Source organism: Psittacula echo (assembly GCF_963264785.1).
Source record: "Psittacula echo genome assembly, chromosome: 5".
Taxonomy (NCBI): Eukaryota; Metazoa; Chordata; class Aves; order Psittaciformes; family Psittacidae; genus Psittacula; species Psittacula echo.
Window position 1 is genome coordinate 10,747,793 of NC_137739.1, and position 121,896 is coordinate 10,869,688.

The 121,896-nt window shown below is 42.8% G+C and overlaps 2 protein-coding genes across 5 annotated transcripts; one reads left to right on the forward strand and one right to left on the reverse strand.

The window, feature by feature from the left end:
* Positions 1-6,425: 6,425 nt before the first annotated feature.
* LOC308221179 (uncharacterized protein) lies at positions 6,426-10,786 on the reverse strand (the record flags this gene model as incomplete). The annotated part of the gene is made up of 2 exons (XM_080618141.1): positions 6,426-7,373; positions 9,136-10,786. The coding sequence occupies one exon, from the start codon at positions 10,784-10,786 to the stop codon at positions 10,058-10,060; it is 729 nt and encodes a 242-aa protein (XP_080474267.1). The 3' UTR covers positions 6,426-7,373; positions 9,136-10,057.
* ADCY9 (adenylate cyclase 9) lies at positions 10,384-103,729 on the forward strand. 4 transcript variants are annotated; one of them, XM_080617736.1, is made up of 11 exons: positions 10,384-11,252; positions 11,364-12,483; positions 57,322-57,494; positions 62,747-62,851; positions 67,229-67,446; positions 72,215-72,317; positions 74,729-74,937; positions 82,701-82,860; positions 85,979-86,127; positions 88,124-88,165; positions 94,619-103,729. In XM_080617736.1, exons 1-11 carry the CDS (start codon positions 10,785-10,787, stop codon positions 95,805-95,807), a joined length of 3,936 nt encoding a protein of 1,311 aa, XP_080473862.1. In that variant the 5' UTR covers positions 10,384-10,784; the 3' UTR covers positions 95,808-103,729. The 4 variants fall into 4 exon arrangements, with proteins under 4 accessions (XP_080473862.1, XP_080473859.1, XP_080473860.1 ...); XM_080617733.1 differs by having other exon boundaries at positions 10,384-12,483; XM_080617734.1 differs by having other exon boundaries at positions 10,384-12,483; positions 67,331-67,446.
* Positions 103,730-121,896: the final 18,167 nt, after the last annotated feature.

Here is a 121,896-nt window from a genome sequence, read left to right on the forward strand (position 1 = left end):
GGTGGGCTCCAGGAAGAAACCACCTGAAGCTCTGTTCTGTGAAAGACAGAGACATCCACCTACTAAATCGTTGCTACTGTGTGCTGTCTTGCTGGGAAAAAATCATGGCAGAGAGTCCATGTTGCTGAAATTTCCATGGGTAGTGAAGCACGCTGCTGGTTTAGGGGAAGATGTGCTGTGGGATAGTCTGCAGCCTTGCTGAGGCTAGGAAGATGATAATCTCTCAGAGAGCCGTGCCTGAATTTCTGGCTTGTAAGAAGAGGTTTGAGGCTTTAGCAAAGTGATGCACTTGGTGCCTCCTGGTCCACACAGCCTGCTGTAAAGGTGAGACAGGACAGGATGAAAAATGGGGTTAAAAATCAGCACATCTCAATTCAAGACAAACTGCCTTTAAAGGAATATGGCATATGCCTTGACTTTGAACCAAGTGCAACAAGAAAAGGAGGTGAGTGATCCAGATTAAGGGCAGTTCCTTCGTTAAGAGCTGAAATGGCCAGATAAAAAATAACACATGGCAATCATTATTTGGGTTATAATAAAATGGGATTTAATAAATACGTATTACAACCATGAAAAGGGAATAGAATATTTTTCCAGCTCTTTCAGATAATCAAAGCTGAGAAAGGAACTGAAATGAGAATGGTAAAAGAGGAGAAATAGGCAGACAGGAGAATCCCCCTGTGCACAATGAATCTGCTTCTCAGACCCCACTTTCTCATTTTATAGCTGAAGCTTTTTCTCTCTGTAACCCACACCTCTGCTTCCCGAAACCACTGCAGGGATTTGCAGGAGCGTGTAACATCCTCCAATGATCCTCACAGTGGACCCGGTCTGGTTGTGAAAGACAGAGCCCTTGAGAGAGGCATGAGTACATCAGTCAGCCACTGGCACTGCACACTTACTTGCTACACACCAATGCAATGGCACATCCCTGCTGCCACACTGCATGTCCTGTCACTGCAGGGAGAGGTTGTGTTTGCTACCTTACAGAAACATCAGCTGAAGATGGTGGAATAGGGTTTTTCTAATATATTTTTAATAGATTTTTAAATATATATTTTCAGCCATGCTTCAGCTTTGTAGCTTATTCCTGAGCAGGTTCTCCAGGCACCCAGGAGTTTAGTATTAATAACCAAGATATTTTGACTAAACACATAAGACACACAATCTGCTTGTTGGTTTGTTTGTTTGGACTGAAGTAATACTGAGAACCAATTCCAGCTCTTTGTTTTGTTTTCTAAGTGTTCTAGGAAATAATTTCCCGAATTAACATACAATATGTGGGACAGGTATGTGGTGACAAGAGGGGGTCACATATAGGAGCACAGCAGCCAATTCCATCTGCAACAAATTCCCTTTTCAAGATATCCTTTGGTAAATAATGCATCTCTCTGAATCTACTGAAACATAACCTCTGAGCAGGTCTCACAGGTATAAATCATGCAGAGCCTCCGAAAGCTGCAGCCTGGAGGAAAACTTTGCTGGGAATGGCTGAAAAGCCTGTGATGGGTTATGGTTTTTCCTGACTGTGTCATTAGGAGTTTAGCTTGGGCCATGAAGCATGGGGGTCATTTGATTTTTGCTTATCAAGTGCTACTGTGGTACTCCCATCACCCCATTCAAGGAGATTCCCGGTTTATAGAAGGATTAGGGCACCATTCCTAAATCCTGATTCCATCTAGCCAATAATTGCTGGATCATATCATTCTCCCTCCGCAGTCTTCCATATCATTCTATATGCCACTGTGTTTTGCCCTTCCCCAGGCCCATGTTTTAACAAACATTTGATGCGTTTTCACTACCCCTTTGCTGCAGAAGGGTATGCTTTCTCTCACCCCTATCAAAATGTATTTCATGTATTTGTCTAGTCCACAAACAGCAGAATCCAGACCTGAGCTACTTCACTTTTTATTCCCATACCATACCACAGTTGTCAGGGCAGTAACACAGGTAAAGATGGCTAGGAGACGCAATAACCATCTCTGCCAAAGTGAGTGCATTCGTGTTCTCAGCACCATTTTCTTCCCATCTTGTTCCCTGGAAACAGAACTGGGCACGTGGCAGAAACATGCGTTCAGTCTCCATTTTAAACATGAGTGTTTGGAAGGCTCCTTTTGCACTCATGGTCCATCGATAGCACCACAAAAGTCCTGAATACTCTGGAAGCATAAAGCACTCCATGGATATTGTTTGAGAGTGTTAAAAATGCTAAAATGAATGTAATCTTTTTGTGATTTTTAAGTACTTGATTCTGAAGCCCCAACAATAATCTTTTACTGCAGCCTTTCCTTTGTGAAGTGTAAATAAAATCTTTCAGTCATAAAGTGAGATGTCCAGCAGCAACTGGTTTAGAATGACATCAGTTTTTAATGCATACAAATGCTAAATGTATCACCTAGCAGTAGGATCAGTGCACTGCATTGGGCCTCCCCAATTTCAGTCACCACACCAGTGTAACAGGGGCTCTGGTTTGGGTAGTGGGGGTCATCTATATTCCTAGACAGCATCAGTGTTGCAGTCATGCAGGTGAAATCTCAGGTCTAGCTGGGAAGGATGCTCTCTTCTGCCCTTTCTGGGGAGAAAAAAGAGAAGATCACCAAAAATCTGGTATTACTGAGTTGGGTTATTTTTTAAAATGATTCTGGCTCCCACAGCACAGAATAACAGATTTGTAGCTAAAATACACTGTGACAGCCTGAGCCAGGGAAGGAGAAAGTGAATCTATTCAGGGATGCAGTTGGGAACACTCAGCTTGAACAGCTCTCACCAGACCCACTCCCGGCTCAGAAGCACTGGTGTCATCTTTCTGTCACACATCAACTGAGACAGGGGATCAAGTCACAACAATGCCACAGTAATTCTTTTATCCCCAGAAACCTAATTTTAAAGAGGGCTTGGTGCACGCACAGCAAATGTTTCACTATGCTTTACATTGTGTAATTCCTTGTGGCACTTACAATCCCCCAGCTAGGGTTTTCTAAGGATTTGCAGCAGGTCTTCCTTCCAAACCTGTGGCGTGTGCACGAGACGACTGCATAAGCCTGTAATTGTGCCAGTAAATTCTCATCCCCGCCTCTTTTCACTTGAATAATCCAAAACATTAGATATAAAATGTGCTGGAATTTGCAATTGTACTGTTGTAAAAATCAGAAAATGGTAAATTCACATTGCAACCCTCACACCCATTGCAGAAATGTCGGTTTTTCCAAATCTCTATCGTTTCCTCCATAGTACCACAGGAAAATCCCATGCCAAGTGTCACCCTAGAAGGAGACTTGCCTGCATGGTTATATGAATTGTTTAGTTCTGAATAGTTAGCCAGGTTTAGAACAATTTAATTATAAGGGTCCTTTTGCTTCTCCCCTTCCTATCAGGACCTTCCTGCAGATACTGCAATATGAGGTCAGGTTGCCTAAATAAGGGAGCTGTGAGAACAGAATAGAAAGGTTTTGTTTTCTGTTTATCCATAGCATTGGCTTAATACACTGTATTTTTCAAGATTACATCAGCCATGATGTTGTGCAGGTAAAGAAGCACGTACCAGACCTTCATGGTGAGATGGGAGCAGGTTCACTGTGGCACAAGACAGCACGTGGGCATCCAGCCCTTCTTTCGGAGGAGACAGAGGAGAAGTTTCCAGAGAAAGTAAAATACATCTGGTGTTTTCCTTCCCCTCAGCCTAGTAACGGTGTCATCTCTCATCTGCTCAGGGTTCAAAAGAGATTACTGGTTTTTGTTTGCCCATCAGAACAACCCACTCTTTATGGAAGGCAGAGCTATTTCAGAGGACTTCTAACAGAAAGTGCCAGCGGCAGTCCTTTGCTTGGAGCAGGAAGAGTGTGAGACCTGCAGCACGTGTGGAGTGAAAACCAGGAGCATTCCTGGCAAGGTGGCACACAACAAGTATCTGCTTGACATGTCCCTGAGACTTTAGTTTTAACAGGTGTCGTTCTGTGGGATGCTAAAAATTACTGGTGCTACATCTGCAAGATAAAAAGCTGAGCAACTCGAGCAGGGGAGAAGGGGTGAACTAACACTGTGATTATTTTTCTACTTCTTGGCCTGACTTGGAGCCACAGAAACTCCTGCCTAATTTATATCACATCGGGACTATTTTTGCATGCCTTTTCACTGCCTTCCACTTACTCATGGAAGTCCTGCTGATGACTTGACGGTGTCACTTCCCACTACTTGACTGCAACTGGTGGTCATTTGCATTGTTTTTTGCTATGTCATGCTGTGCTATGGAGCAGAGTTACGGCATGGCAGCAAGAGTTACTTGACTCTACTTTGGGAATCCTGGATGAGCACCACCGTAGGTGATCTCCAGTCAGTGTTTTGTAGCTTTTACCTATCTTCTTGCCATCACTTCTTGAAGGCTTAAGACTTCACTTTTGCCTGGGTGTAGTCTGTCACTCATCTCCCTATTTTCAGTGTCCTGAGAAGCTGCAAATAGGTGCACTGGGAGCTTGTGCTGAGCTGGATGATATAAACAACCGCCACTTGTACAGTGCTCCTGCTGTTCATTCCTTGGTGCTTCCACACCCAGACATTCATAGCAATATTAATGCTCATATTTCAAGTCAGAAAATGTCTTCCTGCCTTCCCTTCTTTTCTTTTTAAAGAAGAGTGTCATACAAGTTCCTCCACCGGGTGTTCATAGTCACCAGAGCAGGTTAGATGCGGCTGTATCTGCAGACAACAGTGGTGCTTCCTCTCTTTGGAAAGGGCGCTAGTTTCTATTTCAGGCTTTGCTGACTCGAGGGTGAGGTACCCAAGCTGATTCAGCAGCTTGGCAAGCCCAGGAGAACTTCTGGTTATGAATGGAATGAGCAATAAATTTCAAGTTTGTCTTCATCTTACCAAAACGTATATCTGAGTGAAGCCACCTCCTGGTGACAGACATTTCACCAAGTAAGTGGTAGACTCTGCATTGCTTTTGGTATAAAAGGCCACTCAAATGAGACAGCCATAAAGACTGACAGTAAAATCCTGATCCCATGGGAGCCAGGGATTCCTGCTCAGGTTTTATCTTCCCTCTTGAGGTCCAAGTCATATGAAAAGATCTGCTGCTGCTTACTTGCTTATTTTGTCTGCTCATCTGGGATATAAAATGGTGTCAGTAATATGAATAATCTAAACTGCAATTTCAGAAGGATGAAAACACAGAACACAAAACAAACCTGGCTGCCCTGAGGAAGTGAGGAGAATGCACCACTTACTCAGCTCCTGTGGTTTCAAAGAGACGTCAAAGATAATCCTTGTGCTCTTCTTTCATGGAAAGGCAAATAAGTGTCATGACACTCCTCCAATTTTAAAAGCCATGAAGGAGTATCAATCCTCCAAAGTATTTTCTAATGTTTATCTGTTAGTCTGTGAACAGAAGTCAGAATTTGTTGGTTTTACATCAATAACATGAATTCGTTCACCTAGAAGTTACTAAGATTCAAACTAAAGCTTGTAATGAATGCCACACATGTCAGCAAGGATGCAGAACTTTGTCAGAAAGGGAGATCCTGCTATTTATTAAGGTAAGAAAGTAGGAAATGGGCCATCTGGGCTGTCTCCCTTGAGCCTTTCTGACTGTGGACGGACTAAATAGGTTTCAATGTATTTTTCTCCAATATTTATGCTGTTTCCAGAGCCAGATAGCATCAACGTCCATGACGTCTGTAAGTTTTCCTTTGAAAGCATACAATAAAAGCCACAGACTTCTAAAGAGCATCCCTACTCCCAGCTACACCAGCATTATCACAGGCTGTTGTTCCAGCCAACAGTTTCCATGCCATGTTCTTCCACCTCGTGAAGGTGGATTGTGAAGTCTAAAAAAGTGGGTTGCCACATTTCGGAACCCCCATAAATAGTTTTGCACAGCTCCATCAGGCAAGCCATGCAGTACAATATTATGAATGTCAAACATAAGCTAATCATTACAGCTGACAAAAGCTCCACCTCTGAGCAGGGAAGTAAATTCAACTCTACGAATATGTACACTTAGTGGCACAAAAAGATACGTGCAAGTAAGATATGCATTTGCCCAGCTATTGCACTGTAAAATATTTCCTGTAACTCAGTCTCTGAGAAAGTAAAGCAGTCACAGAGTATTTTGGATGGGCAGTCAGAGTTCTCTTCAGGAAAATAGCACAACCCAGGCCTATCAGATAGTAAAATGAACCTGGGACTCAAAACTGATACAGCATGGTAGTTCCTGCTCCACCAAGATTTGCAAAAGGAGGTTGCTATGAATGTGACCAAGAGGAAGCATCTTCCTTAGAGGATGCTACAAACATTGCCCACTCAGATGCTGCCATAGAGGGACACACTGACTGTGTTTACATGCTGTGGGGTTAAACTCCTCGTGATGAAAACAAATCAGAAGGCAGGCCAGGAAATAATGGACACAACTTCAGACCACTTGTTGCCCTCTAAGATAAATTTTATTCATACTTGAAATAAATACAAGCATCACAGGCATTTCTTGATTGCTGCTTACATGTATTTAACTTGCTTCTTGAATTCAGTGGAGAAAAATCTTTGTGATAAAAGCAAAGTGAAAGAAAAATGTCCAGAATATAACACTCAATTAAAACTTCTGTCTTTCTGGAGGCAGCACTAGGTCCTTCCCAGCCTGTGCGGAGCTAACAGGAGTGTTCTCTCTCCTGCATACACACTGTATGTTTCCACAGAACTTGGTAATGACAGAAAATGGCTGGGCTGGTTAGTGTAGAGGGACTCTTTCACCCAAAAGCTCAAGAGGAGGAGCAGGATGGGAGTCTTCAAGTAACAAACCTAGTGGGAGCAAGGATTCTGAATAGCATCGACATCACAATCTGAAGTTTACTAAAGGAGGGTGTTAACAAGTCAGATGTCTCCTTCAGACCCATTTCACTATCCTTCGAACCAGTAAATGAAAGCTGGAAAAGAGAAGACCACTTCATCAGTGGAGATCAAAAGCAGTCTCTGACTAGTAGCCAGACAAAATTTGGGATCATGTGGGTCACTCAGTTTAAACTTGTGATGTAGTCAATATCTTTGATGGGATTCTGTTTATTTTAAGAACACACAAAGTCTGCTTTATTGAGCATAGGGGGAACAAGGCACACTTCTCTTGCTTCCCAGCCTGAGCTTTGTTTCTGCTTGTCTTGTCTCCCGCACACGTGTACCTCCATGCCCAAAGTGTTGCTCTCATCTGTGTGCATACAGGGAAAATAAACGAGCAGGCTCTCTCCTCAGACTGCGTGAGCAGACTCATTGTCAGTGCAGCATGCAGGCAGCTGAACCACCTCCTCCCTGCGCTTACTTACTGTTGTACACACACCAGCCACTGCCCAACAGCTGTATTCTGAAGGAAGGTATGATCCACAATCTTGCATCTGCGTTTTAGATGAAAATTGAATTAAAGTCTACCCAAGCAAGGTTCAGTAATAAACACCAGTTTGAAGGACCTCAACTTTTACTACACTCTGGGCAAATGATGTTTGACTTATATACCGCCCAGGCACCTTAAATAACCCAGAACCAAAAGAACCAAAGGAAATCATGACTTTGTTGATATCAGAGGGAAAACGCACATCTTCAATTAGAAGTAAGTGTACCCTGGTGTTCTTTTCAATGACATCCTGATTTACTGAGAAATCCCCTGTTCCCCTCTCACCCCAACCCCCCCCATTTTAGCTCTTTGCAGTTTCTATCTTATTTGGGGGGGTGTTAAGGTAATGCAGCTGACCAGGGCTGGCAGCTGAGTAAGGATATAGTAAGAAATAACAACAACCTGAATAATAACTCAATACTATCATAAAACAATGCTAAAAAATTAATGCTGGAATTTCAGTACCTGTTACATCTCAAAGTTCAAATCACCCGATCTCTACCACAGCATAAATCTTACAGGTTTACATATCAAAGTTTTTTGTTAAAAAAGGTAGTTTTACCTTAAATTCTTTGCCATAGAGGCAACCCCCCCTTTTTTCCTTTTCCTCCCCAATTTCTACAATATCTTTGAAGCTTTGGAAGCTGTCACATTTATTTAATTCTCCAGATTAAATAAATTCATCAGAAAGTAAAAATGTAACTTAAAGAACATTTAAATAAATCAATAAAAGATTGCAAAGAAGTCTCAGTAAATTTATCAATTAATAGCCAAGCCCAGGAGGCCATCCTTGCTTTCTGCTCTGTCAGCTAAGCGATTTCTTTCTTCCTAACAGTGTTTATGTAAGAGCAGCATGGTAAGCAGCACTCCCTATAAAATATTGATTAGCCAAGCCATTAGTTGGAATTCAAGAGACAGCTGTGTCATAGCGAACCCAAACCAATTATTGCTATTGATTTTTTCAAATTTGCATGGATTTTTTTTGTAGAATCATGGAATGTTTTGGGTTGGAATGGACCTTAAAGATCATTTAGTTCCAATCCCCCTGCCATGGTCAAGGGACACCTTCCACTAGACCAGGTAGCTCCAAGCCCTGTCTAACCTGGCCTCGAACACTGCCAGGGATGTGGCAGTCACAAATTCTCTGGGCCACCTGTGCCAGTGCCTCACCACCCTCACAGGGAAGAACTTTGTCCTAATATCTAATCTAAATCTCCCTTCTGTCAGTTTAGAGCCATTTCTCTTTGTCCTGCCACTACAGATCCTTGTCAAAAGCCCCTCTCCAGATTTCTTGTTGGCCCCTTTAGGTGCTGGAAGCTGCTCTAAGGTTTCCCCAAAGCCTTCTCTTCTCCAGGCTGAACAATCCCAGCTCTCTCAGCCTGTCTCCAGAGCAGAGCTGCTGCAGCCCTCTGAGCACCTTTGTGGCCTCCTCCAGACTTGCTCCAGCAGGTCCATGTCATCCGTATGTTTGGGGCCACCAGAGTATGTCAAGAAACACAAAGTTCTCCAAATCATAATAATAAAGCCACGTTTTACAGCATGGTTACTGCACAATAAGGAGTATCTTTACAAAGGAAATGGAGAAAAATGCAGATTTCAGTTCCAGTATCTGTGTGACCACGTATTTTCTGTTACTGTCTGAGAAGAGTGCATTTTACTAAAAAGTGTTGGCTTCTGAGGGTAAGGGGCTCACTGCTGGGTAAGAAGCACTGCTGAAGGAAGGGTGGCTGGAGTGCTTTGCAAGCAGCCAGCTGTGCAAGGCTCACCTGGAAAACAGCAAATGGGATTGAAGGAAGCAGGAGCTGCAGCAGGAAGAAACCAGACAAGCACCAGAGCAGGGACTGGGAGGGGGCAAGATGAGGAGAAGATGGTGGGACCGAGGATTTGGGTGTTAACATCACCTGTGAGCAGGGGTAAGGGATGGAGAGCCGGGAAGAGGGTGGGAAGAAGCTGAAGTAAGCGCAGGGAGAAACCCTGTGAAGGAGGGAGAGATACGGGCCATCTGGTAGGAAGAGATAATGAAATTGAGGGAGCGGTGCAGGCGAGATAGCGTCAGTTATAAACAAGCTAAGAAAGAGAAGAGGAGAAAAATAACCCAGCAAGTTTCCAGCAGGCTACGGGGATGCGGAAAGGTTGAATTGTTTGCTAAAGTGCATGTTGTTTGCGCATGGCAAATGTCAGCCTTGCCAACGGCGGCGGCTCCCCAGCCCCCCCTGAACAAACACGGCCCTAAGGCGGTTGGGGACCCGACGGGGGAGACCCGTCCTGAGGGTACAGAGGGCGGCCCCGGGGGGGACGGACGGACCCTGCCGGACCCGCCCGGCACCAGCCTTCTGTTCCGCCGCACCGTCCCGTCGCTGTCAGTCCTTCCCCGCCTGCGGCGAGGGAGCGTCGCTGCCTCACGGAGAAATAACTCACACACACACACACACCCGCTGCGGGAATACGGGTGCGCCCGGGAGGCTGCGGGACCGGCCCCCGCCCGCGCCCCTCAGGCCGGGAAGAGGGCGGGCGGGAGGGAAGGGAGAGAAAGAGAGAGCGGGGGGGTTGTGTGTGCGCGCGCTCCCGCCGCGGCGCCGCGCCCCATTGGCCGGCGGGGGCGCGCGCCTGTAGCCCCCTCCCGAAATCCCCCCCTTGAGGAAGATGGTGGCGGCTCGCGTTTGAGCGCGTCCCCGTTCTTCCCCTCCCTCAGCGGCGCGCAGCGGGCGGACCGGCCCCCGGCAGGGCACGGAGCTCCCCGCGGCGGCGCGGCACCACCCGCCGGGAGGGGTGACAGGGCAGCCCCGCGGCAGGCCAGGAGGAGGCGGCGGAATCCCGCGCCGGGGGCTGAGGGGCGCAGCAGGGGCTCTCGCTCTCTCGCCCGGGCGCTGCCCTCGGCGGCAGGAAGGCGTGGGGCAACCGCGGGCCCCAGGCCCCGTTGGCTGGGAGGGCCGCGGGGGGGCAGTCGTCGGTGCCGTCCCGGCTGGGCGGGCGCGGGAGGGTAGGCGGCGCGGCGGGAGCCAGCCCCTTGGCGGCTGTCGTGAGGGGAGCGCTGCCCGGCGGGCGCGGGAGGAAGCCGCGGCCAGCTGCAGCCGACATGGAGGAGCGGTCCCCTCCCGGCCGGGGCCCGGCGTCCTCCCCGCGGGACTGAGCTCCTCGCAGGGGCTGCGGGAGCGGGGCCAGCGGCGGGCGGCAGCCCCGGCCCGGCTGGCGGAGGCGTGCGAGGCGGGGGGAATATGTGGGGCTGCCCGCGCCCCAGCGCGCTGTGTGCCGAGCCCGGCGAGCGGCGGAACGCCGCGGCGCTGCCCGGCCGCCCCTCCGCGCAGGCGGCGGTGGTGGCGGGAGGAGACTAGAGGCGGCTCTCCGAGGAGCCCGGTGGCTTCCCCAGCCCGAGAGACCCAACTCCTGAGCGGGCTCTTCGGGAGGAATTGACAACATGGCTTCCCCACCGCACCAGCAGCTGCTGCATCACCACAGCACCGAGGTGAGCTGCGACTCCAGCGGGGACAGCAACAGCGTGACGGTGAAAATCAACCCCAAGCAGCATCAGGGCTGCTCCTCTTCCAAGCACTGCAAGTACAGCATCTCCTCCAGCTGCAGCTCCGGGGAGTCGGGGGGCACCCGCCGCGCCGGCGGAGGTGGCGGCAGTGGACCCGGCCTCCGCCGGCAAAAGAAGCTGCCTCAGCTCTTCGAGAGGGCCTCTTCCAAGTGGTGGAACCCCAAGTTCGACTCCAACAATTTGGAGGAGGCTTGCATGGAGAGATGCTTCCCGCAGACCCAGCGGAGGTTTCGCTATGCCCTTTTCTACATCGGTGTGGCCTGCCTTCTCTGGGGCATTTACTTTGGCGTACACATGAGAGAGAAACAGATTGTTTTCATGGTGCCGGCTCTGTGCTTCCTTTTGGTATGTGTAGGCTTTTTTGCATTCACGTTCACCAAGACTTATGCCCGCCATTATGTATGGACTTCGCTGATACTCACCCTCCTGGTTTTTGCTTTGACTCTGGCTCCGCAGTTCCAGGCTCTGAAACCTATCTCAGGAAGTGGTGACATGTCCAATCAGACTCCCCCGGCAGATCCCACAGACACTTGTCTTTCTCAAGTAGGCAGTTTTTCTATGTGTATTGAAGTGCTCTTGTTGCTTTATACAGTGATGCACTTACCCTTGTATTTAAGCTTGTTTCTGGGACTGTCATACTCAGTCCTCTTCGAGACCTTTGGTTATCACTTCCGTGATGAGAATTGTTTTGCACCTCCCAGGGCTGGTGCCGTTTACTGGGAGCTGTTGAGTAAAGCCTTCCTGCACATCTGCATCCATGCCATCGGTATCCATTTATTTATCATGTCTGAAGTCAGATCGAGAAGCACATTCCTGAAAGTGGGGCAGTCCATCATGCATGGAAAAGACTTAGAAGTGGAAAAAGCCCTGAAAGAGAGGATGATTCATTCTGTTATGCCAAGAATAATAGCCGATGACTTAATGAAGCAGGGGGATGATGAAAGTGAAAACTCCATCAAACGTCATTCCACCTCAAGCCCCAAAAACAGGAAGAAGAAGCCTTCCATACAGAAAACCCCTATCGTATTCCGTCCTTTTAAGATGCAGCAGATAGAGCAAGTGAGCATTTTGTTTGCAGATATTGTTGGCTTCACGAAAATGAGTGCCAATAAATCTGCCCACGCTCTGGTGGGGCTCCTGAACGACCTCTTTGGACGTTTTGACCGTCTGTGTGAGGACACTAAATGTGAGAAGATAAGCACTTTGGGAGACTGTTACTACTGTGTAGCTGGCTGCCCGGAGCCCCGAGCAGATCACGCTTACTGCTGCATCGAGATGGGCTTAGGAATGATTAAAGCCATTGAGCAGTTTTGCCAAGAGAAAAAAGAAATGGTGAACATGCGTGTCGGTGTTCATACCGGGACAGTCCTGTGTGGCATTTTGGGAATGAGGAGATTCAAGTTCGATGTGTGGTCCAATGATGTCAATTTGGCCAATCTGATGGAGCAGCTCGGGGTGGCTGGAAAAGTCCATATTTCGGAAGCTACTGCGAAATACTTGGATGATCGTTATGAAATGGAGGATGGAAAGGTGGTCGAGCGAGTTGGTCAGAGCGTGGTAGCTGACCAGTTAAAAGGTACCTGCTTTTATTTTATGCTCAGTCTTTTTATTTCATTTTATGAGAGATTATATTTTCCCTAGCGCATGATCTGTGCTTGCTGACTTGCAAATTGAACACGTTTCACGTTTAACTCCATGTGCTAGTGATCACAAACAGCATGGGAGTTCTGGAATAAAAGATGCCACAGAGATAAGAGTGAAAGATCTTCTGGGGTACTCAAAATCCACTTAGACTTTAAAGCTCCTTAGCGCTCCTCTTGAGAGTATCGCCTCATAGGGAGGAGAAGGTTAATGTGTTTGCTGTCTGCAAGAGGTTTTTGTTTCACTGTTGTGTGTCATCCTTTAATTCAGTAAGTAAACTTGTTAATTGGCTTCATGTGCCATACATAGAGCATATGTGTTTTGCAAAATTATGTATATCTGTGAAAAGTTCTTTTTGGCATTGGGAGAGTTGGGACTGTGAAGGCATTTGGGAAACATGACAGCTGGATTCACAGAAAGAAATGAGCGCTGTAGATTTGGCAGTTTGATACAGCAAGTTGTTACAGTTCGAAGCTGGGCTGGAAAAAGTTACTCAGGTGGCTCAGTGAGTTGGCAGAGGCTCTCATTGCAGCTCGAAGGATTTAGGGATGAAACTACAAATTTGCCTGTTGGAAGAGAAAATGAGGGATCCTTTGGTTCCCCTCATGGCTTGTGTAAGGGTCTGATTTTCATTTTTCGGTGGAGTATTCATTCTGAAATGAAACCCTGGACTGCTTTCTAGCAGCTCTGAGAAGCGCGTGCAGGAGGATTGTTCATGCTGAGGGTTTAATTGTCTCTTTAGTAAAAGCCGTGGCTCTTCAGTGCTGTGCCTTTGTCTGGCGGAGCTATGGCTCTCTGCAGTGCTTGTAGCCCAAGGTGGGGAGCAGCCAAATCAAAATGGGAGTGAAATATGTCACAAACCCTTTTATAAATGTACCCCCTTTTTATAAAGTAATCCTGCTAAACAGAGTGGAAGAAACTGAAGGAGTCACAGGACAGCACTGTGGTGGGGGGAAGGAGATGTTTGTTGCAACCAATACAAAACGAAGCCAGGATGGTTGTAGAAAGGTCAGTGAGTAAGGACGGAGGGGGGAGTATTGCAAAACAGTGTGGAAGCGGCAGTGCCAGGCCGCTCGCCTGTGGCAGGTGCTTATTCTGATGTGACACAAATACTTATTTTTGGTGAGCTGGCTGTCTGCATGCACATGGCAGTGGGGCTGAAATGAGAGGCTCGTGGGGAGGAAAAATATCGACAGTGACATTGGTGGCTGGAAGCCATAGGACTGAAGCAGATGTGTGTCCCTGGGCTTTGGCTTTCTGTTGAGCTTCTAAAAATACCAATTCAGTTAATTTTCTTGAAAATTGTCACTGATGTATTACGGTGTGCTTTTAAGAAAAAAGGATCAGACATAATCTCTCCTTTACCCTAAGCTGAATCTTGCTGTTCTGGTGAAAATAATGTAATAGGTTGTAGAGAAACAACCCTGGGATATTTCCCTCTTCCACCTACCTTTACAGTCAGCTGCAGCATGAAGGCTGTGTTGTAGCAACACATGAATTTAAGTATTTTTGCTAAATTTATAACTGCACTTGATATCATTAATCACAAAACAACATGAACTTCTTTGTGGAGACTGATGGTACTGCTCTTAAATATTTTATTTGTTTATATTTTCTAGGAGATCACAGGAGCACTGTGTAGAGCAATCCTATCCCATGCCAAGAGTGGGGTTTTTTCCATGGTCTTTCTGAGACTTTTGTTCTGTCCTTGTTCGTACTTATTGTGGGAGAGCATAGTTTGCCATCTCTGATCAGTACAGGGGTTTGGGTTTTGCATCTTTGAATGCCTTTCACAGGTCCGGCTTTAGCCAGGGCACTACAGGCAACAAACTGAAATGCTGTCTAAATAAGATGAAGTATGTTGGGCTGACCTTTTAATGCTCTCTTTTTTACCCTGAAACCTAGCTATGAAAGCAACTGGAGCATGTGGTAAGAATTAGTTTAATGAGAAACATGGGTTGGGCTGGGTTTTTTTCACCCTTTCCTTTCTGTCTTTTGTTGTGGAGCTGTAATTAGCTTCCATTTCTTATCAATGTCTTATATAGTTACAGAAATCAGCATCTGTGTGGGCTTGTAAACCAAGTGGAGCTCTGCTGTGACTGCCTCTTATCTGTGGCACTCGTAGTCCCTTTCCCTCCCACGGCCGGACCCTCAGGGGCACGTGGTGGGTGCTGCAGGGTTGCCCATTTTTTCCTGTTTCCTCAGTGCTTTGTTCCGCATTCAGATTCCTTGGCTGATAGATAAACAGCATCAGGGAAGGAAAGAAAAAGAAGGCACTGGTAAAAGCAATCTAACAGCATTGCCAGAGGCTGGAGTCTAGAACCTGCTGCAGGGGAGGGTTTTGTTAAGAAGCAGCTCTGAGATTTAATAGAGTAAACTGAGATTTGGCCTCTTAATTAATTAATTGTCCTCTGACAAGCACCTGCTCAGGTTTGTGAAGGGAGGTGCTGTTAGGAAGCTTTACTTCCCTGTTTTCCCTGAGAATTCATTGATAGTAGTGATAGAGAAGAGGAAGTTTGTTGTGGTTTTTTAATTATGTCATACATCATACTCTTTTCAAGTATGAAAGCGCTGCGGAGATAACAGACACCAGCTTTGTTTCCCTACTGGTACTTCACTTCTCAGCTTCCTTTCAACCTTTGGTATCTTAATGATATCCTATTTTTTATGTTGTATGTCTAGTATATTATCTCTTAATTGTCTGAGCTGCCATGATAGCTGTAGCTGTCTTCTGAGGCTAAGGCACCATAATCAAGTTATGATCCTCTTTATAGAGGAGAATAGGAGGTGCTGAGGACTCAGTACCCATATTATGCACATTTCAGGGTTTTTGCCTAAGACTATTTCTGGACTGGGTCTTTGAACAATAGTACCCCCATTATTGGAGTGCATCAGGCATCATCCTGGAGTGAGTCTTTTGGCTCAGCTCACTCAGAAGGAATCCAGGCACAGCTCTACAGTGTGCACCAAAGCAGGGTGCATTGGAATGAATTGGGCAAATGGCTTCAGAACCGTGCTCCCCGTTCTATCTGACATACTAATGTAGAGGTCCCCTGAGTTGTCCTAGTGCTGCTTTCCTTGTTTTTTGGAATAGATGAGGCAAAACTAAGTTTCCCTCTCACTGTGCTGTTTTGTGGTTCACTGAAATCTTAGGATTTCTTCCTTTTCTTCCTACTTTCCTTCCTTGGGTCCTTATTGCATTAAGTGAGGCCCTGGTATGTCACCTTCTGTTTCTGACTTTTGAATTAAGTAGGTGGAGTCTAAAACAAACTGACTAAGAGAGCAAACCTGTGATGACCCTAAAGTGGTTTTGCCTGTTTTAAGATTGCTTAGGCCATCTCTTCTTACAGCCCTTGATCCCCTTGGATGTGAGGGAGTGCAGGAGAGCAAAGTTTTTTGATATCTCCAGACAACCCGAGACATCAGTTCAGTTTAATCTTCCATAATAATTTTGAAACAGAATTCTTTTTCTGTTTTCTTGTTGAGCTTCCTAGCAAGTAAATTTATTAAAGGCTATGAGATGCTGAGAGTCACAGAATACATGATATATAATACGTTGACATATCCCTTCTGAGCTCTGGAGTCAGAGATCTCAGGATATAAAAAGTTCTGCTTATGGAAATACTTTTGTTTTGCTGTGTTCTTCTTGGTTGTTTGCATTTCTCTGTTTTGTTACTTAGGAGGTCATGATATTGCTATTTGCCAGCCAGCAACACTTCCAGAAATACCAGGGTCACCAGCATCTTTTTTTTTTTGTGTGCTCAAAGTACGTAAGCCTGTTGGGGCAAGAAGGCTTTATCTGTGTTTATAGAGTATAGCACAGTGGAACCATGATTTCATTTGGGGCGTTTGTATGTACACTGGTGCTCAAGTAAGAGTCGTTGTTAAAATTCCTGTTAAAATAATTCCCGAACTTTCTGCAGCAAGACGCCTCTTTGTTTGGTTTGCCTCAAAGAATTGCTTTATCACTGAATTTCTGTTCGAGGCTCTTGAAGATGCAGACATGCTTTTCTCTCTGGTTTTGTTGTTTGTTTCATCATGGAGGAAAGGTTCATGGCTCTTGTGCCCTCTATCACGTGACTAATCAAAGTGGTCAATGGCTTCAGAGGCAAGGCCAGCTTTCATAGCTCGTACTGCATGGAAGTCCACCAGCTCATCTGAGGCAACCGGTGGCTGTTCCTGCTAAAGCCTATCAAAGATCTGCAGGGTGCTGTGTTGTCTTTCACTATGCTCCATGTTGTGTTAAATATCTGCTTTGCTTTTATTAAACTTCTTTTTTTTCAATTGAGCAAATCAAAGTCACCATTTTGCTCAATACTGAAACCTCTTAATGTAAGTTAGGACTATTATTTCTCCATAAGTAGCCTAACTCTGTATATGGTGGCAGCATGTAACCCATAGGGTGGTCTTCCTTAGACAGACCGTGAGATACAGCTCTGCTAGGTGGCTTGATACTCTGCTGCTGCTTCAGGTTTGGGTTACAGGGAATATGGTGTGGTGTTCCTGAAAGACAGAAGTCACAGGCAAGGTTATGAAGAGATAAGTCATTGGTATTTTTCTTTCCTTCCTCCTCTTTGCAGCCTGTCAGGAGCAGACCACAATTACATCGTGGTAGCAGTGAGGTCTTCCCTGCCTGCCACATCTTTCTGTCTTTTACTAGACCTGTGCGCAGAGGGCCTGTAGCTGTTGTGTGCTTCTGGAAGTTCACAGGTAGATGAAAGATAAGGTGAAAGCTATCCTTAGCTTTTTGAGCCCAGCCTGCTGGGTGTAGTGTAAATGTAGAAGGCTTGTGCTTGTGCCAGCAGGACGGCTCTGCAGAGAGCTGTGTACAGATTCAGCTTTGCTCTGTGGCTTGGTTGAGATCAGCTTTAGTCTGTAACTAGTGCAGGTTTTTTGGGCGAGTGCAGGAGGTTAGGGTGCTTGTCTTGTGTCTTGCCTGCTGTTGTGAGGTTTTCCTGTTCAACCTCTGGTTTCATCATGTTCAATGAATATAAATCTTTAGATACATGCTTTTTATGTTTATTGAACTCATTTGTGACAGACATTGTGGTTCTGGATTTCATGTGTTCTGATACTAATCTGAGGGTCAGGCATCAGTTGATAGAACCAAGTAAGCATGCGTGTGTATTTCCACTTTCCCACAAAACAAAACTCTGAGTACCGATTGAAACAGAAGATGTTAGTGACTAGTCAGTTTATCTATTTTACATAATTTGACCTCTTAACACTGTTGCTGAGGTGTAGTGGTTCATGATCTTATTTTGAAGTTTGAGACTGAAAATAAAATACCATCCACACGTTGACTTCACTCCTGTATTCAAAAAATGAAAAATACTCAATGACAGATAAAGAATTATAATTAGAGGTAATTTGCACGAAGACGTATTGCCAGGAAGAAGTAAATTCAACATTGATTTAACATCTTGACGTGATCTGTAACTTCACTGTGTAGTAGCAAAAAGAAAAGGAGGTAAATAGCGAGTGTAGTTGCTCAACCTGGTTCTTGTCGTCACATGGTGAAAATGTTTCATAGCTATAAACAAAAGAAAGAACTTTGTAGGGAAACCTAGCGATTATTGAGCTTTCCAGATATTTTACATGATGCGATGACATAATTTTTCCTGAAACTAAACCTATGTACGTGTGCGTTAGTGCTGATCAGCTTTACTGCCAGGTAGGTTCTGTGACCTCTGCAGGAAGTCCAGAGATTCTCCAAATTTAGAGGAAGATTTGTTGTGTTGCTCTTGGTTTTATTTGTGCAAGACGAAGTAGAAAAATATCTCAATTAAAAAGTATTCACACCTAAGCTCTTTTTATTATTTAAGGAAATCTTTGATGTTGGCTTTTGAGGCTTTGAATTTCCATCACATACTTCAGGGCTAATTTGACAGCACACAGTGAAAAATAATTTAGAAGCATAGTTAGTATCTGTGCAAGATTCTCCACTTTGTACAGGATGGAGACTGACAATGTTCTTTGTTCAGCAGTGTGAGCTCCAGTTTCAATTTATTGCGTGCCCTGACACTAATTAACAAATAAATCAAGGCAGCACTGACAGTCTGGTTGTAAAGTGTTGCAGCTCTGTTTAAGCCCTGTGTAAGCACTGTAAAGTGAAGTCACAATTTCTGTAGACCTCAAGACATTTACATCCTACACGAGTTGAAGTGAGCATGGCAGGAGTGGAGCTTTATTCTGGAACATAGGACAGATAAGTATGGAAATCTGAGGTCCTGTGATGCTGGAGGGACACCATGTCTTTTGCTGCATTCTGTGATCATCATCTGCAGAGTCCCTCATTTATGTTTCTCTCTTTGGCTATCCAAAATAGAGGTGCTGCAATATAAACAGGTACACTACAACCAACAAATCTGAGTGCTCTTCTTCCTTCTTCATGATTACATCAGTAAATCTTCAGAGATAAGTGAGAGACTATTTAAATGCAAAAGAACTTATTAAAATGAAAGCCTTGACATGGTGGCTTTTTGGGGAAAAAGATTGATTGAAAAGACAAAACAAAGGCAAAGACACATAATTTACATCCATCTTCTGTCAGGACGAGGATGCATGATTTGAATGGGTTGTTTAACACTCTTTTTGCAGTTATTTCACAATATGTACTTTTCCTTCTGGCAGGCAGAGGATAAATGAATTTACATACACCACTTTTAAACAAAGTACAATTTTATTTGATTTCAAGTTGCTGTAGACCGTCCTGGAATATTACTAAAATTAGTAAATACAATTATTTTCTATTGTCTTCAGTTTGTGTGCAAGCAATCTCTCTGTTGATCCTGAATCAGAAGCTCTCTCCATCCATCCTGGCGCTGTAAGGGGAGACTGCCATTCCTCTCTCCGTTACAGCTGACACTTGAAAATTCTCTGCTATTTTTAGATGATTTTCAATCTCATTTCTGTCCTTTGAAAAGAAAGAGGGGGGAAAAAGAATCCTAGCCTTTAAATTTTTAACTTCCAGTGGGAGTTGCTATTGCAAAGAAGCCGGCTAGTCAATGTGGTCTCATTAACACATTTTAGCAGGTTCTGTTATATAAGTTTGCATTATTGTGATGGCTGTTCCATAGGTTTGTAGGAGATTGTTGGAGCTCCATTTGAAGCAAAGCCACGCAGGTCATGAAAGCCTAGTGGTTTGCTCCCAAGTAATAATTTGTGAAAATACGAAGTGGCAGTTGGAAAAGAAGGATAGAGTGGGGATTGTGCCACAGTGTTACAGCTTCTTCTTTTCCCGAATGTCCTGTTTGGGCGCTGGTACTGTCAGATGTGGCTGGTTTGTCTTACCTTGCTAGGCATACATCAGCAGTGGACTATACCAGAAATCTGCACTGCCCTTCGAAGCTGAAGTCTTCTCATCAAATGAATATTCTCTCATTATTTTTCTCCAGATGTTCTAACCAAGAGCAATGGATATATGATCTATACTAGATGTATGGCTTTAGGGGTAGATATTTTTCATGGTTCTGAAGTTACTTTGTGAAGGAACAAAACGTTTTAGATACATTTCTGCAACTAGCATCCCTTGGACTCAAAATACCCCTTATGATTGCCTGAAAACTTTTTAGGCTTGTATTTGCTACAGTAACTTTATGTGGGAGTTCTTGGCAAAACGCATAAATAAGGATTATAATGCAAGTGTTTCCTTCACTGATAACACTGTTCCTTGTGAGAGGAGCTTCTAAAGCTCTTGTTTTCAAGGTAAATTTAGAAATCATGCTGTTGTTTATAAATTTATAAATCACGTTATGTTGTCATAAACCAGCATTACTTACAATCTCCAAAAGTGGCATGGGGCAGAGGAACTGGTGGAGTAAAGTCCCTAGTTGCTACTGGGATCTTTCCTTCTGCCTGCTGCTTACCATGTGTCTTTTGCTGTCTGTATCGCATCTTGATTATCTACTAGTGAAATTTGCTTCCTTTTGCGGTTTTTTTTTTTTCCTTCAGCTGTCAGCTGAAGTTCACTCAAATCCACTTGTGTGGATGTCATCATGAGCTGGAAGTCCGGGGGTTCCTGTTGGCCACGTGATTCCTTAAACCAGGGGCCCTGCCATTGCAAGGGGAGGAGAGGAGCCATGTGGAAAGAGATGAAAAGCATCCAAATCCAGCTGTCTAGAAGTGTATAAGGAGTTAGTTTCCTTCCAATCTTGTTAATTCATAGGTCTTAGTAGAAAGTTTCCTATTTACTCTTTAAAACAGAGGGAGGAGGAGAAAGTGGAAAGCAGAGCTAATTGATAAGCAATACCGATGGTATTAACAACTATTTGATAGTGATGGTTTGGTTGACTGTGCTTAACTGCACAATAAAGAAAAAAATGAAAAAAACCCCAATCCTCCAAGTCTATAATTGAAATCAAATTCATGTTTCATGTTATGAAATATCATTTCAGCCTACAGGAAAGGTAGGAATACTTCTGCTTCTGATATTAAATGCTTAGTTCTTTACATTCATTAGATAAACAAGGATGTTTGGGTCAGAAATGGAATATTTTTATTTCTTAAATGTGCAGTTTTGATGTTTGATGTTGATGCATCCGCTTAACACATGGAATAGAAGTTAATTTTTTTTATTCTTTTCAGGGTATGTTCTTTTCAAAAGACCTCCCTGGGAAGCTTTTGCATAGCTGTGCCCAGTAGTTCTTGGAATCAAATTTCTTGCATTCTTTAACTCATTTTTAATGGACATGTGAAGTCTGTCCTGTAAGGTACTAAGAGTCTTCAACCTCTGACCGACTTGGACGAGTGCTACAGCAGATAAATCTGTTGGAAATGCTCAGGGCCTGACAGGACCGGTGTTAAAGACAGGATGTAGTGAGGAAATGTTCCTGTAAGGGCGTTATTTGCAAAGAGCCCAGGTACAACATTAGCTCCAAATTTCCTTTGTTTAGACAGCGTGATGCTTGGTAAGAGCTGCTGATGTTTCCAGGAGGTCAGCATTTGGACGGCGCTAAGAGGAGAAATGTCTGCAGGCTTCCAAACGAGCGATGGAGACTGCAGTTGCACATGCCCACAGTGAAACTACACCAGCAGACAATCAGACTTTGATCCAAGGCTTTTTAACCTCTCTCATCTATTTCTAGTTTTTAAAACTTGGTTGTTATTTGATAACAATATGTGGGAAATGAAAAGGATCTTACTTGTTTTGCTCTGACTCCCTGTTTGGGACTGACCTTGCTACTAAGATGTGGGTTATGTAAGAGATTCATAAGTACATGTAAGTTACTAATGAGACAACATAAATAATATTTAATGTTTTACTTGCTGCTTGGCAATGTGACATCAACTAGAAGCAGAGAGTGTTCTTAAAAATACCACGTGAGGATGAGAAAATTCATTATAAGTTGTTTCATAATCCCAATAAACCATTTAAGAGAAACACACACCCCATGCCTTACCTGAGGTTTTGGAATCCATAATGATCAGTACCCAAATTTTTCTGCTGAGGATGTTAAAATAACATATACGTCTTTGGTTATGAAACATTCCTGCTTCTGGAATTTGCTGTGGGTACTGAGCTAAACAAAAGGAGTGCTAGGTGTCACTGAAGTCACGTTTTCTTGCCGTGTCAGGTGTTTTAGTTTGGTATTACACAATAGTTTTCCACACATAAGTCCAAAAAGTCTTAATTACATAAAGCTTTTGCGTTATTTGCTTTTTTTACATACATATATATGTGTATATAGAGCATTTCAGTAAATATGTCCTTAGGATGTTTCTTATGTGAAAATACTCCAAAGTGTGTTTGTAGTCTGTTATTTCTTAATAATTGGATGTTTTAATTTAATCAGTTTGGAAACTGTGCATAATTCTTTTAGCGCGAATGACTAGATATTAATCAAATGGGTGGCATTCTTTAATAGAAGTTTTGCTGAGCTATTTATATTTAACAGGGAGCATTGTAAAAACTCCCTGTTGATAATAGAAGGTGGGAGCCGCACCTAGGAGAGGTTTTCAGGGTGCGCTTGTCTTTAGCTGTGATTGCTTCAGTGTGGCAAGATTTCCCCAGCGCCACTTGCAGGAGACCAGCTCTGGAAAAGAAAGGTCATTGCTGCTGTAGTAGAGGTGTGTTGGAATATGATCTATGTGCTCATGGGAACTGAGCCTGAGACCTCTTGCTTTATCTGGTGCAGGGGATGAGAAAAAAGGAATTCTAGAATCACAGAATACAAGGTTGGGAGGGATCTCAAGGGTCATCTGGTCCAACCGTTCTAGGCATGACCTAGACTGGATGTCCCAGCACCTTGTCCAGCTGAATCTTAATAAAGTGTTCAGCACAGCAGAGTGCACCACTTCCCTGGGGAGATTATTCCAGTGGCTGATTGTTCTCATTTGGAAAAATTTTCCTCTCGTGTCCAGTCAGACTCTCCCGAGGATATTCTTGTGCCCATCACCTCTCATCTTTTCCATGTGACTCCTTGTAAAAAGGAGCTTCTGTCTTCTCTGTAGCCACCCTTCAAATACTGAAATGCGGTGATCAGGTCTCCTCTGAAAAGGAGATAAAGGGTGCAATTTTTTTTAACATGCAAAGGCGACCGAGGGGAAGGTGCTCTGAGCCCTGATGCAGCACTCGGACACTGATGTCCTTTGCTGTTTACCCTTGCTTGGAGAGACAGTTTGGTGATGACTGTTTGCTGTTCAGGAGCTGGTAATGATTCTGTGTCCATAATGGGGTATGAAAGCAAATCAGACCATACGGAAGAGATTTTTACTCAGGCACAGTGTTTTCTAAGTGTTCTAAAAAAATGCGTGCATGATGTGGCTATATTTAAAATATGGTACATCTGTTAAGCATTTAATTCTTTCCAAGATTTCAGGAGGTGATACAGTTGGAAATTGTCTTAAAATTCAGATAAAGATTTTTTTCCAAGTTAGGATATTTGCCTGCTAGGCTTCTGCACTTACCAGCGCTTCTTGGAAGTGGTGTATTTGATAAACATTTAAATAAACTGCATTACATATCTATTTTGGGACTTAGATTATGATTTGACTTGTATAAGCCTAATATGAGCTATGGACAAGTGTGCAGCTGATACAGTCATAAATTTGTGTGAGTTGTTCTGCTGCTGTAATGGAGCTGGATTGTGCTGACAGGGCGTTATTTGTCTAACCCGTTTGGAGAAAAAGGTTTGTTAATTCCTGCATTACTTAGTAAGTACAGGAGTTGGACCATGCCCCAGCAATGCTTGGTGCAGCTTTTTAAACACTAAATCCCCCTAATTCAAATAGCACTTTGTTAAAGTTCACAGTTATGATTGTTTTATTTCAAAGAAGAACAAGTTGGCTTTAATAGCAGAATTATCAATTTATGGAAATAATGTGATTTTGTGTCTGTGTGTGTTAAATGTGACCTTTGGGACATCATGGTGACACAACAGTTTGTGTGGGAAAGACATAATACTCAGTTCAGGAGCTGCTTTTAATGTATGTTGGGTATGTCTGTAGTTTATCTAAACAAGACAAGTTTAAACGTAGCAGATGACTTTCACAAATACAAGTAAAGCAAAATGGTGCACTGAAAGACCTTGCTGCTGTATTTCGGTGATTCAGTGTAAAACGAACATAAAGTATGAGAATTGCAGCTGTAAATGTAGACTTTGGGATCAGAAGGATGGCCTAGAGTGTTTATAAGGGGTTTTCTTGCCCTTTCAATGCATATGTAAAATTACAACTCCACTGCAATGACTATTAGAAGATAAGGAAAATTAGCCATTGAAGTGTAGCTGATGTTAGATGGTCATTGAAGGGGTTCATCCTTTGGTCTTTATTGAATGAGGCACTTCTCAGACAAGAAGTGGTATTGAGTTAATTAAGAAGCTTTCTGCTACCTGGGCTACTTAGTTGATGTGGAGCAAGCGGGGTGCACTCTCGCAGTGCAGGCAGAAAGCAGTGAGCCAGTACTGCCATAACTCCTTCCAGATGTGCTGTCCTGCTCTGCGTGGCAGAGGGGAGGTGTATGATGGAAGCAGGGAAAGAAGGGATGGCAGCTTCAGTTCAGTGGTGGGCTGTAATCTAGCAAAACCAGCAAGGATCCTGTCTCTGTGCTTGAGTTGGTAATGGCTCTGTCTGAACCTTGTCAGACAAAAAATAGTTTTCATTTTTTGAGCATAGTTAGCTTTCTTTTTTGCTTGATGTGACTTTACCATGTCTTGTAAATTGAAGAAAACCCTCTTTCTTTCAAGAAAGCCTAAAATAAATGCCTTGATTTATATATGCTTGGATATTTTTGTACTAATGTATAGTGGAACCATAACAAATGGAGGGTGAAATTTTACTCTCTAATGTTTACTCTTTCCTGTCCCTTGTCAGAGGATCAAAATCGACCACACAGGCACAGTACACAAGCTGGAAAGATCACTGGGTATTTGAATAACCAGTGTGGATTAAATGTATGGTACTTGTACCTGGATACTGTACAGTAAGAGTGAGCAAAGTGCTTGGTTCAAAAAGTCGAGTCTAGAATCTCAGCTTTAATTTCTTAATGAAGAAACTCACCTGTAGCTGTGTAGGCCATTCCTGAAAATCCATTATCTAGGCATTTGACTGAATATATTATTTTTCTGATGTGCCCGTTCAGACATCTGCTAGAGAAGGCAAGTCATCCTTAACCAAACTCCAGCTACAGCTGTGTCAGGTGTCCTGGTGTTTGTGTTTTGTGGTGTTCCTGCTTGCTGTAATCAAGCTTCTGGAATAGTTTACTTCAGTTTCCTGTTCTGTGAAGTTTAACTATTGCTAGTGTAAGGTTTTTTTTTGGTTTTTTTTTTTTTTTTACGTGAAGCTTACCAGACACATCCTGAAAATGTGACGATGAAGCACTGAGTTCTTGTCGCTGAAATTTCTACTGGATGTTCGACTGTGTGATTCTTGAACCCAGGTTTTAACTCCCAGCAGTCATACACATGTTCACTTCTAAAATGTTGTGGTAGAATGGGCTATGCAAAATGCTGGTATATGCTGAGGTAGGGCAATGATTGAACTCATTTACTGACGAGAAGCTGTGCTAATGATTTGTTGACAGTGATTCCAAAAAATGCTGTATTTAAGGGCTGTCCAGAAACCCAGAGTTAAATGGAGACTAAATAGTGAGTAGTTAAAATTAGTATTATTGTTCCATGGGACACAGGATGTATTGCTTAATAATTCTTGGACACCGTTTGCCTGCAGATACTCTTTTTGTGCTGAGGTGGGAATATTTTTTCACATCCCATCGCAGTCCCACGTTTTCTACATATAGCATTTTTCTCCCCATGTTGAAGTAATAGAATAGAGGGGAGAATTGTACTTCCCCTTTTCAGTATGGCTGTATGAATAATTAGTAAAATAATTTGTGGTCTTAAAAAGATAAATCTGTGTTGAGACATGAGAATGAGGAGAGGGGGACTGTGGACTTTGTTGTTTCGAAATCAGGATGAAGAATTGCAGGTTCAGCCCAGCAGCATTTGAAATCTCTTCTTTGGTACAGGCAGGTGCAGTATCTGTAAGAAGGACTGTTCACTTCACCTTTTCATTAAGTCCTCATCCTGCAGCCCCATGTCTGTTTTGCTTCTCTGTGTAGGACTCATTAGTGATGTTCTCTAGTTGCTTGTCTGCATCTTTTGGTTTGGTTCCAGTTCCTGTGCTGCTGGTTGGAGCTGTGTATTGCACCTTGAGACCTGGAGAGGGGAACTTGTCAGAACTATATTTTTCAGTAGGTTTTCTTTAATACAAAACAGATGATGAATTATCTTTTACTGCAATGTTATGGTAGCTCTAGAAGAGAGCAGAGTTTTAAGTGACAGTTATTTGGGAGGAAGTGATTCTTTAATGAGCTAAAGTTTTCTGATGCTGCCTAGCATCTGGGGCAATTTGTGCTGTTTCCTGAAACAGAACTTAGCTTTTTGGGTGTTGGAGATGGAAAGAGCAACAGTATATCCAAGGTGTTTTTTGTTGGTCTCCCCAAAGTAAATTCCAAGACCTTTAAACCATGGAGGAACCTCTACTTTTCCCATGTGTAGAAGAGATTGATTCAGTAAATGTATTCAAACAATATTTGTCTGTTTTGAATGCAGAGACTACTTAGCATGATTGTTTATGGGAATACTACTTCTGTTGCGAATGTGTCTCCATGTATGGAGAAATTGGAGGTTTTGAACTATCAGTATACATTGTATAAAAGAAAAGACTTACTTTTAGTTGCAGTCTTACCAGCCAGGACAGCAGAGAAACCAACTGTATATGATACACGACAACCGGAAAGTTAAACACTAATGTGAATTTTACAGCAGTAGGTTGGTGAGTTCCTTCATGTTCACCTTTAAAATATCTTATTATGAGATTTGGAGCTTTGATTACTGAATTTTAAAATATGTTGCATTTTTTTTACTTTAAAATAATAAATACACTTAACTAAGAAGTTAATTCGGGAAAAAATATGCTTTAAAAGAACTTGAAGTGAAAGGAAGATTAATGGCTGATTTTTGGTCGATGATTAGTTCCCATGGTGGACTGAGCATGGAGATTACGGTGCTTCCCTGTTTCATGAGTTCAGGTGCTGGGGTCTGTCTGTGGACGTTAGTTTTTCTTTTTGGATGCTTTTTCACATTCTCAACTGCAGATTTTAGAGGCTTCATCGTAGTTGAATTATGTCAGTGAAGCACAGTCTACTACCCCTGATAACTTCTGCGCTTCTAAAGAAAGGTCACGCTTGCTGGTAGATCATTCTCCCTCCCCCCCAAAAAACCTGACAGCTGTTTTAAGAAGTTATTTTCAGGCTGGAACGTGAAACTTGGAAGAGAACCAGACTCCTTTATAAACAAACTTAGCAGTACATGTGTCCCCCGCTTAAGAATTACCCTGTACTTTTATTTACAGTTTAATGTAGTTGATCATATGTTAATACTGTAGTTTGTTCCTCCTTTTTATTTAATGTTCTTTAATGTTTGTTTACCAATTATTCAAAGGCATAAAAAACTGGAGGTAGTGGTGGACTTTGTGGTGGGAGTTGGAATCGTGTTTCCAATGCAATTTGCTGATGTGAAGTGTATTGTGAAATATGAAAGGTAGGATTTACAGATACTGGTATTATTATGGTTTCTAGCCATAAAACTGAAAAGGAAACCTTATTTTTGAGCAATATCTCACATATTTTTGTGCAAGTTTCCAAGGTCTGATAGCTCCATGGTAGCTTTGCTCAAAATATTGTGGCTAATTTAGATAAATATTCAATGTTTATTTTCTTTCTTCTCTTGCAAATGTAGATAACCCCGTAGGCACTATAACAGCAAAATATTTTAATGGAATGGAAGCTGTTAAGGGAAAATAGTTATTCCTACATTTTCTTTTGTATTCTTAATTACCCATTAGATTGTATCTTCTGAGAAGTAAATTAAAGAGGAATTTTGTGATGGTATTTGGAAAAGCTGGGAGGCAGTAGAGAAGTGGAAATCAAAGGGCTGTTGGAGGATAGGGTGAGGGAAGAGATTGCAAGAAGTTGAAATCTGTGGAAAACTAACCTCAATTTCTTGTTCGGTGTTTCTTGTTTAGTCCTTAAAATCTCATAAATTTTGTTTCGGTAATGGAAAAAACAATAAAGATGCAAACCAAATGGAGAGAGGCCGTAAGAGAGCAACCTAGGTAGTCATATGTCTAGAAGAGAGCAAAGGGATGGCAGTTGGCTTAGTCTGGAATAAAAAGCTGGATGGGAGAGATAGCCACAGTCTTCTGACATGGTGAAGGCTGCCCGTGGAAAGGAAGGAAGACAGGGCAAGAAGCCCTGTACTAGGCTTGTTAGGAAACAGCAACAGCTTAAGCAGAAGTTAAGGAACTATCTGTAGGGGCTGCTTTGGCTGTCTGGCCTTGAGGCAGGTGAGTGTCTAGACTGGTCAGCAGTCCCTTCAGCCTCATCATTTATTACTTCTGTGAAGATAACTTATCACCTTCTACAAAGTATCAGGAAGCTGTGAACAGTGATGTATTGCTGCTGTAACAGCTTAGCTGTGCTGCTGTAAATAAAGATGCAGTATTCCAGCAAGTTGGCATTAAAAGAATTTTAATCCTCTTTTTGAATTATTTGGCATAGGACAGTTGCTGATTTACTGGGGAGTACATTGTTGGTTTAGGGTTATTTCTGTGTTGTGAACTGTCTGACTTGTCCAGGACACAGAATAAAGGAGAATTACTCTGCTTGAAGTGGATACAGATGATCTTGGTCTCATCAGAAGCTACACGGAGTAATAATGTTCTGCTACCCCAGCTGTCTCGGCAGCCCAGCCCCATAGTGTGCTCCCACGGGTGCGCATAGATGTGGGTTTGCCCACACGGGTTTCAAGATGTTGACCCAGATGTGTGTTGATATCGTGGTACCCATTTCTGGAATGATAATGTGGTGTTGGACAGATAACAACATTTGTGGAATGATAATGTGGTGTTGAATAGAGTGCTTGCCATACCTCCTAATGAGAGCTGCGGAAGGTGCTTCATAGGGTTGGTGTTCCTTTTTTTAACACTTAATCGGTCTCTGCTTCTCATTACCGAAGTTTTTCCTATTGGGTATAAATACAACATGCAATGATAGTAATTTTTATCTTTATACACACATGTGTAGTAGATGTATAAATAAATTCATTGATTCTATTAGTTCAGTACTGAAAAAATACATTGCAAAACAATGTTTTAGGGGGTTGTTTTGCTTTTAATGTGCAAATCTTTGGATGCTGCAGCCATATAAAATGCCAAGGTGAAAACTGTGTCTCTTTACATTCTAGCTGTTGGTAAAGTGGTGCCTCCACTACAGAGGCAGCTAATGTCCCTGCAGGTAGATGTGCCAGGTCCGTGTTGCCTGTGCGTGAGCAAATCTGGCTGTTATGTCTTCTGTACTTATCTTTGTTTGCCTTGGCCAGCCAGATCGAATTCCACTTCAGTTAGCCAGGCCTCGCTTTGCAGCATCAGTGATCCATGGTCTGAAGGTGTTTGTGTTGTGGGTACACTTGTATGATAAGTTTTTGTGATTACAAATGTATTTGTTGGAATTTGTTCTGCTCTGGTCTGTGAGCCTTGCTGTAACATTTCCAGGTCTGTTTAACTGGAAACTTCACTCAGGCTGCCTGAACTTGCAAAAACCAAACCAGATGTAACTATCTGGAAAGGTTGTTGTGTGAGCTGTTCTTTCTGTGTATTTTCCAAATTTATATTGCAAAAAGTAAGATGAAAATGAAAAAATGGGGTGATTTGGGAGAAAATAAGAGCCAGGAATAATAAAAGATCCATTTTTCTCTTTGGCTTTGTGTAAACAGGAGCACACATGTATCATGAAACATTCTCAAATATTGTCTTTTCTTATTTTTTTCTTATCTACTAGTACAATTGTATAGGCCTGCTTATTGATAAGCAGGTAAGCCTCAAACTACTTGTAGCAAAGATTAAGAAAATAAACTTTATTTTTTGATTGAGACGAAGTTGGCAAGTGATGGGAACAGTATGTGTGTGTGAGAGAACATTCTTCAAGGCCAGTGAGCCCAGTGGTTTTATTGGTAATATTTCAGACGTAGTGCCTCCCTCAGCTATGAGGGCAGACATCATTAATTTTGTGTCATGTTAGCAGTTCTCTCCTTGCAGTTATCTACTTGGAGACTAAATAAAAATACCTTAGAAAAAACATGTGACTAAGATCAAAATATCCTTAGGGGAAGATTGCTTCAAGGACTGTTTTTAGGTACCTAAAACTTGAGACCGTCTCCCTCTCCCTCCCCCTCCCCCAGTTTGGGTTGTATGGTGCTTTGGTTGGGGTTTTTTGGTGGTTGTTTTTTGTTTGGTGTTATTTTAATCAATTTGCTTTATTTTCATAATCACAAAAAATGTTGCCTTAATGTACTATATATTTCGTGGTCTCGGGAAGTTTTAGGGGATTGTTGTTTATGTTAATCAATGTATACCAGGGCTCTCACCTAAGGATTTCATCGCATCTATCTTGTTAATTTTTTTCTCTTTAATTTTCTTGTTATAATTCACAGGACTGTGTTTAGCACAGAAAGGCTGCCAGTGACGTCTGTATCCAGTCTCCTTCATAATTTGAGTTTGAAACTTGAGTCATTTATTAGGTTTTGTTCAAGTCTGATGTAGCAGTGCCAGATCTAATTATTTATATTTACCATTGTAACCTCAGTACAATTTAAGCATTTTCTGCAACATTGAACTTTAATAAGTCCTGAACTTGTTTAGGCTATACCTGGAATTTTATTTGCAATCTGAAATTGGAGTGGGAGCTGGTTCCTAATTCATTTTGATCTATCCATCTACAGGTTGTGCAAACCAAGTTTTAAACTCAGATTGGGGAAATAAGTGAGGTATAAATCTATTTTGCTTGTCTCACTGGGGATGCTTTACTAGGAATTGTGTTGAGCAATCTGAAGCCTTTACTTGGTAAGATACAGCATGTTCCCAAGGAAAACCAGGAAGAACTGGTGGCCTGTTTCTCTAGTGTAGGTTCTCTTGTGCAGGGTTGATGCAATTGGGATAGACCTGAGTTTTGGTCCAGTAATCTAAATCTGGCCTTTTGATGGAAAGGAGACAGGCTTTTTGATTGCTCCACCCAGCTGCCAAACACAGATTTTTCAGGGTTGCTGGAGCTGGATGTTTTCTGCTGGAGGACAAGATCATGCTTACCAGGCTGCAGCACAGCAGCTGCAGTGGCCACGGGGTGTTTCTTTGCAGGATTTTCCATTACAGGAGGTTACGTGTTTCCCGTCAGCAATCTGCAGTTTTCCCATGTCCACAAGCTTGTGCAAGTGACTAACCAGCAAAGCTACATCCCTGCAAGTCCCTGCTGCTTGCTTGCACTCTGTTGCATGCATTTTAAGAGGCTGGTTCTTCTCTGCTAGTGCAGCTTTTGTTAAGTTAGTTTAGTTAGTTAATTAAGTAAAGTAAGTTTTTGTTAAGTTTTGTTAAGTGCTGTTTGGAGTTTGCCTTCATACAAAATACCAGTTTTTGCTTTGCTTTAGGAAAGAGGCTGAAGTGAATAAGGGGTTTTAAGTAGGGGAGGTAATGAGACTTTGCTGCTTGTAAAGGGATGTAGACAGTGTCAATGTGGCTGTGTGATTTCTTGGCCTTCTCCCCTCCATGTAGATTAGAATTGTTGAATTTCCAGTTGCCATTTGGAAAATTTGTTTTACCTTCTTTAATAAAATCTTAGAAATGTTTTCCTTCCCTGCCTCCAGCTTCTTACTTTTCGCCATGCCCCTTCCCTTCCTTCCAGTCCTTCCTTCCAGGTTTCCACTCTGAGACTGAAGCCACAAGAAAGGGCTGATTCAGTGCTTGGTACAACTGAAGGAGTGAAAAGCGGAAGGAAAAGGAGTAAATGAAGTAATAGGAGTAAGTAGCTGGGGTGAGCTGGTTGGAATCTGGCACAGCAGATCTGCTGATGGACAAGCATTCCTTGTTGGTCTGCAGCTGATCTGCTACACTTGTTTCCCACTTCCTCTGCTCTCATTTTCTTCCTTGCAGTTCTCTAGTTCATGTGTCCATGAGGACAGAATTCCCAAAGAAACAGCCAAAAACTTGATTGGAAAGGCTTATAGTCATCCTTTTTAATTTTATATGGGCTGTGAGCTGGAACATTATGCAACCTCAGTGTAGCTGAATTGGCAGTGAATCTCCAGGCCTTTCATTCTTCAAAACCTGTTTTAGCTGGTTTTAATAATATGAAAATTGAAAGATGTAAATGGCAGAATAGACAAGCCCCTTGTTGGCTCCTTTACAGGAAAGGAGCCCATCTCTGGTGGGCTAAGAAGCACCCATAAACCTTTTTCAATCAAGTCGTTTGTTTTAACTCTGGATATATGGGACTTATAATAGAGCAAACCAGAAAGTAAATAATAGTGTCCTATCTAGAGCATCTCTTTTGCGCTAGAAAGTGAGTATTAGGAAGAGAAGAGTAAGGATGACGACATGAAGAACAGCTTGCCCAGGGACAACAGTGCCGTAGGATGGATGAAGCACGCTGCCTTCCCTGTGTTCAGACCACAGCCACTGACTCTGTGGGCCATAAAAGGAAACAACATTTCTTGTCAAAATACAGCTGCTCAGCCCTTTGCTTTCTGGGAAAAATGTTCAGTAACTGCTGATAGTGCCTTGGGATGTGCAGCACCAAGTATAAATATTTGCTTACTCTTGACTAGAATCGTTGGCTTTTTGGAACCCATAGGGCAAGGGAATAATGTAGTGCTGCTGACTGATGAATGGTCATCACGTAAAAGCCTAGATAGGGGTTTAAAGTTCAAAACAGTTTGTTGCTTTGAAAAAAAAAAAAGATCTATTTTATCAGGAGGAATCTAGCAAACAAAAGTAATTATTTGCAAAAATACTGCATCTTTGCATTAAATTAAATTCTGGGTAAAATATACCAAAGGTTTTTTTCCAGTCATCATTACCTTGAATTATTTTATAACACTTTTACTTATAGCTCAGAGAGTTTTAATTTCTATAAGCTCTTTAAATGATGCAAGAAAGTGTTCTGTTGGCATATAATGTAAACTACATGAGTGGAAAAGTAAATATTTAAGGCTGACATATTGAAGTATAAATAGCGGTTACTGTGTGTAATGTTTCAATGGTAAAAATATTTCTAAGGGTCTGTTGCTTTTTAAAATGGCACTGTTTTCTAGAAGTTGCATTTGTATATTGGGAAGTGTATCTCAAATTGGTCACAAGTACATCCTTGGCAGCCGTGGTGCCTCAGATCCCTTGAGTGTTTGTTGCTTGTCTCCTGAGAACGTCTGATCCACTTGTCAGTAAACACAAACTGATTGGCAATGAAGTTGATCATCCTTGGAGGTTTATCCATAGATTCCAGACTGGATTTGGAGCTGTCTGATCCAAGGATGAGGAATATGGTCAGGCAGCAGGAGCTGGCTTCATTGAACACCAGCATTGAAGCCACTTGAGTCCAGGGCTTCTGCCTGGCTCAGCAGACTCCCTGGGGAAGCTTCTCTGGGGGACACTTGTGTTGCCCCTCACAGACACTGTTAATTAACTTTTCTCATCTTGAGCATCTCATCAGGCAAATGGGGTTTGTTTTTTCTCCTTCTCCTTCTCTTTGGAACTTTATCTTTAGCAATTGTATTTTGCAATAATATGGTATTTATCATACCTTGTGTCTTGAAGTACCTTGTCGCATGGCCTCGGTTGAGGGACTCTCCTCTGGATTTCCTGTCCTTGTGGATTTAACGAAGATCCTAAGTGTTCTTTTGACACAGTTTTGTGTTCAGCAGTAACTATACAAGCTTTACTGTATACTGTCTGTGTCATCAAGACTGGGTGGCTTCCACATAGACACAAAACCAGTGAGATGGAAGCTTTTAATGTGTATTGACATAGCACAACAGCTGTACACTACTTACAGCTAACGTTTAGCTCAGGCTGAGCCAACCTGACATTTGAATTTAATGTTTAACATGTTTTACTTCACAAATAATAGTATGGGGAGGCATCCCTCTATTGGAGTTATTCTGATAACAGGTAACATTCCCCTGGAATCCCATTGATAATTATAGCTGAATACACTTGGGAAAGTTTATGTTTTGTATGTAAAACATGCTCTTACTAAAAATTTTGTAAAAGGGAATAGTGTGGGAGATCTCTCTAAATTGCAGCCTTTCCAGCTCTTAAAATAATTAAGTTTAAAATGCAAAAATTCAGTCTTGGATTGCACTGCAGAATGTGAATACACTGGGGCCTTTCAGAGTATTTTCCTGCATTTCTGAAATGTAGCTTGCTTGGACCAGATTAATAGATTTGTCAGTGGTGTTATGCACAGTTATACATGTTATTTATCATAGTCTCCATAGATGCTGCTGCTGTCTTTGTCAGCTCATGCTTTCTCTTGTTTATTCTGTCTTTCATACTGCCTGCTAATATTGAGTCATAATATTGAAGTTGTGGTTTGGAGATTCCTTTCCAAGACCACAAGCTCTCTGTTGGTGAATTGCTATTTTGCATTACTTTCTCCAGTAGCAGCTTCTCTTGGTGGTAAGTCTGATTCCCTGTTTCCTCCTGAACTACCTGTAGTCTTCACGGCAGCACGGAATTTTTGCTCACTGTTCAAAGTAACTCACTAAACAACTGGTTTTGCATAGCAGCACAGGGACGGCAGCTGGACAACTCCTGTTTCTACCTGGCTGATCTCATGATAGGATGATAATATTCATGGCAAAGGGTGTTTTTGTGCCACTGGAAGGTCCAACAAGAGGAAGGGAAGGATTAAGGGCAAGTGCTTCCATTTAAACTAAGTCATCTGGTTGTCACAATGTTAGGAAAGGCAGCTGGGAACAGCACAAACATGTCACCAAGGAATGCTTGTAGTTGTGGTATTTGCTGATGGAATTATATCATCATTTCTTAGTCAGTGAAAAAATCAAATGGTTCCTAAAAGCTTTTGTGGCCAAGAAAGAAAAAGGTTGGTTGTTTCTGGGGTTTTTTTGGGGGGTTGTTTTTTTTTTTAATTTAATTTATCAGCTTAGATGTGTACAGTGAAACATGGTTATATTTAGCAATAAATATTTGCTCTAACACCTCCATACCTGTGATCAGGGTAATCATAGACTCACAGAATGGTTTAGGTTGGAAAGGACCTTAAAGACCATCCAGTTCAAACCCCCTTGCCACAGGCAGGGAGACCTTTCACTAGACCAGGTTGCTCATAAAAGCCCTGTTCAACTTCAAGTAGTAGCATTTTTAATATTACCCTAATATAAATAATTTACTAGATTATAATTTTTATATATTAGTTTCTAATCTAGTATATAATTATATGATAATGCTAATGAAAATCAACAACATTCTCTTAAGTGCTCTAAAAAAAACTGTGAACTCAGATTTAAATAAACAATAGATGCAGCAGAGAGATAGAGGTCATAGCAGAAATACATCTGTATTCAGGATATGAATATACATAAATATTTTTATTTAAAATGAGGTTTTAAAAAGTACTATCTGATGTCCTATCTTATATATTTAGAAGCCTAAAAGCTTCTTTCATAATCATCAAATGGGCTGTGCTGATCATGCAATACAGATAACTCTGGGGCTGTTCAGCACTTAACTAAAGTCAGTTCTTGCCAGCTTTCCTCTTACAGATTTGTTCTCTCCTCCTTTTGATCTGCTGCATTTCTTGCAGCTGACTGCTGCTTTTCCATCTCACTAATTCTATAATTTGTTTATTTGTTCTCTCTGACATACCTGGATCAACATTTGGAAAGCGTGGAAGCAAAAGGTTGCCCTGTAGCCTGCTGAAGCAGGAAGGTGCCCAGGCACCCTGCGCAGTCAATAAGGTCTGGCTGTGGTACCACAAGGCTCACCACAGGGCTCATTTTACCTTCCATTTTTCCCTAATGGTGCTTTTTTTTCTTTTTTAATAACTTCTACAGACTGTTCATTTGCTGCTTTAGACGTATTCATGTACTTCAGTCCACATGGCTGTTTGGAAATGAGCTATTTGCACTCATTTAGATAGTAATTACAAGCTGGACATTTATATTCTGTTTTATTGCAGTTTGTAAATCCTATCAATAATTGATTAAAAATATTCTGCAGGGATGCTAAATATGGTACAGTCAAGTCTCTGAAGATGCTTGCTTTAGGCTTACTTCCTTTCTATTGCTAAAAAAATCAGATTTTTCCCCCCATGGTACTGACCATCATCCAGCTGTTTGAATGCTTGACATATAGTGAGAACATTGGAGTGGCCAATAGATCCTTCCCTAACTCAGAGCTCAGAAAGGGCCTGCATACTTTGTAAGGTAGGAATCACTGAACTGACTTCCATGAATACCATATATTTCTGCCTTTAATAGTCTTAGCTCCAGTACATTTGTATAATTTATAAAGCTTTAATACTAGCAGGTTTTACAGGTGATATGCAGTTAATGCACACCCCACAGTGATTTCTTGAGCAAACACTGAATTTCTTTTACTGCCCGAGAAATGCTAAGTGCTAATTTATGATGCAGTTGCATTCAAGTTGAATCTTAATTTTATGTGTGTGTCACTTATCAACAGATGCTTCGGGGAGTAAAGACTGCTATAATTAGATTTGGCATATGTTTTCATGATAGGTGAAATAGTTTCCATTCTTCTAGAATAAATATTTTCTGCAGCCTGTATTTATAATAACAGTAAACAATTGAACATGTTAGCTCCAAGTCCTACATGTTTAGTATAAGCTGTGGCTTTTGGAACATGTACTTTTGTGATTCAAAAATATTGAGTCCTTTCTAATGGTCTTTTTTTGTTGTTGTTTTAATACTCCAAAAAAGGGAAAGATCAAAGTGCAGTCTGTTCTTTCCTGCCCTTCTAGATATACAAAACAGCTGCAAAGCACAATCAACTATTGTAGTGATATGTGCCCGAGGTCTATAAATAGATGCAAAGCTTCAAACTCGAACTGTGCTGCTAGAAAGGCCAGGGGATTTTTGCTTGGGGTTACTAAACATTCCCTTGCTTGTTTGTGGTTTAGAACCATAATTTCCTAGGCTGCTATATATTCCAATTGAATTTGAATTCAAAATGATTTTGCCATGGAGGCTTTACATGACTTCACTGTTTGCAGTTTTCTCATCCCCTGCTTTTTTTAACCTTTTTTCTTTTTTTCCCAACACACAAAAATTTTGCAAGTTTCTGAAGGAAACCAATTTAAACACAAGAACTAACTTGTTTACCGAAAGAATATTGCTGTGATGTATGGCCTTAGCGGGAAGGTTATGAAGGTGCGTATGAAGAGTGAGAATAGGAATCCCATTTCATTAATCTGTGGCCCAGACTTTCCTTCAACCTGGAAATGTGTAGTGTAATGCTTGATAAGAGCTCCATGTTCTTTTGAACTGGGAAGTAGGCGGCTGCCGCAAGTACGCTCTGCCTCACTGTGTAAGAGAGTAATAAAATCTGTACAGCAGCTTCAGAGCTGTTAGAGCTGTTCCCAGATTTTTTTAATTCAATATGCCGCATATTTTTTATTCATCATGTTAACTCGGAAGAGCTGTTGAGAATGTGAGAGCTAAGGACTTGTAGATGATGAGAGAAAAATTAGTGTATTTGGCAGACGTAAGGTGTTGGAGATAATTTGGGTTTTGAGTATCCAGGATGTGGTTGAAGCTGCTGCTGGCAGAGGTGAAACAGAATTGAAACTGCTCATCTCCTTTCCGTGCTCTCTCTTCCTGAAAAACCCCTATCGATTCCCATTCCGTTTCAACAACGTTAGCACTAAACAGTATCAGTAGTGCTGCCCTGCTTTAAATTCAAATGAGGGAGTGAGGAAAGTAACTACTTTGGCATTTAAAATTGGTACTTTTCAGATATAACCTTTGTGCTTTGATTCAGATGAACCAGTTCATCTCTTGAGTTTTTCTTCTTTCAACGACAGGACTTTAAATATGGTTTGTCACTGTGTATCGGGGGATTTAGAAGGTCTTGCGCCATATAGGTGTCTCACTGAAGGAGGTTCACGAAGCTTCTGGTGCATAAATGGTCAGCATTTTCCATAGCCATGTAAGGTTATGGTGGAAATTGCTCTGAGAACAGAGTGGGAATTTGACATTGAACAGTGTTGTTTCTGAAGAAATAGCAAGAAAAGTGTTGCAGGAAACATTTTGTAATCTCAACTGAAAAAGATTTTAATTTTTTTTTCAATAATATGTAGGCTTATGAGGTTTATTGCAGCACCAGAGTTTTGTAGGAGAGGCAGGTGTGTTTATAGGGCTGCTGTTACGAACAGTGATGATTGGTCCTGAGTGGTGTTTAACCAGTCAGACAAAATGAATGACAAATTCAGATTTGCCTGAATTGAAAAAAATCCATCTAGTATGGCCTTCCTTTGTGAAGATTAGGGCACAAAGAAGAATTTTAAAATCAAATGTGATGAAAACTTAGAAAACTTCCTTCTGCCTACATATTCTTCTGCTGGATCAATGAAAATCTAAACCGAGCAGGCACACAGCAGATCTCTGAGACAAGGAAAACTTTTCCTGTGCTGCACAGGGGACTCCTTTCTCCATAACTGCTGCGGCTCACCTGTGTGGAGGCAAGCATAGTAGAAGAGGCTGAGAGAGGAAAAATCAGTCTCCTGCTCTCTTCCTGCAAACTCTATGGAGGATTTTAGCTGTTTTGCAAGGACGTGGAATCTTCCTTAGTGTATGTGTGTGTATATATATATATGTGCTTGGGGGGGTGTGGGGGTGTGTGTGTGTATATATATATGTATATAGTGTATGCATCAAGGCACTTGCTTTGTAGTCCTGGTGGCAGGGTTTGTAGAAGGGATCTGGAAGAGGCAACATTCAACTTGATAAGCAACCCTCAGAGGCCATCGCCACCCTTGGTTGTGCAGCATGTCCTGATGTCTGTCTAACCTGTCAGTGGTTCTGAGCTGGTCCAGACTTGTCTCCAGGGAAGAAGCTGGCCAGAAGTTCACTTTGAAATGCCAGGCTTAGTGCCTGATTCTGATTCCTCTCTTGTGGAACCTGTGTTGTATTGTCTCATGAGCACAGCATATGACTTGAAAGTTCCACTCTGCATGCAGTTTAACACAAACCAATAGTTTTATGCCTTTTTTCAGGAAAAATATTCCAAAATGTAATTGCAAGATTGACTAGTCATTAGAATGACAGAAATGGGGTGGGGGGGATGGGGGGTCAAAATAAACTGATATAGAGATGTGTGGATCCATCTGGTTACAAACCTGGGGGGGGAGGGGGAAGGAGCATCTTTTGACTTAATTTTCAGGCCAGTGCAATGAAACGGCACCTCGGAGGCACTGCTGCAGGCACAGCATCAATCTGTGCTTCTCAGCTGCATATATGTCCGTGGAGTGCCAGAGGAGATGCGGCTGTCAGGAGGCTCTGAGCTGCAGCAGCAGTGCTGCAGGTGCTCACAGGAGCTGTGGCAGTGTGAGGAGCTGTGCTGGGAGCACAGGCTACGATGCTGCTCTCATTGCACGTTCTGTGCCATAAAGATGATGAAGAGCCTTTGGGGAAGTCAGTGGATTCTTTGTTTTGGGCCAGAAGAAGATGATGTCCTCTAAGTTCATTTTCCCAGAAAAGAGCATGTAAACTAAAGCGTTTCATAAAGGTTTCTCAGGGCAAGTTCTGTACTGCATGCACCTCTCCGGGGATCCGTATCTTTGTCCAGCACTTCTAGTGCATGAGGCAAAAATGTGCTCAGCCTCACTTCAGAACCCAGTGTTTTTATTTATTTGCTTTTGAGAGCAGTAGCTATTCTGTATCTTCCTGAAATACTGTTTTTTTTTCCTGTGAGATCTTACTTGGTTTCTGATGTTGTTATGGGCCCCTCAGCTGAACTCCTGAAATCACCTTGTTATCTTGAACAAAGTGTAGCTGCTGTGATAGTCCTCACAACAGTTCCCTGTTTGAGTAGGCAAATCTTTTCCTGAACTTGCTGTACCCTCCAGTAGATAAAGTGGCAATCTAAAAGCAACACAGGCTTCACACCAAAACATCAGATTCAGGCTTCGCTGGGCACAGCTACAGGGTTTTTAAAGTTGGTTTTTTTTTTACCTTCAGCTGAAAAGACAAATGCTTTGCTTGTGCTTTGGTGCTAATGGGAGAGCAGGCTTAAAATAATCAGTTTTCCTCTAAAGTAAACAACCTTTATGCCTCTGACATAAAAGATGAAAAGCACACCTCCCTTTAAACCCTGAGCTTACTCCTTAAGATTGTGACAGCTCCAGAAATTAAATAAATAAAAAAAAAAACCAAGAAAAAAAAACCCCAATTGTAATGCTTCATAGGAGAAGCTTTCATTTCTTTTTTTCTACATTCTTTATTCTTTTTAAGAAACACTGTATGATTTCCATATTCTCTGTATTCTACAAGCAGGACACCCAGCTGTTGTGTAATACCTTTGGTAGATGGCCATGACTCAGTGGAGCCCTCCAGTAACTATTAGAACAATATTTCCTTTCTCAGTTGTAAGCTTATACACCCCCGTTACAGTTTCCCAAGTGAACTCTTGCATGAAATTCCAGTGGCCTGGATCAATGAGAAATTAAAATGTCCTTTCTTGGACCAGGCAGCTAATTGGAAAAAAACGACATTGAATTGTGGGTTTAGCGCCGAGTTTGTTTTCGGTTGGATTTTGTGCTCTGCAGGAGAATGCTGCTGTTCATTTTGAAGTTTCATTTTCCTGAGAGACATGAATGGAGGTTTCCAGCCTGGGGATGTGTCTCAAGTGGAACAAAACCTGCCGGCTGAGGGTGTCACCCGTTGGGGCTTTTTCTGTTACACAGAGAGCTGCTGCTGTGCACTGCGAGATGGGCAAAGCCTTCTTCAAAAAGGATCAACTGCATAATTCAGTTGATTTTGGCTTGCCCATTTTGATACAACCTCTGATCTTCTTCCCGTGTGGAAGAAGTGATCATTCTATAAGCTTCAGTGGAAGGCTGCTGTGTTAGCAATGTCTATTTGCATGCTCGAATATCTTGTAACACTCTGATTTCCAGGTATTTCTAAGATCCCATATGATGATGCTTTCTAAGGGAGGAAAAATCCTTTGCTTATATGTGATACCCACAGCATTGCTGTGTCTTATTTTTATATTAAATTTTTTTTTCACAACGTATTTGTTCAATTTTAACTGTTTTCAATAAGTACATTTTTATCAAACAGATTTATTAAAGCTTTTTTAGATTTAATCATTTTGGAGGGCACTCTTTATTTTGACATAAAATACTTCTGTAATTTTGTATTGCTGGTTAAGGAAGGAAAGTGTGCAAGAGCAACAGGAAGAGTGAACGGCAGTCAGAAGTCCACCCAGAAGGGCACAGTGCCCACAAAACATAGGGATCTCACTGCACATAAAGTTGATGTGGAAACTGACAAGCTGACTTGTGTGACTGAAGTTTTGATGTTAGTGACAGGGAATACATGTGCTGAATAACCTATGAACTCGCCCGTAAGCCAGGCACTCTGTTTAAAACCATTTAATGAGGTCAGTGTCTTTAACTTCATTATGTTGGATGTTTAATTTCAGTTTCCTAGAAAGACACTACAAATTGAAGGATGATTTTAACAGTCAGTGTTTGTTTTGAAACTTCCTATGCCTCTCTTGAGTTTTGCAACTGCCTTGCTGTACTCCAAATAGGCTGTTGCCTCCAAACTAGCAAGAGTTATCTCAGCATGACACCAAAAAGTGCCATCAGTTGGTCATAAACCCCTCGCTTTACATAAAATAATATGTACAAGGGTGAGAGTAAAAAAAAAAGCATATTGTTTCTTATTCAGATAAGCTCACAGTGTTTCTTAGATACTTTTGAAAAAAAGAATTGCTTGTTATCAGGTTAAAAAAACCCACTTTTTAAGATGAGTAAGCTAAACCCACAGTGATTCATCATGTTTCTCAGAAACCTTGATCCCTAACCTCAGGGGAAAAGTAATCCCACGAAATACTTCATTCTTCATTGAAGAATTTTGTTTCTGCATGCTTGGATCTTCAAATAAATCATGAAGGACTTCATTAGGCAAGTGATTTAGTAGAAGTACAAAGAAATTGGGCCATGGAGATGCCCCTTCCAGTTCTAACAGAGTTTTGACAGCAAATGGCAGCAGCAGCACAGAAGCACGTACAGGTGTTGGGGAAGTATTTAACGTTTGTTAGATTTCTTTCAATTTTGCGAAGTATAGCCAAGAGACCCAGGGTTTAGTAGGAAAAGGGATGTTTCTTTTGTTTCTGTGCTTTCACGTGATTTTTAGATTTTAGATGTTTCTTTAAAAAGCTTTTTTTTTTTATTCCCTACAGCTATGGCTGCAATTGAATATGTAGCTTTCACAAGAATATTCTCCTGGAGACTTGAGATGTGATTTTTGCTTTTCCCAGTGTCCCTTACATCTTTCTTCAAAGTGATTAAGAACAACTCCATGTCTAAATGAGAAGGGATTTAAATTGCACAGATATAGAACAACACCAGCCCATAGCCCCCAAAATCAAGCTGAGGGTGCTGATTCCCTAATTTCCACAGGTACCTGGGCCTGTTTATGTAGGTACATTGCACAGCTACTTTCTTGCTATGTGCTATAACACCCTTTCAAGGTGGAAAAAGAGAAGAGACCTTCATGCTCTGTGCGCTGGTCTCATTGTTTAATACTCTGCTTGAAGGTGCTTGGGCACTCTGAGGTGGAGGGTGATGCAGGAATTTGCATGGACTAACGTAAGTTTTCGTAACAGAAACTTTCTGTCAATAAGCCTGTTATGTGCTATCATTTAACCATAAAGAAAGCTTCCATAAAAAGAACTTCTCCCCGATTTCTTTCCAAAATGTGAATATCAAAACTACTGTCTCTTCTATCAGTTTATCAACAGGTTATTCAGGGTAGTTGACTGTTGAGCATGTGAGCGTAACAGAAATGCTATTCATATTTTGTGTAGATACGAGATGCCACTTCCCAAGAGCTAGGATCAGCTAGGCTGAATCAGTTCACCAGTAGATTAAGTAGAGGAGATAGAGGGCCACTGTCTTGGGGCTTAGGTTTTTGAGAGGAGATAAGTTTCCTTAGTGAACTATCTATCTACTTATACCAGCTCAGCGCCCACTGATTTTCACCCCGGTTGTTTTTGCATTCCAGACACATTCCTGTACTCCCCAGTAATAACTTTTAGCCTGAGGGTTTGAAATGTAATCAGCTAGTTATTAGCACAAAGTCTGAGAATGTTTTTATAAAGGATGGAGGAATCTAATATGGGACACAAGCTGATAGAGAAGCTGGTTGTTGGGGGCTTGCTTTGGTATGAAGGAGGCTGCCAGGTTTGGTCCAAATGCAGAGAATAATAATAGAGGATTTATGGGATATTCAGACCTTGGAAAAACAAATACTGATTTTACCCGTGTCTGGTTTATGTCACTTGAAAGACTTGTACTTGCTTGTCAGCTGGTGGTGTTAGCATCTCCTTAGGTCTTGAAAACTAGGTTTGAGTATCAGCTTTGAGCAAAGACTTGTTTCTAATGTGGGGATGAACTCATTTCAAACACAGTGACAAGCCCAAGGAACATGTTGACGCACTTGCATTGGAGAATGTTTATTTAACCGTATGTTATTTAATGTCATTCACACTCGGTAGTTTTAGTGGCATGATGTAATGATGATCAAGCAAATCCATTGACTAACGAGAGACGAATCTCAATATTTGTTTAATCAGGTAGTTTACCAGTTGGACACATGCAAGAATTACTTACGTATGTTCTGTATTTTATGGGCACGTTTCATCTAAGTTATGATTAAGTTATCATGTTATATTATTTGGTGAAGTACAAGTTGCTAAACTGAACAGGGATACAGCATTTGAAGTGAATGAACGGGACCAGTGGTAGCATGGTTTAAGTCTTGGCATGAGGTAAACAATAGAGCACAAATAAAGCACAAATACTGGCTGGGTGGAAACTGAATTGAGAGCAGCCTCGAGGAGAAAGACTTGGGAGGGTTGGTTGATGAGAAGCTCAACATGACCCAGCAGTGCACGCTTGCAGCCCAGGAAGCCAACTGGTCCATTCTGACCTCAAATATTCTATGGGATACCTGTGTTTGCTCTAACGTCTCCTGACCTAGGTGTTTGGCTCCTGTGTACTGGAAGCTTTGAGTGATGGGATGAAGACCCTCAACAGCTACTCATGTGACAGAAATGTTGTTCTCTGTCCTTGTAGTTGGTGAGGGGTCATCACTCTTCTTGCCCATCATGTTGTTTTCTAGTAGTAAGAGATGCAGTGTGCTCCACTGGACAGTGATATAATGGGAGAGGGCAGTAGAAGATGTCCTAGAAGATCCCTTGTTATGATGGTTTTCAGCCTGTTCTGGTTTGCAGACTCTGATGAGTACAGGTGCTTTGGCACACTTAGAGACTCAAAGCCAGCTCTTAGAAGGCTTGTTTTCCTTGGTTTTCATTCACGGACCCTAAAACTCCTCCATAACTATACAGAGTCTAAAGATCACAGTCTGAAAAACAACTTAAACTATTGGATAAGACTCTTCCAGTGAAGAAGTTGGCTGTGTCTTTCTCATCGGCCTAACAAGCCAGGAGCATGGCACCTTCATGTAAAGTGACAGTTGCTGTTGTATCCTTGAGGCTCCCTGTGTAGCAACACAAGACCAGTTTCCACTGTGGGTTTGCTGCCATGTCCTAGGTAAAAGGGATCCAACCTGGAGTCCAAACCTGTGGCTACCATGTGAAGAGGAACACACAGGTAGTGTGTTGTGTCAGGACAATAGGATGTCTGAATGTTATACGCAGGGGAAATGAAAGAAATTTGAGAAGCATTTTGATTGTGTGAATAAAGACAGTTCTGAAAGTGCTTCCTTTTTAGCTTTGTTTCACAACTTTCAAATTCTTTTTATTTTGGGGAGGGAGTGTTTGTATATTTCACTTAAGGAGGGAAAAGAAACTGACAAGATGATTCTCTGCTTGGGGGAGACACAATGCTCAGTAGCTCTTCTCAGCAGAGGCTCTCAATCTTTTTTATGTGCTGGAGACTTTGCAAGTACTCAGTGGCTGAAGTTTGCCAATTAAATTAAAAATCCAGCTGTATAGTGATGCATCCTCACATGGTGGCTGCACTTAGGAATTTCTTCTTCACCACCTGACTGTGTTTATACTACTGCTATATATTGTTATTCTGAAGTGCCTCCTGCAGCAGTGCTATTTGCATTAGTTTTATTTTTCAGCACTGAATTAGTAACCATGTAAAGCTGTCAACCACATGTAAACAAGTGGTGCATAGGTTATAAATAACAGCTTACCTTGAATTACAGCTGCCTGTTTGCATTGCACAAGGCTCAGTGTCGAGGGAATTTGGAACTGACTGAATTCAGTAGTGCAACATCATTTCTATTTGTCTGGTTTCTTGTAGCCCATTTGAATAAATATCTTGATGCTCACACTATTTCCACAGCCAGCAGTGCTGGTGGGGGGATTGCTGGCTTGCCATGTTGTTGAAATACGTTGGCCCTGCTCCAGTCTGTCTCCCATGTGACAAGCAACATTTTTTACAGGCTCTGTAGAAGCTCACTATGTAGTTCTTCAGTTCTGACCTAAGAGCAACAGAGCTGGGATGATCTTTAATTTCAAAATTATAGAGATGCAATTAAAAAAAGAAATCCTCTTATTTTTAATGCAGGAATTATCCAAGAAATGCAAACTTATTTCTTTTTATTTGGTCTCTTAAGGTCAAGTCTTTTATGTTCTCTTTTTATTGTCTGTAGAATATTTCTGTGTCATTCATTTCAATTAAGTGTTTAGGGTTACTTGCAGAGCGCAGGATGCCCCAGTGCAGACAAACAGGCGTGGAGAAAAGCCAGGCAAAGTTTGCAGTCAAATAGCAGGTGTGCATTTCCTAAAGCCCTGATGCGCCTTCTCGAGTAATTGCTTTTGTTTTGTCGCTGCCTTTTGTAATAGAAAGAAGAAACAAGTTACACGTGGATGACCAATACTGAGGAAAGGTTCAATGAGAAAGGCCATTCTTAGCAGTAGGTGATGGATATTTGGAAACATATGAGTTAGAGTTTATTTCTGGCAGTATTCGAAGCCAGGTGGGACGGGGCTTTGAGAAACCTGGTCTAATGGCAGGTCTCTGCCCATGGCAGGGGGTTGGAACTGCATCATTAAGGTCCCCTCCAACTCAAACTATTCTGTGATTCTGTATGTGGCCACAAAGATGCCTCAGATGATATATTTTCATTTTGACACAAGTCAGAACATGGGTGCTAACTGTGTGCTTTCAATAATGATCAGTTGCTTGGAAAAAATTTTGAAGACTGCTGCTGAAAGTATGACGCCTGGTTTTTACTTTACCTCTTAAATGTCAGATTGTGAATTTTTAACAGCAACCAACCAAAGAAAGTCAAACATGCAGAGCTCACCAGCTTGTAGCAGGCTTGCACATGCTTCTGATTCGATTTAGGCTTATTTGCCTGCAAGTCCACAGCGAGCAAAGCAGTTGCATGGCTCCGTGCAAGGGCAGGATTAGCCAGTAGGATTGCCCTGGCTTAAGTAAAATGCTGATTTAGCATGGCAAATCCAGACTACCTGCATGATGCAAGAGGGAAGGAATGTGCCTGATTGTCGTCCTGTCAACACAGAGAGATTGCCCCAGTATAACAAAATAGACTTCTAAAGTCTTGTTTAAATTGGTGCGTGCTCTTGTCTGGATTCTATTAAAAAAATGTTAGTACTGAGAGCCACAATAGCTCACTCTATTACTAAGGGCCAGAGCAGGCTCTGGTTGCATCAGACCATTGTTTTTTATTGGAATCCTTCTGTGCATCCTGCACGCTTGCTATTCATCATTTCTAAAACAGCAATCAAAAAGATAGGTGGCATCTTCTGGTCCCAAGTGGACTTTTCCTGGGTGGGATTTCCAATAAGCTTCTAACTGCTTTCAAACTGGCCATGCCTTTTGAGTTTGGAATGAATAAATTCCCATTCCCGAAAACCTAGAGCTGACAAAACTTTCACTTGAAGCTTCTCTCTCTTCAACCTATTACATTCTGCCTGTGTTCAGCAGAGGCTGGTACAGCCATCCATAGCTCCTGAGTATGCCAGCCGGTATGTGGGTAGAAGAAAATTTAATATATAGGATGTCTTTCTGGAATGCTTGTGGCTTTGTATATTGTTCAGTCTAGAGGAGTGGAATTTTTCTTGAAAACTCCTCATCTATCCGTAGATCTCTGGTTTATAATGCTGCTGTTTAAATAGATGTTTTGAAGTCCTTTCCTTGGAGATCTCCCCCATGCAGTTTTCTGACTGCTGGTTTCCCTCCCACAGTAAAATGTAATTTTCAGTTGGAAACATATTTTTGTTTATAATAAAAGGAAGTTATAGAAGTATATGCTTCATATCCCCAAAGGATTGTTGCTCTCTATGAGCAATCTGGAATGCCAGAACTTCCCATGTGTGCAAATTCACCAGGGAAATGTTGACATGCCTGACAGAGAACTTGGATTGAAGAGACTATATGAGAAGCTTCTCCCAAAGGCTTCCTCCATCATCTTGCTGCCTTCCATACCGTTACCATGGCCTGGCCATAGCAGTAATTTAATGTAAGTACAGGGATGCACATAATGCAAGCGTGTTACAGAGGAACACCTCGGTCTCTGTACATGGTCCTGCGTTTGTTAAAATTGAGGGCTAGGCAAAAGTTAAGGTTGGTTATTGCCTGAGCCATCTGGTTTTGAACTTTGAGATACTTACTTGTCAGTTTTGAAGGAGGGGGACACACCAAACCAACATCTGCACCCTAAACAAGAAACTGGAAGAAAATGTCTCTCTACTGTCTTCAAAAGACTTTACAGTGTTGTGACCTTATCATTTTTCTTAAAGAGCAGAGTCCCTAGCATGCCAAAACAGGCATGTTGTATATCTAAAGTGTATTTACATCTGCTGTACATCACTGCAGCCATGCAAAGCAGGCTGTGTGTCTCTATACCACAGCTCACAACTTACAGTGGGTGCAGTAGTGAGTAGGGCAGTGCTAAAGAGCAGCTTTCCTGGGAATGAGATTGCTCAGCTCTCGTTCCTCTGCCTCTGTCATTTCTTCAGCACTGACGCCTCATTCACAATCCAGCCAGTGAAGCAAGTGTTGAATTTCTAAATGGGCTGTATTAATAGTTAGATTCAATTTCTAATTCATTATTCCTTAGGTATATTTTCAGAAAGAGTATTCCGTGGTAGGAATAGTATCAATCTGGAAGGTCTGAATGCCCTGAAAGAGCCGTGCTCTGTGTGCTTGGTTGACTCTTGGTTTGGCAGCTGCATTGTTCAAAAATTTCATTTTCTCTCATCTTGCTTATTCCTTCTCAGGTGTTAAAATTAACACAGAGGGCAAAGGGTTAGTCAATAAATATGAAAAATAAAACCAGTTGCTTTTTCATGACCAAGACTGCAGGAGAGTTTACAGAAGGCTTTGGCAATGTGAGTAAAACCCAGACAGTATCTTTTCCAGTTAATCCTGGAGCTGGAATTAGGCCATCTTTTTGCTTTAAATGTAGGAACATCATACATCAATTAGATTTTATGGGGAACCCTTAGAAAAGACATAATCTTTTATTTGCAGCATGTCACTAAATCTGCTGGACTTCAGGCTTCCCTTGTGAAGCACACTATTGCCCCTGGCAAGACTGAAAAAAAATCGCAGGATTATCTTTTGACTCAAATCTACTTTTTTTTGTGTTAAGGTGTCAGCCTGTGAGCTGCACAGAGTCATTCCAGGGAATGGGCTCATCTGCTATTCACATTCAGGCTGTGGTCAGTTGGAACTGGTGGAGCAGAAAGTAGATCAGGGCAGTTGTAAACCCTGGGATAGGGTTCAGGCTCACTAATCAGACTGTCTTTAATTTTGCCAGTAGAGTTTGAAAATACATATGTAAATATACCCCTGAGCCAAGAGTGGTAGCTAGACCTTTGTGTTTGAGCTGCATGTCTGTGTTTTTTGTTTGGTGGTCGGTTTTTATCATCCTGGGCAGGTGAGAAGAAGAAAAAGAGACTGAAGGAGGATAGACCCACAGCCTGCAACTTTCTTTGTGCTGTTTAGTTGTAAATGTAGATTGTGGGTTTGGGTACAGGGTTCCCCACTTAAAACTGGCAGATGTTGAATACCAAAATTACACATATGTTGTTGATCAGCATTTTCCAAACCCACTGTTGTCTGTTAGCTGATCAAAAGTAAGCATTTTGCTGAACAAAAGAGGCATAAGAAAAACAGTGGTTTTCCATAATGCAGAAGATGCCTCTGGTTTCTCTGACTCTTTGCAGTTCTTTGGAGATTATGAGGATAGGATTTGAGGGTTTTTTTTGGAGTTCCTTTTGTGTTTCCAGTCTGTAAAGTTCTGTTTCTTATTATCATTGTTTCTGCTTTCCAGAGACCTAAGATAACATGTTGGCTCATAAATTCCTATTCTATTTCAGCGACAGGAAATGTTGCTCCATACATTGAAAGTGCTTTTCCAGGTAGGCTGAATTGTTAGAATCCAGGCATTCTGGGTTTCATCTTTTGTGTGCACTGTGCTGGAAGTGGTTTCTGCAGGTGAGAGGGTCAGACTTGCTTCAGTGGAAATTTTGCAGGTTGGAAAAAAATTACCTTCATTTTTTGCAAAATCATCCAATGTTGTCTTGTGTAGAGCTGTAGTGTGATTGACAGAAAATGCCTGCTGGTATAAAAGAAGGGATGATCTTTTGATTTTTTGGTCAGGTTCTATTCTGAGGGAGAGGTGGGGTCTGTCAGGTTGCCCCTAGTACATGGAGGAAAGATGACCAGAGAGATGCTGTGCCTGAAAGAGAAGTAACTCGGTGACGCAGGCGAAGTTGTATGACAGAATGAAGTAAATGTGCGTTTGCTGTATGGCTATGGAAACATGTTCTGCTCCTCTCCAAAAATCTTGTTTAGTTTATCTGGGAAGATGGGGAAAAAGTGAAGGTCTAAAAGAAGTGAAAATGAGGGGACTGGGAGTTTGTAGTCAGAAGCAAGCAAAGTCCCATCCTTGAAAGTGTTCAAGGCCAGGTTGGATGGGACTTTGAGCAACCTGGTCTAGTGGAAGGTGTCCGTGCCCATGGCAGGGGTCTGGAACTAGATGTTGTGGTTGTTGAACCACAGCTGCTGGTAGTTCCTTCAGGAAATCAGATAAACTCTCTTTGGCACATCCTGAGCATGGCTGGCAGAGTGGGTTTGGCAATTGTTGGCTGGCAGGGTGGGTTGGGCAATTGTTTCCATTCTTGGAGCATCTTGTAAACTTGCTGGAGAAGCTGCTCCTCTTGCAGTTAGAGATCAGGCTAATAACTGTATCTTGGGCATGAGGCCTTGAAGGGAACCTGCAAAGTTTAGCTGTGGAAGCTGTGCATTCTCCTCTGCTCAATGTGGGCAAGCAGATGTTTGATTGTTTGCTCATGGCCTTAGGGGAGGAAGGTGCTGCCAGCACTTGTTCTGTAAGTGGCCTCTTAGCACGGGTCCCAGAAGTTCTGGGCTGCTTCAGAGGTTCAAAGCAGAAATGGGTTTATTATTATTATTACTGTTGTTGTTGTTATTATTTTCCAGTTGCTGTCATGCTTGACTACAATTTACTCTCAGAGCAATCTAATTACAATGCAGTCACCTCCTTGAAATTAAAAATGTACCTATAGGCTTTTACATGCCTATGTTTCTGAAAGCCAGAAGTTGAGCTTCAAAGTAAGAGTGACTTCGCTGAGTTGTGATGAGGAATAACTATTAGGGCATAGATAACATTTCTGCTTTTGCAGCTGTGACAGTTGAATTGACTGAAAAGTGCCTTGCAGGGATATCTCAAGACCTTTGATTATCCAGTTTGTATTTACCAGGTGCTGTTGCCCAGGTAAGGACGTTCCTCTGAGCCTCTCCTTCTCTCTTCGTTTCTGCATGCACAAATACTTTAATCATGAAATTAGTAGAAGTTTCACGGGCGAAACTTTCTGAAGTTATTTCTTAAGTGGAACAATCTTACTTATTACATATATAGTATTTTTTTTCCCTTAAATGGAACAATCTTTCATTCCACTTAAGGGAAAAAAAAATATTATATAAGTAATGATGCCTATTTACATTAGAAGTTACAAGTTTCTTAGCACTATGTTCAGATTGGTTACTGGGTACCTCTCTGAAGATGCCTCAGTTATCTGTATAACATTAGCTACAGAGTCTTACCTAGGAAAAGGAATTTAAATCTCAGATTCATCCGTCTTCAGTGTTGATCTCAAGTGAAACACAAAGTGAAAGTTTCTGTCCATCAGTTTCTAATGTTATGTGTGCTGAGCACCATCTCACCATGTTCTTCTTGTACATTGTGGGCAGTCAATCCATTGAGGCATTGCACATGTTGCCAGTGCATGTCAGCGTTGCTGTGCAGCACCGTTGGGCTCTTGGGGTCAGTGGCCTTCCTCAGAGTTTTCTGGTTCTGAGGTTTCTTGTGGTGGTGTAAGCTACCAGTTCCTGGTTCAATAGAGGAGAATGTTGTGCTGGGGAGGGAGGAAGAGGTTTGCATGAACTCTCTGTGCAAGAGTAGGTCTAACAAAGTGAGAAATAGTCCTTATAAATACAGATTTGGCATCTACTGACTGTTAAGAATGAGGGAAGGGTATTTCTTGCTGAAAATCGTCTTTAGATTTAGCAACAGCTTGGACCCAAAGGATAGTAAAGCTCCTGGAGTGATGGTATGCACTTTGTTATTTCTTGCATAAACAGGCGAGGTTAGTACCTGAAAAATTATTTAAACTTTGGCAAAAAAGAAAAAACAACAATGTGGAAAAGTTAGAGAGATGCAAAAATAACTGCAATTAGAAGCAGTAAATAAGTTTCTGGTCTCTTTTATTATTACTGTTATTTGCCTGTCATACTACATTCCAGACATTGCAGTTAATAATGTATTTTACAGAGCAAGTCAGAGTTTAATAAAACCATATAGCAGCATATTTTATGGTATGAGGAAACCTAACTGTAGGTCTGTTTCCTTTCCCTGGAGCAGCAATGGCTGAACACTGTATTTTCACTCCCAGACTTTTGGCGAGAGCAAAGATGATGTCTTTAAAAGGCATGGAGAAAGCTTTTTATTGTATTTCTAAAAAGAGTAAGCAAGGGCTGATTGATTGCAGAGAAGTGTAATGCAAAAGAGAGTTAACACACATTAGTTCATAAAGGAGCAAATGCCAGTCCTGAACTGCAAAGCTTCTTTTAGGAGCTTGCTACACCACTGCTAGTTACTTGTATCAGAGTTACATAAAATGAGATGTTAAATTGTTGAAAGATAATAGCTAACGTTGTTTCTTATGGCAGACTGTGGCAGGTGATTAGAATTACTTTCTAACTGGAATGTAATTCTTGCCCTCATGTGGGAATGGGAGTCTAAAAATCAGTGCAAGTGACAGTCACTGTGGTTCTCATGATGAAGTTTTCATGCGAACTCCAATTTTGTGAGGTAAGATACTGCAAAATAGAGGGTTGTGAAAATGGAGCTCAATTGGTTTGTAAATATATACTTGTTTGGAAAGAGATACAATTAAATTATTAAAGTATGTAGACTTTAAGGGAAATGATGGAAAAATGAACAGTGGAGAAGCATTAGTATGAAGGTATTTGGTTAAAGGGGGGATAATCAGTACAATTTGGATTTCATTACAGAAATACAAGGAATCATTGCTAGTCTTACAGAACAGAGGGCTGTGTACTGGAAAGTAGTTCTTCTGAAAAGGGATCACCTGTTAGTTAAATGCTGTTTCCATGTACTGCAACAAAAAAGGGGTAGCGAAGGGATTAATGGAGTGAGAAACAAGAATATGAAATAAGAATGGGATTATATTGTTATTAAATGAATCAGTAAGACCATGACTGAAATATTGCTGTTGTTTTTTGGCGTTTCTTAGGATCAATGCTAAAAGGGTTTCAAAAGCATTTGAAGTTTGTTAGAGATGTGAGAAGTATGACGCATTCATTTTGCCTGAGAGAAGGTAATTTGCCTGTCAGCTATCAATAGAGGGCTAAAAAGTTTCAATCGCATGCAGGTGAAGCATCAAAAGTTGATACTTGTATCTTGTTTTACCAAAGAATTGCTTATCCATATTTGCATTAATCCCCCATTTCTTGAGATCTGTAGAAGACATCTCATCTTCAAAAGATGCATGGAGGAATGCCCTCTACTAATGTAAAAATCGGATTAGATTGGCATAACAGCATCTTCAGTACTGAAGTCATGAGGATAAATGAGCTGAAAGAAAGGAAATAAATGACTTAATTAAGGACTTGAAAGACCAGAACATCTTTTCTCTCCTTTTCCCTGTTCCTTCCCAGCAAGTGACTTCCTACTAATTACCGGTGACAGTTTTTCTCCATAAACACAGCTACAGTTGAGGCTGGCAGAGTGGCTCCAGCCCAACCTGGTTTGGTATCACCTGGGGTCTGGCAGGGAGCAGGCAGGGAGGCAGCGTGTGGACAGGGAGCTCCGGCCTCTGCCCGCACCCCTGTTACTGGATGTTCCATTAGCTCTGCAGTGACTGGTTTTCTCACACTACCAGAATCGGGTTGAAGACTGGGATGTTTATATACAGCCTTATTTATACTTTTGTTTATTTTTGTGGGCACAAAGAATAATTTGTGTGTAAGTGCATGCATGTGGGGTTTTTTATTGTTATTAAGGGTATTTTTTTAGCGTTTAGGATGGTTTTCTGGTTTTACAAGTTCAGAGGAATATCACTGATAGAAAGAAAAGCTAACTGAAGAAAGGAGCCAGAAACTTCCTGATGCTTCGAATATTCAAGAGTAGTAAGAGTAATAAACCCACTGCGGTTCTACAGAGACCTCACCTTAATTATTAACTATTTTGTCAAAAATGCACTTTACAAATGCTGCCATGTCAATATTCAAAATGGTTGAATTAAAGAAATGAGTGCTTTGGCTCAGTGTGCAGGAGCAGTTACTCTTCATAATGCTTACAGATTCTCAGACCTTGAAGACAAGCGAAGGAAATGGCTTGTGTTTCTCAAAGATAAACAACATGGCTCACTTTTTTCCCCTGGAGCAGAAAATACTGTGTATGTTCGGTTGGTATGCTGGGGAGTGGGTTGTGGCCGGTTCCCTGTCTTTGCTTCCAAGAGCCATCTCTGGAAAAAGCAGCAATGCGCTGCAGGGTAAAGCCTGCCAGAGCAGAGATTTGCCATCAGGCAGTTTGAGGTTGTGTTATTTTTCAGCATTTCTTTTGAATAAATTTAGGGGAAGGAAGTGATTATAAGATTGAGAATGGCAGGAGGGGAAGAAAGGGTGAGCTTTGCCTTTATAAATAGCAGTATAAGCATCTCGTAGTGCTTTCTTCATTGCCATGTCTTGAGTTATAGCGTTGCGCAGCAACACACCAAAAATTGCACCTTGTTTACTGCTTTTCACATAAAATAGCAGCTCCTCCTTTGTTGGCTTATTATTTAATGTTGCTGTGTTACTTAATTGATTTGAACGTGCTGCATGGTGGCATGGATATTTTTTACTCCAGGCACCAGCTGTATGGAAGATTGTACTGTAGATTGTACTGATTCACTGGAGATGGAGAAGAAGGAAGAATATTGTTCTTGTATTATACATCTTAGTTATATCGATACAGTTCTACTGAATTAATGATCTCTTTTTATACCCAAATATTTCAGACTGAATGGAGGAGTTGCTTTGTGAAGTGTTAGGGAGTTGCAAGGAATACTAAAGCAAGTTGAACCTTCCTATAGTAAGAAGGATTTAATAACAAACCAAGTATTAGATTGGCGATGTTAGTAAAGTTCTGTAAAGATGAAGGATTTTTGTACCTCCTGATTTTCCAAAGCTTTCCAAAAATAACCTTTTTTCCTCCCTTTATTTGCTCCCCTGAGATCCTGACCTTGCATTCAGCTCTAGGAGTAGCCCTGCTGACTTCTTATGACACATGTGCTGTGATTCTGTAGGGCATTGGCTTCTCTTTGTCTGATTTCACATTGCAAATTCCTGTTCAGTGGACATGGCGGGGCTGGGAAGCACAAGGAGGGAATGAAGAGTTTTTGATAGTTCCTGTTGCCAACAGCAGCTGTCATAGCCAACATTAAACCCTGCAGCTAGAGCCTGTGGGGCAGAGCGGGTGCGAGCGGCTGTGGCTGCCACCATGGAGATGGTGGCTGGGGTTGGTGGGGTTGCCATGTTGGGAAGGACAAGGTGGGGAGCAGGGTCGAGGAATTGCAGGCCACTGCAGTTTCAGGTTGGGGTAAGGGTGGATTCTGCTTTCCCAAACACATTTTCAGTTCCCAGCATACCATAGCCTTTTGCCTTTTTTCTCTGTGAGGAGCTCAAACTGCAGATAATTTTACTGTGTGCAACAGATTGACAAAATAATTATGCTGTGCAGCACAAGAAGACATTAAAAGTGCCTTTTCAAAGAGACAAAACCCCAAGAGATTGTGTTTGTTAAGAGAAAAAAATAGAGGAATAATAGGAGTGGTAAAATAATCCTGTTGCTTTAAGGTAGCTGTTAAAAATAGGAATAGGAAGCTTAATGTTCCAGCTTTTACCACAGTAAACATATAATTGTAAGCTGATTGTGGTGAATTTCTTAAATGACAGCCCCCATCAATATAAGTTTTAAAGGGGCAGCCCTACATCTGGAAGCGAGCAGCAGCTCGGGGGAGATTATGAAGCGACACTGCCAAATAAAATCCAAGCGTGACTATAAATGATATAAAAATAAAGATTGGCTCTAGTGTAACATCCCCAGTATGTAAGCGGGTGCTCCGGGGCTTGGAGCACTATGTGATGGCACCACAGCTCTCCAAGCAGTTTCTGAACGCGAGGTTGAAATGGTCGATATGGCTGCAGGTTTCTGTGTTGGTTGTAGAAGTGGAGCTGAGATGACTAGTGGCATAAACAGAGACAATGTGAAATTGTTATTAGTACGCCTAACATTTTTATTGGAAAGGTTACAGATGAAATACTGTCTGTGTTTACATATTGTGGACAAAAAAAATACAAGGTTTATAGAACATGATTTTTTTTGTCTGTGAAGAAGGTTGTGAGAGAATGACCTTATCATACGGAACAAAACCTGCCCTCTTCCAAGGGCTGCAACTTGACATACTCATTTCCAGCTTTCATCCCGTGCATGGAGACAGTTGAGTGCAGTCGATGGCTGTGACAGTCACATGTCTGCCTGCAACTGGGTGACAAGTATCAGTAAAGGGGTGAGGGGGGGTGCTGTGCAGCTGACCCAAATAAAAACTCAGCAGTCATCCCATGAGTCTTGGGCTGCAGAAACACCCAGGACAACAGCCTCTGGTACCACAAAGTAACAGGCGCTCTCCAGTTCTGCGAGCTGATGACCTCCATGCTTTCTGGAGCACATCGGTGCCCTTCCTTGCTGAGTGGGAGCTTTGCCATACAGTGGCAATAACATTAACTTATTTGGATTCAGGAAACAGTGTGATTTGGAGCTCCTTCTCAGTCTTTGTGCCTAGAAATAACCCAGAAAGTCATCACACAAAGTTACAAGGAAGTAAAATAAGTGATATTCTAAACAAAAATCAGATCTTTTCATTTTGAACAGGTTTTTGTTACAGCTCAGCTTGATACAACATGGTATTTACCAGTCTGGCCTTTAATATCAGATCTGCTTTCCAATTATGCTTCAGTTCCTACAGCAGTTGCAGAGGGCGTGTGTGGGAGTACGTGCGAGAGGGAGAGATTGATTCTGTTCTTTAAAAATGTGAAGTCTGCACTAACTATGAAAACCCATCAGGATTTTTAGCACTTAAACGCCATTTCCCTTCTCGGTGTGCCACCGGCATTAAGCAATCTTCACGACATCTCTGGCAAGTGGAGGAATATGTGCTGGTTTTTCAGAAGTAGAATATTAACACAGATATCACTGAAAACCAGGCTGCAAATCCTTTCCAGAAGTAAAGAGTTAAGGCGAGAGCTCAGATTACAGCTTGGAAGCAAATACATAAAGTTGTAGCTCTGTTTTTCAGAAGTACATGAGTGAAAATGGAATAAAGTACATGTAGGTCCTGGCTGTTGCTGTGTGTTATCCCTTGCATCTGGGACAACAGATGTTGGGCAGTCCTAATTGCCACCATTTCACACGGAGCATCTTTATATTCCTGGTGGTCATTCCCAGCCAGTCTTTCTGTGTGCTGTATTCCTGAGCCTTGATAGTGCTTTGACAGTTGCTGTGTTTCGTATCTGAGAAGTCCAAAGGAGAGTTATTTTTGGCTTTCTGCAGATCTGACTGTTCATTTCTTTTTTCGGTAGGTTTGAAGACCTATCTGATCTCTGGTCAGAAGGTGAAGGAGCCCCACTGCAGCTGTTCACAAACATTGCTTCCTGGCTTGGAGTCTGGAGACGGAGCCAGGATACAAGGAGCATCGTCAGCCGAGAATGCCAGTGACTTGACGAAGACTCTCAAGCATGCAGAAAAACCTAAGGTGAGTTCTTGTTTCAAAGCCAAGCAGCACAGATCTCAAACTGTGCAATTGAGGGACAGATGTATGGATGGATGGGGAAACCTTACAGCCTTGTTTATGCACTGCTCTAGAGATTTGCATGTATGTGTATGTATAGGTGTATCTATATACATTTAGTGATAAGAATTAGTTTGAGGGCTGAAAAAATTTACAAAGTAAAACGCCTCACCAGTTGTCAAGCAATCCCTAAGGTAAGGTGAACAACTTTTGAAGGTGGTTTCACATAAATATATTTTATATATACTTCAGGACTGAGAGGTCAGTGCTGCTTTTTTCAATGGTCTTGATTTTATGGGGGAATAAAGAATACGCTTTATGCAGCTGCTGTAACTTCTACAGTTTTCTGCTTTTGCTGCGAATTGCTTCTGCCATTCCTCTGTGGTGCAGATCATGTACCTGTGAATTTTTTCCTATGGGTGTAGAACAGACATCCCTGCAAAAAGATAATGGGATTGTTTGTATGATGGGAGAAAATACGTGAGTAGGCTATGGGGTTGTGTTTTATCTGCTTGCTCTAGAAACCTATATCTGGAACTGAGAGCAATGATTTGTATGGATTCAGCTTAGAGAAATGATGACATTTTGTTATGTTCACACCTCTCAGAAGATCTCTTGACAAGGAAATCTGTGAAACAATGTGTATTGCTTTGAAGCTTTGCTGTTACTCTCCATCTTCCAGCTCAGAACAGATTTCCCAAACAACAGATGTCTGTTCTCTTTTTTCATTTGTGCTAAAAGTTCCTTGTCCTGGGTTGCCCGAGGTGGGCACAAATGCCAGAACCACAGGTGGTCATCTGTGGGTCACTGTCCTTAGACTTCAGTGTGTTTAGTCCTCAGAGGGTCTCTTCAACACCAGTTTGAGATTGAGCTGACAGAGTTGATGAGGGGGGGCATGTGTGTGTGTGACTTCTAATGCTACTCCATTTTTGCTGCCTTATAATGTTTGTTGTCTGGATTAGGAGAGCATGGGCAGGACACCTTTACCCTGTGTTCCTCTGTCCCCGATTATAAGTTGTGGAATACAAACACTGGATCACAAGTGAAATCAGCTGGAAGGCTTGCCTAAAGAAAAAGTTAAACTAGCTCCTTGGAGAGCAAGCTAGGATTGCAGAAAGCAGCTGTAGACATATTTATCTCTCCCCAAAATATGCATTGTGTGTGGTTTGACTGCATCCAAGTTGCTGGTGATGCTTTTCTATTTCTTCTCCCGTATAAGAAAGAATATATTTGGCATCCCTCAGGTACCAGTTTTCCAGCTTCCTTTCTCTTTCAATGAAGGTGCTAGCAAGTAAGGCAGGAAAATACATGTCAGTGGGTATCTGCACAAATAAGCTTGTCTGTGCTGCCTGGTGCATGGCCATGCAGAGGTACAGATGTGACAGTAAGGAGTAGAAACTCCTTTATTTTAAGTAGTGAAGGAAGAAGAACATACCAAGTGGAGCAGTAATTACCCAGCTGCCTGTCTGTGGAGCAGGATGGAGAGAGAAGGGATTAAGCAAAGCAGTAAAACTAAGGGTGCTGTTTGGAGAGAAAACGAGGATGCCTGTTAATGTCAGACAGCAGAGTAAGCTGTAACTGGAGGACAATGAAACTACAACAAAGTACAAGACTGACCTGACTGCAGCTGGGATTTGATGAAATTTGTTACGTATTAACTTGTGGTGGTACTTGTTTAAATGATCCAAGTCCAAAATGAGATCTGTTGTTAAGGATCAGCTGTGGTAAATATTTTATAGAACATGGGGTGACTTACTCTGCAGAAGCGTGGACACAGATGCCCTGCTATTCCTGAGCAGCCAGCATACAGTATGGAGTCATGCTGCTGGCCACGGTGGTTTTTTTGCTGGCTAGTCCCTGATTTTCTGCTCAGGGACTGTCTTGGCTGGGTGTTAATTGCTGTTTAAATGCCAAATGACTGACAGTACGGTGCAAAAGTACAAACTTTCCAGATAAGTGAAGGAGAAGATAAGTGCCAGCTCAGTTTCAGCCTTCTTGGATACCCTATCTACTGTTGAGCTAACACTACTGCATCAAGTTTATGTTTGCAGGTAGCTGGTTTTATCATCACCATGAGCACTGCAGGCCTCACAACTCTTTGAAGATAGTGTGCCTGTCTTGTCTGAAATACACTGATGCTGGAGTGAATTTTGAATGACCCCCAAAATTGGCTTTCCCTGCAATCTGATAAGCATCCGTATAATGTGCCACAGGCCATGTCAGAATGCGTGTAGCATAGTGATGAAGCAATCGTGTGAATGCTGAGCACTCTACTTGAAATGTGTTCTACAACTGTAGTTACAGCACAGGAGTGCAAAGCATACTTGCTTCTTGCAGCATGGCTAGCTACAGGTATTCCAGACCCCACAGCATGCTTCCGAGTGTAGGTGTGCACCAGCCTTCTCTCTGCTGCATAGTTTGTTATTGGAGTGATTGTGGACTGAGAAGCCTGGGTCAGGCTTTTAAGGAATGTTTGATATGTCAGCCAGGCTGAAGCAGGTCTTACAGTGGTAAATAAATAAACAAAAATGTATATTAAAAAATTTCCACAAAGAACAACTGTGCTATTTAATCGCAGATCTTGTATGATTTTTGTTAAAAGGAGTGGGTTTTGTTTTTGCAGTTCCCTGGTTTGGTTTTTTGTTTGGTTTTGGAGGGTTTTTTTAAGCCTGCAGCTTGCTGGTAGGGTCTGGAGATAATAATTTGCGAAAGAATCATGACTTACATGCCAAGTGTTTTAAATACGAAGCTGTAAACAGTGTCAGTGTAGGAGGAGATGACTCCAGCTCTGCAAAAGAGACTTAAGTAGGAGGGGCAAAATTACAGGCAAGTTGAAATATTTTTGGTTTAAATAGTATAAGGGGCCATATTGAATGCAAAGGATGACTTTCACATTTTGGGCTTGAACGGATATTCTAGCTGATAAGAACTGTTAAGGAAAGTCAAGAAGGAGAATGCGACAGTAATTGATCCATGAGAGGAACTGTATTTCCTCCTCTCCCCCAGTGTATCTGTAGTTCATTTAATTGCAAACCTTGTTGCAGTATGGATATCAATAAAATGCGTGTGTGTAATTAAAATAGTGGTGATAGAGGCTAAAAACTACAAGCAAATCTATAATAGCAACTGATTTTTTTTAATGAAAACACTGCATCATGTTTAAGTGGTTTTGGTATCTGTTAATTTTCCCTATCATATTTTATGAAATCCCTTACTTGACAGGGAATCATAAACTGTCTTAATCATCTCTTGGTATGAAAACAGAAAGTACTTTTGCTTGTCTTAGTGTTTGCTGAAAGTGCAGTAATGTATTATTCATCATGATGAGGTCACATACACACTGAGCTTGTGTGAATGTCTATAACAGAGGATGAAGTTAATAATGTTGACTTGAACACATGGGGTAAGTGAGATGGACTTTCACCTTTTCCGAAGAGGTTGGGCTTCTTTTCTGAGGTTTTTGTCCTCTGGATTAACCCCAGAAGCTAAGCATTTGAGGTGTCTTGCTGATTTATTAGCAAGATCGAACAGGGAATATTTTCTTTATTTTTTGTTAAGGGGTTTTGGGTTTTGTTACCACTAACTGACTTTTGCCATGGATACATCTACTGACTAATGCTGTAGGAGCACAGAAGGCTCATTAGCCCATTGTCATGTTGCTTTCTGCAAAGTGCCCAATGCGTTCATCATATTTAGTCCTAAATTATTTTTAAACAAAAACATTTGAGAACCAACTTCATTGTTTCCCCAAGTGTGCTGGTATTTGTTCTGACTGTACAAGTTCAGAACATGGTATAGATTGCTTATCTGATGCCAAATTAAGAAACTCACAATTTCAGTGCCCTGGACTGGGCCATAGCCATGAAGAATAGCAGATGTGATGGTCTGCTGGCTGCTAAGGAGGCTCAGCTTTCATGAAAGCCTTTGAGGGGCATTGTTGAGTGATTAGGTGGATTGGGAGCCACAGGAAGAGTGGGCTGGGAGATACGCTGTAACATCCTGAGAATTAAACAAACTGCATTACTCTATTTCAGGTGTGACACCAGAGACTGATAAGGGTGAAAAATCAGTTCTGACAAGACTTACATGCTGGTCTCTGAAATTGGGAGTGAACCTGAAGACAGAAGTTGTTGTGGGTTTGGATCAGGAGAGTAAGACTACAGAGGCTAGAAAAAGTCCCTCCTGAGGTCAAAATAAACAGATAAAATGAACAAGGGGTGTTGAGGTTGTGAGAAAAGGCTCAAGTTCCTTGTTGGGAAATTTATCAAAATGTTTAGTGGATCACCTACCACCATTTAGTGGGCCAAATTCAGTATGTCATTCCCCATTACTGATGTCTCTCTACCCATGAGTAGATTTCCAGCAAGTAACAGCAAACTGTCTCCAGAGCAGTGGAATAGCCAGAGGGGATCAGACAGAAGGTCCCTCCAATGCAGGATCCCTCCTATATGTTCCCAGGACTGGAGAAAAGGATGAAGAACTTGCAGGATACAGACAGGGGGTGAATTCCCCTTAAGATCATTGTATTTTAGCTCTAAAGGGTTAGGTTGTTATAAAAGCTGAAGTGTGACATTTTAGGTTGCTTCCAAAATGTATAACCTGCAACTGTTACAGGTCCTGACGGTTTTGTGTTCCTTGTTTCTTGTGACATCTGCTGGGTGTTAGGGTTCAACAGTGTATGAGAGCCTGAGCTCCACTCTACTGTCTTAGAGCGCTGTATGAAAAAGTATTTCCCTTTATTAGTTTCAGATTTGTTGCTTTCCATTTCCCTGTACTGTTATTCATAATGCAGCATGGTGTTTCGTGCTTTTATTTGAATTTTGCTGCATGCTGTGCTAAGTCTTCACTCATAATGATGTTCAGATCCTTTTGCAGGCAGATTTGAAACAAAAAAAAGTGGACTTCTCTTACTACAGAGTATTTTATTCTTCTTGGGGAGGTCGTTTGCTAGTATGCAGTGATTACGGTGTATCTGTGATCTCACACTAGTAAACTTCCCCTGGATTAGATTTAGCTTCAGTAAACAGAAAATCTGTGATTTATTTTTGAAGTGATGCATTCTGTTCCAGTTAAATTTTGCTCCCTGCTGCCCATTCTGTAGCTTTGTTTATCTTTTAACCATGCTGCAAGTATACAAGTGGACTAAATTACAAATTTCATAATACTTATGAGGACATCAGAACATTTGTGGCTAAAATTTTTTTGTCTCCTTGCAGCCTTGCCCTTCATGTAGTACCACCCTTGCTCCCCACTGTGATGTCAGCATAGAGGAAGGAGCTATCCAAAATGGTTGTCAGGATGAGCATAAAAACAGTACGAAGGTAATTTAAGTATTTGTCACTTCCCTTATTTCCCCTTATTTCTCTGCTTCAGTTAGCTTTCTCTTTTTTGCATTGCTGTTCCTTTATTCAAGCTCTTAAGCAGCAGAACTGATTTTGGTTTTGGGCAGATGTTCTAAAATTTAGTTGAGCTCCCCCCCAAATTTTTGAAATTATTAGTAGTTTTATGACCCCAGTTTGATACTGAGAAGAACCTAAAATTGGACTCTTTAAATTATGCTGAGAATAGCCAAAGCAAGTGGGACAAATACTCCCCCCACGTTCTCCATCCCTTGCACCCGTTGGCTGTGTGTCATCTAGCCGCAAGTTACACGTGTCTTGCCACTGTCTTCTGTGTTGTAGCTCTAAGACAAGCCATTCCTGTTCATGTGTCCAGCTGAAATTCATGGCCATAAAGTCAGTTCACATACTTTTTCTGAGAAATAAATGCAATGTCTTACATATTCAGCATGCTACTGCTCAGATTCCTTTCCTTGCCTGTTGCTTAGATGTTCTTGCAGAAGTCACCTGCTTCTTTAGAGTACCAGACATTGCTGATTCATCATCTTGTGGGCTTTGTAACCTCTCCGCTCTACCTGTCATCTCTCACTCTTTCTGAATATTAAGCTCCTGCCTAATGCAGATTGGATACCAGTGTTCATCACCTGATTGTTATATTTTCAAATAGGTTTAATGCTTTCTCTCACTGGGAAGAATCGCTTTATAAACACTCAGAGATAGCCATCTTACTCTTCACATCTGTCTTTACAACTCTTCTCGCACTTAGAGCTAATTGAAAACCTTGCCAGCACTTATTCTACTGGTGAGCTACTACATTAATCTATGTTTGTCTCTCTACTCTCTGTCTGTATTTGACCCGTTGTCTCTTACGCTGAAATTGTAAGCTCAAAAGCAGGAACTGCCTTACTGGGCTGAAACGATATGTAACGCAGTAGACCATGTTCTGTGCCAGGGTTCCTAGGAAACAGCCTGAGAAAAAATAAAATGATAATCCCTTCATCTCTGAGAGAAATATTGCAGAGTGGCCAGCAGGTACTGGTCTCAAAACAGCATGAGATCTTTAAGACAGAAAACACTGTGGGAGATCTGCCCAGGCTGCCAAGATGATATGCACAAGATGCTTCTTCCCCAGGCTGCCTCTGCCCACATGCCAGGGAACTCCAGGAAGCAACTGCAAACAGAGATTTTCCTGAGGTACCAATGTCATGTGTTGTCTTCATCAGAATTATCTTTTAAGATTCTTCCTACTACAGGTGTATTAGTTTCATGTGTGTTAATGAGCAAGTCATCTAACCTTGCTTAGAAGAGGTCTGCACATTGCTGAATAAAATGTCTGTCATTTCACTGGAAGAAGCACAAAGTAGAGACCAAATCACCATGTCCTTCTTTGATTTGGTTGTTACTGCTAAGGCAAAAATTGTAGCAGTTAGGAGGCTGTTCGGTAAGTAAGTCTGGAATGCCTGTTTTGCTGAAAGCTTAAAGAGCATCTGCGTGCACAAAGTTGCTGTGGTGTTTGATTTCCAAATCTTCTTTGCAGTCTCTGCTTTCTTGAGAAAAGCCGCAAGCTTCCTCTACCCATCTCTGGAGTCTGTTCGCTTCCAATGCCCTGGTGCTGTGCCTGGCCCTGTAGCACTGATGTCCTCCATCTTAGGAAACATTAGTGATGTTAGCCATGTCCTTGGACTTCCATGGGTCCCAACAGCCTCTGGAGCTTCTTCTTGATGAGAAGAAACTGTCTCATGGCGCATCAAACCTCTGAGTGCTCAAAAACACCTATACAGGCTGTTGTCATCAGAAACCACAGTAACATTGGAACTAACAACGTTTAATAAATAGGGATTTTCTCCTGACACGCAAGCACTTTCACACTCTAATCCTCTCCTGTTAAGATTAACAGAGTGGAGACAGCACAGGAAAACCTTGAGCTGACTGAAGGGAAGGATTTTCTTAGGGATTTGAGCCTTTGCCAAGGAGCTAAAGAGAAAAGGCCAAGAGAAGTCCATGCTGACCTTCTCTGAAAGAGCAGGAATTTTCACTGTGTTTTTCAGATGAACTTGAGTAACAGACAGGGAAAGCAAACAGTGCATGGAGCCCTTGTCTTTTATTTGAGCTGTTCATAGCAAAAATGCTGCACTCTTGGTTACTGCTTTTCAAGTAATGACAGCTGCTGCAAGGGTGAGGAAAAGGAGAAAGATTCTTTACCAGGAAAAAAATCAAAGGTGATAACTATGACCTTCATCTTTTTTTTTAGGCCTCAAGTTGTTCTGGGAAGTGCTCTGAGCAAATGTAATCCTTAGCATGAATTAAAAAGAACCCCCACCAAACAATAAAAACCTTTAATTTCTAGCAACTTTGGTTTGCCTTTCTTAGTACTTCTCATCTCAAAACCAGAGGTTACCCTGGCGCTGCAATGCGTCTTGTGCTCCATAGCATTGTTCCCTCTGGATAGGCTAGATAACCTGTTACTGTTGCAGGAGGACTTTCTCTGAAGCTGCTGAATGCTTTCCTTGAGAAAAGAAACTGGTGACCTTTTATGGGAGAAGTTCTTGTGTTTCTGGCTTGGCAGGAGAGTCTCCTTCTGTCATATGCAAGCGTCTCTCCAGTCTTGGGACTTGATTTTGGTCTGCTTTTGCTGAGATACGTGTTGCTGAAATCACCTTTCTCTTCTGATGATTATGGTCTTCAGCAAAACATTGGCAGCACACCAAGGTAACTCCTAAATTTCTATTCTACTTCGTCATCTGCTGCCACTCTGCTGGGAACACCTGTGAGCTGCCAAAACAACTGTTGTGAGTGGTAGAAGGGACTAGACTGGGAATCCTTTCATCGCCTGGCTCCCAGCAAACGGCTCTTGGAGCTCACAGCTCCATCAGGGCAGCCTGCAGGGTGGGGATCCTGCATCTCTCCTAGGCAGGAGGAAGGGGAAGCACAGCCCACCTCCCTCCTGCTTTTCCTGTAGCCCCAGGGAACCATTCCAACACACCTTGTTATGACTTTAGCCCTCGAGGTCTTGGCAAGTTATTGCTAAGTCAAAAAAGGAGCCAAGCCTGAGTGCCTTCTGACTCTTCCCTTCACAAAGTGACATTCTGCTGCTCCATTAGTCATCTATCTGCACTGCTTGTGTCTGCACCATTTGTTATATATCTCTATATTCACATGCCTTGCTTGCTGGAGAGGGACTTTTTACAGGGGCATGTAGTGATAGGACAAGAGGAAATGGCTTTAAACTGAAAGAAGAAAGATGTAGATTGGATACTAGGAAGAAATTCTTCCTTGTGAGGGTGGTAAGGCACTGGCAAAGGTTGCCCAGACAAACTGTGGCTGTCCCATCCCTGGCAGTGTTCAAGGCCAGGTTGGATGGGGCTTTGAGTGACCCGGTCTAGTGGAAGGTGTCCCTGCCCGTGTCAGGGGGTTAAAACTAGATGATCTTTAAGGTCCCTTCCAACCCAAACCATTCTGTGATCCTATGATCGATAATACAAGTAAGTTGAATTAATTCTGCATGGGCAGCCAGAAACCAGATATTTCTTAACCTTAACTAAGTTAATTTTGCAATCTAAGTAACATGTTTCAGTGCATAGTTGGGGTGGTGAATTATATTTATGGTATTTATGGTCACTGTGGTGGCATCCAAGAATACTCTTCTGGAGGAGCTTGTCACTGTTCTGCTGACTGCTGTAGAGGCAGGAATGAAGAAGCTTCTGCCATGAGTAGGTTTCAGGATGAGGATAAATGATATGTGATAAATGGTAAGATGGGAGGGAAGATGAACATTCAAATATGCCAAGTTTGATACACGTTTGCATTTGTCACAATTTAAAAATGCAGCATTAATTAATGCAAAGGCAAAAGAAAGCCAGAAAAAGGTACTATATTTTAGTGAAGAAAACATGGTTTCATTTGCAGAAAGCTCTGTCAGAGAAAGCAGCAGGGCTGTAGTGGTCAGTGGAAGGATCAGCAAGGGCTGACAGAGTAAGCTGTCTCATGACCTGTGGAAAGACAGCACAGTCTAAGTAGGATTTTAAAAAGCTTCTTAGAAGCATCTTGACTCTGAGATGAGTGAATAAATTTTGGGCTTGTGGGTGGTCTTCATTGAGTGTGTGAAAATGTGCTTTGTTTTCTGCTTCTTGGAACCTTGGTTCCTCGGCTCCAAAGAGAGGCAAAAAGATGCTGCCTAAATCAGTATGCCTTACAGAAGATGTGAATGATTTCAAGGCAGGTGCGGTTAGGTCTTTGACATGATCAGGTAGAAGCTCAGTGTGCTGAGGGAAGAACCTCTTTCAACCTTTGCTCCATAAAAGCTTTTCTACTTTCTCAGCCACTAATGTTCTCTGTTGTATTTTGCTTTCTGTCATTCAGGGTCCAGGAGGACACAGTCCAAAGACTCAAAATGGACTTTTGAGTCCTCCACAGGAAGAAAAGCTCAGCAATAGTCAAACCTCGCTTTATGAAATGTTACAGGAGAAAGGAAGATGGGGTGGAGTGAGTCTGGATCAATCAGCTCTTCTTCCTTTGAGGTTCAAAAACATCAGAGAGAAAACAGATGCTCACTTTGTGGATGTGATTAAAGAAGACAGGTAAGGAAATTAGAGCTGTACAATATAAAATTGTGTAAAAGCAAGAAGTCAGTAACAGGGGTCCCATATCTTTAATCTTTATTTGTGTGCTTTTTGCCTAATGTCAATAATTATTGTTAACATATGTCATATGTTTTCTGATCCTTAATCTGTATTCTGCTTAAACTACAATAGGAACTTGATGTCAGAAACATTCTGTTCAGGAATACATTAACCCGGCTTTTTTCATCATTTGTGTGGTCAATGGACATTCCTCAGTCAAGTCTTCAAAAAGGAAAAATACTCTTTAAATGACTTGTCATGAAGTTGAATTCTTATCTCTACATTCAAAAGTTCTCTTAATGCACCGAAGTGTTTACCTTCCCCTGCATTTTAAAGTGTAAAATAAAATCTAAACCACAAAACCTCACATTTTTGTATAGCAAAAGAACAACATCTGGTAACATTGTGTGACTAATACCTGGAAATCATATTGGACTTGGAAGCATAATTAATAGCAGTGAATTCTCATGCACCTACTACCTACCTACATGATTTTGTAAAGGTCTTCGTTCATTCTTCTGTAAAGAGCTTCTCTCTCTGTTTCAAACAAAAGCCTTATTTAGGGCACAGGAAAATATGTTCTTCAGAATTCAGTAGTGTGTGATTTCTATACATGCACAACCATATCTCCATTATTATGGCAGTGATTTGACTGAAGCAGCTAAACAGATAACTTGAGTTTATTATTATTTATGGTCATTCTAATTTTTTGCTTCACTGTTCCACCCAGATTAAGCGTATTTTATTTAAATATCCTTGAAACTGGATGCTTGTTTAGATTCCGAGCTGCTTGGAACCAGGGACACTGTTGTTTTAGCTGAAGAACTCATTAAAACAGGGAGAAGTGAGAGGGAGAGATACAAGTCTTTCTCTGGTCTCTTCTCTGGATTTCTTCACATTACATTTCTCCTATGGCCAACTTCAGGTAAAATTTAGGGTCTGTCCCATTTCCTCATCCCTTCCCCCAGTACATGGTCTGTCATTAGTGACTGAGAACAGGTGTTTAGCTGATATTTTCAAATATCAGAAGACATACAGACTGGGAAAGTCCAAATATCAGCAGAAATCAGCAAGAACAAATTGGATTTTGTTTAAAATGGAGCTAGCATGCTGCAAATTTTAAGTTATAGAAGTAGTTGAATTTATGCAGATGCCCTGCTGAAGGTATCTAGCCCAAGCCCTTGTGATCCTGGTGCTTTCCTCCTCCATTTACATCAATAATTTTTCTGATTTGGAAAAAGTAGGACCATGTGTGACATCAGTCAAAGCCTGGCTTTTTTTTGGTCTCAATTAAATATCATCATTACCATATTAAGTGGGCCATTTCTTGTTGCCAGGGAAACTTCTCTGCTGAGTTCAGTTCATGTAAACATAACTTTCCAAAAATAAGCTTCTGATTAATTAGGTCTATGCAAAATGCTTTAAGCCTACCGTTTTACATTAATCCTTCTTAACATTTCTCAATGTGATGTAAGAAGTCATTTTAAAAACATTCTTGATCTCCTACTGTAAAAATTGCTGGTCTCGAATAAGTTAGTATCCATGAGGATGTTTGAATGGGAAATTGGAGTTTTCTCAGGGAGGGGTGATGAAGTCCAAACTTCCCCGTGGTCACTGTAAGTGAAACCCTGTTCACAAGGATAATGCTGGAGTTCTGCTGCTTTGGTTTTAGTTACTACACACCCAACAGCAGTGAAGGGTGAGCTTCCCCTAGCACTGTGCAGTGATGTGCACGTGTGGTGCACAATGCTGGTGTTCTGATCAGTGATATAAATTCCTACTAACAGAAAGTACCTAACCCAGATATGGTGATAAGGTGCATAAATTAGCCACACCGGCTTCCTGCACATCTGGGAAGAATTAAACACATCCTAGGGAGGATCTGGGAGCCTGTGCATTGTGTTAGGAAGCTGCCTTGGGCTGGCTACGCAGAAATGCTGGACGCTGGTGATATTTCTCATTTCCCAGCCTCTTTCTAGAGTTTAGGTGTGTGGCTGAGAGTTTCACAAGTGGCCACCGGTCTCCCTGCATGCAGAGATGTCACCTTGCAACAGATACCTCAGCACAGTTACAGCTGTCTTTAAAAATAGTCATAATAAAGGCAGCGTTAGTGCATCATGTTCGTATCATTGCATTATACAAGATTCCTTTTCATAGAAGTTATCAGTTTGCATCTTCTTACAACTTGATTATATGTATTTGTCAAACAGTATATAGTTTTTTTAGTCTGGCTTTACTAAAACCGCTGTGAAAATACCAAGCTTTGTTCATGTTAATCTGCATGTTACTGTGCATTTTGAAAGGAAACTGTAATGAAAGAGAGCAAAATGTTTGAACTAATTTAATTGGGGATACCCTCGAAGGATTCTCACTTTTTAGATTTTTATTTCCAAGAAAAATGACATATTCCTTAGGTTATAAACCTTTAGAAGAAGTACAAGAAACAAATACTCATGCATAATGAGGACAGTACTTACAAATGATCTCTGTAGACTTACAGAGCAGAAATACCAAGCTCTCCCAGAAGCTGGGTTCTGTGCAGCCCTTCATCTGCTGCTTGGGTCAGTTTCCTGTTTAAATACTTCTAAAATCTGTTTCTTCCATCTACCACTTCGCAGTCTGTCTTGTTTGAGGGAAAATAGAAATCACTTGTGCTGGGGAGGCACAGCGCCTTCCGGGAAGCAGATTATGTACTTGACTCTGTTTAGTCAACTAAACTGGGACTGTCTCTTTGGGACAGATGACAATGGACAGGGAGCGGGTCTGGCATGGTTTGGCTGGATGACATCAGAAATGCTGCATTTGCCCTGGTTTCATCATGTTGTATGTTCTGTTTCGCGCTGCACTGACAAATGTACTTCCTATATCCTTTAACCGCTGCAGCTCCAGCACAGCATCACCATACTCACCATGAGCTCCTCTGGAGGAAGAAAGTGAATTCAACAGTATGAAAAGAAAAGAAATGAAACAAAATGAAAAGAAAAGAAAAGGGGAAAAGCTTGCAAAATTCATATAATAAGATGAACTTAGAAACATCTAAGAGAGATGAGGGAGGGAGGGAGGGAAGACAAGAATAAAAGAGGGAAAGAGGACTCAAATGAATGTGTCCTGTCATCCCTCCACAGTATCCTGATGTTTTTCATATTTTTAATGTTCTAGCCAAGGCCAGAATGCTTCAAGGTTATAAAGTGTCTGCCATAATCACGGTTGAAGTCTTTTGTCTTATCAAGCTTCAGTCTAGGAATGTGTGGTTGCTTGGTCTTGCATCTCAAGGAAAAAAATGCTTCCCACATGACATTATGTGCTGGGAGCTTGTACTTCCAAAAAACCTCTTAGCCAAGTGTTCATGAAAAGTAGAAAAAGAAGAAAACAAAAACACCCCCACCCTACCCCCTGAGGAAAACAGGTTAGCTCTGTGGGATATTTCAGCTTCTTCATCTGCTTAGGATTTGATCTTGTGTGCATCTCTGGGTTTTGCTTAGAGAGATCAACTTGAAAATAGCCCACTCTGTTGCTCCAGTGCTAGAATTTTCAAGGTGGAAAAAGCACTTGGAAAGAAGCTGTCTCATCTCAGATTCTACAGCAATTTCAAAACCAGCTAGTTCACTGTAAATGACAAGTGCTTGAGAATGAAAGGAGGTTCATAGCAAGAGCCAGTGTTTGGAAATCTCAGATGAGGATGGCACAGAAGACAGTGTGACGGGGAGTCCCAGCAATAAAATGGTATAAGCAGACATGACCTTACTCTGCGACTGTCAGGCACAAAGCACTCAGTGCACTGTAAGTTGAGTCCTTTCAGCTCTTTAACACCTACTGGAGAAAGAAAAGGTTTGCACACCAAGTGCTGTAGGTGTCATTAGAAAACTTCTTTCAGAAACCTTTGACAACTAATGTAAAACTCAAAAATGTTCCACTTTTGCTGCAGAGGATGAGGAATAGAAACAACTTTTAAGGATTGAGGTCTCTTTTATGATTTTTTTTTTCTGCACCTGACACCGGAAGAGAAGGTGAAAGAGTGCATAAACACCCACTGGTAGATGCTGCCTCCTGCTTCGTTAGTCCTAGTGAGCTGGCTTCATTGTCAGTGCCTTTGTTGATGATTCTGGTGATTTCAAATCTTCTGTTTCAGAACTACGTTTAAGATACCCATCTCCTCAGGTTCCGTTTCTCCACGGCCCAGATCATTAACACTGGGAATGTTCCCAGTTGAGTTACTGAGTTACTTTAATGTATTTGAAATAACAAGAAGGTGCTGATTTCTAAAATGGACAATGTGTTTTGTTGGGTTTTTTGTTCCCCTAACTGTTTGTCACCTTTGTCATCCTTGGCTTGCTTTGAACAACAGAATTCCACCCAAGACACAAATACCCCACAGCCACACGTCTCCTGAGGCTGTGCCTCTGTAGCAGCAATTAACCTTTATTACTTGCTGGCTTATTTACAATTAACTGTAGTCATCTGGGGTTACAGCTGTTAAGTTTCTGGAGGGACTTGTTAGTCTCCTTCTGAAAGTATGAAAGTTTGCTCTGTCATTTTTATGTAAAGTATTTCCTTTGACTGAACAGCCATGTGAATAAGTGGGTACCTCAGTGACCGAGAGCAAAGAAAACCTGCAGGAACTTCAAAGCCAAGTGCCAGCATCCCTAGAAACAGAAACCATGGAAGGGGGGGCTCTCAAAGAGTAATAGCTGAATTAACTGATGTTGATACCATCTTTTCTCTCTAGCCTCATGAAAGACTATTTCTTTAAACCACCAATTAACAAGCTGAGCCTGAACTTCTTGGATCAGGATTTGGAGATGGCCTACAGAACCAGCTATCAGGAAGAGGTATATCTCTCTCGGCATTGGTTTCCTTTTGTAATCTGTCTAAGCAACTATCTGCCATTGTTTTTAACACTTTTCATTGCAGTTGATGACAAGGGTCATGAAATGTCCAATGTGAATTACTACTTATTATTGCTGCCTCTGGAAACAGTCTCCTTCCAGTTTACCTGTCTTGTGCCATGTGCCGAGTCTAGTCTAACATTTGGGCTAGAAGTGCATTTTCACAGTCCACCAAGATACGCTAATATAATACACTAATACTTCTCACTTGCCTTTTCTCCATTTTCAGGTTGGTTAGGGCCAAATGCTACTTGCCTTCTCATCAAATATCCTAACTTTCAGAATGGTAACTGAATTTGATCCTTGTTCATGTCACAGGCTCACAGTTGTCCCTGTGGAACCCAAACCTGCTCTGAACTCAAATGTCCTAGATTCTGTAAAGTGTTCTGCATTTAGAAACAGGCAGTTCAAATCACTGCATAATTCTGAGAACAGTGAGTAAACTGTAAGAAACTTAGTGCTTTCTTCAGTGTTCTACGCTGAGTGTAAAAAGTCCTTACTTCCTTTGGCAGCTAATAATATCACAGGCTTTCCATATCAGTAGATACTTGCTTGTTTTCCAGTGATTACAGATGAGATTTAACCTTTTGGGTTTGTTTTTTCTGAATAACAAAGAGAAGCATAGTTGTGTTGCTGTTCAGTTTGCTCACTTTGTTCAGGAGCTCCGTACTCATCCCACAGCACTGTGTTCTGGTGGTATCTCTCTGAATAAAGCCCATGTAGCAACAGCAGAGAGAAATGTCCCATGGGATACAGCCTGCAAAATATGCACAAACTATACAGAAAACAGTAAATCAAGTTCTTCTCAATGGAAAGATTGGAAAGAGAAGTGAAGCAGTGATAGGTCAATCTATATATGCTTGACTGTTACTGTAGATATGTAGGAAATTCCTAGTACGAGCAGGAATGTGATCTGTGCATTTTGTTAGTGCCAAACTATTAATTTGGAAATTATGTAGAACTCCCTGGAAATGGGAATCTTCATTCTGTAAAAGTAACTGCAGCACTGGGCAAAAACCTGTTAAAGCCTCAATATTAGCATAAAACGGGTCCAGAACAACAACAACAACAAAATCTTCCCTTGGAGAGTGAAATGATTTGTCAGCACTCCTAGTTCTTTAATTGCCTTGCAGTAAACTGTTGCTGAGAGTAACTTCCAACATGGCTGAACTGACCTCGAATCTGGTTGCATGTGTGTTTGTGATCATTGTCCGTAAGCGGCTGTACTGCCCAGGAGCTTGCTTAGCTTGTTCTTGTTTGGAAATTAGGCACTACTTTACACTGTTAGGGCATCTTTAATGCTGTCACTTCAGGGTACAGTGCTGCTTTCCTTAATTCAATTTATGTGACTTTTTGTGTGGACTAACAGGATTATGCTACAGCTCTCATTAGAAGGTAATTTTGGCACTGAAATGATGCTAGCAGAATTTATTAGGTTGCGTAGAGGGTACAAATGAGGAACAAGTTCATTTTCCCAATATTGCTAAGTGCAGATAGCGTTCTGAGGAGCAAAAGAAATTCCCAGTTGAGACAGAATACTCAAACTGAGCTACTTCATGGTGATATTGATAATATACTTTCTGGTTTTCTTTGGAACTTGCTCTCTGTGGTCCCTTGGGCAGACATAAACTCTCACGCAACTGAGCCAATCTAAGTAAGCCAGGTTGTGAAGCTCATGATCTCGTTTTCAGCTGGACTGGCCAAAGGAGCACACAGCACAGCTGCACAGCAGTGCGGCCAGAATGAGATGGGGTGGGAATGTGTGGTGAGGGGTTACAGAAGAACAGAACTTAATGTCCTGGGCTCTGATCAGTGCGGATTACATAGCTTCCTGATGGCTGCTTTTAGTCTGGGCTGAAAGGGAAATGTGAACTCTGCCATGGGCAAGAGACTGTTTCTGTAGAGTGGTGTTTGGAGGGTATATTTAAGCAACCATAGGAGCTTAAAGGCATATTGTAAATTCAAATATTATTTTAAGTTAAAATCCTTGAAGAAAACTTCTTACAACTTTATCTCCTAGTAATTATGGGGTTTATGTTTCCTTGCATAGAATAGACACTTTTCATATGGTTTATTTCTGTATTATAATACTCTGTAAAAATCACCTCAGACCAAAGGGCTGTGCTGCCAGTACTTTTTTCCAAAGCAGACTTATTCTCAGGGAGCTGATGGCCGTTGAACTACCTCTGCTGTCTCTTGTTTCAAAACAGTACTTATGCTGGATTAATGAAGTGGCAAAATGTTCTGTATTCCTTTATTTGGTTTTGTGAGCTGCTGTTTATGACACAATCGAATTCAGCAAAATAGCATTTATTCATTTTCATCCCTTCCCTCAATCCCTGTATTCCACACAGGTTATAAGGAATGCTCCAGTGAAGACGTTTGCCAGCGCTACTTTCAGCTCGCTCCTGGACGTGTTCCTCTCCACCACAGTCTTCCTTATACTCTCTGTCACGTGTTTCCTGAAACACGGGATGGTCGCATCCCCTCCACCACCTGGAGCAGTTGTGGTGTTCATCATCGCCATCCTGCTAGAGGTGCTGTCCCTTGTCATCTCAATTAGGTAAATACAGCATAAAAAAGTCTTGCAATAGCAGTGAGAACTGAAATGGCAGCTGGCTTGGGAACATTTTGTTTGACATTATCCCAGGAACTCACTTGAATGGTCTTATATTTGGAGAACAGTGCTATTGAAGCCAAGAAGGCTTGAGGCAGATCTTGTGCAAAGAGAGGTCTAGCTACAGAAATTATAGGAGAAAAAGGTGACTCTGATAGAGGCCACTTAATGAAACAGCATCTGCACACAGTGTTATTGTTCCTTGTGATGCTACACACAGCTGTATACCTTCTCCTGTCACAGGGCCTTCAGAGTGAGGGAGTTCAAACTGAAAACTTTTCTGTCCTTAAAATAAAAACTTAAAATTCCCAGATAAAAGAACACCATTCTGGTGTTAAAACTGAAATAATTTATCAGAAATGCAAAAACCAGTCCTTTTCTCAAAGCAAACAAACAAGAAAAGTAAAAAAAGTGAACAAAAAAGAAAGGTCACGTTGCATCTGTCTAGAATTAGTTCTCTTTATGATCTCTATTTCAAGTCTCTTGGGTTTATAGTCAGATAGTTTTGTTTTCTCTTTTGACACGTAATTGGAGTTTAGCATTTCCCCTGACTCCTGGGCTGTGTGGCAGTCCTTCAGAAGGGAAGTGGCACTGATTTGTCCCTGCAGAAAGGGTGGCTTTGCAGGCAGTGCCAGCCCCACGCTGGCTCTTCACAGCCTGCAGTGAAGAATCCCTGATCCTTGGATCCTTAAAGGTGTCCCTGCAACCCCTGCACCTCAACCCCTCCTGTGCCCTTGGAGGTGAGGCCTGTACAAGTATCCCGTAAACTCATGCTCTCCTGGGTGTGTTGCCTGATTTATACAGATACCACATGTAGCCTGTTATTAACCCAGATGATAGACCTAATAATAAGTTGCTTGTTTGTCTATACTTGTGAGAGCAACTTTATTCTGCTGTCTTAATCCCCTGTTTTCACTGCACTTTCTCTAGTACAAGAACATGTTAGAAAGGTTGGTGTGTAGAAATGCATGTCCTACGTGTAGTTCTGCAAATCTGTCAGGTATGGTTAAGTTAAATTGGTTTTGTAATTACAAGTTGAAGTCATTCTGCTGTAGTTCAAAAAGGAACAAGAGATTGCAGTTTGCACTCTTATTTTGGCTTCTCAGGGTCAAGGTAAAAAACACTGAATGAGCACTTAAGCCACTGATGTAAGCTTTTAACTCAGCATGTGTATAAATGTCTATGCATACATACATGAAAGTTGGCATGTAGGAGTAGACAGAGGTCATTTATGAACAGTGGAAATGCTTTTAAGGGTAGTATTTCTTACCAGGTGTCTTTGAGAGTTGCAGTTGGAATAGTATTGTGGTTCTGGAGTTTTTAGGAATTCTAGACAGTCAGAAAGTATTAAGACCTGTACCGGGAGATGGTTGAACTAGTAGGACTGTCATTCTAGTGCATCCTACACTAGATTATCTGTTGCTCTGTCCTCTCTCACATCAGAAATACATTTTCCCCTTTGCAGAACAATGTCTGTACTCTGTCTTGGGTAGCGGGGAAGGTTTCTTGTCAGTTTAATGTGGCCAAGCAGCTCTTCAATGGCATCAGTAGGAGAGTAGGAAGGCAGCAGTGAGCAGCTAGTCTGGGTTCAGTGACCATGGCATTGTACCTTGAATTTGTTCAGCTCTGGCTAACTCAGCCACCACTTTGCAGAAGAGTTAGTTTCTGCTCTCCTGGTATGTTTGGAGAAAACCCGTGTTGATTCACCTTGCAGGTAAATTTTTACTCCATTTTAGTATTTTTCAATTCATTATTATTCCTGATACTATGTTGAATTTGCCTTTTTTATTTTGTACATTTAAAAGAATTATTACTATAATCCTGAAATTTTTGTATGAAGGTACATAGGGTTTTATTTCAGTCCTGTTCTGTAATTGGTGGTTTATGGGTTTCTTAAGGAGAAGGAAAATTGTTTTCAATAGGCTACCTGTATAGTCGAGAATTCACAAAGAGGTTTTGTCTTTCTGAGCTGTGTACGGCCGTACAGGGGTTTGACCTCATGGCAGTACTGTGTTATTGAGAGCCATGCTGTAGTGAGCCTGGGCTGTCACCAAGGTGAATTTAAGTGGCTTTATAGTGTTTTCCTAACACTATTTGGCTTTGCCACTGACATTTCTAATATTTTCATGAGACTATGTTGGCTTAAAGCCCAAATTTTACTTCCTAAGCTGCCTTGGATGCCTCATTTAAAGTCAGTGAGATTAAAAAGGGAGTGTTTCAGGATGACTCCTAAGTCTTAGAAGAATATATTTTTTAATACTAATCATTCTTCTGTGCTTAATTCATATTTGAAAAATGGATTGAGAAACATCTCACACTGTGGAGAACACCAGTAGCCAGCCATCAGAACTCACATCATCCCACCTGGAGTAATAATAACAGGTTTTCAATAAACACGGTATTGACACATGCAGGACTGTCTTCATCCAAAGGAGCACTCACAGGTTTGGGCACATGGAATACTGCAATTCCTGCACAGCTACTATGGGTGCAGATGACTGGTGGTCACTATCAGCTGCTGCACTCACTGGAGTCAAGCTGACCATTAATCTTAAGACCCCACAAATTCTCCTGGTTACTTTGGGAAATGGAAATCACTGGATGGGATAAGTGATGGCTGCCCTTCCCTGACTTCTCCGTTAAGTTGGCAGCTGAGTAGGGACTTAGGAATCAAGTCACCATGTATCCCTTGCTGCTGGAGCCCTTGTTGTGCAAGTGAGAGATGTGTTGCTCCTTTCTTTTGATGGGAGGGAAGGGTCTGCAAATTACTCTGTATTTACTCCACAGTTACAAGCAATTGGTTCTCAGGAGCTTGCTACCCTGGGCTCACATTCGCAGTCTTTCCTATACTAATGAGATATAATTAGTATTTGGCTTAACTCTGATCACACCTAACAGCAAATCTCTTTAAGTATGAAACAGGATCATTTCAGATCTGAGCAGGTCTTACTCAGATACCTTCTTGAAAATGGCCTCATACTGTACACCAGTTTGTAGATGAAAGATCTCAAAGCTTTCTGGTAGGTTTTCAGTTTTAAATGTAATGGCAATGTCATATTTGGGGGGTGGGGGTGCTGTTGTAGGAAAAGCTATCTGTTTTGGCTTGGAGGGCTTTTTCTTGTTTGTTTTGAATTTCCGATATGTATTTACTTCATAATAAATACATAAAATATGCTTTTGGACTGCTCAGGGCTCCACAACCTGTGACATACACTTCTGTATACTTCCCTTGAGCACAAAGAAGAAAATCATCTTTTTCCTCTTCAAAGTGAGGACTGCTCACTCTGGCCGCTCATTACTCACAGAAACAGTGCAGAACTTCCTGTGTAGAAATGTCATCCCAAATGACAATCACAAAATACCACTGAGATATCTTAAGGGAGGAGATTGGATTACAATGCTGGGCACAATCCCAGAATTTCAGGAAAAGGGATTATTTTAGGACCAGAAAATTCTTGTCTAAGTTTCTTATTGTATTTCCATTGTCATGATGTGAAACACCCTGTCTTTAAATCAGTCTAACTCTTAATTGAATCCAGGACTTAGCCTAGGAAGTACTCACTCTTGTGGCTCAGAGCTTTAGTCCAGCTGCAGGAGTGGGAGGGGAGAGCTCTATCGCTGCTCGTATAATGTGAAATAAGTTGAAACTTCTAGGTTCTGGAAGAGAGGTCCTCATGGAGCAAAGCTTACAAGGGAGAAGGATGTTTTGATTCCTCTGAAGTGTCTCATAATGAGTTATTGGAGTATCTGTAGATGAGAATCCAACTGTTCTCACAAGTGCCACTCTAAAATTACCTGTATAAAGCTGCGCACAAAAAATGGCGTTTCATTTATAAGTGTGTGGGAGATGCCATCTCCTGTTCTGTAAATGTAGTGCAAAGAATGTCCTGCCTGCTTGAAATGTGACTACTTTGACTTTCATGAGTGCAGGTGAAGGGTAAGAGGCCCTAAAGTTCTACTATTTTGTAAAAGTACCTTGGAAAATATCATTGAACATACAATAGCGTGTGAGATTTCACTTGGGATTCTTAGGAGTGCTTCCTTCTGCAGGAGTACAGCTAAAAGACATAGAATCATAGAATGGTTAGGGTTGGAAAGGACGTTAAGATCATCTAGCTCCAACCAACATCTGACCACTATTTTAGCTGTAAATATAGGATTTTTGTTAACTAGATACTTCTGACATTTAGTTCTTGTTCTGAAGTGAAACTTGTTATAAATAAGTTTGCTTTTAAAAAAAGTGTTGCTTTAGATAACATCCTTCACTGCAGACTTCTCAGTGAAGTGAGGCCCACAGTAGTGGATATTTCAGCACTGTTCAAAAGAGTGAGAGGTGGGAGCACTGCGTAAGTTGATTCATGAATTTAGAAGAACCTTTCTAGAGAGCAAAAAATTATCTTCTAGATGAAGAAAGCAAGTACAATCAAAACGGTAGAATGGGGAGCTGCTCGTCTGACAAAACAGCCCTTTGCTTGGCACTTCCTGGGCTTGCTGAAGCAGCACCCGCAGTCTGTCCATAGCCAAGACCCTGTGGCAAACCAGTTGGTTCTCCTGAAATTCCAAATGACCAGGAACTGAAATTGTTTTCCGCAACTAGAGCGTAATGAACGGCTTCTGTTAACACCGTGACTGATACAGAGTATTGATGCAAGGAAAAACAATGTATTCTGTTTGCCTTTATTTATTTCTAACATCTGTGGCTTTGGTATTTAATATCCCACCAAACTGCTGCTGTGCCAAAAGCTTTTGATGTGAACTATGGGAATTGATTTTAAACTGCCAGTAAATACAGGAATGGTGATAACATTCTCCATTACCCATTAATCATTTATGTCAAAGTTACTAATTTGAACTCCAGCTTGTGTAAACATCTGGATGCTTTAGCATTAAGCCCTGTTGAACTACCCACTGACACTGCATTATTTACTGATACTGCCCTGTAGCCATTAAATCTGTCTGCAGCTCTCCTTGCTGTCTGGTTTTAATGCACTTCTTACTTCCTGCAATGGAAGGGTTGTGCTGTATTCCCAGGCTTTCGCTGTTTTGTGAAGGATGATATTTCAATTGTAATTCCAGAGTGCAGAAGATTGTGATAAATACTCGATGGGAAGGGGGGGGGGGTTGGATATAAAAATATCAATGCAAGAAGGTTATCACAAGAAATGTGGCATTGTCCTGGAATTTGCAGTAGCTTTTTTGAAACACACAGCTGCCTAAATAAAGAAGTGTCCTCATGGCAGGATTTGTTGCTCTAGTTCCTACAAGAATTTGTCCTGGCATAGAGGCTTGGCAAAAACTACTAAAACTAGAAAAGCTTTCTGCACCACGGAGCCCCTGTTGTGTGGGTTGGGGCTCCGTGGTGCAGCAACATGTGCTGAGAGACATGAGCTGCACTGGGTATCTGCCACGATTTGCGTGCCACAGAGCTGGTTCCTGTGCCAGCCTGCATGGGAGCGATGTGGAACATCACGTAGAGCGTGGGCAGAGGTGTCGATGATCTGCCTCCTCGGATCCCACTTCTCTGGGCTTCCCACCCAGCTGCCAGCAGGAGCCCTGGGATGCAGCCTGACCCCAGGAGTGCTCAGCTTTGTGGCCCAGGTTGGTTTCCTTGAAAAAGAAGCTGTGGCTGCCCCATCCCTGGCAGTGTTCAAGGCCAGGCTGGACGGGGCTTGGAGCAACCTGGTCTAGTGGAAGGTGTCCCTGCCTGTGGCAGTGGGTTGGAACTGGATGAGCTTTAACGTCCTTTCTAAACCAAACCAGGCTGTGATTCTATGATTCCTTTCTCACAGTTCAGCCGTGTAAATGCTAATACTAATTTGTAGGCTTTGGGAGAATTGACCTTAATTTTCAAAGGCTTGAACTCAAGTGGCATTTTCAGAAGTGCTTGTTACTGGGTGAACTGGGCTGCCACTGAAGACAGGCACAGTTCTGTCACTGATGTTAGAGGCAACTGAGTTGGGACAGTATATAACACTTCAGAAAAAACAATTCTTCTTTTATAGAGCTTTTTTAAAATTTGTTTTGTTTTATATACTTTTTTAAAATTTCTGTGCTTTACAAATTCTTTTTTATGATGGAATATAGCTGTCATTTTTTGTGCAAATGGAAGGCCATTAAAGTAGGAACTAGCAAATCTGTGAGCACCCTCTCGTGGAGTCCTGATGTATTACAGCGTCTTAATCCTATTAACCCTGAATGTATGTTTTCGCATGCATTTAAGTGTAATTTCCAGATTTTAATATATAAATCAGAGAAGAGCTCTCGAAGCTTCAAAAAATGCTCGGGGTCCTAAATTCTCATCAGTCTGGACCAGAGAATTAAAATATCAATCATAAACAATACATATTTAAAGCTGTGGAAAAAGTGTCAGATGCACATAAAGAACTTCAAAATTATTCTGGTTTGTATCAAACTTTTATCCAGAGTAATACCTTGTATTTTAGATAACAGTGTTAAAAAATCAGTGGGTAGCTTTTTCTCTTTTAAAAGTCGTAGGTGATACGGAATAACTTGTGTAACTTTAGAGATGGTGAATTCCATATTTAGTGTATGTTGTATTTATTATTTACTGTTTGGGCTCTGCTGTAGTCTGCTGTTACAAAAGCTGAATTACCTGCCTAGACTGATTCTGATAATTACATACATCCACATGCAGTGGCTTTGAATGAAGCTGAATGTACTATGTTACCTTTTTATGGCTTCATAAAAATAATTAGAAACTTGAACTGCAGTTGGAATTTTTCTGGTATGAGTAATGTTTTTGAGTGGTAAGAAGGAAGTTGTCCTGAGGATTTGTTTTTGTAGATAAATAACCTTTTTCTATGCCATATCCTCGAGCATTAAGTGTCCTTTTACCTTTCCTTATTCATTTTAACAATTAGAAATGCTCTCATTTAAGAAGTATCTCCGTTAAGCTGCTCTCCAGAGCTCTTCCAGTTGGCTCCTTCAGCACTTCACAGGTTTGGGCCGTCACTTTATCAGCAGCTTGAGGCAAGAATCGTTCCTTCCTTCGTGCCTTGTGCGGAGCCAACTGGGTTGCTGTGATAGATCCCGACAGGCAGTGGAGGAGCGTGCCAGCTGGCCCCCGAGGTGCTCATCCCAACTGCTTCTTGGGCTCTGCTGCATGCCGAGGGTGCCAGCTCTCAGCCCACACTCCTCTTCCCCTTCCCTAATGAGAGGGAGCAGAGTCTGATTGCAGACAGGAACTTCTGTCTCGGTGGTTGTAACTGGGAGAACTGGTTTTGATTGCAGTATAACATGAAGACGGCATGGGTTTGCATGGCCTCTGAGTGACTGAGCTCTTAGCAGGGCATACAGCCTTCTTTTTCAGACATTTCTGGTGTTACGTATTTTTTTTTTTAATTTGTAAAAGCTTCCCCTCTCCCCACCTGCTTTAAGGCTAAATATTTATGAATGGAGAGAAATCTTCCCTATGCTTGCCTCCCAAGTAAGTGAAATTTGGATTTCAGATTGTTTTCTCCAAGCCCACCATCCCACTTTCTGACATCCCTTGTGAGCCACCAACCAGTCATCTTCCAGCAAAGGTGGATCATTTCCTGAATTCACCAACAAGTGCTCTGGTGTGTAATGTGCTGCAATTGCTTGTGCAGTCTAAGTGAAGGATTTGAAGTTATATCATTACAGGTAAATGAGATGTACGAAGTGATGGGCTGAGATTAATGCTGGCTCTGGGCTTTCCTTTGTTCCAGAATGGCGTTCTTTCTGGAGGAGGTGATGATTTGCACCAAGCGTCTCCTGGAGGTGATATCTGGCTGGCTGCCTCGACATTTTTTCGGTGCAATCCTGGTTTCTCTCCCAGCTCTTGCAGTTTTTTCACACTTCACCTCTGATTTTGAAACAAATATACATGTAAGTTGTCGAACTCCATTTCATAAGCTGACGTTTTGGATCTAACAAAGCTTGTTGCTTGCCTGCTGTCTCCCTTCACCTCCTTCGTGCTTTACATCTGTTTGATACAGATCCCTTAGAGAGATAGGGTTTTGTGTGTGATGAAATGCCTAGTTTGTTATGTAAATACAGTCACTTGCTTATTTGAAAACTCTCATACAAAAGAGGAGAGGAATGCCTCTGAATGCCTGCCTACGTACATGCTTACATACATGCTTTTATTTTTTCTTAGACCAAACCCTTTCTGCAGGTGGTTGTTTTAGATAATACAAATAGTGTAATCTTGCCATTGTGTTGTTTCTGGGTTTGATTTAGAGTTTGTAGTAGAAGATGCTGTGTATGACTTAAAATTTTGCCTGCACATTAGTGAATTTCAACAATGAGAGCTGTATTAGCAGTGGATGTTTTTTCATCGTGGAGTTAGATTGGAGGAACTTGAAGGAGACATAGCACATAGAAATGATTACTGTGCCGTGCAGGAGCTGCAGGACTGGTTAAAGGAATGCAATAGCTGTCAGTTTAAAAAAATTGAAAGCGATTGGCATATTTAGCCCAGCCAAAGAGAGGTCCACAGGGGATTTGTTGTCTCCTTTAATAAAAACGGTCAGAAGAGGGGAACAAGGGGTTAAATATTAACTAAGGGGAAGAATAGAATGCTTTAAAGGCTAACTGTAGCATAAAATCGATGCTTAAAAACTTTATGAATAAAATGGACTGGAACTGGAGATGAAAGTTTGTTTTTCTGCAAGTTTCTCTTAGGTAGCACAGTGTAACATCCTTCTTTTCCTGGATCTTCGGGGAATTCTGTTTCACAAACATCTTGCTATTTCAGGGCCCTGGGTGTAGGTAATAACCAGACCCTCTTCATTCTTCCTATCACAGCTTATTACAGGGTATTGGGAAGTGTTTGTTCTGTGGGAGCATATGGACCAGACGGTTTTTGATCCTTCCCAGTTTAAGCAGATATTCCATGGTTATCACAGTCACAGAGGAGTGCATTTGATATTCTTTCACATTCCATGTTTAAAATCATTTGCAGCTTTTACCTTTTGTGAATGTCAATTAACCATTTTTAAGCCGTAAAATTTATTTATTTGTTTGTTTATTCAGTTTAATGATGGTCTTTTTCCCTCATGACCACCAGTAAGTTAATTGTAGGAATGTTCTCTTCACACTGAAGGGAGGTGAAAACCTTCAAATCTGTCCGTTGACTCTGATATCATCCCATTCATCACCATCCTTGATCATCTCTCCAAACATTTACAAAAAATGTTGGAAAAACGATTCTTTAGGGTATTCTCGATGCCTGCTCAGATCAGCTGGCCAGTCTGAGTGCTTCAGAGAGCAGCAGTGAGGTGGTGGTGTTCATGACCAAACTGAGAATGAACTTTGCTTTCTTTCCTATTGCAGGTCCCCTTAAGTTGTGGGGCTGTTGGCTTACTCTCCAAGAGGTGTCCCAACTCTTCTTGTGCTCAGTGTTTCAACAATCATGGAGCTCTAGGAAATGAAGTCAATTTATAGAGGGTCAGGTAAGTGTCATATTTTACTATGACATGGTTTTGCAAAGTTTTTTTTATTCATAGCATTTTATACCTTCCCTGGATATAAAATAATTAAGATCAAAATTAACCAAAGCAGCAATGAAAAAAAACTTTCCAAAGCCATGCTTACATAGTAAAACACAGCGCTTCCTGACCCTCTATAGGCTGGCTCCGTGCTGGGACATCACTTGGAGTGAGAACCCATGCTCTGCCAATTTAGGAGACCTGAAATGGGGGGAAAAAAGTAAGTTCAAATTCTGGGGGGTTTATAGACACTTCTGAAATTCTTTTTATCCATTTTTGGGTCATTCAGAAAAACAACAACTGTGATTGTGGTTTAAAAATGGTGAATTATATAAGGGTGTTTTTCCATACACTGTGTCTGCTTCTGAATCACATGCTTATTTGTTATGCTACAGAATTGCTAATCTGCATTCCGTGCACTTCAGCTGTAAAGGAAATTTAAAATGAGAGAAAAAGTGAGAGAATGATCATTTGATACTGTAAACTGCCATATGTAGCTAGAACAGAAATCCATAATATGGTTGTGAAGTTTCTGTTCTAGCTTGGATGGTCATGAATATTCTTGATAAAACCCAAATTTGCACATGAGCTTTAGAGTTTTGACCATTATAAGATTATATCTTGGGAAAATTAAGACATTCTTGGCAATCTATCTGTCCTGCGCTTCCTTTTCTTTATCCAGTGAAGATGTGGCAAGGGAAAAGGTTTTTGAGATGCAGCTTTTGGAACAGAAAATCTAAAATCTCCTTTCAAATTGGCACAAGTGAGTGTGTTACCAAACATTAGTTTGACGATGACTGATCCCAGTCTTTTGTTACCAATACAGATTTTTTTTTTCTTATTTGAATGCACCTGTTGCTGTCAGGTATGATAACAACCTTTAAAAAGTGTTTTTAAAAGCAGGCAGTTAGGTGAAGTTTCTGAGGGTTAATGTGTTCCACATTTTCAATGCAGTGGCATTTTGATGTTTGGTTTAAAATAGACAGGGCCTAACCCCAGCAGCTGAGAGGAGATTACCAAATGTTTACCTTCCTCTTTGTTTTTTTTTTCTTTTTTATTCTTTATTTTTACCTCTTTCCTCTGTTTTGCTTTTCTTGCTCTCTCTTTTGCTTTCCTTTTCCTTTCTCCTTTCCACTTTCTTTTCTTTCCTTCTCTCTTTTCTTTCTTTTTTTGATAAAAAGACGCACTGAACCTTTTGCAAAGGTAAACTGAGGGTATTGAAAGTTACTGAACTAATGGTTGTGTAATGCAGTATTATAAAACTCCATCTACAGAAAATTGTGACAAACTACCTGTGCTAAAAGTTTTCTTGCTCTTTGAAGGGAAGATCTCCATCTTTGGGCGCTGTGTCCTGATGCAGACACTGTGAGGGATTACTTGCCGTGCATATAATACAACCAAAATTGGATCTTTCTCTTTCATATCACACGTTCTTTAATTTACACTGGCATTTATGTGCAGGAGAGCTCCAGTCAGCAGAAGACGCTAACTCGTGCTCTCTCTCTCTGTTGCAGTACACCATGTTTATGTGTTGCGCGATTCTCATCACCATTGTGCAGTACTGTAACTTCTGCCAGCTTAGCTCCTGGATGCGATCTCTGCTGGCAACTGTAGTAGGAGCAGTGCTTCTCATTCTGCTCTACATCTCCTTGTGTCCAGACAGGTGAGCATCACACCTTAGCACTCATAGACTGTGTTTTAGATTAACAACTCTGGTTTTCTCCGCCGGTCAAGTGAGTGTCTAATGCATGGGATTTTAGCATCTGCCATGACTTTCTCCAGCCCCTCAAACTTAGTATTTGGGAAGAGTTCTTCATTTTTTATTTTTATATTTTTAAGGATTTGAGGACAATATCTGAGGAGCACTTTTCCTGTCATCTGTTTTGAAATGACACTCTGTCCTCAACCAGTGTGTTTCCAGGGCACACATTCTTATCAGACCCATAGAATTGCCTTTCACCATTTGTTTGAAAATCTGTTTTATTATAAAGAAATCTCCCATACATTTGGTGGTACCAGAGGGCCCAGTTGTTCCCTCACTTCCCTCTGGATTTATTTTTGCCCTTAGGAAGCATGTATCTTTGTAATACCTCCTTTCTCAAGGAGTTTTCCACTGTTGGAGACAGGTGCTACAATTTAACAGGATTCTAGTACACTGTTTCCTTACTCACTTTCCTGCCTTTTGAGAGGATGCTGCAGGACAGTAACTGGAGAATCAAGTTAATGCAGTTTCTGTGCAATAACCTTAAGGCTTTTAAGTTTTTCCTCTGATTTTCTCCATAGGAGAACTTGTTTGCAGTATTCTCTTTCTACTTTCTTGCCAAAAGATTCAAGGGAGTCCTTCCAAGCCATTCACTTCTATTGTCAGAATTTTATAATCAACTTGCACTTCTCAGTGGCTTAAGGAATATCACAACCTTTGGCTCTCCTACCATAGTGTGGGCTTTGCAAGGATTTTTAATGCTAGATTATTCTAGTTCCTATCCCTTCTTCAAATGCCTGCTCAATCATATGGTGAAACACATGGAAAAACAGCAAACCAAAAAGAGTTTGCATATACATGTTTTGTGTGAATGCTCAGCTTTTAATCCTTCCTTCAGGTATCTTCAGTGGTCTCTTTAAATCTTGATCAGATTTGTATAGAAAAGGGCAGGGAGAATAAAAGTCACCCTTTATTCTCATCTGTGAGTTGGAAGGGGCTGTAAGGGTTAGAGGAAGAAAGTTCTTCCTTGGGAAATAAAATAAGTTGGAAGTAGAGTCAGTTGACAAATGGTTTCCTTGGTCATATTAGACTAAACCTGTGGTTTGAAGAGGAGTGACCATTAATGGGCAAAGTACAGAAATCAGGGACTATATTGTTATTTCATCTTGAAAAAATAAATACTTAAAATAACAGAGCTGTTCAACTGCAGGACTGACAAAATGATATACAGAATTGATCATGAAGAAAAATAGTACAGGTTGAATTAATGAGACCCATAACTTTGGTTTGTTAATAATAACTTTTTTGTTCCTCTCCTATCGTTAGTCTGAATAATGGGTTTTGACACAGTGGTAACTTGAGCTTTGTGAGCATCACAGGCAAATAAATCCATGCTGTAGATTTCTTTACCTTTTCCGAAAGTAACAAGTCCTGTGAGTTGTAATATGTGATTGTGATAGAGAAATTGCAATACAAGTAAACACAAAAGTTGCTTGAACTACGGAATGATTTTCTGTAATGGCATTTTCAAAAATAGGCTCCATATTTGTTTGGGAAGGGGTTGTTGGGTTGGGTTTTTTTTAATCTTTGTATTGTGTGGTCAGATAAGATGAAGCCATGAGTGAGTTTTAGAGTCCTGAAATTGCTTTTTCATGTTGCCAAGGTAAGATCGGATTGTTTAACACTTACTTTTAACAGGCATCAACTTGACTGCGTTATCATCTATTACTCTTTAGGGGTATTTGTATCTCTGTGTGACTAGTAGCTTCTTCCAAGCAAAAAGTGCAGATAAGTCACATTCAAACAAAGTTTGTCTGAAGCTGATCAAGCATGCAATGCAATCACTGGTCATGCAGTCTACGCAATAGGAAAGTTTAAAATGATAACTGGAATTCTGGCAGGGTGCTTTGTTTATTGCTTTAACTTTCCTTCTGAAATCAATGCTTTTTTATTTCAGCTCCATGGAAACTTTTCATCTAGATTTGGCACAGAATTTTAGGTAAGCTTTATATTAAATTACGATCTTTGTGTTTAGGGATAGAAAAATTTCCAGTCAATTCTATGTAGCAAAACTTTGCTGCAGTAATACACGTGGGAATTCAACAAATTGGTTGAGCAAGTGGTGTTTAAGCTCCTTGTGTATGTAATTTCCTTTGCAGGGGACTTGGATATAACCAAAAATCATCAGAGAGCTGATGCTGCAGTCACTGAGTTATATAATGCTGTTTTCTTTCAAAATTTGATTTCTAGGAACTAGAACTATGGAGGAGCTATAAAATACCATCTGTTTTTGTAGTAGTAGCAGTTTTTAAAGCATTATCTGTACATTGTGAGCTATTTATTTTATTTCCTTGGTTGATTTGCACCATCCAGAAGTGTTCTGAGTTGGATGCTATCCACAGCTTGCCAGGTGAGAATTCCCTGTGGTAGAGGAGCTTCAGCTGAAAATGCTGTCTGTGAAGCCAGCTGCCTTCACTGGGATGAGCAGCACTGGTGATGACAGTCTGCGTGCTGTCTGCCCCCCTGAGCTTGCTTAGGCACAATTGCAAGGCATATTTGTAGGAGCAAATGAGATTTTAGCCCTCAGACTTCTAAACAAACACACACCAATCTTTTCTTGGAGTACACATGCTCAAGATTTGCTCTGATTGTTTCAGTGTGGAATTTCTCCTGGTTTTATTGCAAGTTTTCCAGTACCATTTTCAAACTGCTTTTGTTGGTCTCTACTATTAGGAAAGTAGTGTTTGCTAATTACAGATTTGGAGGCAGTGATGGGGCAATGTTGTACTTTATGGAACTAGCAACCCTGTGAATATGTGAGTCAGTAATTAATCTAAACAAATGTGTTTTGAGGCGTGCGTCACTTTTACTGGGAGTATGTATCAAAACAAGTACCTTTTAAAAAATGCCATCTACATGAATGCTGTGGTAGTTTAGAAAACGTGTTTAGAAAAATTTAGAAATGTTTTAGAAAATATTTCTTTAGAAAAGTTATCACAGAAAGGTGATAACTGTGCTTTCACATTGGATATTTATTCACCAGGAAGTCAGCACTTGCTACAGTGTTGGGGGTTTTGGTTGGTTGGTTTTAACATGGGTTTTCCTTTTTGTGTGGCTTTGATTCATGAAAGATAACTTAATTTTTATAACAGAATTCCAGTTCACTAAATCCAGAATGGGAAGTTAAAGCCAAAAGAACAGAGGTGGCTTGGGTTTTTGTGTTTGTGGGGGTTTTTTTGGTTCGGTTTTTTACGTTTTTTGTTTGTTTTTGTTTGGGTTGTTTTTGTTTTGTTTTTTTAACTAAAACATTGAAGAGAATTTGCTGAAAAGGCAATGTACGAAATATTAAAGCATCACTGATTATGTGGTGTACAATGTACAAAATATTAAAGGTGCTCACTGCAGTAATGTTGTAGGATTAGCTTGAGCTTGGATCCTTAGTGGTTTATTATGAGTTTGTGAAATCACCAAACCTTTTGTGCTGCCCAGAATTACAAATGTCTTGCCCAGCACTGACAGCAGCTTAGTCAGCTCCTGTCCAGCTGCTGATCACTAGTAAATGATAAATTCTGCCTTAACTATTTGACAGCCCAGTCTTCTGTTCAGTGACTGTTTGTACATCATCATTTATTAGAAATCTGTCAAAAAAATAGCTATCGAGCATTCTTTGCATGCAAATATTTTTCTTCCATAAATAATCATGTAACTTTCAACTCATGACAAGTAAAGGTAAGAATGGGTAAGAAACGGAACCAAGCAGAAGATGTATTCAGTTCTGTGAAGCCTAATCAATAAGGGACAATTTCAACTTGTTTATATGTAAAATACCACTACTCAAAATGCTTTTTCTCCTTCATTAGCATAATTACCTTTATCACTTCACACACAAATACAGCCATTACAGTGAAGGGGTTGCCCAGGGAAGTTGTGAATGCTCCATCCCTGGTGGTGTTCAAGGCCAGGTTGGACAGAGCCTTGGGTGACATGGTTTAGTGGGAGGTGTCCCTGCCCATGGCGGGGGGGTTGGAACTAGATGATCTTAAGGTCCTTTCCAACCCTAACTATTCTATGATTCTATTATTCTATGTTGCTGCAAACAGGCGTGGAGCATGCTCTGCCTACCGTACAAATCCTAGCTTGCCAGCTAAAGGCCAAATAAGGCAGTGACCAAAATATCTCTCTCATCAAACACTTCTAAACTTCTGACTTTTTATTATGAGATGTACTAGATTTGTATTTTGTCTGTCACTCCTTCAGTTGGGGGAAAAATGCATGTCTATAGTGCACAAGTTAATACTTCACAGCACTGGCTATTGTGTGTGTCAGCAGCGGTTTTGTCAGGTTAATTGGCCACTGTCTCTGTTGTAAAGCAGGAATTGTACCAGTTCGGTATGATCTTTGTTAACAGTCCAGGCTCCACTGAACCGAACCAGCTCAAATTTGTAAATTAACACAATCCTTCAAAGTGTTGGGAGTTAAAGAGAGAAATAAGAGTTAGTCCTATTCAATTTCTACCATTAATTTGCAACAGAATTTGGCTTCTCTTTTCAGGGATCTTTTAAGTGCATTATTGTTTACCACAGTTCTAGTGTTGTGTGCAAACATAATTTCCCCTTTCTCCTGGTGATGGAATAATACAAAGTTGAAACTCCCTTATCTTAATAAACTGTTTTGCTGTTGCTTTCTTACTGAAATAAATAAGGTTCCTTGCTCACTTCAGTCAGCATACAAGTTTCTTCTGTGTTCCAAGAGGGCCAAACAGACTTACTTGTTTTGCATGCCTTTAATGAGGTTATTCCCTCTTCTTGATCAAGAATTGAGATAATAATTAATATTGTGTGGGAAGAAAGATGCTAGTAGTGGTAACGAAGTCTTAGCATAAAGTTCAACTGTGGACTGTCCACACTGTGCTCAGTAAATCAAAATGTGGAATTTGCCTTATTTTTCAAACCAGCAAGCTCTTTAGTCCCAAAGTGATACAACCATAAGCTTTGTCTTTTAAGCAGGAAATATTTCTTGTTCACATTAATTTCTTAGAGCAGGTAGAGCGTATCGTTTTCTAGTTTGTGACCACTCAAGGAGGAGCATTGATAGGCCACTTGAGGTGGGTATTTTTATAGCCATCCATTACATGTTCCTCATCAAAAGTAGCACTTTGATTTCCCTTTTTCACACTGTTCCACCATAGCCTTACTCTTCAAGATTTAGCAAGCATGCATCCTCTTTAAATACAGCAAGATATCCAAATCCAAACATAGGTTACTGGCTCAGAAGCAGAATAGCTTTCCAAAAATCTTTGTAAGTGGAAAGCCATTATCTTTGTGATTTGTCATCAAGCCAAAGGAGATTCTATCTCCGGAGCTCTCACTTGTTCCATATTCAACACACAGCCTGGATGAAGATGCCAAGTTAATAGTTAGGTGTCTGTGCCAGGAAGCACTTCACCAGTTTGACTTAAAGGAACATTGTAGGCTTAAGATTTCAATTTGCATGATTTTTAAAATCCGTTTTCTGCTGCAGCACCTCATAAAAAAGTAGATCTTAGAAAGACTTGGGGGTGTGTGATCCTTTCTGTTACAGGTGTTGGGGCGGGGTGTTCTTTTTCCTTCATTTCATCCTGAAAGGTAGCCTCAGGTCACCTTTGCTAACTGACTGTGTAAGATGATTTATAGTCCTGTAGGTCTTGAAACCTGGTTGCTGCAACATCCAGAAATTCGATTTCAAAATGAGTAAGATGGAATTGCTCTCTCCTTCAGGCTGGCATCTCGTGGCTTTTTGTCCTAATGCTTGTAGCAGTCCCACTGTGATCAGAAATGCCTGCTCTGGAAAAGATACTGCACCTTCCTTTTTGAGATACTAACCCATTACCTTATTAATGAAATCAGGTCAGCTTACAAGTGAGGCACTCGATTCACATGCAGATCTCTAAGGTTGTACACCCACGTGGGAAATAAGGTCAGGTCAACACTGAAAGAGATGATTGAGTGCTTGCAGATGCCAGTACTTCAGGAGTGGTGAATGAGAGGCAGCAGTTTCTTCTTAAAAGGCAGATCTTGTGTTCAACACAAGCCACTTTTTGTAACAGAATTGGTGATGCTTGCCTAATTCATTTAAGAGGAATTCAAGTACTTTGAGGAACATTTTGTATAACAAACTGTAAATAAAAAGCTTTTAATGACTTAAATAAATCCCTGTGGCAGGGATGTTTGATGTTAGAGCAGATTATCTGGATCAAACTCATACTCTCAAAGGGGTAACATGTCCTTGCTCAGATCCTCTAGCAGATCTCATCTCACAAGATACAGGAAATAATGAACTGTTCTGAAAAGAACCTGAATCATGCTCCTCAACCAAGATGCATTTCTCACCTTCTCCAGCCTTACTTATTTTCTACGATCTCTTATCCTCTCCTCATTGTGTTTTATAAGCCCATCGAATGGGAGGATACTTTGCCACCTGCAAAATAGGTAGCAAAGATTGTATTTCAGGAATTGTTATGTGTTACATTCTAGTCACTAACTTAGCCTTTGTCTTAGTCTCTGACTTGTCTTTCTAGGGAGAAAATCAATAGGTTCATGGCAGAGATTCGGTTGAGAAAAGTAGTTGTCAGGGAGAAAAGAAGAAAAGGAAGGAGTCTTAGTATAGCAACGCACCAGCAATTATGGGAACCTGATTGTAGGGACCTACTTGGTGAGTTAGGAGTAATCTCCTCCTTTCATTCTTCCCTTGTGTTTTTTTAATAGCAAGCCAATAAAATTAATCTCCTGGGAGAAGTATATTCATGGTTGAAAGTATATTTATGTGTATTTATGGAAGTATATTGAAAGTATATTTATGGTTGAAAACAAAAGGGGTAATTTCCAAGAAAATATGCGGTCTTCTCTTTAATCTGAAATTCAACCTGTAAGCTCTCTGGTGTAAATGTTTTACTTATGGGAAACTTTTTCTCCTACAGGATTACTTTGATAAAAGCTAACGAATATAAATGAAGACCATAGCACCTACAGATGTTTTCAGAGACTGTGCACATACATCTGTTTCACAACTCTGCTATGGTTTTGCTTCATCGTGCTTGTTTTTTGTCAATCAAATATTGGAGAATGAACATTCAGAAAAAGAAACTGAGCCCATAATATAGCTCCGTTGCTTAAGTGTCTGCTTCCATTTCAGAAATGGAAACGTCCCACGTGGGCATAAAGAAACAAATTGAACTTAGAAATGCTTTCATATGTTACAGAAACAAATTTAGTTGTCTTCAGCTGCTGCTACAGTTGTGCTTTGAGTTTTAATCTCTTCTGCTAACATACCTTCATAAGAGAAATCCACACAGACACTGAGAGATGGGTTGTCTTTCTGTGTGTCAAGAAGAAAGTTTGATGTAATGCCTTCCCTTATCAAACCATCTCTTTAACGTGAAGAATTTCAGCATGTGTCTGCTCATATCAAATCTTGAGCATTGGCATAATTTTATAGAAAACTTGCAGTGAAGTGACTCCAGGAATCACTTCATGCCAGTCTGTCTGGGTTCAGACTTAGCTTCTAGGATCACATAGGTGATGTCTCCTCAGATGAAATTTGTGACTGCATCTCTTCAGAAAGTTGAGTCGTAGACTGCAGATGTCTCCTTGCTAAGGGTGGTTTGGCACTGGAAGCACACTCCATCAGTGCTTCATGATCTCAACAGGCAGTTGACGAACTGTTGGAAGGATTTGAAAGCCTGTTCTTGAGCGGTGTGAGACATGGGGGGGTTAATTTTTTTTTAATTTTGGCACTTTGAGAAACTTTCTGTCTCCACCATAAAAAGCTTCAGTGGTTATAATGTACAAAAGGTGTCAACCCAGAGCTCCATATTCTTCACTTTCATGCAGTTATCCATGAAGGGTTTTGTACAGGGTTATCTACTTCCCAAACCTTCGTATGTTAACATTAAAGGCATGCTGCAAAGGTCTTTGATGAGGAAACAAGGGAAAGGCACTAGGAATATAAAGCAGATGTTTCTGAATATTGGAAGCAATACAAAGAAAGATAAATTCCACAAAATTTATGGACACCCCTCATATAAAATATACATGTGCGCACTTATCACTCATAACTCATACAGAGGCATTTTTAAATGCGTATTTACTTGTAGTGCTTTTAGTTGTATATTTAGATATAATGATAACTGTTTCCTTGGTGACTGCTGCGCAGGCCAGGCAATTTCTGTGTTGCTGAACCTGATGATAACCTTTTAAGGAAGTACTCAACGAGTTTAACAATGAAATTAATTCTTTAGCATGCTTAACAGCAGATAAAGTTATCAAAGCATACTTTATAACTTAGTATGGAATATACACTGCCTATACTTCTTTTTCTAGCAAAGAATTCCTTTGCTAGATAGGATGCGGAGCAGAAATGGCAATGCCCTAACTCTGCATTTTTAAACACACCTTTCATGTTCTTCTGCTTCCAGCTCCAGAAAGAATCCATGCAACAGTTCGGTGCCTAATGACATGAAGAGGCCAGCAGACCTGATTGGCCAAGAAGTGGTTTTGGTTTCCTTCCTTCTGCTCCTCCTGGTCTGGTTTCTGAATCGAGAGTTTGAAGTCAGTTACCGTCTCCACTACCACGGAGATGTGGAGGCCGACCTTCATCGCACCAAAATTCAGAGCATGAGGGATCAAGCAGACTGGTTGCTGAGGAATATTATTCCATACCACGTGGCTGAGCAGTTGAAGGTTTCCCAGAGCTATTCCAAAAACCATGACAGTGGCGGAGTAATCTTTGCAAGTATTGTGAACTTCAGCGAGTTCTATGAAGAGAACTACGAAGGAGGTAAAGAGTGCTACAGAGTCTTGAATGAATTGATTGGGGATTTTGATGAGCTGCTGAGCAAACCACATTACAGCAGCATTGAGAAAATCAAAACAATTGGGGCAACCTATATGGCCGCTTCAGGACTGAACACCTCTCAGTGTCAGGACAACAACCATCCCCACGGACATTTGCAGACCCTTTTTGAATTTGCCAAAGAAATGATGCGAGTGGTGGATGACTTCAACAACAACATGCTGTGGTTTAATTTTAAACTTCGGATTGGCTTTAACCACGGCCCCCTCACTGCTGGGGTCATTGGCACCACCAAGTTGTTGTATGACATTTGGGGTGACACTGTGAACATTGCTAGCAGAATGGACACCACTGGCATCGAGTGTCGTATACAGGTGAGTGAGGAGAGCTACCGCATCCTAAACAAGATGGGGTATGACTTTGACTATCGGGGGACAGTCAATGTGAAGGGGAAAGGTCAGATGAAGACCTACCTTTACCCAAAATGCATGGACAATGGGATTGTGCCACATCACCAGTTGTCTATATCTCCAGACATTCGGGTTCAAGTGGATGGCAGCATCGGGCGATCTCCAACGGATGAGATTGCCAACCTGGTGCCTTCTGTACAGAATTCTGATAAGGTAGCCCATGGCACAGATAACTCAGAAACCAAGGACATCCTTCCTTCCTCCAAGAAGCTCCAGAAAGACGCGGTGAAAGCAGAGGAGAGGTGCAGGTTTGGCAAAGCCGCGGAGAAGACTGACTATGAGGAAGCGGGAACTGAGGAGGTCAATGAACTGACAAAGCTAAATATCTCTAAGAGTGTATGATGCACTGTCAGAGTTGCATGAAGTGCTCTGTCAATAGAAACACAAAGACATTTGCAATTGGCAGTTTTCTTTTTCAAGAAAGATCTTCTGAACACCTGGGTTGTACGTTTGTTTTTCATTTCAGCACCTGGTGCTGTGTGGATCACAGCTTTTCAGGGCTTGTTTTCATCCATTTCTCTCCTCCATGCCCCAGATCACATCTCAAGCTCCCCAGCTCCCTGTGCAACCATCTTACAGCTGAGTAGAGGATATTAAGTGCCTTCAGATATACTCCATTGGACTCCCTGTCAAGGTACAGAGGCCCCAAGTGAAATCATAGCTTTGGGTATTTATCTAATTTTAGAGAAAAGAAAAGCTGTGGTTATATCATTTTTATTGTTGTTTCTCACAAAACACTTTTTTTGGCTAATGCAACTCCTTGGGTTTTTTATATCTCTCTGAACAATGTTTTACTGTTATCAGACCTTTTGTATGTAGACACAGACAAATGTGCATGTATCTACCATATGAGACTGACATAAAGTGCCAGTAACATACCAGAAAAGAATGTCTTGGAGAGGGGGTGACACAATTTGACTTTGTGTTGGGCTGGAGGAGGAGTTCTGGAGTGGCTCAACATCTAGTTAGAGTAGGCTAAAAAACTGCTGTAGTTTTTCTTCTCCTTTACCAATGCTTTCTTCAACCTTAATGTGCCATTGTGTGCTTTGGATACACTTCTTTTCCATATAGCCAATGAGTTACTGATATGTGGGAATGGAATAAAGGTTTGGACATCACCAGCTCTGAGGACAGGTTTCCAGAAGCAGATGAGTGACCACATGAGTATTACAATTCATGTCTTAATGAGTCTAACGCAGTTTCGTGTTAGTCAGTTAGCTGGCTGAATTTGCAAAGGTCGGTGAAGTTGGTGTCTCTAAGCTGGTCTGATTTGAGAGAGAGAGAGAGAAAAGTGAAATGAATGTTTGGGGAATGCCTTTATTTATTTATTTATTTTATTCCTGTTTGGGTTTTTTGTTTTGTTTAGTTTTGTTTGGGGGTTTTTGTGTGCATGTGTGTGGACGGGATCAGGAGAGATGAATTGGTAATGGGTTTAATAAGAGTAATAAGATGGTGTTTCAGCCTCTTTGAACTACCAACCACACTGTGAGGATGTTACCTAGGCAATATTTGTTTCAAAGCTGGTGAAACTTCCAAAGCCACCAAATGCATTTGAGTATCCCAGCTTCCCTCTGTACTGAATCAATGGTGCTGCGCAATATTTTTCAGGATTTCCCCCCCTACACTGTGTTTTTGCAGCAGGGAATGGAACAGCATGCTCCCTGTGTGTCACTGAAAACAGGAAGAGGGAAAAGAGTCCTTTCTAGTGAGCTGAGAAGCACAATGTAATTTCCCAGTCCTGCAGATGACTCTGTGCAGGTCCCTGGGACTGAAGACCTGCGGGAGCACAGGAACCTGCTTGCACGGAGGGACCTGCAGGACAGGGGCATTAGACTATACCAGTTTGCCCTCTGCATGCTTCCATCACCTCCTTTGCTTACATTTGATGCCCCTCTTTGGGTAATGTTAATTATACAACTATTCCACTTCAGCCAACTCCTTGTGACACCAAATAAAATGAAAGAGTTTTTATGCCCAAAGTAAGTTCATTAGTTTTGGAGGAGCTGGTGAAATGCAATGCTGTGCTGTCTGCAGATTGGTGTGGGGTTTAATTCTTTATTTCCATCTGAACTAAATTCAGAATATATTGATACTCCGTGTTATTCCCTATGTGATTTTTGGAGTTTGAATAATAAATATATACATTGTGAAGTTCCTATTCAGCTATTTGAGATCCATCTACACTCCACAGTTAGCATGGAGCCCTTGAAGCCTGTGTCAAATGTAAATCTGAGATTTCTGGGTCAGACTCTGCACACTGTTCTCACAAAAGCTGCTGTTTATGCATGTCTAAATTGTGCTTGTTAGAAAAGCTATTTAAAATTAACCTGACTTGCTCAGTCTGCCAGTATACAAAACAAGCAGGAGATACTCCTTCCCATACCCTTTGCCACAGATGCTGTAGCCTGTTTGGGGGCTCTTCCTGATGAGCAACAATATAAGATTTTTATTAGTGCACAGGTTTACAGCAGCCTTCCTTCTCTGTAGATTGAAACTAGCCCCCTTCCACCCCCATCCCCATAGTGGGTTGCACTTCCAACTTTCAGGTAGTATAATTCTGCAAATACCTCTTGCATCTGAAGAATGTATTCTTGAAACCATTTTTAGGGTTCTTGTTTGAGTTACATCTGTGTCAGTATTCCTTTTCTTACAGTAGAGGAGTTAGCGTGGTCCAGAATTGTTTACATGCCTTCTAGTGTTACAGTAGTGTCTTAAAGTAATTCAAACCTTTCTCCCTTTGACTTCTTTATCCTAGTTTTATAGATGACTCTACCTAGCATCGATCCGCTGTTTGCAGTGGCAAAGTCCAGTTGAGATGTGCCAGCTTCTCGTGTGAGACACTGCACAATAACTAAACCTCCATCAGCAACAGCCCTGCATCCAGTGAGAGGCTTGCATGCTGTGATTAAACCTGAAGGGAGAAGGTGCTGGAGTAGGGCCCTGCACCCAGAGCACCTTCCTTCTCCTTAATGAAGCAATGCACTGCAGAATGCAAAGCCTCATCCTCCAGCCTATAGAGCAAATATCGCTCCTGTGCTGTTGTGGTATGGTGCTGCGGGAGGATTGTTGGGTTTATGGTAATTGGAATACCAGGAAAAAAAAATAGCAGGGCTTCTTTTTTGATGGCACTGAGCAAATAAATTGACTGAGGACAGGAGTATTAGTGGACTATGAAATTAAGGGCTGTTGTCTGCTCTGGGAACTGCCAGCCGCGTTATTCTGCCTTAACTCTGAAGCTGGGGAAAAAGTCAGAAAAAGCTGAGTAACTGGTGGTTCCCCTCTTTGCTTACTGCCACCAGGAGAGCAGCAAGTGTTCAGCACCTGAGACTGCAGGTGTTCTTCCAGAGGTTTGAAATCTTCCCTTTAATGCAGCATAGTAAGTAAATCAAGAAGCTCACACCTTATGGTTTGGTGGATAGTGAGATCTTCCCAGGCACAAGGAACAAGGAGATACCTATTTTCTGTCGTGAAACAGTGGGAGGTAAACCTTTCCACCTTCCCTTTACACCTTTGAAGAGGCGTCCCAATACTCGTCATTAAAATTGCCTCCAGAATCAGTTTTGCCTTGTGCAGTACTGCATTCCTCTCTGCAGCCGTGACACGTGTGTGCTTGTGGGAGGCCGTGAGCAAAATTCATGTCATTAAAATCTCTTCTGTGCTTGTTAGGTTAGTGCCAGCACAGTTCAAACACCATGTAAGGGTTGAGGAGTTGGCCAGGCACCTGGAAGTGTATTCTGCAGGAACAGTCAGCGCATGGCTGCCCTTCCTGTTCACAGGGTGGTTTAATGGTGATGATTCTAAACTTATCCAGAGAAAGGGGGTCAGGAAGATTGCTGGATATTTGCTAGCCCCATGTTGCCTCCTGCCACAGCTCACTTGTGGAGCTGCTCTAGAGCGTAATGAGGAATATGCTGAATGTTTTCCTCAGTGTGGTCTTAATCTGCTGCTAACACACAGAGCTACTTGTTTTTCTCACAGCTACTTCTGTGAAACAGATTTCTCATTCAAAAAAACAAGTAAATGGCATTCCCCTCGATTTACTTCTGGCATTTATGATCTTGAGAAGAACAGATTTGCCTGTTACTTCCCAAGGTTTGCGGCCGTTCCCCTTTCCTGGAGGTAACGCGAGTGCTGGCACTGCTGCTGCTGCTGTGTCCTAATGCAGAGCGCCAGAGGATTTCGATGTGACAAAAGGAGGTGGGGAGAGGGTGGACTCCCAAAGGGCTTCACCAAAACATAAGTGTTGGAATACTCTTACTTCAGGGCTAGAACACAGAAAGGAGGTGCCCAGAGCAAAAATGAAAGGAGCTATAAACCAAACACTGTACCCATACCAGCTTTTAGCTAAAGGAGAGTTTATTCTTCACTGAAGACCCAAGATTTATGGCATCTAGAATTTTGAAACTGCTCCTCTAACCTGTTCCTAAGACTGTAATTCTGAATGCAACAAAAATGTTCCAAGGGAGCAATTGTTAACTCCATGTTGTTGCTTTGCAACACCATGAGAGGCTGCCAGCGCCTGAGGTTGGATATAATGTGATCAGCTCTTTACAAAGCAATCAACTTTATGCCATCAGCTGGGCAGCTTGGGCCAGGGAGTGTGTGCCAAATTTAGAGACTCTGTTTGTTTTCTCCCTTCTTCCCTGCTGTGGTCTCGTTTGCTCAGTCTAGATGGGGTGCTCCAGTGGTTCTTGCCTACCTGCTGCTCACCTTTGCTAAATTGTGTCTTCTATGTTGCACAGCAGCGTTTCAACTCTGCTGCTGGCACGTCAGGGCGTCAGATGCTGCTTTTGCTGTTGTTTGCCTGTTTCCTAATACAATTGGGAAAAGCACGCTCGCTTTGATGCCTTTTGTCCATTTGCTTGGTCACAGTTCTCCTTGTGTTTGTTAAGTCATTTGTTCTCCTTGTGTTGTTAAGCTGCTTGGCAGAAGATGCAGAAGAGCAGCAGGCATCTACCAGTAGTTAAGCTTAAGAATTCTGTGAAAAATTTCATTTTTCATCACACCAGAAGTGGAAAAGAAGTTTTATTACCCTGAGTTTTAGCAAATGTTTTTAGCAGAAGAGGAGAAGGAATAAACTCCAGTGTTTGCTGTCAGTGTTGTGATTTGCCAAAGCAGCATTCCTTTAAGTCCTGCTTTGGTTAAATATTACAGAACTGCTACAAATGCAGTAGTTATTGATGTGACTATCCCAGTTACTGAAAATGTCACAGGGATGGTTTGACTGTAAATACAGAATGATATTCATGTGGGGAGAGAGACGGTCGAGGTGGAGGTGCAGGGATCCCCCAGTGCTGCGGTGCTTACATCTCGATGCCCAGGCAGCTGTGAAAACCCAGTGGGGGTCTCTGAGTAACCCTGAAATTTGGCAAGCTGCATGTGGGACATCGGTTTGGGCAGGCAAGTCATCTGTTCCTATGGGGTTTTCCCTTTTGAGTTCTCTATACAGGCTGTTTCAGTCCTTGTTTTGATTTGTAAGAGAGCAACATTGAAGGGAAGAACTTGAATTACTGCTTGCTGTTGCTGAGCCTGGTCGCCACTGGTGGTGGTGGTATGATTGTGTGAAGCCCTGTCAAGAAGCTGGGCCTCTTTCTGCTAAATCATATCCAAAATGTAAAGGAAACTGGAGAGGTGGAAGACAAGGGTCAGCAGCAATGCAGGAGGAGGGCTGTCAGGTGCAGTGTGATGGTGAATACTTCTGGAAAGACGCTGCCAGCTTCTCCCCTCTTGGTCTTCCCATGGTTTGTTCTGTTCTCTCCCTTTTGTCTGGCTCACTGCAACAGTGCGTATTTTAATATTCAGAAATTGCAGTGTTCACTGACTCTGAAGAGCTGCAGAGAAAACTGGGGCTGGGAACAGTTACTAAGATTTTAAGTTTCAGCTCTAACCAGTGGTGCCCTGACCAGTTTGTCATTGGCGAGGAGCAGCAGTGTGCATGTCCCCGCTTTGAGCATTGATCAACTCATCAATTTGATATTTATCAATTAGCATCTTAATTAGCATCATCAACTAGCATTTTAACTCATCCTTTGGATGAGTTAAAAAACCCCAGTAACTTTCTCAAGTTTTTCCTTCTTTTCCTCCCTCAGTCACTCATGTCTTCACTTGTTTCTAGCTTCATGCACTGGCTAAATATTAGCTTGCAGTTGAAAGATAGTTTGTATTGATTCATTGTTGAAGGATTTAAGCTCAGGGCAGTGAAGAATGCAGCATATGGTACATCTGCAGGTGTGCCCTGAGGGAAGACGCCTCTTTAGCAACTTTGAAACTTTGCCTTTGTTTGAGTGAGACCAGAGCTTTGTTTATCATTTACTTCTGATATCAGCTGTATAACTCCATCTTGCTGTTGCTCTTAGAAATTGCCGGGGGGGGCTGCAGTATTGTAGAATCATAGAATAGTTAGGGTTGGAAACGAGCTTAAGATCATCCAGTTCCAACCCCCCTGCCATGGCTAGGGATGCCTCACACTAGACCATGTCACCAAGACCCTGTCCAACCTGGCTTTGGACGCACTGGTCTGCTCCATGTTACTCCATGAACCAGGATTTGCCCACCATGCAGGTACCAGCACAGTCCCACCGGCACCGTCTAATGTTTCTCTTCACGTGGAGTAGTTCCAGAGTGCAGTTCTGGAGTTGCCAGAGTAACCCTCTCCCATTTAATTTCTTCTAGTTTTTGGAGATCATGTTAAGAGAGAAAGAGCGAGATGCTGAGACAGGGACTTGCTATACCCTACTGCAAGTACAGCTTTAAACTTCCAAAGTAATAAACTCTTTAAAGCCAAGAGCCTTAACAACCCCAAACATCTGCTGAGAGACAAAACGCAGTTTTGATCTTGTGCTGAGAATCTGCTCAATGGCGGGTGTCTCCTCTGTCCGAGGAGGCGATGGCAGTATCCAAAGATGATAAGGACCTTGGCCCCCCTCACCGAATTACCCAGGAGCAGGTAGAGAGGCTCCTCCTTTGCTCTCAGGATAGTCACCTCTCTCTCCCAGGGCTGGCGTGGTGGCTTTTTATATTGCATTTCTCGGGAAAGCTCCTTCTTTCCATGAAACAGTATTTTTAACTTGGCATAAAACGACTTCTTTGCTGGCAGCAGGGGCTGAATTCCTCTTTTCCCACCCCCAGGCACTTTCAGTCCTGTGGCATTGAGATGGAGAAAGCAGGGATGGAGATGATGGGAAAGCTGGGTGAGTTGGGAAGGAGCTGGCAGCTGAGGAGCTGCCATGTCAGCCCCACGGCAGTGCCGGGCAGCAAAGGGATTCGAGTCCCACTGAGCTGGTGAGGTGGACGAGGTCTGGGAGCTTTGCTTCAGGAGCAGCATCCTGCTGCCCTGCTCAGCTGAGCCACTTCCCGGTCAGCCTGGTGGCAGTCGGATGCCTTTGTCAATGCGTCTTCCCTCCCAGTCTCTTGGTTGTGTTTTGTATTTCCACATCAGCAAATCTCAGCTGGTTATTAAAACTGCACTAGTCATCGCGCATGTCTAACCATGGCTGGGCCACATGGATGGTTTGGCTCAGGTCTGGGTCTGTTCCGCTGTGGTTTATACAGCATCACACCAACACCTGACCCTATGTGAGCAGTCACTGTATGTCAAGCTGCAGTACCCAGTCACCTGTAAGAAACTCTCCCGGAAGCAAGAAACTCAATCCAGGGTTGGCTTTGGTTCTCTAGAGGCTGTCAGCTGGGCAGCAGCATGGGGCCGGAACTCCCAACCTTGCTTTCAAAGCTGCCTCACCAGTATCAGCCAAAGCTTCAGCACTGGCCGGCCTTGCATAAGCACATGGAGATGGTGTAGAAAGTGTTAACTGAGAACATGATTGAAGTGCTACTGAATTATGAATTGAAACATTAATTGAGAGCAGTTTCCAGTTAAAAGGACAAAAAGGCAAATTAAACCATTTTGAAGTCTCCGGGTTAGCTGGAGGTGTTCTCCTCTCTGTTTTCCTCCTCTCCTGCCCCAGTGAAGCCCGTGTCCCCTTGCCTTGTCCCATCCCCACCTGTGAAAGGAGAGACCCGCTCTGTTTACACGCACCGCTGGGGGACGCGGCAGCTTCTGCCAGGGCTTTGCTGGGGACGTGGCTTCCTCGCAGCGACTTCCCTGTAAATACTCTGCCTCTGCTTCATTGACAGAACCGAAATGGGAAAAAGTTGTATCTGTGAAATACTAAGCTATAAATGTACATAGATAACTGCGTATTATCTCCGACTCCTTACTACAGCTCTGTAATCAATTGTATATTAAACTGCTTTACTGTATGGCAGATCATTTCACGCTATCGTAGCTGTAGAAAAGCTGAGAACGTAATTCACAATACACTATGTCAACCTGAAATTGGTTCGCTTTCTTATTTTTGCTCCAGCACTTCAAACGCAGCCCTGGGCCGTTTGCATGGTCAAAGAAGAGTTGTTGGAAGAGAAGTTTTTCTCAGGCCTTTGCTTTGGATCTGGCTTTTTCCAATGTTTCTTTGACAAACGATGAAACCACGGAGTTAAATTATGATCAGGTGCATATTTAGAAGGCATTTCAAACACGAAAGGAGTTTGCCACATAGACTTGCTGCACTTTGATGTGTTGATTGGCAGCAAATGACCTTCGTGTTCCCAATGCTGGTCGGGAATCCTGCCTAAATTAGGGAAAAGCTGACTCCTCCCTAAGTTTTCCTCATTTTAATACTGTTCTGAAGTGCTGGGAAGGGGCTGGGCCACAGCCCGGCCGGCAGCTGCTTTGCAGCCATCATATGGTCGCTGCTGGCCATGGCGGGAGGTCTCTGCAGGAGCTTTTCCATGTGGGGACCTTGCATTGACCAGAATTGGGGATGAGTTTTTAAACAATTGTTTTTCTCTTTAGCGGAGAGCACTGATGGTTGGTTCTGGAATAGCAGTGCCTTGCTTGGGTTCTCTCAATCCACTTGGAAAGTGGGGGTGAGGCATTGCTGTTCTGGAGTATGAGCCCACAGGACAAGAAATGACTGACCAGGGGCAGCTGTCCAAGAAGAGGAGCCGTTACACTTCCAAAATCAGGATCTGTCCATGCAGAAGAGCTGAAGGTGTTGGACTGCTGCAGGCGGCTCAGCAGTCTGTCTGCCTCCCACACACCCCTGCCTCCCTCGGGGTCTCTCTTAAGCATCCTGCTGTGTGTTCATTGGCCTTCATGGAGGCAGGGGAGAAATAGCCTAGTGAAGCCCTGAGCCCTTCAAAGGCAGGATTTGACCTGGAGTTTGTGGTTCCCTCGAGATCTGCACCCAGCACTCCACTCCCTCTCCCCACTGAGACCAGTGACCTGCTGCTGGAGGTGGCTGCTGCCACCTCCTGCAGCTCCAGCCCTTCTCATCGTGTGTGCTGGTGATGGGGCTGTGCAGCAGGATGCTCATGTGCAGGTGTCCAAGCTTCCCCTTCCCTCGTTTCCCCCGCAGCTGCAGCAGACCAAGAGCTTTGTCCTCCTGGAATCACGGAGCTGTGGAGTCTGGTTTCTCTGGGGGTGCCAGTTTATTGTTTTCCCTCATATTTTAAATAGGTTTGGGGTTTTCCACCACCATGGTAAGTACCGGAGCATGTGTGTAACACGTGTGTGGTGCAGTTTTCTCTGCAGCAAGCGGTTGCACTGTGTTCCTTGATGCCAACCCCCATTTTCAATGCCCATAGGTGTGTGTAAGCCATGCTCGAGTGTTCCTGGGTGTTCGCCTTTGGTTGTAGGCAAAAATTGTTCCGATGTTACCCAGCCGGGTTCCTGTTGTAGATTGTGGTGATTGTCAACTGCCAAGGGATATTTTTTAATAAATCTGATCAAAGCATTTCAAATAAAATCAGTCTGCCCATTTTCCTTTGCAGATGTGCGTTGACTCCTCCCCAGGTACCCCACATTACAGTTTCTGTGCTTTGGTTCATAGCCACAACAAACCCTGTACACCAACTGAGTATATGATGTATATATATAGATAGATAGATAGATAGATAGATATATGTATACTGAGAGGTGCACCCTGTAGTTGTTTAGTTTACATGAGGACTTTGGGTACAAGAAAAGCCCAAAGGTCTTTCAGGGACACATTTCACAGTGGTGCCCAAAAGGCCAAGCTGTGTTTGGCTGTAGGCAGCCTCAGCACAACCATTGTCCTCGGTGAGGGGTGCGAGGGCCAGCCTAGAGGCCATTGCTCCTCTCCCATCTGCAGGTGCTGCCGGGACCCAGCTCCTCAGTCATGCTGTGGCAGCTCTGCAGGAGTTTCTCCTTGGTTCCTTCCTTCTTTGTGCTTCAAGATCCTCCCGGGTGCCCAGAGGTAAGTATTGACTTCCCTGGTGGGTTATTAGTGAGGTGAGGGGGTCCCCAGCAGGCAGGGGTTGGTGGGTGGCTGGAAACTGCCTGCTCCTGGTTACTAGAGATGGGTTTTCAACTTGAAGTGAGAACCTGCTTGAACCTGGCCTGGGCTCAGCGACACTGGGAGTAGGAGGTGGGCCTGGAGCAGATCTGCTGACTCCTGACCGGGGTTCCCTGGGTATCCCTGGGGGTTCTCTGTTGTACTGGGGCTGCTCCAGCTCCCTCTGGGTCTCAGCCATGCAGCCCAGCCTGAGGCAGACACTATCCCTGCTTGTGGGTGCTCTGCTGCACCATTACTGGGGCTTCACCAAAGGACCTGGGAGATGTTGCTGACCATGGACCTGCTTTAGGTGCAGCCAGTGGCTGGATCAGTGAGGGACCTCGAGCCTGGCTCCCTGCACCAGTGACCAGCTTTTGGTTTTGCACCATGCAGCTTTTCCTCCATCTCTGGGGTCAAACCTTTCTTTGCGGTAATGATTTTCCCCCTGCTTTCCCTGCTTTCCTAACGTTTCAGTGCAGCCAAAGCCCATAAGCAGTTTTTATTCATCAGAGGAGTGCCCGTTGTTGGCACTGTGCGATGGGACCAGGGACCTGCTGGGGCTCTGCTCGGCCGGGACCACAGCTGGTTTTGTTCCCACTCGTCCATCGGTGTTTTGCTTTGGGTAACTGAATTTTGTTGCTTTGCGGCTTGGAGTAGCAGTTCCCATTTCACAGCTTCGCAGAGTTTATGGGAATTTAAGAGCTGGATGCAAATGAACTTCATTAACATGCTTAATTATCTTATAAACCTCATATCCATCTGTCCTGCATATGCTTTGTACTCGATGCTTTACGACAAGCGGCCACATTGGGCTTGGCACAAAGAGCCTTTGGGGAAAGCAGAGGGACCGGGCTTTAGTGCCAGGGGCACATATTGGAGGTGAAATGTCATTTTCCAAAGGCTGTGTCCAAGCTGGGAGACTGGAAGCAAACCAGTAAAACATGTGGGGGGGTGACGCGATGTTGGGAATGATTTGCTGAAAGAAACACTATGGAAACTTTTCTGATGTGTCAAAAGGGGAGAAACGCTGGCAAGAGGCTCAGGGACAGCAGCTCCTGAGAGGTTGGGTCTGAGAGGGCGGAGCTGGAGCCAGGAGCCCCGACTGTGGCACTGCACTGGAGAGCCTGTCCCCTGCCTGAGTGTCCCCAGATGAGGGGTTTAAGCCAGATGATGTGCAGAGGATGGGTTTGCTGTCAGGTTCACCACTTGGGTCAGGCTCCTTCCTCTCTGGCACCCAGTGGCTGTTGGAGGGCTGTGGGGTTCAGCAGAGCACCCATGGGTGCCCCGCTCAGGCCCCAGCCTGGCACATGATGATGTTCAATTACACACAGCAACCTCTGGCCCCTGGACTGGGATGTGCAGGGATGCTTTAAAGCCTGGCTGGTGTATGTGGTTCTGGGGGGGGAGCTGGGCATGGTTTGCCCTGTTTCAAAGATGCGAGGGTGGCAGCACCCGTAACTGCAGCCAGAGGCAGCACATGGGGACAGGCTCACTGCACCCCACTGAGCTCTGCTGCCTGAATCCGGGTTCTGCTGGTGCACAGAGCAAAGCTGAAGCATTCAAGAGCCCAGGGGAATCTTCTCCAAGCTGAGCCTCTGGGTCTAGCTGCCTGTCTCACTGGTCAGTGTTCCAGCCTGGTTTTGGGAATGTGAAGCACCTGAGCCTTCCTAGACAGATGGCTCCTCTCCTGTGCAGTGAATAAACCCTGAACCCTGCCCATTTGCAGCCCAGCATCCTGCTCTTGCATCCCTTAGAGGCACACGATGCACTTGACAATGGGGAGGCTGCGCTGCAGTCGCAGCACTGGCTGCCATGAGCAGAATCACAGGGAATGCTTTTGCCCTTATTAAACGTCATTCAAAAATATCATCAGAAATGAGCCTTTACTTCCGAGCTGTTCTGCAAATCCACAGCTCTGGTGGGGAAGAGACAGTGCAAATCCCAGCCTTGCCTCAGAGCCCCCGAGGGTTTTTATGGGCTGTAACAGGGGCTGAGCACAAACCTTTGCTGTTTTGGATGACAGCGTTGTCAGCAGGCGCTCAGCACATGGGGTAACCTGCCAGCATGCTGCTTGGTGCTCCTCACTCGCCTCTCATCCCAGAAAAAGCAGCGCTGTTGCTTTACACCAAATCTCTGCTTTTGGAGCACGTTTGGAATGAAGCCAAAGCAAGATGTGAATTGTTCCAGGCCTGGGAGGGGGCAAGGACCCAGCGTGCAGCAACCCTGGAGCCGCACAGCCCTGGATGGCATCCTGCCACCGCAGCGGTGAGGCCGTGAGCCCAGTGAGCGGGGAACGGGCAGCACAAGGCATAGCAAAGTGCTGACGGAGGATCTCCTTCCCTTCCCTTGCTTTTGCCAGCTCACATCATGGCAAAGACACCTTGTTCCTGCAGGGGCTCAGATAACGCCTGGCCTGGGCACTCTTCTGCCTTCCTCCCTCTTTGCATCCAGCCTCCCTGCTCCAAGGTCCCTATCCAGTTACCGGCCACCCCAGTGTGGCCAGACATAAAGTTTAAGAGAGAGGATGTTGAAAACTTTAGAGCTAGAGCCCCAAGCATTAGCAAACCTGAGCTGGGCTGCAGGGTGAGCAATGCCGCTTGGTGCCACAGCGTAACCATGGGCACTGGGAACCATTCACAGCCGAAGAGCCCCTGCAGAGAGTGGTGGAGGAGGTAGGAAGCCTTGTGCTGTCACAGAGAAGGATGGATTCAGTGAGGCAGTGGCCAGCACAGACCCAAGAATGGGCTTTGCTCTGCAGAGACCCCAGCCATGTCCAGCTCCCCTGGGACTGAGATTTGGGAAGGCTATGAGCCCAAAACCTTTGCAAAGTCAAGCTCTGGGGAAAGAAAACATGTTTTTGGGGTGCGTTGGTGGGTTTGGAGGCAAGTGCTCTGCAGGTGTTCTGGGTGGGAGCTCAGGGACTTGAGCTGGTTCCAGTGTTTATGGGTGGCTACAAACAAGACAAAGACTCCCTTTTTACCATGGGTCACATGGAAAAGACGAGGGGTGATGGGCACAGAGTTACTCCTGGGGAGATTCTGACTGGACGCAAGAAGAAAATTTTTCCCAATGGGAACAACCAGCCATTGGAACAATCTCCCCAGGGAAGTGGTGCACTCCCTGACATTGGACACTTTAAAGGTTCAGCTGGACAGGGCACTGGGGCATCTAGTCTAGGTTTTCCAAGCTTTCTAGGTTTTCTTTCTAGGCTTTACCTAGAAAGGTTGGACCAGAAGATCCTTGAATTCCCTTCCAGCCTGGTGTTCTGTGATTCCATGATGTGCTAGGTGAGCACAGGCCCTAAGGGCTCCATGTGTTTTCGGCATCATGGGCAATGTACAATCCTTTATCGATAGCATCTGTGATTATAGCTCTGTGCCAGCCGGGCTCTGAATCCTTCCTGCTGGAAAAAGGGGACAAAATTTACCCTTTCTATTTTAATCCACGGAAAATACAAGCAAAATGTGCCCCCCTCAAGTTGTTCCTGCCTGGGAAGCTGCTGTTGCACTGTGCTTTTCCCAGTGTGCGGTGCTGATTCATGTCACAGGACCCACAGCTGCACCCATGGGTGCCTGTGAGATGCGGCTGTGCATCAACAGCTCTGACAGGGACAGGTCCTGCTGGTTCTGCTCCTTGTCTCCCAGGAGCTCCAGAAACGCTTCCTGATGAAATCCTCCCATCTCCGGTGTGAGAGGTCGCAGGGAGAAAGGAACATCTGGGGCAGTAGAGGAGCTGCTGTGACACTGGGGAGATGCCTGAAGCCAGAGAACCTCCTGAAATGATTTTTAGCCCTGGAGGTTCCAAATTTACTCATAAAGAGGCCCTGTGGGGGCTGGCATTGCTGTGCTGATGCCAAGTGTGCTCACAAGGGCACGGGGAATGGAGAGCCAGGACAGTGATGGGCTCAGTTTCCAGCAGACGTCTCACAGTGTATGTTACGCTCTGCTTCCAGGCTGGCTCCCCAGACTCCTCCTTCACTGCTGGCCCCTCTTCTGTACATCTCGCGCAGTTTTCCTTCCTCCTGGGTACATTTTTTGGAGCCCCTGTGCTACCCACACGTGGCAGAAGGCAGCTTCTTGCTTTTGTACCTGCTGCATGAAGGTGTAAGCACTTTAAGGACCATCATTGTTAAAGGTGCTTCCCAAACACTGAAGATGCCAGGAAAGACACGTGGAAACCTACAGCTCTGCCCTTTGCTCCTACAGGCAGATGGAGACAGGGTGGCCCTGGAGACACGGGACAGGAGTGGCAAAGGCACAGGGCGCGGCATGTCCCGGCCTTTATCTCCCCCTAGTGCCACCTGCCCGGCTCCTTTGCTCCGGTGCTGCACACAGCGGCCATGGGGTTTGGGGAAGCCCAGCTCCGGAGCAGCGATGTCCCGGACCCACGCAGGGTGTACGGCTGCTGCTGGGAGTGCAAGGGATGGGCACGGCTCAGGGTGCAGCGTCGTGGTGGGGCAGGACCCGTGTTGGTGTAGGGAGCAATGACCTGAGTAAGACAAAAACTCGGTCGAACAAACGCCAGGCAGGGATGTGGCATTTGGCAGCACTAAGAAAGCATTACCTCTACGGTGGTGATGAGGAGGAGAGGGAGACAATGGAGAGCGAGGTGATGAAGGCATCCTCCTTAGCCTGAAGGTGAGGTTTCCAAGATTGAAATGAGGTTGTTCCAGTGGCAGGGTCAGCTGAACGTTGTGGCCTGTGCAGGCCTGAGGTTAATGGTTCATCGCAGGATCCCCAGGGCAGAAGGAGTCCATGAGGCCCTGGGGACTGGAAGGACAAGCGCTGATAGGTCTGCACCAAGCTTAGGGCAGCCCCAGCCCTGCTGGAGCTGAGGATCAGTCCTGGGCACTGTGGGACCTCTGAGGGCTAGGACCTCACTAGGTCCTGAGCCTGTCCTGTCCCTGGGCCACATGTGTACCAAACTATGTCCAGCCTCAGCAGGAGCCAGTGAGGTCTCACACAGCCCATCAGAGCTCTGCAGGTGGCTCCGCTCTGCTGCCTCCTGCGTGCAAGTCCATCCTCTGCTGTTAGTTCCAAGCTTTCCATCTCCTGTGGCTGGAACACAGTAAAAGGAGGAAGAGGCTCTTCCCAGAGGCTGGTTCGACCTTCAGCCCAGTGCACTGAGGTGTGTGGCAGAGAAATGGTTATTGACTTTGGCACCATAAAAGGGCTTTGTACAGCTTCGGTGTCATAGCAGGGGTCTACCGGTAGGCTTGGCTTCCCAGGGAGCCTCAGGCCCCTTTGCACTCAGGTAATGAGCTGTGCTCTGCCTCGGGTGACCTGGCACCACTGGGGACACAACTGGGGAGTTGTCCCTGAGGCAGGGACAGATCTAGTCCTGATTTAGTGCGTTTCTATGTGGTTTAGCTCTTCTGCTCGAGCTGGAGGTCACACAGGGACTGTGTGTGTGCCTGGCTACAAAACACCAGTCCCCTGCAACCTCTCCCAACCCTGCTGTGCTCCCCCGCTTCCTGTACCAATCCCTGGGCCATTCCCAGCAGGAATCAGCCCACAGAAGGAGTTTGCTGCACTCTTCTGGCTTGAGAAACATTTCAAATCAGAGGATTCCTCTTTTTCAAACAGCACAGAGGGGAGTCATGCACCCAAAGGGTTAATTGCAATGAAACCACGTTTGGTTTTAGCACACACACCCCCCCCAGCCAGGAGCGTGCTGGCAGCCCTGCACCCGGGTATTTATAGCACAGTGAACTTTGAGTGCGTCCCAAGAACAGCCAAAGCCCCGGCTGGAAACGCAGGGATGGCCCTGGCAGAGCCAGAGGCTGCCGGGGGTCCTGGCTGCAGCAAAGCAACCGAGAGCACCCGGGCCCTGTGCTAGAACGGTGTGCCCCATGGCTAGGCAGCACCAGGGCACCCAGGGACCCTTGACTGTGGAATTCCCTGTGAACATGCCTGGATGGGCAAGGACACGGGGTTAAGTCTTCTTCAGCCATGGTCTTGGAGCAGCATCCTCCCCAGCCAGTGTTCTTGGTTTTGGGAGCAGTGTGTGCTGTCAGCAAGATACAGACACCTTCCCTGTTCCATAACAAACAAGAGGCAGAAGCTCTCACCTTCTCATGCTGACTCAGGCCAGACCTCTTACCTCCAGACAACCTGCCAGCCAGTTCACCACATCCTGGAGTGAAGAAAGCAACATCACTTCTGGCTTCCTAACTCTGGAACTGGGCAGAAGAGGTGAGGAATAGGGATGGCAGGGGGTGGGAAGACTTCGTATTTGTGCAGCACCTTGGAAAAACCCTAAAAACCAAAATAAAAGGAGGATTTGCTTATCTTTTAACAGGTGTCACCTGTAGCTGTGGATGGATGGGCCCCACATTCAACACAACAGCCCCAGCTGCCAGTTTGTCCATACTGATGTGGTTTGTAAGAGATGGGGTTGCACTGGGCTTCCAGATGGCCACAGCCACACTACAGTCACAGGGAGCCTTGGGCCATGCATTGCTGCCTAGAGCTGGTGAGCCTTGCTCCAGCCAAAGCCCCCCTCTTCAGTCCAAGGTTGTCCTGCTGCTGGAGTTATCCCAGATCTGCAGCACTGTCCACAGCCATCAGATGGTCCATCAGTGTCCTGGGCTGTATAGATATCAATGGTCTCTGCAGGAGGCTGGTCTTTTTAGGAGCAAGGAAAAGGAGCGAGGAAGTGTCTCAAAGGAATGCTGAATGGTGCATGCTTGGATAGATGGGTGCTTCCGAAAGGACATTGATCTGAGGTGGGATTAGATCTGGGAAAGTCAGGTGGAGCAATGTCTTCTTGCCATTGATGTAGGTCGGGAGCCAGCCACAGGCACAAACCAGTTCAGGAGGAGCATTATGAGTCAAAACAGGCTTCTTTCAAAGGCAGGGTTGCTGAAAGTGAGCAGTGGTGTCCCTGAGGGTGGGCTGAGCCACTGGCCACTGTGCAGGACACCCCAACCCACCGCAAAGCATCCGGTGCTGTGGCATAGGGGTCTCTGGAAGGCGCCAGCCCTGCTGGTTGATGGTTTTCCTGCAGCAGCATTGCCAAGGCTGGGAGCTGGCTGGGGACATTTTTAGGAATGATTGAGACTGAAGCAGAGAGGCAAACAGAAAGCCCTGGTCTGGCACAACTCTGTGCACGGTGGACTTCTGCTTTGACTGCTCCATGCTGTTGAGATTCAAGTTGCTGTACTTCTTTGTGCAGAAGGGCTAGAAGAAGTGGATATAGGCAACAAGAATGATTAAAGAAATTGAGTAGTTTCCACCCAAGGAACAACTAAACAGGCTGGGATGCTTCATCCAGGGCCTGAGGTGATAAGGGAAAGAAGACAGAAAGCTCTGTTCATCCCAGGTCAGACAAACCTGGGTGGACCATTATGAGGATGATGGGAGATGCACTGCTCACTCAAACGTTATCTCCAATCCCTTCTGTGGCTGAGCGTAGAAGTTGCAGACCTGGTTACTGGAAATCTACCAAGATCACATAGTGGGGTTTTTTTGCCCCCTCAATAGCAACTACAATGTTTTGGCTCAAATTTGCCTTTTTCTTGTGAGCTTTTGCTGTGATTCTGGCCCCAGAAGGGAGCTTTTCATCTACTGTAGGTAATGTTTGACAGCATTGCAAGCAAATGAAAATTGGGTCTTACAAAGGCCAGTGTCTGGAAATCTTCATTATGGAGGACTGGCCTCGTTTATGATTACATATATGTACAGTTTTGTACAATTACACATCTTGGCCAGCTCTGATGGCAATTGCTCAAAATTGTGCTTTTTCCTGACAGTGCTGGCAATTTATTGGTGGAAAATCTTATTTTATACCTTCAGGAGAATATAATGGCATTGCTGTTGCCCTCTGAGATGTTTTCAGGTCTTAACCACCTCAGGAATGCCAATAGACCTTTGCATCAGCAGACATAGGAGCAAGCACTGAAATGTCAGGGAAGGGGAGGAATGGTTTCAGTCTTTCAGATTTCTGCATAAAATAGAGGCTGAAAGCATGTCTTCAAAATAATTGAGCAAGGATACTGCTCATTACATAAGGTTTTTGGGGAAAAAAATAGGCTGATTTACATTTTTATAGGAAATAAAAGGAGTTTTGTGGGTGACATAGCACCTTCCGCTGAGAATGTCAGCGTGAGATAAGTGGGCTTCAAATAAAAGAGTAAACATTTTCCCGTGGAGACTGAATCCATCCCAGAAAGCTTGGTCCGGGAGGGAGGGAAGCATTTTTTCAAGACAAGTTTTGTGGCCATAAAAAATACGTTTCGTTAGCACAACGTGTGTTCACTGCAAGGATGTTAATTCCCATCTTTGCCTGCTGATTTTTGCTGGTTCATCTGAGGTTTGGTGCAGTTCTGGGTAGCATGAAAGCTGGACTGCTTCCGTTTTGTGGATGTGGTGGTTTTCAGGGCAAGGGGAGGGCTGGATGTGCTTTTCAGGAACGGAGGGATATTTCAGTGGCTGTCAGAGCGGGCTCTAGTTTAGAGATACTTTAATTTCATTCACGAGTAGCCCGGTGGGGGTTTTATTCTGGTTTCAGGTTGGTGGCCCTTTGAGATTTGTGATGCCATGCTTCAGATCCGCTGCTGTCTGGCATAACAATCCAGGTTGCTCAAAAGCAATGATTAGCATAAATGAACGAGTGGGTGAAATGTTCATTATATTGCCTACTGTCATGTTTGTGTACCAGATTTTGTTACCATCTGTCATTTCTGTTTTCTTGTTGTTGCCAAAAGTTGTCATTCTGAATGGAGGGTGGAGACATATTTTGAAAAGCTAACACGAGATAATTTTAGGTACTTTAGGGCTCATATGTTCTGTGCTGGGTGTCAGCAGCCCTCATGTACATCAGCCTGGCGAGTCTTTGATAAATTCTGGGCAGTGATTTAGTTAAAAGAGTTTTTAAAGTCATTGGTTGCAGTCATGCAAATGTGTGAGGTTCTCAGCTCTTATCAGTTAAATAAAGGATCTGGCCCTCGGAATTGTGAAGAAAAGCTTGAAAATAAAATATTACGTTTCCCCTAATGTTAAAAAAAATAAGCAAAGAATATAAAGGAAGGGGACATGTAGTGACATCAGACTGTTAAAAACCAAGCTCCTGCCTAAAGATCTGACCAAGGAAAGGGACAGCTTCACTACAGCAGACTGCAACATCCCCAGATTATTTCCAGAGATGTAAATGTCCCGGGGATAAGAAGCTGGACAAATTCAACCTTGAAATAAGCTGCAGCTCTCTCACAGTGACAGTAACTGCATACTGCGACAATTTGCAAGGGGAGCGGTGCACTCACCAAGGCTTGCAGCCTTTAAAGCAAAATTAGCTCATTTTCAAGCTCACGTTTTCAATTCAGCTTCTGGGAGGAATGGCTCAGCCTGTAAGTGGGGAGTTGATAGATGAAGCCATGAGGATTTCTTGCCTTGCCCCAGTGCTATAAGATCACCCAGTCCAATAGCTGGGTGCCTTGTGCCAGCCAGGGAGGGAGAGGGCTCTGGGGTTTTTTGTCTGACCTGAGTTACGGGGCTCAGTGTTTGCGTGAAATGCAATGATGTGTGGCATCCAAAAATGCAGAAAAGATGGTCTAATGGTTTCAGTTCGACTTAAACTCCGGGAAATACAAAGCCAGACAGTTTTGGGATGTTTTTGTGATGGCTGGGCACAGCCAGCCAATGAACCAACTTCATAACCAAAGCTATAAAGATACTCCAGTGTTGTGGTGAGAACTCACACTGAACTGGGATTTCAGCAAGCTACTGCTTGCTCAAGCAGAAGGAGATGGGGCTGCCTTTGCTCTGAAAGAGCTCTAAACATCTCTGACTGAAGGCTAGGGGAGACCAGGACCACGTCATGACAACAACCGCTTATAGACCAAAGGAGGAGAAGGATAAGAATGAGACTTCTTTCCAGGAAGTCTCAAAAAATCCTGAGGTTTCTGGCAGGAGGGATTTGAGCTCCGTGTCCAGAGTCCCAGGCTGCCCACCTGCTGCCACTAAACTCTGCTGGGATGTTTCCTGGCTTCAGCAGGATGAAGAGCTTCCAAGGGACCTGCCCTGGGAGAGCCTTCAAAGAAGCCCAGAAGTGGCTCCACCATGGTTAAGTCTGCACCAGCTACAGGAGCCACAAAAGGGTAAATCATGCTGTGAGCAAGTGAAATCCACATCCAGCTCCCTGTCTTCACTGGATGCCTCCTAGAAGCTTTAAGCAGCTCCATGGTGGGTTTGTACCTTTAGTGGTGCCAGCCAGCCAGCCTTGGCTGTCCTGGGCTGGCCTGGCTCCTGCTTTGTAACTGCAGGAGGAGGCAGGACCAGGGATACAAAAAGGGGCTCAAGAGCACAGCTGGTGTTGGTGCTGTGAGCCAATGCTCAACCCAAGTGCCACCATATGTCCGGGCTGGTCACCTCCATAGCTGTAAGTCTCAGGTCACTCTCTTCACAACTGCTTCTCCCTCCCCAGGCATGGGCTGGGGTCATGGGACTGTGCTTCCTCCAACAACTGGGCTCATGCTGGCTCCGGTACATTCTGTGATGTTTTAAGTTATAAACTCTTTCTGGCAGAGTCTTCATCCATGCACAATCCTGTATTGGGAGTCTTTGGCTGCTTTTGTTCTATGGGTTTGAGATAACAGCTCTGTCTTGTTTTAACACTTCAGTAATGTGAATTTGCTTTCCTAGCTTTAATTCTCCCGTTTACTCTCCCCCAGAGGGTAATTTTACAAAGCTCATGAGCAAATTCCACCCATGCATTTGGGATGCTGCGAGCATCACCAAAAGCCATTGTGAAAAGGTTGGGTCTGATTTTCTTTCACAAGTGTCCTTCAGAGTTCTCTGGTAAATTGCTCTAAGTATGAGCACCAAATGCCTTCTTGTATAGAAGAGCCTGGAAGACAGGTGAGAAGCTTTCCAATAAACAGGGAGATGTGGGCTCGGGCAGAGGGGCCAAACTGGTTGCTTACAGGCTGATTTAATAGATGTGACCATACACTGGATATGGTGGAGTTCAGGGTTGAGAAGAGGTGCGATAGTTTGTCAAGCACTGCTCCAAGATGACAATGGTGAGACCTCCAGGCTAGGTGATGCGGAGCTGCTCTGGCTCCACTCCCCTGATGAGCACAAGGCTGGGGTAGCTTTAATGGCTGATGTGGGGTAGAAAGAAGAGCGGGAATAAAGGGAGTTTCTCTTCTTAACACCTTTCTGCTGTTGGCTTAAGAAAACAGAAAAACAAGTGACACGATCATCTCAGAATGATCTAAGACCTAAGCACAGTGTGCATGTGTATGGCTGTGCACATCAACAGCCAACCTGTTGAATTCACTGTTGTAGGAAGAGAGCAGCATGCATAAGGTGGATAGGTTGATTTGAAGAGTTAATCCTATTATAATTAGACGCAGCATTGTAACAGCAAAATCAGAGGGCACAAATCAGAGGGCAATTTACCAAGACCTGACAGTGTGTCAAGTCTTGCAAGTACAGGACAGGAGTAGTGCGCAGAACAAAAATAACTCAGCCTCATGCTTAAAGAAATGGAGCAATAATCTGAGAGAGCTGGGAAAGGTGTCTCTGTCCAGCAGAGAAGGTGTTTGGCCTTGAGGAACTGCAGGCAAGAAAAGTATCATGTGCAATCAAGGACACAAAAGTCCAGACAAATTAGAATGCATCTAGACTAATGTGCAGTGATGTGCATGTACGTTAAAAGTGCTTCCTGACCTTTACAGGGATTGTTTTATACCCTGGAGCATGACATTTTATTACTCTTGCCTTCTACATAATTTATCATAGAAAAATATTATTTTGGCTATAAAATTATTTGCCTTCATTTTAAGCTCAGCAATAGTGTTCAACTTTTTGAAACTAATTTCCCCAGGCAAATTACATACTGTGCCAGGAGATTCTTTCAGCTTTAAACTGTCCTGCCATTTATGTCACAGAACGGGACAGCACAGCTGAGAGAATTATCATGTTTTTGGTAAACTTGAAAGCAATGGAGTACAGCACCTCATTGGAGTTGCTCTCACACATGTTTTCCAGTAGAAATTATCCCAGTTTTTCCTGTGCTGATTATCACCACCACAACAGGCCACTTTTCTGCCCTGCTCTGATCCCTTCACCTGAGTTAGAAGCCGTAATGACAACAATTATTTCTATTTTCACCTGAGCCCATTATTTAGGCACTATGCAAATGCATGGCAAAAGGTGATTTCTGCTGAAAAAGGTCTTCCAGCTAAAGCCCTTGTGCTGAGTTTCGAAGAAACTCTGGATTGAATCAATAGGAAGGGCTTGGGTTTGGCTCTGCCACACTCTATGCTGGGCACCCAGGAGATGTCAGGTTGTGGATGTCCCACCCTGGAAGTGTTCAGGGCCAGGTTGGACAGAGCTTTGAATAGCCTGGTCTAGTGGGAGGTGTCCCTGCCTATGGCAGGGGGTTGGAACTGGATGAGCTTCAATGTTCCTTCCAATCCAAACCATTCTATGGTTCTATGATTCAGGCAGCGGATTGCAAGTTGATAAGAGGTAAGTGCGATGCATCTGAGTGGGATGCATGAAAGCAGCCAGACCTTACCAAAGGAGCTCTTTTGAAAGAACCACAGGGCTAAAGAAATAGTGGTGCCTTTGAACTAGTTGTTGCTATAAGAAGAAAATATAAGGAATTTGGTTTGAAGCAAACTGATGTGAAAAATTCAGTGAGCGCAAGATTGGTGAAATGATAGATTTTGGTCACTTGTCCTTTCTTACTCCTTTTATTTTGCCAGTTTCACAGCAAAAAGCTGGTTTAAAAGCTTAGTTTGTGCAGCATGGAAATTAAATGGGGTTTTTTATCAATTAATAGATCAGAAGGTTTCAGTGCTTTCCTAATTCCAAACATGAAACCTCAGGGGTTTTCTGAATCCTTGCTGAATACCTGAACGTGCAAGAGTTATGCACCTGCAGAAAGGTGCAGTTTTCCACAAATATGTTGTTTGCCAGAAAGAGGGGGGAAAAAGCCATCCTCACCCAACTCTACCTGTTCCTCAGAAATGCTGAGAAGACAACCAGCGTTTAGGTTTTTTTCTCCTAGAAACTGCAGTTCCTAACTCTAGACCAGAAGTAGGTGTCTCTCCTGCTTGACATGTCATTGTAATATTCTCCTGATATCCAGCCCTACACCACAACCTGCTTGGCTTGGTCCCAGGTCTCCTGAACAGCTCCTGAGCAGCAGGGCCCTCAAGAGACCACCATGTCCACCCACCCCAAGGCTGAGCCTAAAGCTTGATCTTTCCTGATAGCTGCCTTGGCCAAGGTGGTGATGGGGACCAGACACTCATAGCATGCCTTAGCTGGGTGCTCTTCAAGCAACATGGGGCAGGACCATGGGAGGTCCCACTTTGAATTAGACAGCACTGAGCTCTGAGATCCTGTGGATGTTGCTCTTTCTTTTGTTCAAAGAACACAAAGAACCCTTGTGGTGAAGAAGAGCGAGGCTGGAGGAACAAACAGGTGGTTAATGTATTCACCTTGTCAACCCAGCTCAATGGGCTCCCTGCCCTGATGAATATTGAGGAATTTTATACAAATTGGAACTGGTTCAGCAGGACAGTTTTCCAGAGACCCAGCCCAGAAGGGCTTCCTGGTCGCCACTGGGGGCCCTTTCTTCCAAGGGAGGAGAGCACAGTCACAGCCTTGCTCAAAGGCTTGAGGAAGATAAGGACCCCTGTTCCTTTTCAGTGTGAGCTGTGGGAGATATAGGCTGGAAATGCCAACCTACACAAAATTTAGGTGCCTTGGGAAAGCAGAGGCTGAGCAGAGTCCTGGTGGTGACTGAGTGCTCAAGACAGCAGTAGGACAGGGAAGTCCTGGGCAGTAGGTGACCATTTTCCCCGAAAGAGTTTAGCTTGAGGACAGCGGCTGGGGTGTGCAGAGAGGCACAGGGCTGTTGTGCATTCACCTTTGGAGGTGGTCTCTGTCCCGAGCAGGCCTGTTGTACGCATGATGGTATGTGACAGGGCCTGAGTAAAGACAGGACAGTCAACTCTGATAACTTGGACAAAGTTAACTCTTGAAGCCTAACACAGAAGGCAATGGAGCTGTCTGCCACCTAAACCCAAAACGTTTCACAGAGTTGGTTTTTAATCCAGGTGATGGAGAGAGGCAGACCCTACAAAAGAGCTTGGGATTGCTCTCTGGATGATTCTGGGAGTTCAACAGAGTCTCTGATGAGAAATAAAGTTTTTTAAAAGGTGTGAGAGTTTGAAGCCAAAGCAAAAAGCTCACAGGTTGCTGGGCAAGCCAGGACTGACACTTGACAAGGAAGGGAGAATTTTCCAGGAATGAAGCTCCTAGAGATAACCAAAGGTCTTGCACTAAAGCTGTGATTGACACCAAGAGTCCCTTTAAGGAAGAGAACTGAGGCAGAGGGACAGGCAAGGCCCAATGGAGCATGAGCAATAACAGAGCAGTTCTGTTGTGGCTACACCTGCCAGGATGACGGCAGAGTAGGTGAAAACTGTGGCTTGGCTTTGCAAAGGCTCAGGAGAATTTTGAGCACGGGTGACTAACAGGATGATGGTGAGACTACGAGATCAGGTGGAGTTTGCATGGGAGCATCACATTTTGCTACATCAGAAAAATAAGGGCAGTCCGCCAGAATGCAAGGAGGGCATTTCCAAATGTCATCTTAGACACTCAGGTGGAAGTCAATGCATTGCTGTGAGCACTGCTACCAATAAAAAAAGAAAGCTGTACACAGAGACAAGAACAGCTGAACTGAGATTTATAGTACTTAATTCACTTCCACAAAAGAAATATACAGTCTATCCAAGTAGGTTAATAAATGCTTGGATCGCATTTGATCGAATGGAGAAATGCTTATTGTGGTAAAATGTGCTGAGCCCTTGATCTCATTTCTGCTATGCCCTCATGGAAAGAGCAGAGGACAGAAGTGGCAGAAGAGGAACCTTCCAAGGCACAGCAAATCACTCAATCCCCCACACTGGGGCAGAGGTTCAAAGATGAACATGTCACTGTTCTGGGATGCCTGGAGTGAACAGAGGAAAGAATGGATGGAGGCACCAGCTCTGAAGGGAAGGATGAGGTCTTTCCCTGAGACACAGGTTCAGGCAAGAGGTGGATTTTGTGGTGAGCTCAGTGGAAGGGAGCATGAACACTGCTCACAGCTCAGCACACTAACCTGGACTGCCATTCATTTGGGATTTAGCTAAAGCCAAGCTGTTACACACAACACCTGAAGAGCTTGCAAATGCTCCCTCCTATTGGCTGTGGGATGGGGAAGGCCAAATCTTTGCCCGAGGGAGAAGGCAGAGAGCAGGGAGGTGGAAAACACTAAAATCTTCCTATCTAAAATGGCCAGAGTGTATCTTTGGGCACCTATGTGTGCTCTGGCAAAGGATCTTTCACCGTAATCTGCAGGGGAACAAAAGGTTTCATGTCTTTAATTTGGCCCATGTTGGCTGAAACCACCCATAAGGCACTAATTGCAACTGCTAAAAGGGAGCTGGTAGACATGAAACTTTCCCAGATTACTATTTTATGGATAGAAATATGAGTTTCAAAGTGACCGTGAGGCTGGGTGAGAGGTGTCAGGCGGACAAAACTGTAATGTAGCAGAGCCCAAAGACAATATTTTTCATAGCAGTTTGACTTTAAAACAAATGGACTGTTGTCTCTCAGACATAGTGAAAACTATGATTTGCAGAGCAACAACCCAGGATGAGAGTGTAAAGACAGATTTTATATAGATTTTTCTTAATAGTTTGTCAGGCATGGCTGAAGTACAGACCAACTCCAGCAAAAGGGCTTCACATTTTGGACGTAAGAAAAAAGGAGCTCTTGGAGTGACATATTTGATTATGTGGGTGGCAGAAGACTGTGTGACACTGTGAACTGTTCTCACTTCTGTGAGATACCCTTGCTTGTTACATGGATGACTCCTCTACATCAGTGTTACGCTGGCAGAGAGGATGGGCAGGATTCTGAGCAGTAGTAACATCCATGTCTGCATCCAGTCCCCACTAGACTCTATTCAACAAGTAGGTAGGAAATGGCTTTAAAATAATACATATGTACTGAAAAGGCAGGCAGAATCAGATCTGGTCAATGCTTGACAGCATTAAATGA

Bases quoted from the DNA above. Each gene is read 5' to 3' on its own strand.
- ADCY9 (XM_080617733.1), top strand. From the start codon at position 10,785: ATGGCTTCCCCACCGCACCAGCAGCTGCTGCATCACCACAGCACCGAG. The intron at 72,318-74,728 runs GTATATCTCTCT...TATTCCACACAG, and splicing joins GAACCAGCTATCAGGAAGAG to GTTATAAGGAATGCTCCAGT. The intron at 82,861-85,978 runs GTAAGTTGTCGA...TCTCTGTTGCAG, and splicing joins ATTTTGAAACAAATATACAT to TACACCATGTTTATGTGTTG.